General features: G+C 37.6%; 1 protein-coding gene across 1 annotated transcript; it reads left to right on the forward strand.

The window, feature by feature from the left end:
* Window positions 1-46,379: 46,379 nt before the first annotated feature.
* pcsk1 (proprotein convertase subtilisin/kexin type 1) lies at window positions 46,380-103,404 on the forward strand. Its single transcript, XM_028804776.2, has 14 exons — window positions 46,380-46,775; window positions 58,943-59,047; window positions 62,739-62,861; window positions 77,580-77,726; window positions 79,818-79,894; window positions 85,026-85,114; window positions 89,661-89,833; window positions 90,456-90,668; window positions 92,327-92,427; window positions 93,858-94,091; window positions 97,100-97,257; window positions 99,011-99,144; window positions 99,575-99,736; window positions 101,020-103,404. The coding sequence occupies exons 1-14, from the start codon at window positions 46,605-46,607 to the stop codon at window positions 101,365-101,367; spliced, it is 2,235 nt and encodes a 744-aa protein (XP_028660609.2). The 5' UTR covers window positions 46,380-46,604; the 3' UTR covers window positions 101,368-103,404.
* Window positions 103,405-144,179: the final 40,775 nt, after the last annotated feature.

A 144,179-nucleotide genomic window follows, 5' to 3' on the forward strand; every position in this document is an offset into this window, starting at 1 on the left:
TAAAACGTCACTATGCAATAAATCATAAACATCAAAAGACCATGCAATATGTACATACAAATATACATAGTGGAGTATCAGCCCCAGACACACACAGGCACAAAGACACATGTTCAAAATACACCCTTTTATTTTCTTTTTTTTAGCACACAGTGCACCAGTCACCACCAATAACCTCAGTTTCTTCCTCTTTCTTTCTTTCTTTCTTTCTTTCTTTCTTTCTTTCTTTCTTTCTTTCTTTCTTTCTTTCTTTCTTTCTTTCTTTCTTTCTTTCTTTCTTTCTTTCTTCTCTTTACCATCTACACTCCTCCATACAAGCTCTGACCACCACCTCCCAACTCCAGCTCCAGTGAGGCAGCCTCATTTATAGTGTACCCAGAAGTGCTCCAGGTGCACGCCGATCTTCCTTTGGCAGCACTATGGCGGAAGTGCTGTATGGGTCCCCAAAAGTACTCCATATGTTCCTGGATCCTCTTCCGGCAGCACTTCCAGTCCATGGCTCCCCTGGGTTGAGCCTCCAAGCTCCAAGCCCATGGCCCTGATGCAATCCAGGGAGGCTGCCCTCTTGCGTCCCAGGGGAGGTATTGTTGTGGATATGTCCTCTTCCCTGGTCCTTCCATCATCGAGGTGTCCCGACAAGGCAAGGGTTCCAGCCATGCGCCACAACATTTAATATTTAACACACACATATGTGATAAAAAATAAAAGTATGTTTAGAAAAATGACACAGACCATGAGGTTTGCAAAAACGCAAACTGCAAACAGACCAGAATCTGAACTCTGAGCTTCAATACTGTGAGGAAACAACACTAATGACTGCTTCTTCCTCCATTTATTAACTGAGTATTAACATTATACCATTGAGAAAGACACTGAAGGTGTGAAAAAATGATGTTTATTTTTGCAAGTTTTATAAATGTATCATTCTCTAAAGTGCTTAAATCCAATTTAGGGTCACAAAGTGGTGAAGCTTATACTGGCAATATCAGACACATGGTAAGAACCAACTGTGGGAGAAGTGCTGGTCCATCATGGTCCATTCATGGACATACAGGGACATTCAATAATTGCCAATTATTCTAACACCCATGTCTTTGGGGATGAAGGCAACACCATAAAAACAGAGGGAGGATGTGCAGAGTTCATACTGATGCTGTGGATTCAAACATAGGATGCTGGGACTACAAGTAAATGGTATTAACCACTTTACCACGTCTATAAAACAATCACATACAACATAGCTTTTGCAACCTATAAAAACTCAACAATGTTTAATTTTAACTTGAAGAATACAGTCATATAATGAATTAAGAATTTAAGAATTAAATGTAATCAGTCTTCTAGTCAGATGTCCTGCAAATAGCCTAAGAAAATTTTATAGATTTGATTTGGATATTCTTTCATATAAATTTCACAGTTCCATTTAGATAATAAATAACCGTTTAATAGATGCAAACATATTTATTTATATTTAGCTTGTTCAGTTTGGTAATATTAAAGGAAGGAATGGATTAAAATGTTTCTGCTCTAGGTCAGTCTGTTTTGAAAAGGAAGATTTAATTGTGAACTAACAGGCTAGTAGACAGGACTTTGACTTATTGTACAAGTATCTGTAAAGGCTACAGACCATAAATCTTCTGTGTTTTTCTCAACAAAGTCAAGCTCAGAAGACCTGAGTGCATGTTGCCAGAGAATGACTTGCCACACTAGAGTAAATATACAGCTCTGACCCAGAGGCATACACTAATAGTCCATCCATCCATGCTAGTGAAGATGTACAAGAACTGGGAGCTAGGCTACTTTTACAGAGAGCTACAGATGGGTGGATGTTTATGAGGAGGCAGAATACCTGGAGGCTGACTGGTAATGTGAACAAAATACAAGAATGGGTTTCAATGTGTTTAGGCACCAGTAACATAGCACTTTTCAAGAATGACAAAACAGAAAAGCACCTAAAAAGATTTATAGCAACATACAATCAACATTGGGAATATTGTAATTCCTTTATAGAAAACTCACTTAATTTATGGCAGCATCTTTTAATCTTATGAATTATTTTTGTGCTCTTTTATCTCTATTAGGGTCTTGATGATAACAGACTAACAATCTTCTTATAGGGTATTTTCAGGTTTTCATGGCTAGCTAAGACATATAGTATTCCTTTAGCACAGCCTGGGTGTGCTCCTGCCTTTCCTCCTAGTGGGCCACCCACACACCAGTATTCAGCCTTCCTAGAGTAGGCAGGTGAAGTGCTTGAAAGGGTGCTGCCCACTGACTTGGTAGTCTTACTGGGTGACTTCAATGTTCATATTGGGAATGACGGATATACCTGGAGGGACATAACTGGAAAGAGCAGCCTGCATGATCTGAACCAGAATGGTGAGTTGTTATTGGATTTCTGTGCTAGTCATGAATTTTCTGCAACATACACACAAGGAGACTCATAAATGTACCTGGTATCAGAGCACCTTGGGCCAAAGGTTGATGATAGTCTTTACAGGTAATTTCACCTGAGACCATATGTTTTGGATACTCACATGAAGAGAAGGTGCAGAGATGTTAACTGATCATCACTGGGTAATGAGTTGAATTCAAAGTGAGGGGCATAGGCCGGATAAAACAAGGAAACCTAGACGAGTGGTTAGGGTTTTTCAGGAATGTCTGGCTGAGACTCCCATTCATGATGAGTTTAACTCTTATCCCTGAAAGAGCTTCTCCCATTTGCAGAGTGAAGTTGGGGACATTGAGTTCAAGGGAACCCTGTTCATGACCTCATGGAAGTGGCTGCTAAAAGCTGTGGTTTTAAAGCAATTAGGGCATCTTATGGAGGCAACCCTAGGATCTGATGGTGGACACCAGTGGTGAGTGATGCTGCTAGATGGAAGAAGGTGGCTCTCAGAGTATTACTCTTTGTGGGATCTCTTGACTTGGTTATGAGGTACTGACAGGCTAAGAGTTAAGTCAGACTCACTCACTGTGAGAGTAGGACTTGCCAAAGCTATGTCTTCTGACCACTCCAGGCTGTGTTTTCATGGACAATTTTCCAAGGCACAGTAAACGATGTGAGGTTGCCCATTTAGGGAGGTTGGGGGTAGCATTGATGCTTTATGCAAATTATGTTGTCCTTTTTTGCCTTATTGGTCTGTGCCCTTCGACATACACTCAAATGATTTGCTGCTGAGTGTGAAATGGCTGGGATGTGAATCAGCACATTGAAGTCTGAGATCATGGTTCTTACTTGGAAAAGAATGGATTGCTCTCCAAGGGCCTCATGCATTACACTATGCATAGAATTCACACTAAAACATGGCGTATGGACAAAAGCGGAAATGTGTGTACGCACAAAAAAATCCAGATGCATAAATCTGTGCGAACGCCAACTTCCACGTTCTTCAGCTCCATAAATCACGGTCAGCGTTAAAAGTAATGCACGTGCATGCGCCTGCTGACACTCCCCAACTCCTCCCAGAATTATGCCTCTTTGAATATGCAAATCAATATAAACAGCCCTTAAGCTCAGCATTCTGTGAAAAGGCAATGGCAAAAGCACGGGGGAAAATAGGAGCATTTCAGCAAATACCAAGTGAAGACAAGGAAAAACATACTATTTGTTGGTTTTAACAGTGGTATAAACAACAAACGGAAGTTGATTGAGTGATATAGAGTGTCGGAGAAACTTGAAAGCTCAAGTTCACAAAGTTACACAGTGCGTGAAATAAAAAAGAAGTTGTTAGATATCAAAGTCGCCGTGAAAAGGCGAGTTGTAGTTCAACGTCTGAGTGTCATATGAAAGCTTATTAGGGTGCAGAGAAAAGAAAAAAAAATAGGGACACAGTGAGAAAAAAGCTTGAAATGTCAATTTTAATCTTGAAATTTCCACTTCAATCACATAGTTTATTTTGACATTAAAGTAGAACATCATAAACTTCATCTTTAAATCGTTTAAATTACTAGTTTCTCAAATACCATCATAACTAAAGTAGCACATTAAATGCTATGTTTTGTATGTGTTCTTCTATGTGCTGTATGTGTGTGAATCACTACGTGCTTCTTAAACAGGCTTTCTCTTCCTCCGACAGGACACAGAATCCATTACAATTCTGATATTGCAGCTCTCTGAATAATTAAAATACTGTATACCGATAATTCTCTTTCTGATCAGCTGCTGTAGAGCTGTGATTCCACACTGAGATACAGTGATATAAATACTCTGAGTGGTGCAGTGAGAGTAATATGGAAAAAGGTGATCTGCTGTGGCAACCCCTAAAGGGAGCAGCTGAAGGAAGAAGAAGAAGGTGCAGTAAGAGTAACAATGCTAAAGCAGCTATGGTATTTGGAATAGTTTGGCCATTCCGTGGACCATTATACTGTATTGTTACAGGTTAATTATAATCAGATGCCTTAAACTAATAAACAATATGCGGTTAATTTCAGTGTATTTGGTAAAGCCGCATCAGGGATGTGGATCTAAAAAAGAAAGGGAAACCACACTTGAACAAAAGCACTGCTTTGATGCTGGGTGCCGCTAGTTTGCAAAACCGAGCATAGAACTTGCGTATGCCAAGCATTTAGCTGTGCATGGCTTTACGCCAAGTTTAGGTTTTATACATGGCGATTTGAGCATGGAAATGGGAGTGCGCAACATTTTTGTGCGTACGCACCGTTTATACATGAGGTCCCAGGTGAGGAGGAAACAACTGGCCTTAGAGGAGTAGTTCAAGTATCTTGGGATCTTGTTCAAGTGTGATGGAAAATGGGAATGTGAGATTGACAAGCAAATTGGAGAAGTGGCCGCTGTTTTGAATGGCACTGTATCGGTCTGTGGTGGTGAAGCGGTAGCTAAGCCTAAAGACAAAGCCCTTAATTTACCAGCCGATCTACATCTCTGTCCTTAGTTTTGGCCATGAGCTGTTGGTAATGATCAAAAGAATGACATCACGAGCACAAGACGAAGAAATAAGGTTTTTTCCCATCGTGGGTGGGCTAACACTTTGCGATAGGGTGAGAAGCTCAGAGATTCAGGAGAACCTCAGATTAGAGTCACTGCTCATCCAGATGAAGTAGAGCCAGTTTAGGTGGTTTGGGTATGTTGTAACAATACCTCCTGGATGGCTCCCTCTAGTGGTGCTAAAAGCATGTTCCAATGAGCGAAGACACTGTAGCAGACATGGAACATGCTGGAGGTATTATATCTCTCGGCTGGCTTGGGAATGACTAGGATTTGCCCCGGAAGTGCTGGAATCTGTAGCTAGGGACAAGGAAGTTTGTGCTGACAGGAACCCTCACCAGGAAAACTGGATGGGAAAATGAGATGAGATGAGGTGCAATAAAATATGTTCATTCTTACCATTTTACAATATCATGAAGCTGAAATTGCTTTCATAGAAAGCAGATTCCAAGTCAAGTGAAGGAAAGATACATGTGCTACTGTTAGTTGTTAGATATTGAGGGTCTGTGGCTAACTGTAGTTAAAGTTTCTTCAGCATAACATTTTTCAAACAAGTATCCAATGGAGATTTAAGACATGCGCTGAAGTTTCAAGCTAAAATTGTTAGCTACATTTGAACATGACAGATAGCAGATCACTGTGGTGCGTTGCAGACAAATTAGTGTCAGAGAAGTATTTAATCATTAAAACCTTTAGATAATGCAGTTGTGTGGTGTTTTTCAATGTAATTGAAATACTGAGTACAAGTTAAATCACTGTGGCAGAGAGGCATCTTTCATAATTTCTAGAAATATTAAATTGCTTTTATTTTTTTATTTTTAATGGTCATAAACATCATATCACTTATTCTTTCAATTTCCAGGAGCAGCAGGAATGAACAGCTGCGCCTGTGTTTTGCATAAGATACCATGAACCAAAAAGAGACGAAAACAAGATGGGGTGGAGGCAAAAGCCAGACTGTTAACATATAATGAGATCCATCTTTTCATTCTGGTACAGTAAGAGACAGGATTGACTTTGAAATCTGCTTTTCTATATCTATATGTTTCCCCTTATCCATACTATTCATAGCTTTGGACTGGGTTATCATTTTTATGCAGATGATCATCAAAGATTTCTCACCTCAAAACTTGCCTCAGTGAAATTAAAACCTAGATGGAGCAGAACTCATTAAAATTAAATTGCAACAAAACTGAACTGCAAAATGGAACTAAAGTGCAACTTAAGAAAAGGAGCTCATTTTTAGTCCCTCTTGACAGTGATCTCATTAGACTTTCTTTTAATGCAAGGAATCTTGGTGTCATTTTTGATTCCTCCCATTCCTATTCCACCCACATAAACCACATTAAGAAACTTTGTTACTTTCACCTCTGTAACATACCCTATGCATGCACTCTCCTCTTCTAACGCTGAGAATCTTGTCCATACTTTTATCACATCCCACACTGTAACTCGCTGCTGGCAGGTGCCGTTTCTAATCTTTTATCACAGCTTCAGTTGATTCAAAACTTTGCTGCAAGAGTTCTAACACGGATAAAGCACCAGCAAGCATATTACACTTATCCTGCTTTGCCTCCACTGGCTCCCTGTGTCTTACAGGATCAAAAATAAAATTCTATTAATAACCTACAAAGCTTTAAATGGCCTAACTACATCCATGACCTTCTCCATTGCTATGTTCCTGTTCCATCACTAAGGTCCTCCGATTCTGGATCTTGTTGGACCCCACACTAGCCAGCAGTCTATGGGTGACAGGGCTTTCAGCTCAACAGCGCCCAGACTTTGGAATGACCTCTTTAAATTAATTAGATCAGCCGACTCCATTCATTCTTTTAATAAACAACTTGAAACTCATCTGTTCAGGAAGACGTTTAACTTAACCTAACATTCTTATGCTTCTTTTAGTTTACCTCTCTTCCAGATGCTCAGGATAATTTGTGTGTTTTATATCACAAATGGTGTTATTTGTTCAAGCATTTCTTTTAGTATTGAATTCAGTACTTAACTCTGGTTTATTTTTTCTTTTATTCTGTTTAATGCTTTCTATATCCTGTATTTATCTGTTTAATGTTCTATGCAGAAGATATTTGTATCCAATATTACATATACCCTGCAGTTTATATCCTGACCCCACCTTATCCCATGTCCTGCAGAGAGGCATGGTTGGCTTCAGCATTCATGACTGCCCCTGGTTCATTGTTTTGCTGTTGAGAGCTGCTATCAAATGAGTAAAAAAAATAAAATTATAAAAGTTGAAGTGACTTCTCTCAAGGTTAAACTGATACAGTAAACTAATTTGTAGTTAAAGTGGCACAGAATGTTTGCCAATGCTTCCCAATGGGAGATTTTATAATTTCAAAAATGTATACAGCACCCTGTGTTCAAGATATCTCACCAAAAACTGAAAAATCCCAACAAAATTTCTTTAAGAACAAGGCTGCCATGGTTCAACAAAATTGGTTCACTGGGGTCTAAATTGTTTCATGTAGATAGACTGGCAGATATGGCTATTGCAGTAGTTGCTTTTTGCATTATAAGCGAACGCACCTAAAAAGACATGGGCAACTCTGATAGTTACAAGTGGTCCCTCATCTTATTAAATTAAAAAAAACACACACACATACACATACACACACACAATAATAAGTGAAGGGACAAGAGGAGTCATTTGAACTATACATTTTGGCCTCCAGGCTTAATCATATTTTGAACACAGAGAGAAAACTGTAGAATTCTCTTATGTGAGTTTTATTTTCCAGATCCTCATACATTTCTTTAAAAAAAACTTACTGTTAAAGGCCAGTTTTTACAGTTGTATTCTTGCAGACCAAAATATACCTTTAATATTAATTTGCTGCTTTTCTTATTACTACCTGGCAATACAATATGTTTTACGGAGCCATGTTGTTAAAGCAGAAACCCTGGCAATCTTTACAAAGTCTCTGGTTGAGATATTAAGACAGCTTAGCTATTAGCTAAACAAATGGACTTGATGAACTGAATAGTCTTGTCTCATTTGTCCAATTTCTGATGTTCTTACATTCTTTAGACTGAATGAAAACATGCAAGTTCTTTTAAAATGTTGGTACACATATTTGAAATCAATTTTTTTGATCCATCCAGCAATTCATTTTTCATTACACGGTTTTAAGGAACTGAAGCCTATTGACTTTATTCTGTATCTGGGACTGGATTCACCTTTAATGCTCCCACATGTGAGCGAACCCTGATTTTTATACCTACAGCCACACAGCGGACTGCATACATAAATTACCTGATTGACTGAGCTAATGGTGACCTCCATTACAAGAAGCTAGCATCATTGTTATCTGTAGAAGCAAATAAGCACTGTGACAGACTTCTACATTAAGCACTCTCATAACATAATGCAGTAGTATAACAATTGAGTACAAGTGTAAATTTATTCCTTGGATGTTTATAATCGCAAGCTGTTTCACCTCTAAAAGTACTTTATTTTGACTTCTATTTTCTGTCTTAGATAGTGGGAATCTATTAAAAAGGGCAAAACTCCTTTTCAACTGTACATCTTTAATATACACTTGTCCATATCCTGAGCTAAACCACCAATAGCCCTCCATTAGAATAATCTTAAAATAGTATTCTTGTTAATTAAATTTTAAATATTTATAAATACAGTATTTAGAATACCTGGGGACTGGAATAGGAAATGGTATTCAAGGATATTAAAATGCAAGATGTCATAAATAAAATCACTTTAGTTTTCAATAGTTGGCTATGGAAAGTATTCATTCAATGAATTCAACTGGGAACCCTAAAGGAAAATTTGATCTTCCACAAATCATAAAGACCATTCAACTAAGAATTTGCATGCAACACTCAGCAATACTTGCATTTTTTATTTTATAAAAATTTCAGTCATTGTAAATTAAACCACCCATATCCACTCATTTTCACAACTTGTGTACACTGTTCAGTTAAAGGGTGAGGGATGTCCCTATTCATGTATATCACATTGGTCACTCATTCATACATGTTACTAATATATATACTGTAAGCCAAGTCAGGATAGGATGTGTGTTAATAAAATAACAAAAGTAAACACAGTTGTAGTGATTGACATTCGTTAGTAGAGCATGTGAAGCAGTAATTGTTCTGAAACAGCTGGAGATCAAAAACATGATTGAGGGCAAAGAAAATCCATAAAGCCCCTGTGATTAACTTTGAGCAAGCGCCCCCTGCCACCAACGGCCTGAACAAGCAGCAAGCTAATGAGCTCCATATGAAGTGGTTAACCTGGGGGTGCCATTTGATCAAGTTAAGTAGGATTTTAGAGAGATTTTTGCAATCAGCCTCATACCGCTGAGCATACAGATTAACCCACATGTGAAATCTGGTGGTCTATGTTTTGTAAACTGATTTTCAGGGAAATTAAGAATCTATTTAAAGGAAATTTTTCAGAGCATCTGTAATGCTTCTTCTATTTAAATTTTCTACTTTTTTGTTAATTTTTTTCTAACACAATGACGTTTGAATACTCCCTTCTTCTCCACTTCAAAATGTTTCTTTGCCTCTGTAACTTTTTGTTAGTACTTTAACACTTTTCCATTTTGTTATTATTTTGCATCTTTTCTGGCTTTTCAGTGTAGTCCTCTTGAAACTTTCATCACCAGCTACTTTTCCTGTAAGCCTTAAGCAAAAATGGTTTCTAAATTTCTCTCCACTGTAACACAAAATGTTATATGGAAATGAAGGCTGACAAGCAAGGTATAAAACAAAAAATATTAGTTATTCAGATTTCATTGATGACGTGGACAAAGTGAGTCACAAGGTAATTAGAACGGTCTATGTAGAAAAGCAAATTAAAAAGTTTTTATAAATTTCTGGCACAGAATGAATCAAAGTTCAGAAAACCTAGTTCTAAATGATTCACTACTTATTTTTATTACATTTTATTTTTTCTTTTGTTTAACTGTATCTTTTCTGAACTTGTTTCTTCATTTTTGTGGTAATAAGCTGAGTGAGTAAGGACCTGCTGTATTTTGCTCCAGTTTTGCATATTGAGAGAGGCTAATCTTTATTAATTAACCATACCGTTGGTTAAACCTGACACTGTAAAATTTTTTAAACTAACAAATCTTTCCTTTCTAAACATGCTTTCACACCTAATTCATTTGGTGTGTTTTTTTTTTAAACTCTGGAGCCACTTCCCATATACAGTCATCCCTCACCTATCGCGGGGGTTACGTTCCAGAGCCCCCCCGCGATAGGTGAAAATCCGCGAAGTAGCGACTTATATTTATTTTATTATTTATACATATTTTAAGGCTTTACAAACCCTTCCCACACTCTTATAAACCTTTCTCACTCTCTTGTTAACCTTTCCCACACTCTTATAAACACTTCCTATGCTCTTAAACACTTTCTGCATTCTTAAACACCGCAGACCAACACTGCACACTGCACGCAGCGATCAGACGTCAATGTGTCTGCACTCGCTTTGTGAAGGGGGGCAGCTGAACTCTGAGCAGAGCAGAAATGGACTTTGTGCTGCTTCTGCCAAAATACCTGCTTGTAGCTCTGCGCGTTCGGAAGGAGGAGGAGGAGTGGGGGTGTGTGAGGGCTGAACGCACGTTCGCTCAAACCCCCCTCCCCGGAGGCGCAGTACGCTCCTGCCACTTCGCATTGTCAAGGGGGTGGGGAGCTGAATGAACGCTAAGGAGAAGTGGACTTTGTGCTGGCTTTGTGCTGCTTGTCGCTCTGCGTGTCAATAATTTAAAAGCCTGTACATCACCTATTTTCCTGTCTCACTGTCTTGTCTTGCGTGAAGTTAAAATGTTTTATAATAGTGAGATGTTACTCATATCCTTAGCCCGACATCCACATATCATATGTGTTAACAAAGTGTGTTTTATAAGTTTACATGTGTTTAAAGCATGTGGGATGGGTATTTTAAGGCTTAAACTATAAAAATGTTTATTTATATGGTCTTTCTATATTGCGGATTTTCTCCTGTTGCTGATGGGTCTGGAACATAACTTCCGCAATAGGCGGGCAATCACTTGTATTTAAAAACCGGCGAAGTCGTGAATCCGTGAAAAGTGAACCGCGAAGTAGCGAGGGATTACTGTAATCCACTTCATTTATGTAGATGTGAACACACTAATCACACTCTAGAGCAGATCAAAGCAGTCGGACCGAGACTCTTTTCAGATGGTGGTCTCAGCACAGTGCTAAGCGAACCTTTGAACCATTTGTGTGAGGTATAAATGTGATCCAACACAAGACTGATCTAACTACAAAAAAATAATGTGCATAGTTGGAAACTGTTGGTAATTAGCCAATATCAGCATATGTGGACAACCACATAAAAAAAAAAAATCCCCTAATCTGCAACACGAGAGTGATGATTGTGGGTGGCGTGGGCACCCTCTCAATGTGATCGCACTTCTGGAATGATGCCAACACTGAAAACACATTAACTTTGATACTATGTCATAAATGGATATCCAATAGATGTGATATTCATATAGTAGGTTACTGGAAAGTAAATATGCAACATTACAGAGTGAAATTTCACACACCTGATGTACTTCAGTTTCATTCAGGCAGACATTACTATATGCCCTCACTAGAGCTTGCCCTCTTCTGTACAGTCATTTAGATGAAACATGTCCTTTCTATTGCATGCAAAATAAGGCATCGTTTTCGTGTACTTCTCTAGCTATCAGATAATCAACTTTTCTGCTCACAGAGTGTGGTGGTGCACAAGTTCAGCTCTTGTTGACCCCTCAATGAATAAGATCACCACACACATACAGGTTCACTTGAAGGTAATTAATTAGCTTTGACTATTTGAAATCAATCTTAATACTAATTGACACTATATTTTGAATCTAGCCAAGCCGGTCAATGAATTGTCAAAACACATGTGATATATTAAGCCACAGGTAACCAGAAATAAACACATTATACAACAATGGATTTATATCTGCAATGAAATCAATATCCCTGTCATTAATGTTCTGGTGAAATCATGCCCGCCTGTGAACTATAAAATGACCTTACGGTGGTCTAACTAGTAAATCATTGTATGTAAAGAAAACTGATAGTATTGATGCAGATTTAAACTATTTACATGGCTTTAGTGTTGTTAACTATAAACCTGTGCTAGGATATGATTGTTCTGCAGTGGCTTCATGTGTACTTTATCAGTACTATAGTAATGGACCTCTAACTAAGAGGTCCATACAAAGTGGAAATACACTCCCATAATGTAATTGCTATTTCAAGATGATCCAACACTCTGATACATGCAGCTGTGCCCTTCTGAGATCTTAAATGTGGCTTTATTAAATATTAGTGGTAGAAAAACAGACTTTCTTACATTGAGTGAAACATGGCTCAGTAGTGACTGTGTGACAGTGTAAATTGAAGCATCACCCCTGAATTACTATTTGTTCATTAGGTTCTCCAAGATAAAAAATAGGAAGTGATTTAGAGATAATTTTCTCAAGACGATTAAACCGTAAAGATACCATGTTTGGCACTTTCATGTCCTTCAGGAAACTTGCCATAGTTATTCAAGGAGTGATGCAGTCTCTCGTATAGACCATTTAAAAAAAAAAACCAAAATATAATGTGTTCTTTATTAAAGAATTCTCAGACTTAGTATCTATAATAATAACCATTTCTGATAGATTCCAATTGTAGAGGATTTCAGTTTTTATGTTGATATGCTGTGCATCCCTAAAGCAGTGTGTTGTAGTTGTTAAGGCTTTAGACCTCAAAACCAGTGGTTGTGGGTCCAAATCCTGCTACTGACACTGTGTGACCATGAGCAAGTCACTTGGCCTTCCTGTGTTCCAGTTGAAAAACCAAAAGAAATGTAACCAATTGTATCAAAAATGTTGTAAGTCACCTTGGATAAAGGTGTCAGCCAAATCAATAAATATAAAGCAAGACAATTTATTAACTTGCTCCACTCATTTGAAGCTGGCCAGTACACCAGTCTGCCTACACATAAAAGAGAACACATGCCGTATAAAGTAACTTCAAAATGATTTAATGTTGATGTGGGCAGGTTGTGAATATTGGTTTATCTGACCATTTCTATATTCTATTTAATGTAGAAATACTGCTAATTAGAACTTGCTGTGGGGTACAAAATCTGTAAATTTTGTTCTGTATTTTCATTATATGTTGCTCAAGACAACAACAGATGAACTAAATTCAGGACACATCAAAGCATATGCTCTTCCCAGTTTTATTTCACTTTTAAAACAGCTGTTCAGACAAAAAGAAAGGAAGACATGCTGATACCTCAGGCTATTGCCTGACCTAAGAATGGATGGACAGCTGGGACAATAAGTTGCTAAATGGGTTTACAGCCTGAGAAAGGAAGACATGCCAGTAGGTACTAAGCAACATCAAGAAAGTTGTATTGTTTGGGAAAACGAACAGTGAATTCATTCATCATATTGACAGCCAGCAAATCAGAATATCTAACAATCACATCTTGCAAAACCCCCGGTAGAATTTTATAATAAATATGCCTCGTCTGAAGAGCGGCATAGGAGGGAGGAAGAAGAAGGGACAAAGACACCAGGAGAAGAGAACAGAGTGATGTCATCGTGCGGCCATTTCCATCTGATCATCAGAAAAGCATCTAATGAATAACTACAAGTGCTAGATCACAAGGCGCCCTGCGATATTCACCCTTGTCATCTTTTAGCTTTTCGTAAGCTTTTTCTAACAACTATATATATCCAGACTTTGCTATCCAAATTTTCTTTTATGCTTTTCTGTACTTGGTATTATTATTATTCATGTAATAAATGCCATGCCTATTTTAATTTTCTATGCTTTGTCTTAATGTCTAGAGTGAATGAAGTAATAAGATAGATTTCTTTGAGGACCTAGTGCAGCCGGAGGTTTTACATTACCTCTGTGCTGTGAGGTTTATTAAGGCTGCAGGTAGGAGCTCCACTCAATAGTAGGGAACAGTACTTAAAGTAAGGCACTCTTGGCTGATAAATGGCCTATAGTCAAGAGCCTTTGTATGTTTGAATATATTCTTGGAGACCAAAAGTACTATTTAGATCTGAGATATATTTAAAACATTGTATGTTGCTTGTGCCGATAATAAGTAAGTCTCTTGAAGTGCTGAGAGAGTGACAGGCTGTTTTATTCCTAAGGCACTTGTGTGGTTTAAAGTGCTAGAGGTTAACCAGCTGTGTGTGTGTCATTCATGGGGCACTGTTGTGATTACGGTCTGTGTGTATGTGTATAACTATGTATGCATGTGTTAATCATAAAGTGCAACAGCAGACCAACCCAAAAACAAACTTGACAAGTACACTTAACCTTAAAAGAAATAGGTAAAGGATAAGTAGAGGGAAATATCATGATAATACAGAACTAAAGAGCAGCATATTGTCAAAAAATGTTATTTGGATGCATTCGCAGCATATAAGTTTGCTAATATTCACAATAATCAGATTGAAATTAGTTTTTGTCTCAGCACAGCTAGCAATGCTACCAGTAAGGTGGAATATTTTGTTTCTAAAGTGAGAGTACATAATGGCCCCTGAAAAAAAAATTATTAAGAAATCCTTTAGCACTAAATTACTTTGGAAAACATACAGGGTGTTAAATCTTAAGAGAAAACACCATAGGAATGAACATACAGTAAATAGAGGAAAGCTAAATTAAAAGTCCACTATTAAATGTTAAAGGCATGTGTGGATGAACATAACAAAGCATTCCATCTTGAGAGGAAGTCCTATTTTTCTAAAATGATAAATGACAATGCTAGAAATCTAAGAGTTTTATTCTCAACAACTCATTGTCTTCTAAACCCAGTTCTTTCAACAGAACACCTTCTAAAACCTTCAAGCAAAACTTTTGTCTCTTTTCTTAAACACAAAATAAATGATATTAGAAGTAATATAATACATCTATGAATCCTATCGAACCTCATGATGCTCTTTTTAGAGAATTAAATTTCTTCACTTAAATGCTGTATAGGTGTACCTGAACTCCATATAGTAATTTCTCAACTAAAACTTTCCACTTGTGTCATTGGCCCTGTCCCAACAGGCTTTTTCAAAGAAGTATCCAATTTGCTAATTGATAGGGTGCTTGACATAGTTAACTCTTTTGGGGGGTCTTTCCAGGTTGTTTAAAGACTGCAGTAGTTAAACCCCTCCTTCAGAGAAATAATCTTGATTCGTCTGTTTTTGACAACTTTAGATCTATTTCTAACTCACTTTTTTAAAGTAAAATTGTAGAAAAATTTGATATTCAGCAATTAAATAAATATTTAAATAAAGATTTTTTTCTTGATAAGTTTCAGCCAGGTTTTCGAACATATCATAGTACTGAAACTAGACTGCCTAAAGTAGTAAATAACTTGTGGGTTAACACAGACAGAGGCCAAGTCTGATCTTGTTCTACACTGTATGTTAATAAATCATCTCAATAGGTGGGCCGCTCAGCCAGTGCCTTAAACTGGCTTTAGTCTTACTGTCTTATTTGACATGTAGAAAATTCTTTGTTAGTTGTGATTGTAGTTCAGAGGTCCATGATATTGCATATGGCATACCTCAAGGATCTACTCTGAGTTTGCTATTATTTTCAATCTATTTGCTCCAATTCAGAAAGATTATCTCAAAACACAGGGTGAACCACCACAGCTATGTAGGTGACATTCGGCTTTACCTATTTATAACACCTGATAACCCTGACATTCTGGGCTCTCTGACCCAATGTCTGCCTTTTATTCTGAATGGATGATTACTAATTTCCTCAGGCTTAATAAGTAAAAAAAACTGAAATCTTAGTTGTTAGTAAAAATGGAAATAATGAGGGTATTAAGAATATACTTGATCTCTTAACATTAAAAGCCAAAGCAGAAGTAAAGAATTTAGGCATACATGGACTCTGACCTAAACTTTAAATCACATATTAACCATTTTACTTACACAGCATTTTACGACTTAAGGAACACAGCAAAATGCTAAGAAATTATTTTATGCTTTTAGTTTTACTTGACTAGATTACTGTAATGCACTCCTAATTGGTCTGCCTAGCAAAGACATCAATCTTTTATAATTAGTCCAGAATGCAGTAGCAAAAATCTTAGCCAGAAAAAGAAAATCTGTGAACATCTCACCAGTTTTACCATCATTACATTGGCTATCTGTGTCTTTTAGAATTCACTTAAACTACTACTGGTATATAAAGACTTAAATAATCTTGCTCCTTCCCACATTTTTGACTGGCTAACACACTACTTTTCAAGTCGTAGCCTTAGCTCTTCTAATAGTGGGCTGCTTATTGCTCCAAGAGCCGAGCTCAAAAGTTATGCACCAGAAATCTGAAGTATGTTACCAATAGAGATATGCCAGGCTAACACCATCAATCATTTTAAAAAACTCCTAAAACCCCACTTTTTCAATTTCTGCTTTTTCATAGCTACGTTTTGCTTCTACCGTTAATAAATAAATATACACAGAACTATCAGTCTTTAACGAATCTGCAATCATTAATAATCTTTACTGTTTTCTTTTCTGGTTCTTCTGTTGTGGTGTTCTGCACCACTACCACCTGATCAAAGTCCTGTGCAGCCACCTTTGATATTTGAATAAAAGCAGATTGCCAAACTTTCCATGAAATCCACCACTTCGAAAATCTTTCAGACAAAGCCTAAAATAAATAAATAAATAAATAAATAAATAAAATAAAATACTTAACAATTATGTTAGGTAGAATTCCCAGTGGGGATTGAGTAGTCTTTTGGCCAAGAATACCAACATATTTTGGTTTTTTTTCTCCAGGTTATTTGGAGTTTTTTTTTCTTTCATTTTTCTGACCAACCTGGCCACCCGACCTTATCATTGGACTTACATTTAGAGTCTTAAAAAAACAATTCTAAGAACTATATAAGAACTAACTTCTTTTAATTATATATCTATCTTATGTAAGTGTGCATTATTTATTTGTTGCGTACTATTTAGTCATTATTATTTTAATCTAATTTTCTAATCTAATATAATTAATTTAATCTAATGTAATTTAATTTGCTTTTTCTTTGCTTGTAACTTTTTCCTTGACATCTTATAAAGCACTTTGAACTACATCATTTGTATGAAAATGTGCCATACAAATAAATGTTGTTGTTAAAATCAGTGCAGGATTTACGTATAAGCTACACAAGCTACAGCTTAGGGCCCCCGCCTTCTTGGGGGCCCCCAAAACAAATTGTCCGAGTGAGCAATTGTCATATATACTTAAATATACTACAGCATTATTTGTCCCAATCAGGCCCGGCCTTAGGCATAGGCGAAGTAGGCGACCGCCTAGGGCCCCAGCGTCCGGGGGGCCCCGGATCGACTCCTTGGTCTAATTTTCACGCATTTCACAGAGCTTCCAGGGGGGCTCTGCCCCCCTCAGGGGGCCCCTGGACCCCCCTTTCGCCTAGGGCCCCATAATACCTAAGACTGGGCCTGGTTAAAATTGTGCTTTGTGAATTGCAACCTATGCCACAAGGGGGTATCACCAAGTCCCCAAACCACAGACACAACCACACCAAGACAGTCTTGGGTGCAAATAAATATTCTTTATTCACAAAATACCTTTTTGCAGTCCACATTACAATGTTCAATTCATGAGCTTTGTCTGCTGCCTCCTGACTCTGACTCAACTGAAATAGGCTGGATGGTTTCCTTTAATGTTGGACCCTGGAGTACTTTTGGTGCCAGGGCACAGCCCAGTGAAAGCTTGTCTGGGTCAACAGAACGGCCCCCCCCCCCCCCCAAAAAAAAACAGGGCGTCCTTCTCCTGGCAGTGTCCGCTAATGGCACCAAAGGGCCCTGACAGGGTTGTCCCTCAGGACTACGAATCCCATGGATCCCTGCAGGTGTCCCTACTGGGCACACTCCAGCAGAGCACTGCCACATATTGTGGTTGTGGAGGAACCACGATTGATAAACAACTTCTCCCAGTCCATGCATTAATCATTCCCCTAATAATCAAGCCCCATCCAGCCAGGTTATTCCTCCTCTCATGTTGTCTTTCCGTTATGGCTTCCTGGCCAGGCAAGGATCTACCTTCCATCTCAGTAGGGATGCCAGTCTGTCTGCCACGGGGCTTACAAACTGAACTAACTCAGATTAAAACAAAGTAATTAATCCGCTTCTGATTTGGCACAAAGCAAACAGATTACAAGTGTCACAAATGTTACAAGTATTTCTTTCCAGAATTTTCTCACAGTTTCCTTTGTTATTAAACATTCATGCACTACCAGTTTAATCAATCCTTCTATCTTTCAATCTGTTTAGTCTAATTTAGGGTCATGGAAGCTGGTTCCCTACCTGGAAGCAAAAAGCACAAGGCTGCAACCAACTCTAAACATGTACCAGGTTATTGTTATGCCTACTGACAACTATACTGTAGGGCAATATTAATCTTAAATGCCACTGACATGATGACATCATACAGCATGCCCACCAGATACCATGCATGTGATCAGCAACTTGTGTCATTACTATAAACAACATGATGGCACCCAGGCTGAAACACTGCAAAATAATGTCACCTACATAAACAAATTGGTGGTATGATGAGTAATAAAATTTGTTAAAAACTCATTAATTATATTTCAAACTGTTCTTGCATCCAAAATTGAATTCTTGACACCCATCACAAGGCACACTCACACACATACTCACTTTCATTCATACTGGTTCAATTTAGAGTCATCAATCAACTTAATTCATACATCTGTGGGATGTGGTGGGAAACATGGAGTGCTTGGAAGAAATCCCAAAAAGGTTGAATATGGAAACTTCTCCAAAGAAATTGCCTTAGAATTTAAACTCAGGACACTGGATCTGTGAGGCAGCAACACTCATTTTCAATTTCTCTATTAATATTATTTCCCTTGGTGTTCTCATTAGTCATTTTTTTTTTTGACACTCCCACACAACATTGCCCAGCTTGAAGGTGTCATGCTGCTCAGTCCTCTGTATTACACATAATTGTTTTTTTCTCAAAATCAGTTTCCTCTTCGTTGTGCAGTGATGCACTAGGTGAGATATCAGAGCAAGAAACAAACAATCTAGGTATCTCTTAATTTATCTATTCATTTGCCAACTGACTTAATCTACATTAGGTCGATGGTGGCCAGATTTTTTTCTTATCTACATCAGGTTCATGAAAGGAGCTCTAGGCTGAATGGTAATAATTAGTGAACCTATGCATGGAGAATCAAAAAGATATAGAGACTAAAAGAGATATTGCCATTTTCAGAACCCACTACAGTTTAATGTGGAGAGCCAGAGATCATCCTGGTAGCAATTGGTGTAAGGGGAAGACCCAGACCTAGACAAAGTGCCAGGCTACTGCAGGGCACATGTATGTATACAATCAAACTCACTCATACATGACCATTTTAATGTTACCAGTTAACCTAACATGCAGGGTTTTGGATGTGAAACAAATCCAAAATTCCTTAAAAAAGGAAACAAATAAGATAATACATGGAAATATACAAACTCTACAATGACATTGAGTGGGCTGTAATTCTGACTATTGTAATCATGGTTACAATGGATGAGTTGGTGTATATTGCAAATTATGCATTATGTTTGATGTTAAAGTTAATATTTGTAATTATATGACTATAATGAACAGCTCTTGCAAGGTTACAATGATCACAATACTTCACACGATGCCATGCCTATGGTGCACTTTCATAAATGTGTCTTATATATGTGCAAATATAATATACATCATATATATCTATTGTGGGAGACGGCCAGCTGTTTATCCCGGCCAGCACCCCCAGGCCACTACATGGAGCCCTCCCTGCAGCATGGGAGTGCCCCAAAGACCAGCAGGGAATTATGGACAGTGGAGTTTTTATTCCCAACCCTGCTGGACACCGTGGGGCCCACCAGAGGACGCTGCAGGGAGGCTCAAGGACTCTTATGTGCCCTATAACCTGGATGTACGTCCTATTCACGTGAACAGGAGAAATGACGTACTTCCAGCTTGAAGAAAAGGACTGTTACCCTGACCCGGAAGTAATAAGGACTTGTGGACTGTTGGGCAGGAACACCTCTGGGTCAGGGAGTATAAAAGGACTATAGGAAAGCCCAGACACTGAGCTGAGCTGGGAGGAAGGGTGGCAACGTGTCTGGGAGTGGAGGATTGGTATTGTGATTAGTTATTGTATTGATTATTGATTGTAGTGTACTTATATGTGTAGTGAGGAGTGTAGAGTGCTTGGTGCACATTATTATTATAAAATAAATAATTATAGTTTTACCTGGTGTTTGGAGTGGTACCTGAGGGATCAAGGGAGCACTAATACGATCTACTGCTACACTGGCGTAGTCGGCAAGATTCTCTGGCCGTCGTTAGGCAGAGGACCTGAATTTGAAACAAAAATTGTGGTAGCAGGAAACTCCAAGAAGGTACCGCTCACGGGCACGGAGGTAGAATCAACCCTCACTACAAACAGTACGCCAATAGAAGAGCTTCGTTTGCATCGGATTAGAATGGGAAGGAAATCCAGAAAGAGGAATGGGCGTTCACAGATGATACAGACCCTCGCACAGATGTGGCCATCGGAGGACGCAGCTATGATAGGGTCTTACCTGACCTTCACTGCGGATATTAGAACCGAGGTCTTGAGAGAGAGCACTGGTCAAGGCAACAAAAGAGCAGTCCGAGGACTACTTTAAGGGAGCCTGGAACAAGCCACCGCAATCCGGAGGTATGTGTCGCGACAACACCTGAGGCAGAAAGCACTGTATTTTCTTCTTTTGCAGAGTGCAAGTGGCGCGACTCGGATTATGAAAAGGACACACATCTCCTACCTTGACAAGAAGAGAAGATTTACAGCTGGGGAACCTATTCGTGGAAGAAGACCACGTGGACCATCCTGGTGCAGGCTGGGGAAAACGTCACCTAAAGACAGAGTCACCTGACCAGAAAGGGGCCAGCTTATTTGCGAGCACATGTCTCGTGATTTCACCCGAACGGTCTCGGGAAGAAGGTCAGCCGCGGTCCGTCAGTGAAGTCGTTTATTCCCTGACGAATCCGAACTCCCTGGAAGGGAAGGGGGAAGCGAGCGAAGCTGCGCCAATTGTCAATAATAAGAAAGAGGGGCGGGAGGTGCAGCCGGTAGCGGCCGCCCGTCTCTCTAAAAACTCCAACTCCCAAGAGTCTTTGCGTGACACTGTTGAGCACGTGCCGACAACGGACGTGCCCATTGGCTCTCGTCCGATTGCAGCGCCCAGGCCATCTAAACTGCGAGACTCAAATCCCCAAGAGCCTCCGCGAAGCCCAGCCGGACACGTGCCAGGAGGGGACGTGCCCATTGGCTCCCGGACAGAAGGTAAGGCAAGTGAAGATTTTAGCCTGCCTCTGGCCGAATTAAATAACGTTGTGGACATGCGGGATCTCGAGAGGTACCTCGAGCCCGTATACGATTTCTTCCAGGGATTAAAAGAACTGAAGGAACGAATGGAGGAGCTGGGAGCAACGGCCGAGGCGCCGCTGAAAGAACTAACGAAATACCTACGGCGACTGGGTCGAGAAGCTCCAATGATGATCGATACGGGAATTCAGGTGAGTCCGGCTCGTATCATACAGTGTAAAGGGACGCAGTGTGATTCAGCCCCGCGGTTAATAAGTACCGGGTGCCAAAGCACTGCGTGCCTGACAGTAGAGTGTGGCACGGTAACTGAGTGGCTGGGGGAAGGACCGATCGAGCCGGGGCAGCTGTACGGGATGGCTTCTCAGAGTGATGCGGACCTCAAGACCCCGACCCGCATGATAAGGGAGTTGTTGCCGGTAACGAGAGGGGTGGAGGAAGCGCCGATCAAGCCGGTACAGCTAAAAAGTGCTGTTACCCAGAGCGATGCGGTGCTGATGACGCCGCCTCCTAAGAAGCGCAGATCAACGGGCGTGCAGACAGCAAAGTGGCTCTCTTCTTCCAATAGAGAGACCCAAGCTGTACACAAGCCCCAGAATAAGCAGGAGATCGCCAAAATAAAACGCGGGTCTCCTGACAAGTTGGAAAAGGGGATACGGAGCATAAGAGCAGCCAATAAATCCTCCTCAGCGGAGAGAGTGATGGAGCCAGAAACGCCAAGGTGCTTCCAGTCTCGCAGGGGAAGAGGACCAAGGGGACCACGGCGGTGTTATGAATGCTACAGCTCGGGACATCTATGGCGAAGTTGTCCTCGGAGGACAGGGGATCAAAGAAGTTGGAGATACAACGTTCCGCCTAGGTTCTCCAGGGAGGCTAGACAATGCAGCCCAAGCCCGGGCCATGGATCCTCTTGGAGGAAGACGTTCCTCTCGGGACTGGTCGCTCCGAAGTACAATTCTTCGCTGGAGGGGGAATACTGTGGGAGACGGCCGGCTGTTTATCCCGGCCAGTACCCCCAGGCCGCTAGATGGAGCCCTCCCTGTAGCATGGGAGTGCCCCAAAGACCAGCAGGGAATTATGGACAGTGGAGTTTTTATTGACCCAGCTGGACACCGTAGAGCCCACCAGAGGACGCTACAGGGAGGCTCAAGGACTCTTATGTGCCCTATAACCTGGAAGTACATCCTGGTCACGTGAACAGGAGAAATGACGTACTTCCAGCTTGAAGAAAAGGACTGTTACCCTGACCCGGAAGTAATAAGGACTTGTGGACTGTTGGGCAGGAACACCTCCGGGTCAGGGAGTATAAAAGGACTATAGGAAAGCCCAGACACTGAGCTGAGCTGGGAGGAAGGGTGGCAACGCATCTGGGAGTGGAGGATTGGTATTGTGATTAGTTATTGTATTGATTATTGATTGTAGTGTACTTATATGTGTAGTGAGGAGTGTAGAGTGCTTGGTGCACATTATTATTATAAAATAAATAATTATAGTTTTACCTGGTGTTTGGAGTGGTACCTGAGGGTTCAAGGGAGCACTAATACGCTCTACTGCTGCACTATCAACATATTTTCTGTTTATTTGGCTGTAAAAAAACGGAGTGGAACTTAGCAGCATCATGGACAGAGTAAGAATCTATCTTTAAAGTGATGCCAGCTGATTTAAGGGCACATTCATCCACACTCACGTATACAAATCTAATGTGGTGAATTAACTTGATGTTGTGAATTAAGGATGTGGAAAGAACATGAAATATAAGGAGAAAGACCACTCTGACACACAAAAAAAAAATGCATGTGCAGCAAACAGATAGTGTTAGAACTTGCTTGGGTACTATGAGATGTGAGTTGGCAGTCATATTTTCTTTATTTTTGTGTCTGTTGGTATTGAAGAAACATGCAAGTAGGAATTTCATGACTCCCAGTTACAGTGTCCCAGTGTTTTGATTTCTCATCCTTATCAAGCTACACAATCTCTGATACATAAATGAAGAAATGTCTATTCTTGTTGTTCAAACCCACTTAATCTAATTAAGTGTCACAGAGACCAAGACAGCATTATGGGTAAGGTAACAGACAACAATGGGTGGGGTGATATTCCACTGCAGGCCACTATTCTGCACACACGCATGCACATGTCTTTAAGAGGCTGGGAAGAAAACTGGAGTACCCTTGATAAATTAAAAAAAAAAAAAAATTACATAGACCCAGGGGTTAATTTCACACAGAAAACAATTTTTCTCTAACTTTCAGCCGGATAAGTGTTAGATCACTGAGGGAAACTAATATGCCAGTGGAAGATTAAAGAGGAAAGATTAAATATTGAATAATTACATCCTTTCAAACAATGACACATTCTAAAATTACTTGTAATCATTCAAGGGGCAACATTGATAGCGAAGAAGTCAATAATTAAGCTGAGTTGCTTCCAGTGAACCACATACTAATAATACTGGGAAACAAAGGGGGAATTTCTTGTAATTATGTTTCCGCAATGCCGTTGTTTAATTTTATATGCACTTAACTCTAGGGTGTTTCATTGCTGATGGAAATGTATTATAGAAATGAAGGAGCATACGGATCTTCAATGTCTTGTTAAGCTTGATATGATAGATAGATAGATAGATAGATAGATAGATAGATAGATAGATAGATAGATAGATAGATAGATAGATAGATAGATAGATAAACATAAACTTACTGATTTTTTTACATTTTTTGGCTTTCATGTAATTGTTTAAGTACATTGTGTTATCTGTAAAATAAGCCAAAGTATACTGTACCCTGTGGTCGCCTTCTCTTGCACTCTACTGTTTTTTTTCCTGACATACTATATGACTAAGCTATATCTTGATGAAAAATATTACAAATCTTTATGTGCCAATAGGAAAGTCTATGGTTACATACAGTAAATCATTATGAGCCTTTTGTTATAAATGCATATGGGATATATGAATCATGTTACAAACACTACAATGAAGCCCATTATATTAAAATTGTAATTATGAGCAATATTTTGATTAAACCTCCTCTGCATTGTTTTCCACAATGGAAGGCTAGTCATTTGTTAATTAAGCTTATTGATGTTTTGATTCCTGCCATTGTGTTAATAATGGCTTGTACTGCTCTTAATCATGAATATATATGATTACAGCCATGAGATTCATTTTTCCAATTAAAGCTCTATGGCTGAATTACGATTTCTGTCGTTCATTTTACTCATATCTTGAAAGCAAGAAATAATTGATCTGTAGCTTACTATATTAAATCTGATTTTAATTGTATTATTTTATAATAATTTATAATTCAAACTTCAGAATAGGTTTATAAATATAGTGTAATAAACATTCATAAGATGTAAGCTCTTCATAAATTGTTACTATATGACGTACATGGTATGATTAATTGCCATGGACAAGGACAATTCTTTGAGAAAAACCTTCAATAACCTTCAAATCAAGAGGTTCCATATATTTCTTTATCTTAATGGACATTAGGATAAAGAAAACAATGCCAAAAAGTTTACACGAGCTGATTTGAATATCACCTTTATGCCACAGTTTAAAGTTTTAACCCTGTGAGTTCAAAATATAATCTTAAGTGATAACTGAAAGACCCAGCTATCAACAACAACAAAAACAACATTTATTTATGTAGCGCATTTTCATACAAATGATGTAGCTCAAACTGCTTTGCAAGATGAAGAAAGAAAAAAAGAAAAAATCTAAAAATAAAATTAGGCAACACTAATTAACAAAAAATAAAGTAAGGTCCGATGGCCAGGGAGGACAGAAAAAACAAAAAAACTCCAGACGGCTGGAGAAAAAAAACAAAATCTGCAGGGGTTCAAAGGCCACAAGACCACTCAGCCCCCACTGGGCATTCTACCCAACATAAATGATCTAAATCAGTCCTCATGGTTTTCTGACTTCACATGGAAGAATTAGAGAATGATGGTCATATGGACCTCTGGCCTTCAATCCATCAATGTAAGGACTGCATGGTGCTTTGATCAGGTGGTGGTGGTTCAGATCGCCATCACAGAGAACCGGAAAAATAACAGCAGAGAAAGTAGGGGTTAGTATGGATTTCGGAGCAATGGTGAAAAAAAAAACAAGAATCACTGAACGCATCACTTGTCATTCACCTAAGTAGTCATAAAGATCCCCCAAGATCAAACTGCTTCATCGTGAAACAGACTAATGTTCCATCAACTTGAATTATAGTTTCCTGAAGTAATTTTATTGGACTTATAATCATGTTTTATTTATTATTTGCTTTATTGTCGTTATGGAGATGCCATTACAGTGCCACTCTGAGATGTATTTTGATGCATTCACTGCCATTTTGTTGAACTCTCACACAGTGGTAATGATATTGTTATCAAGCATGTGCTTAGGTATCAGTGTTACCTATGTCATGCTGCACAACAATTTTTTTTGAAAAGTCTTGCTTCCTGAACAGTTTTTGCTGATTGTGACAGGTACCCACTGGGTATGCACAAATATAGTTTTGGTTTTACTGCATCACATAGGAACTCTGAGAAATAAACATTTATATGTTTACTGACAATAACGTATTTTAGTCACGTTTATGTTTCACATAAGCTATTAAATTCAACAAAATTAAAAGTGTCACTGACAGCACCGAGATTTGTGGGGTAGAAGTCCAAGTGTGAGTGGAGGAAATGAATCTTGAGTGACATGTTGCACTTCATTGTCTTGTATGCTTTGAGAAGTTTGTCTACCAGCTGAATGTAGTTTGGGGCTCTGTAATTGCTCAAAAAATTGTCAACAACGTCTTTGAAGGCTTTCCAGGCAATTTTTTCAGGCCCAACTAACAGATCTTTAAACCGCTTGTCACTCATAACATGTCTGATCTGGGGGCCAACAAAAATGCCCTCTTTGATCTTGGCGTCAGTTTTTCTTGGGAACATCTGTCTTAAATAATGAAAACCTTCACCTTCCTTGTTCAGTGCTTTCATGAAATTCTTCATGAGTCCCAGTTTTATGTGAAGAGGAGGCAAAAATATCTATGCCGGGTCGACAAGCGATTCTTGTGCCACATTTTTCTGTCCTGGAACTAACTTTTTACGGAGTGGCCAGTTCTGTCGAGAATAGTGCGACTCTTTGGCATGGCTGTCCCATTCACAGATGAAACAACAGTACTTTGAATAGCCGAGCTGCAGTCCTAGTAACAGAGCAACGACTTTAAGATCTCCACAGATATTTCAGTTGTACCTGCTATACTGGACGTGCTTCTGCAACAGTTCCATATTCTCATATGTTTCTTTCATTTGTGCTGCATAGCCAACAGGTACTGAAGGATAAACGTTGCCATTGTGTAGCGGAACAGCTTTCAGGCTTAACATTGACGAATCAATGATGAGACGCCACTCTTCCAGGTTGTAATCACAACCCAAGGCCAAGAACAATTCTTCAATGTGACAACAGAAACAGATACTGTTGACTTGTGCAAAATATTGGGTTATATCATGATGCCGGCCTCGAAACACAGAAATTTTCTTACCTGGTGACAGCAAACACCATTCCTGCAGTCTTGAACGCAGCAGCTCAGCTTTTGCTTTTGACACACCCAAATCTGTGACTAAATCGTTCAATTCGGACTGTGTCATCAGATGTGGATCGCCTGATGAGCACGGTTCAAAATCCAGGTCAACGTCACTGTCAGTACCCTGCATTGCAGTTTCTTCATCTGGTTCGTCTAAGGTCCAATCCTCTGGTGGTTTTGGAATTGGAAGACTGTCGTCATGTGGCATGGGTCTCATTGCTGAAGGAAGATTAGGATATTCAATTGACTTCTTGTTTTTGGCAGAGAAACCAGACACATTAGTCAAACAGAAGTAACAGTCTGTCACATGGTCTTTCGCCATATCATCGGAACAGCATACGGCATCGTCTTTCGAGTGCCAATGAGCAAGGCTCTCAGACTGACAGCACATGTCGCACAGCAAATATGATGCACCCATTCCTTGTCTTGATCACCAATTTTGCAGCCGAAATACAAATGATAAGCTTTCTTCACAAGAGCAGTCATCCAACATCTCTGAGGCGCAAGTGTATATTCACCACAGATATAGCAGAATGTATTGCGGCTGTTACGACATTGACAAGACATATTGCCCGACACCAAAACATCTATAGCATCAAACTTACTTACTATTATATTGCTACAGATACTATACTTTTACTATACGGATACTATACATACACACTGACTATCTATATTAACCAAATGAGCAGGATCAGTGTATGCAAGGCACCTTTATAGCATGCTGAGACAGCGTCAGGCTCTTTCAGACCTGCCCAGGATGTCAACTTCCACAGAACAGCTTCCAGCCTGGCCTGATTCCATGCCTGGATATGCCCAGGCTGCACAAACCTTTGTTGATAAGTCACTTACGGGAGTGAAAATGTTTGGATACAAATATAAGAAAAAATCATGACAAAACTGAAACGGTACGTGATGGATAAATTTTGATGTGATATTCGTGATCATCACCCAAAAATCTATAAGAAACACCCAACAGTGTTCAAGAAGCAAAAACTTTGTTGTGCAGTGTCAGTTCATGATTATTTAAGATGGTAGCACAACGTTGTTGATATATTAATGATTCATCTTTTCTTAAAACAAACACAATATTTGTGAAATTATTGCAGTTAGGGAAAGGAAATTTTTAGCTAATGTTAGGACCTTTTTGGTTTAAAGATGTTTTTACAGTTTTCACATCTTTTCTCCCAAGTGTCTTTCTTTAATTTTTAAGGATTTATTTGTTTTTCTTGGTATATTATAGTGGGTTTTGTAAGACTTGCTAAGTCCATTACTAGATTGGTCTACTCTTGCACCTTAAGATATATCACATATACAGATACACATAGGGATCCTGTAGACAAAGTCTATAGTGAAAGCCTAATTGTCAGTCACCCTGCAATATTCTACTGAGAACCCCCTCATCTTCACACATAGATATCCTTAAATAGACAATGGAGAATATGTCTCACAAAATTCTGTAGAAGTTTTTACTAACGTAAATATTCTTAAATAGACAATGGAGCCTTAATATATCTCAGAATCTTCTTTTATAATAGCTACTGTGGCTGTTCGTTTGTCTGTCCAGGATTTTAAATCACCTGTAGCTCGCAAACCGTTTGACCATATTGACCTTTGGTACACATATACTACATGATGTCTGCTAATCGCTTTCAGGGTGATAATTGACCTCCAAGCTTAATCCTCTTTTAATTTATATTTTATTTTATTGTAGAATCAACTCTCGGCAGTGGCCAGCAGGGTGGCGCATGTGTATGGGTGCCGTTCTCATCCCTACCACCTTTGCTGTCACTTCCCCTACCTCTTCATATCTTAAATCATTCTTGAGGCAGATTGAAGACTTATGTGCCAGCTTAAGTGAAAAATTAAAGAAAACATACTAAGTAATTGCAACACAAACACCAACTTAATCAGTTTTAATGCCGACGAAAGACGAGAAGAAGCAGGCTGCTAGGATGGAGAAAAGAAGTGCTACTCAGGAAGCAGCAAATGCATCAACCTCTGAGCAAATGAAATGCTAAACATACAGAGAAAGAGGATGAAAACTATGAATGTTCAAGTCAAGTGTATTCACTGCACGTTATCGTGCAGTGTGTCATTACAGGTATTCTATAAGAGTCTCTACTTAAGAATTTACTTACCAGCACTGACGAACATACTGGTGTCATCACAACACAATAAAATCGCAACTATTATGCCCACTTACCAACCAAACAATATGCCCTGTTTTTACGACACTTGTCTTTTCTTTCAAGGAGCAACCTCTTAGCCTTGATAAACACTGTAAAGGACAGCCGGGTCCCATGCCCGGCAGGGACGCCCATGCTGCATCTGTTCCGGGGGAGCAGCCATGAAGACTTCAATACCTCCCCCGGGACACTTGGTGGCTGCCTCCCTGGCGGACAATGATTCTCCAACCTGGCGCATGGCTCCATGGGAGATGGAGTATTCCACAGCCAGGTTGGGGGCTCGGATGGCCGCTAGGGGGAGCTGCATTGAGTCTGCAGCCCGGCTGGTCGAATCTGCAGCCCCACCCGGAATTGCAATTAGGACCAGGTGGTCAAGCACCTGGAACGCTTCCGGGTGGGGTATAAAAAGGGCCAGCCACCACCACTCAAGGAGCCAGAGTTGGGAAGGAAGGAGACGAAGCTTGCGGAGGAGTGGTTGGAGACAAGAATGTGTTATTGTGTGGTGTAGAAAGAGGTGCTTTTGGGACTGTGTATTGCCTGTGGGTCACAGGGAAGATGTGCGCCAACGGGTGAAGAAGAAAATAAAGCCCTTGTGTTTTATACGTGCCTCTGTGTCATTCTGTGCCGGGTCGGGCGCTATATAGCGCCTTTTCTACACCACTATGGGCAGGTTATGTGGCTGCCCAAATATGGGTATCTTAATTTTCAATTTATTATTTCAATCACTCTAGATATAAAGACAAAAAATGTAAGTTTAAAAGTAACTTGGTATTTATTAAGAACAATAATACCAGTAGAGGAAAATATAAAAGAGAATACAGAGAGCAAAGTCTGGATATATAAATATAATATTTAGAAAAAGCTTACAAAGAATGTCAAAGATGAATGTCCTAGGGTGACTTTTGACTAGCAATAGAAGTTATTTAGCTGACAATCTGATGAAAATGTTTGCACATCTCTCACCCTCTCCTGGGGGGTATTTTCCGTACGTCACTTAAATCATCCGAGATCAGATGCCTCATCTTGGATGAGTTAATACCGGTGAAACTCATCCAGATAAGTCGGTTTTTCAAACGCAGCCGTCTATTAGATTAGTCGAGCTGGATCTAATCATCCGAGATGAATGTGCGCGCCCGTCGCTGATTGAAAAGCCCATATATATTGAGTCTAGAAAACATGATCAGCAAGTCTTTGATAGGCTGTAAAAAAATGATGAAAGAACGGGCGCATTTTTTTTTCCACACAAGCGGAGCAAGACCTTTCATTTGAACGACATGAAGAACTTCAAGATTTAATATGCACAAGGGGGTAACACTGCAAAAGCAGCCCAAACTAAAAAAGACGACTGGCAAAAAGTGGCTGACAAGTTAAATGCGTGTGCATTGTACTTACTGAAAGCAGCATTTCATTTCCTATGTGTCAGATTAATTATTATTTAATATGTCATAATTCCAGATGAAATGTGAGCACAAGGAGAACACAGAAGCAGGTTAAAGTGAAGTACAAGAATATACTTCAAACTGGTAAATATTGGTATATGACTATTTAAAGAATTGATGACATAAAGAATCATATATAATGTAAAAAACATTAATTTTAAAGCTAATAAGAGGCAGACAAGCAAAAAAACAGGTGGAGGTCCACGTGGTCCAGACCTAACCCTTGCAGAAGAGTTGGCTCTCCAGTAAAATGCCCCATCGCCCTGTTTCTGAGGGCATTCCAGGGGGAAGCTCCTCCTCAGAACCAGTGGCAGGATGCAGTGGTCACTTCATTTCAGGTAAAGGGTGGTCATTGCATATATTTGTCATCAATGTGTGCCATAGGTATGTTCCATATAGCCCTCTTTTTTTTGAGGCCAGTTGCAGGGAATGTCATATCCCTAGAACTTGTGTCTGACCAACGAGATATTGACGAAGGTCAAATATTTGATGAAGACACTGTGTCTGATTATTCATCAGAGGATAGGTACATTTTCCAAATAATGTTTGATCAAACTCCACTGTGATCAGTCCCATGTGCCCCAATCACATTTGGAAACCCTGGGTAATAAGAATGTTAGGCTGATTGTGAGGTTCTTTATGGAACTGTGGGTGTTTTTGCCTGTGTATTACCTACCTGCAATGGCATGAAACGCCTCTTTTGTCTGCACACGCAGGTGTCCAGGAAACACTATGAAAACCCGAAGGAAATATTTCAGAGCCAAAAAGACTTTACGAATTGCCTGGCAAACTGCACTTTTAGTTAGATTTTCCACATCGCCTACAGTATATAAAAAAAGTGCCACTTGCAAAAAAAACTCAAAGCAATGCATACTGTCTGTGCGGTTGTGAGAGTCCAACTTTGCTGAGTTTGACTTCAAAAATAAGGTCCTAATAAATTTTTGAGGTACAATATTCCTCCTCAGCTAAAGAAGTATCTTTCGAAAAGAATTTCCTCCGGGAGCAATAAAGGATCTTGCCGATCGCGCAAACCCCTCTCTATATGAAATTCTCTTCTTATAATTTGCGTACCGATATCAATTGGTCGCTCATTCATGAACGGTGAAGCCATGACTGAATGAATTCCACGCACGAATACTGATTAAATGTGTGAGCTAATCCTTGTTTACATTGAACAAACCTGCTCCGAGCAGGTTTGAGGATTAGGATGCGTTGCGCTGACAACACTTCCAGCAAGAGTTTTGAAAAACCGACAGATCCAGGATCAGGCCAAATCGTCAACAATTACATCCGGCTAAACGAGTAATCCACGTATGAAAAATACCCCCCTGATGTCTTGGGTCCCTCAGACAAGCTGTATTTATTTTAAAATTCCAAGTGGAATTCCGAAACGTGATGTTACACACATTTGAATGGCTGTTTGTCAATATGACGGATGAATTTGCTTACAGTTTTTGACTTACGTAGTACCTTCTGGCATTTCTTCCTTTCCCAAGCTGTAAACCAATTTGGCAATTCCTAGTCCTATGGCATCTCCGTCTGTTTGAAGGTTATAAAATAATCAATATGGCTGAGGCATCCCAGTCATTTTCCTAGGCTTCTCTTCTTTTTACACAGATGTTTTTAAAGTGAGGTACAATTCGGGAAGAAGAGATGCTTTCATGTTAATTACCTCCTTAAGTGTTAAGATCATCCTGTCCATCTGAGCAAAATATTTGTTTTACTATTCAGGTAGAGAATCCACTTTGATATTACTTGTCCTTATAAAATTAAGTTCATCTTTGTTTGTGTGGGCAAAAAAATAAAATAAAATTTAAAATCCAAGACATTTTACTTGGTTAACAAACCTCTTACCTGTCCTAGAACAATGTTTAGGTCTGCTCCATTGAATATGTTGCCATTCCCTGATAATCCGTGAAAATGACTATTTTAGCTCCAAACATACTGTTGTTCTTTGTAACTCTGGAATTTCTTACACCACCAATGATCACTGCTTCCTTAAGAAGTAAGCATATACTGTAAGCCTAATGCTTATATACAGGATCAGAGCCATGATGTTCAAAAATACTACTAACTTCAGGATATTCCATGAGTTCAGTTGAAGAACCCCTCTTTGTCTATAACTGCTACTTCCTTAGGTTGTCATCAGTTGATATTATTCAGGTTACTAGTCAACACCAACTCACATATGTTTCTGGATTTTACAGTCCTTCAGTGGTTTGGTACAGCTTTGAAATGGTTGCCTTCTTATTTTGCTTACCACTCTGTATATTCACATTAATATTCAATCTTCATGCCAAAGGGAAATTGATAAGAGATCAGAACCAAACTAATGTGAAGGTAAATGGCCTAAAGGTAAAACTTTTTGACCTATGTTTAAGACAGTGAAGAGACCTGTTTCTGTCATATTTTAAAGAATAATTACATCAATCTATTTATAGGCAGCCTTAACTTACATTGCCTTAAAGGCCAAGACAAAGGTGAATAAGATAATAATCATCATTCTCTAGCATACAGATGACTGTATCATCTTTGCCCACTATCCAAAACAAACTGCAAACTGTTCTGTTTTTGTTCAGGCTCACGAGAGTCTAGGTCTATTCCTCAACACTGGGAAAACCAAGACCTGCAGCAAAACATCCATGGCCAGGAATCTGAGCCCAGATAATTCACCAACTCTATAGAACTTCTGTATGTTTTAACCAGTTTTCATAAATGAGCAGACAGTTGTCACAAAGGGAAATCATCAAGACTGAAGTTCAGCAAAATAACATCTTTGTCAGTAGCTCTTTCAGGAAATGGTTCTGTCATTTCTTGGAGAACCTTGATCTCAAGAATGAAACCAATGGTAAAGGTATATAAGACTGTGTCAATTACTAGTTATCCTGACAGTATTGATATCTACTATTGTCATTTGAAATTTCTCAAAAGATGCTGCTTCCCAAAGATTCCAAAAATTAGCTGGTAGGAATGCTGCACTAATTCCAACATCCTCACTGAAGCAATGATGAGCAAGACTGAACACTTGACTCTGCTGAACCAACTCCACTGTATCAGTACTAGATGCCCCTCTTCACAGTCAAGTCTGCTGCTCAAAGCTGAGCTGAGGTCATACAACCCAGGGTGGCCAGCAGAAGTGGTTTAAAAACACACTTAAGTCCTAGCCACTAAAATGTCAAATCAGTATCATTAGTGGGAGACACTGGCCACTCAACACATTTTATGGCACTACATAATTCATCCAGAAGCACTACATTTTGAGACAGATCACCTTTGTGATAAAGCAGATAAAAACAGAGATATCAGTAGATGGCGAAGAGCCAAGATTTGCGAAAACCACTTTCAAACAGAATCTCTTTCCACCATTGTCCCAAGGTCAAGGAGAACCTCCTCAGGACTTGTAAACCATCTAATGTCATAAATACTGTATAACCTTAATCAGAAGCATTCTCTTTCACAGTGACTACCAATGGTGACTCTGCACCAGTTGCTCTGTTCCATTTTTATGTAACATCTGTTTTAATTATCTTAACTCTTAATTGCTCATATTTTACCAACAGTGAATTTTTTTATTAGTCTACCATTTACATGCTGATTTAGCCTTGCATGCAGTTTTGTGAGGTGAAACTATTAAATAAACATTCTCTAATGAAAACTGAAACAATTCAAATAATTATTATATTTTCAGAGTACACATCGGAAGGGGATCAAAGAGAGATAATAACCTGTTTTATTAATTATACCATCATATTTTATCTAATAAATATAATATAGTTTTAACCTTCAGTGTATATGTCAGTTTCTTTCAGAATGTTCAGTTATTCTGAATTACCACAACCTCTCACTGTTAAATCTATAATCAGATGTACGTATTAATTAAATCCAGTAAAATATTTTCAAACTCAAACTGCTTTATTTACATGATTTAGAGTATTTTAATGCAATATTTTAATGATTTTATTGCACATTCAGTATTGAAATGAATGACCATAACTCCTATCAGTTTGTATTATTTGCTCATGAGTTCAAGTTTGAATGTCATGTCTTGTATGCCACGTAATATTTAGGTCAAAACTTTTTTTATCACATCTTTTTACAGTAACAACATGGAGTCTTTTTATTAGTTCTACTGAACATCTTGAATGGTGTGATGGTTAGAGCAGTTAAATTAAAGCCTGGTCCTGTCAATATTTAAATTGCATGTTCTGCCAGGGTCTGTGTAGGATTCTTTAATTTTACTATGGGTTTCCTTCCACATTCCAAAGAAACACGTGTAACATTTATTGGTGCCTAAAGGCTATTGTGCTGACATACTTCTGGTGATATCTCAGACAGCTCAGTCACTTACATTCTCCATACTGCAGTTGTGATTTTAGTTTAGTGGCAAGAATGTTAGGAAAAAATAAGTTTTTAAATTTCAGCATATACAGTACATAGCTCTGCAGCTGAACACTGTTGTGTACCTTTACATTGAGCTTCCAGTAAGTACAAAAAGATACTTAGTTTCCGTACATTTCCCTCCGATCCAATCTAAATGGACAGCCATTATCCAGAGAGTGAGTTTTACAGTTAGCCCCATACTCAAGTTTGTAGTAAGCATTTTAAAAAAAGATATTCACAAGCAAGGGTCTGAGACAGAGTGACGATTGTTGAAGAAGGGAGTGGATCCTGTGTTGTATGAATGAAACTATTTCTCTGTTCCATTTTAAAGACCGTGGGCGGCACGGTGGCGCAGTGGGTAGCGCTGCTGCCTCGCAGTTGGGAGACCTGGGGACCTGGGTTCGCTTCCCGGGTCCTCCCTGCGTGGAGTTTGCATGTTCTCCCCGTGTCTGCGTGGGTTTCCTCCGGGCGCTCCGGTTTCCTCCCACATTCCAAAGACATGCAGGTTAGGTGGATTGGCGATTCTAAATTGGCCCTAGTGTGTGCTTGGTGTGTGGGTGTGTTTGTGTGTGTCCTGCGGTGGGTTGGCACCCTGCCCAGGATTGTTTCCTGCCTTGTGCCCTGTGTTGGCTGGGATTGACTCCAGCAGACCCCCGTGACCCTGTGTTCGGATTCAGCGGGTTGGAAAATGGATGGATGGATGGATTTTAAAGACCGGGGGTTTGGGAGAGGAGAAAGCGAATGACGGAGGGGGTGAAGAAGACGATGATAAAATCCTCAAGGACTACGACTATGCTTCAGTCCCGGATCCAGCAGTTGTTAACCTTGAGCTTGATGAAAACATGTCTCTCAGAGAAGATGATCCTGTACCTGAGGAAACAAATTGAGACCCTTACAATGAAGCATCATTCAATGTTTTCCTATCTCAGAGATATTCGCATTTTTACAAGGCAGACTCATGTTATTATGTATTGAAGCATCAGCGCTGAGCACCACAGTGGATGGATTCTCTGCTCTTTACATGGCTCTTTGAGGTGGCTCACTATCCTTAAAAGGACTGGTTGCCTTTTTGTTGCACTAGATGGAAAAAGTGCATGTGACTGTGCACAGTTGATGTTTTTCAGTGACTCATCCATGGCTGATATAACTTGTCCAGCGCTCTTGCACTATTATGCTTACATACATATTCACCTGTCCATTGACTAAAGTTTAATGACTAATTATTGAAATTCTGTTTTTTAAAAGCCTAATGTAATCACATATTTCTCCCATGTAAGTTCATAGTAGACACAAGTTTTAAAACGTCCAGATCTTACCTTCGTAATTGTGGATGTAACTTGAAACTTATAGTTTGAAGCCCTTCTACTTTTTAGCTGCTTATGTTTGGCACAATGTTTGAATAATGTGACTTATGATGTTTAACATAAGTCTAGGCATGGCATGAAGTGATCGAGTGAAAAACGCAAGTGCTAGTCTGTTTTGATATCAGTGCCAGAAGTGCAGCAGCTGGCTGCCATGGAATCCGGAAGAGAGTGTGCATTGTGGTATAAAACATACAAACATGGGGAGTGTTTTACTTGTTGGGGGGAAAACAAAGAGGAAAATTAGGGGGGATGAAAACTTATACCTAATGTCTCATTTTCATACTTAAGAGTGTAGGACAATGCCCCAGAATTTATGTAATGTAATGTCTGCCCTGTATTCAAGGAAATGGCCCCTTCCCTTTACTCACTATAAGAACAACACTGTGACCAGAAGAGGGTGCTATACAGTATATACAACCAGCTCTTGCTAAGTATAGAAGTTCTTACAAGTCTTTGTACAACAGAAATGAACTGGCTGTAATGCCAATTTTGCCCTTTATTCTCATCTTTTAAAATCCTATTTAAGTCTGTCAACAATTAAATGGGATGCCCTTGATTAGTCTCCAAATCTTTTTCTGACCTCTGAATTTTGCTTTTACACTTCTTTCAAACACAGTTGTCCCTCTAGCTCTTTTAATAATAATAAAAAAAATTTTTATTTATATTTCTCATGCTCAAAGAGCTTAAGGATAATGGTTAATTTTAAGATGGTATATGATTGATTTTATAATTGTTTATATAGAACCACTAAAGAAGATGGCTGTAAATTGTCTGACATTGCAAAATGTGAAGAAAATCATTACACATCTTAATAGATCTTGATGGGAAAACCATATTTATCTCTAGAACCAATATATATTTCAGAGGTTTTGAATACCAATACAGGCCACATCTGTTGTGTGGAGCTAAAAAAAAGTATGATTCATATTAGAAAGACGGGCAACTAAAGAGAGCCGAGTCACTATGAAAAGGTCAGTCATTGAAACACATAAACAATAACAAATGTCAAGTCAAAATAAAAATACTTAGCAAGGCAGCCTGAAGCACTAGAATTCAAAGAACAAGGCATTAATAAGAGAAAATGGCAAGCTTAAATATACTGCTTAAATGTTGTGAAAATTAGGTGTTTGAACTAACCCTGTGAGGAGTATATGTTTGTGAATGCGCCCTGTCCAAGACTCCCTTGTGCCTGATGCTACCGGGACAATGTCTACCAACCTATGACCCTAAAATGGAATTAACAAGGCTTGTGTAATAGATGGATGATAATATGATAATAAATCATTGCCAAACAACAGCAAAAACACTGTTATCTGGTATTACAGAATTGCTTCAAACAACAGGTTTTTGCAGGATGCTTTAATTACTGGTGGGTGCTGAGGTCACAATGATTAATTTTCAATACAGTCACACACCCCCATCAACCCACATCAACCCCTTCAGCATTCACATTTAATCCCTTTTAAAAACAGGGCAGGATATCCATCCAAAGATAGGAGGTTTAATGGGGAGAGTTATTAATAAGGACAGATTAAAATTTGTCTGACTGATGGACAGAGGATTGACATACATATCTGGTAACAAGGACAGAAGAAAGCTGTGGAATTAAGGTAAAAAAAATGTGATGAGTAAAATTAGTATTGGAAGTTGTGGCATAAGTCATTAACACTAAAAGGAAAAATAAAAAATAACATTACTTAAGAAAGGAAAGTTTCAGAGAGGGGTTTCCATAAGAAATATTATATTAATAAAGAGAAAATCATTTCAAAGTCATTGTTAGGACTTTTTTTATATAATAAATAAGACTTTAATGGCTGCTTGGTTTTTGTAGTTGCCTTACAGCTAAAATTGGGAGATGTGACAAGAGACATTCTGCAATATGGAGGTGTGGTGATGAGGGTGCTTGAATTTGGAATGGCATGTACATGAACCCATAAAACATATAAGTTATTGTAGAGATTAGGGTAAAAAAATATAATATCTACATATTTAAGTGCTAGATCAGATGAACGCTGAGCTATCTCACTCTCACACTAGAATATTTAGCTTTAGTTGAGATCATGCATGCAACAAATTTTAATTATAATAATACTATAATATGATATTCATGAGAATCCTTATGTTCATGAAGACTTTTCAATATTAAAATTCTTAAACAGTCTGAAGGTATTTTCTTGATGCCATAAAAAACTGAGTTTTTCATTCTGAATTCTTCAGAATTTACTTTTACCTCATATTCAGTTAAAATTATATTTTGTTACATAAATAGCACTTCCTATAAAAGCAAAATATGAATGTTTATAAGCATATATGTTGCAAATATGTATATTAACTAAAATAAAAATGCAATTGTATCCAATTCATAAACATGACTGGACTTGGCTATACAATTCTCAAAAAAACATTTTCTTAAAAAGGTTCATTTTGATTTCAGTCTTAAAAACACTTGACCAAAGTGTCCACTCTGATTTCTGAAACTTATTTGCTAAATTTACTTTGTCAATACCTTGGATCACTTGATCACTTCAATTACTGTAAGTAAGTTTGGGGTTGTCACTGCTCAAAACTCAATACACCCATATCTGTCAATCTTTAAATGCAGAACACGTCTTTTAAGCAGGAATATACTATTAAAAGGTTATTTCCAACATTGCAAAGTTTCAGTAAAGTTTATATTTGCATTAAGAGCTCAGTTTGAAAGGCATTATATTAAATGATTTACTATAAACCACACTGATATAAGAGAATAAATGGTTTTCTCTCATACCCTGCTGAGTTTCTTCATTGTCTTCAACATTGTCACTCTTGTATTGGCCAGCTGAATCTTTGAGATGTGCCATCCACTTAGCACAAGCTCTCCAAAATTCACTGCTGAGATGTCAAGGCCAATCTTTGAGAGCAAAGAACCAAGCTGCAGTCGGATGGTCAAGAACACAAGGTGGATTTGGATTGGCATTTGGAGTAAGTACTGGAAAAGAAACAGACAATTCACAGACACTTATATTATGCCAAATACTAACATTCAAGTGAATAACCTAAACTGTATAATCCTTAACAAGACTTGAACACTTTAACAGATTTTGCCTAGGCAAGAAATTGCAATGCAAAAGAACCATGTTTATTTTGTACCTACAGTATCTCATCACATGACTGCTGCATATTTAATGTATTTAACAATCTTTGAAGGAATGAACCAAAAGTGGAGCCGGGTCCTTGTTTGACACAACGTGGCCTAAAGGACTTTATTTGAATGCAAATCCAAACCTAACCTGGGTTTGTGGATAAACTTGTAAACACCACATCCATACCCACTACATCCCAATACAGCTTGTGTACATGCATAGTATTATTTCCATTTCTGATAGTCATAACTGTAATCTTTTACATCTGACAGCCATTTTAAAAAATAGGACCCTACCTGGAACACAGATGTCTTAGTTTAGAAGACTATTGATAATTGTAAGACAAAAAACCTTCACCACATATACTATTATTTTTGTCTTGCAATAAAAAATAATAATAATAATAATAATAATAATGTTAAGAAAAAGAAGAAGAGGAAGAAGAAAAAGAAGAAGAAAAGAACTTTAAGTATAGTAAAAGTTATTAAGAAATAATCAATCATGTTAACAATTTGCCCCAATATGTTAGTCTAGAATACAATGCTAAGCAGTAACTATGGACTGTACTATTTCAATGTTTTTTATTATATACTAGCCAACCCGCGGCGTAGCATACACCGCATAATTATGTATTGATGGGTGAACACTTCCTGAACGACACAGTTGTCCAAATGGGGTGGGTTTGTGGATACCACTGTGAGTGAATGAAAAGATGGACCTCTGGAGAGAGCAACATACAATTGTCCGTGACTGAAAGCGGGATCGTCTGTGACGACGGAGGCCACGCTGGTGAAAGTTACTTTGTCGGTAGGGATAAGTTTCAGCACTTGTTCATTAAGGTGTAGCGAGTCTTCGTTGTTGACACTTAATATAGCTTGCGTACTGAGTTGTTCCGGAGTCACAGTTGAGAAACACTTTTTTAATGTCTTTTAAGCACAGGGAAAAAAATTAACATGTGAAACATCCGTAATGTAATAAGCCACCAAGAAAAGTAACATTGCAATAATGCACGCTACGATCCAATCGCTGTAAACAGAAGTGAAAACAAAATCGAGCCCGGTGTATTCTTTAACTGCCTTGTACCGCAGTGGTAGTGTTGCTGCTTTGCAGTAAGGAGACTCTGGAAGATTTTGGGTTCGCTTCCCGGTTTCTCCGTGTGGATAGCGCTTTGAATACTGAAAACACCAGTATATCAATGTAATGAAGTATTATTATTCTTATGCGTCCAGCGCTCGCTCTCTCTTGCTCGCGCCTGTATGTTTGTGTGTGTCGCTTGCTCGCTGCACGTGTTCCTACAGGCATACCAGTAAGTGAATGAAAAGATGGAACTCTGGAGAGAGCAACATACAACTGTCCGTGACTGAAAACTGGTTTTGGCAGATACATGCACATCTTTTTGAAAGTTTGGCCCTGTGCCTTATTGTCATCGCAAAGGCAAATCCAATAGGAAATTGTCTTCATATTAAAGTAAAAGGCAAATTATCCGCAACAAACAAACTGTTTTACACGCTGCATACCAACCCGCTGCGTAGTATACGCCGCATAATCACACCACTTTTTTAATGTTTTTTAAGCAGAGGGAAAAAAATGAACATTTGCAAAATCCGTAACGCTGCTTTCAGTAAGTACAATGCACACGCGTTTAATTTGTCGGCCACTTTTTGCCAGCCGTCTTTTCTGGTTTGGGCTGCTTTTGCAGTGTTACCGCTTGTACATATTAAATCTTGAAATCCTTCGAGTAACTAATTAACTAACTAACACCCACCCACCCAGCTTTTGTGAAACAAATGCGTCCGTTCTTTCATCATTTTGTTGCAGCCTATCAAAGACTTGCTGATCATGTTTTCTAGACTCAATATATATTGGCTTTTCACTCAGCACGGGGGCGCGCATTCATCTCGGATTATTACATCCTGCTAGATTAATCTGCTACACGGCTGCGTTTGAAAAACCGACTTATCCCTGATGAGTTTCATTAATGCATTAATGATTAGGAATCTGGTTGGAACAAAACCCTGCATCCACAGGGATTCACCAGGACCGAGTTTGGGAAAAACTGCTGAACACAGACGAAACCGACTCAGGTGAGGAGTTGGGGCAGGCAAAGTAGTTGCAGCTATTGATTATTCAGTGTTGTTTGCCTGGGTGTCTGATCTGCTCGACGGGATCAGAAATAAAAGGAAAACAACGTGAAGGCAATGTCACAGGTGATGCTGTGGTATAGCGGGTCCACAGCTCCTCTTCAAAAGGCCATTTTTAAATAAATGATCATCGCACTCACAGCGTAGCGAGGGGCATGGAAGTGTGGCTTAAACGGTTCCCTGTTGGAGTCATGCTGCGGGCATTTCTCCCCTGTGCAGTGTGCGAGCGAGTGAGGAGAGAGAGAAAGCCGGTACGTTAGAGTGAGCGAGAGCAGGCTCGAAGGCAATGTGTTCCTGTGGTATAGCAGGGCCATAGCTCCCCTTCAAAAGGCCAATTTAATCAGGTGACTGACAGTAGTGGAGTCAGGCACAGAGAAGGTCAGCTGCTGAGAGAGCGTCTCGACTGTTGCAGGGCCTGCATCGGTGAAGCAGGTGAGACGCTAATGAAAAAGAGGCACAGGTCTTATTGGTTTTTAAAGACTGCTTCCTTCATTGTGTTTTAACCTCAGTTTTAAAGGATTGTTTTAAGGATCCCATGGGATACCCCTCGCAAACAGTTTTACACGCTGCATACAGCCATTCACATCCACGAGAAACATGCCTCTATGAACAGTCAACGTGGCTCAGATGTGCATGCGGACTGTAGCACAGACGAACATAAATGACGGTGTGTTTTCTGAGGCATCGCGTCCGAGTTGGTGGGCGTGGCTCTGCGAGTTGTCGTCGTATCCAATGGTCTTAGAGTTGGTGGGCGTGGCTGTCTTGCGTGCTTTCCATGGGTGTCTACTTGTCGGCGGCTTAGGGAATTATATATATAGATAATAGTAAGGATAAAATATAAATATGTAAAAGGTGAATATGTAATAATCTATACAACAGAACATCAGTAAGATTATTGTAAATCATATTACAAAAATATCAACTCCTTATTAAAGTCAGTCCACTGGGCAGCAATTAAGGTCAAAGGAGAGATATGTGATGAGACTTCCTTTATGACAAGGTTGCATATTGCATTTTTTACATAATATCTGGTTTCTTACTGCATTTCTATGCTGCAGTTTTGGTTGGCGAACAACCCATAAACTGATCAGGTATCAGGGCATGTATGGAGGTACATTTGACAATCCTGTGGCAGAACCATGGTTATTACTGCAAGATTCTGTCTTCAACCTGTTGCATTCTAAAACATCCTTTGAATCCACTGTGAATAAAATAAAAATTAGTAGGAAAGTTAGTTAGCAATAACTTACTAAAATAGGGTAATGTTTCAAACTCCAAATAACCCTTCAGCTTCCAGCCTCAATTGTAAATATATTCAATATGTGCAACTTAAATTATGAAATCTTCCATTTATTTATTCAGTAAACTATACTGCTTTAATACATTTTGCAATTAGGAATTTTTCCAGAATTTGAAATTTGATGGGAGGAAAGGAAATTATTTCATTGAGGCATATCACATGTTTTAAACTCAACGAAATACTTAAAATATTCAGATAGTTCATATCAGTCTTGAATGTCAACATTGTAAATACTTTATATCTTCCATCTACTAAATATTTGAAAACATTTTCACAGCTTTACATATAGCTATAATCTAGGCTTCTATATCTGTGACTCACATGTCTAAACATTCATGATTCTCTTTCACTGCTAAATTGAAATAAAGGAGGTTAACTCCCTTGAGACAAAGATCCAAGAAAAAAAATCAAGGCTAGGCATTAAAAAGCAGTACATTTTCGTTACCAAGGATACAGATACTTCTTGCTGCCATGTAACTGTGCCTCCCCCACCCCCAGGTGATGAAGGCACAAGTGTGAAGAAAGACAAGGTAACAATATATGTTTTTACTATTAAATTACCTCTTGTTTCTTTGTTTTGACTTTTAATAGTAATAAAATGTAAGTTTGATTCTTCTGTCAAATTCATGTAAGTGAAAATGTAAAATTTATTTATATGGAAAGAAAAAGCAACAGTGCAGACGAGGTGGGGCTAGAGTTAGAAAAATTAAAATCTCACTGCAATGTGTGTGTGAAGTCAGCATTACAACAATGTTCTTAAAAACATGTATGATTGTTTCTTAAGAAATACTGTAAACAATGGAATGATCTAATGATATAAAATGAAATGACTGGAGACCATACACACAGAACTCACCAATACAGATACACACCAATGTATCACAGGGTAAAGCAGAGCAATCAGTAAGCTTCCTCATGTTCCAAGGTAAATACAAAGACAATGATTTGGAACACCTGACTGTGGGTTGGGAGAGTTGTCCACTGTGTTGGAGGCCTCTCTGAGACAGTTTGCCAGTATAGCTACACGCATGTTTGAAATAAAATCCATATTATGAAAAGTAAAATCCTATATAGTGCGTTATAAATAAAATAGCCGGTAATAAAAATAATTGAGGAACTTTGATTATCTAGTTTATTTTAGGCTAGAAGCAGCACCTGGTGTTACAACGATAAGTAATTTTAAGTTCTGGTCCATTTGCTGCTGGTTTACTAGTCACACACAGGCTTTGGGCTTTATGTATTAGATGTATAATGGATATCCACTGCTTATTGAAAATATTTACTGTCAGATATACAGTAACGGAAACTCCTATGTTTGAAGCTGCTGACATTATAATTAAAACATGCCCACTAGACATAATGTACATTTTAACAGTTTAAAACATATTGGCAGTGTAATTATTTGTTTATAACCTTTGTTACATACAGCAAAACACTACTGTGTCAAACCTATCTGCAACTCTCAGAAGCAAGTTCAAGTGCAAGTGGTAGAAAACATTAACAATTATGTAAATCAGTGTCCTAAAACAAAATACTCTGTCTAGTACATCTTTTTAAAAGGATCATTTTAATTAGTAGGCAACCTATATTTTAGTACTATCCAATGTAACTATAAATCATGCAGCTAAAAGTAATGATTACAGTATGTTGAGATTAGTCAACTAAAAGAAATCTTCAAAGACATGTCTTTTAGATTGTTGAAATATTCCTATGATAAAATCAATCTTATATGTTACAAAATCGTAACTTATTCAATAAAACAGTATTGTCGTCCGCAACATCCCTTTAGTAATATCACAATAAAATCTGGGTGCAGTTACTGCTTGAATTTATACCAAGAAAGATAATATTGAGCAAATTGTTATTATAAATTAATGACCTTAACAGGTTACTAAGGGTAATACTATCTATAACTACAAGGCAAATGATATGCTGTATAAACATAAAATGCTAAGAATTTGATAGATAGATAGATAGATAGATAGATAGATAGATAGATAGATAGATAGATAGATAGATAGATAGATAGATAGATAGATAGATAGAGGCTCCAGCAGACCCCCGTGACCCTGTGTTCGGATTCAGCGGGTTAGAAAATGGATGGATGGATGGATGGATAGATAGATAGATAGATAGATAGATAGATAGATAGATAGATAGATAGATAGATAGATAGATAGATAGATAGATAGATAGATAGATAGAACTTATTTGTTCCAAGACAGATAGAATGATTTTATTATAGTGTAAAGGAAATCATCTTCTGCATGTCCAATGTTCAGGGAATTAACAAACCTCAACTTCTACCAACACTCATAGACTATTTTCACTATATTATATTTATTTTTATGTTGGTGTAGTGACTACTCACTTTTTATTCCAATTAACATAAGGAATATGAATATAGATTGGTTTTAAATAATAGTTTATTAACAAGCATTTACCCAAAAATGTTAAATCAATAAAATGTATTTTACATTTATTATAACTGACAAATAAAAAAACTAACATTAAGTATAAAAGAATAAAAAAAACTTAAATTCTCCATCCTCAATGGACCACACTACACCTTCAATTACACACACTTAACAGAAAATATCACTTTCATTGGCAAGATTATAATACGTAAACACAGAATTTCAGTGCTTTACGCATTAATAGTTTGAGTGTTCTATTCCATGACCCTTCGTGTTTGTTGATTTTCATCAGTACATCACTTCAGAAATAGACGTCTCCTTTTAGAACGTAATCTGTCACGTAAAAGAAAAACGTAACAAGTGAAAAAGAAAACTCAACAACCTTTAAAATGCCTTAAAAAAACCTAAGAGATAAGACGAATTCAACAGACAGACAGACAGACAGACAGACAGACAGACAGATAGATAGATAGATAGATAGATAGATAGATAGATAGATAGATAGATAGATAGATAGATAGATAAAAAAGCATAGGATCTGAGATGCTCAAATTAACGGCCGCCTAAAGTGTGAACATATCGAATTATATTTTCTCAAGCATTATAGTAAATTTGAGTTGACGTCTGAACAAAATACATTGCCGAGTTAGGTATTAAGACATGACCACCTGCACACATACACTCCGATGCTCACAAAGATAAATCAAGTATACACTGTAAATATGAACGAGCATAAAGGACAGAATAAACCAATTAAGCATACACATATCAGCTTTTCTAAGCCTCCTGTTTTTAAAATAATGACCAGAATCCCAGCCGAGCTTTAATGCAAAGGGCCCCCCCTCACTCAGTATTATAAGTGTCTAGAACATCTTTCCGCGATGAACAGGGCGCGTCTATAGACGAAGACAGACAGGGATGGATTTTCGCATGAGTACCCTGCAGGCAGCGCATCCCCCCGCCAACAACCTCAGTTTGTCACATCTTTAAAAGTCGCTTCTATTTTTAGAATCTTCCCACGTCGCCAGAATCCCACTTTTCTCTTGGGATCTCAGCGCGCTTCGTTCTTCAGGTAGGCTCGATTTTGACGTCAGAGGCAGGCTGTCGTAGTTTGACGTGTAAACACAGAATCCCATCCCATCTCACTATAGCATGCAGTTTTTGCATTATTATTTATTTAATTTTTCAATAAGGCAACACCGTGACTCGACTGAGATCTAGTTAAAGTCGAAAGGAGAAGCTTTTTTTTAATTTGACCGCCTTTTTCTCTCAGTGTTTTTTGTAAATATACAAATCTATATTTTTACAATGGATGCGAGATGCTGTATGTTTCTCTCCGCTGTTTGTGTGCTTTTATGCACTCCGGACATTTCTGCTGATGAAAAACAATACGTCAACGAATGGGCAGTAGAAATCCCAGGAGGACTCGATGCCGCCAAAGCAATAGCCGAAGAGCTGGGTTACGAATTAGTGAGACAGGTAATTTCTGTACTATTTCTCTCCGCCAAAGTAATGTTGTTTGCTGGCGGCAGGTGCCTGGCGCGCATCTTGCCAGTGGCACGTGCGAGTTTACCGTGCGCCCCACCGTCGGCTGCAGTTAAGTTCATCACTGCTGGGGTGTCAGGGTTTATTCTTGTTCAGTGAGTTTTTAATTCACTGATTATTGAAAAAATGAAACAAAATAAAGTGGAAGTTTAGCTGTTTAAAGAGATTACGATTTGTTGCATTAAAAATACACCACACGGTGTTCAGGTGGCAAAGGTGCGGTTTGCTGTTGTCGGCAGCTGCCGGGTGCGGTTTTCCTTCTGCGCCTCCAGACGCCCATCACTACATCCACACTTTCTGTAAGGTTACACGGAGAAACTTTGACAGTAAGCGCATCAATGCAGTCGTCTGAAAAAATCATATAGTGCGGAGAACACCGATGTAGTGCTGAGAACGAAAATAAGGTCGTCTTTCCCGTCAGTGAAAGCAGCGTATGTGAGAGGCACATGAGGTATCATTTATTTAGAATGTATTTTAAGATTTATTTTTTGGATGGTTTTAGTTTTAATTCGGGGATGGTGTAGTGGTTTGCAATTTTGCTCCAGTATCTTGGGCTCGAGTGACGTGGACTGTGCATTTTCCCCAGGGCACTCTAGGGTTTTTTTTTCTTTTTTTCCCCACACGCCAAAGTTGTTAATCGGCGCCTCCAGACTAGCTGGTATGTGGGTGTGCGGTGCGCCCCGTTGAGGGATGGTTTCTGATATAAGCTGCAAGCCCCCGTAGACTCCGAAATGGATGCAATGATTTGTAATACTACTACTCTACAGTTTGAAAGTGAGATTCGTATCAGAATTGGTTATTTGACAGCTTTGTAAACAAAATTCACCTAACGCATACCTTGTATTTGTTCAGCAGTCTGCTTTCCAGGCAACTGATAACAGGCTTGCAGGTGAAAAGATGGAGAAGATTTTTTTCTCTCTCATTTTCTGGTAAGGACCTTACAGTAGACAAAAATACAATATGGGGATTCCAGAAATAAGTTGGGTGATGTTAAAATAATTTAACTGCATGATATGCGTCATATTTTAGCTTTACAATTGTCAACCGATCATTTTAAATCAATTCTTATTATAAACCAGTTAATAGGCAGTATGTTACTGTAGCATGTCTTCATACCAATTCATTGCACAAGATCTTCTGTGTCTTCTCTGGTTTGGCAATGATAACAATGTGCAGTTATGCTATTTTACCTTTGGTTGGGAGAATTTCAGGCAAGTCACTCTGTCCTACCATGAGTATAGAGAGGCTGTCATTTTTTGTTCCACTTCTTGTATATTTGTGTTCTTTGTTCAGGTCTCCAGTGTCCTTTCTCAATATAAGAATAGAATGTCATGTTCACGGGCATCTTGTGTACTTTTTATGAGTTCAGTGGGTCACATTTGCACCTCCCTGAACAATACACATTCACATTTTCTGTGAATTCTCTGTGTGGTCAGATCAGTAGGTCTTGCAATTTAATGAATACAATTTTATTTTTTTAAATCAAGTAACCCTGTTTCATTGTCAGGGAAACAAGTTTCATTTAAAAGTTGAATGAAAGTAAAAGGCTTACACCTTTTTCTGTTTCCAACTGTTTTATGTTTTCTTCAGAAAAATTTTTTTTAAATATTATTTCAAATGAAAGTAATTTGATATAAAATGATTTACAATATGTTAAATGTTTTGAAATTCTCAGTGCTTTTGAATAATGGAAAAAATAAACATATACTTGGTAACAAGACCTCAGAGATCTACTATGTGATACTCCAGCCATCTTCAGTTATCTGAACTTAATGTGTAATTTAAATTATGTTAATTTCTCTCAAGTGGACATTGATGTCAGTTATGCTATTTATGAATATGGACCAAGGAGTATGGATGTACTGTGAAAAAAGTGATTATACTATAAATTAAAATGTGCCACTGTTATGGGCCTGATATTTAAAGAGCAGATTAATTAAGTTTCAATGATTGATGTGACAGAAACCTTTCATACTACCAGAAAATTCATACATTGTCAGTCTTGATACATTTTAAGATTTGTTCACCCAGTGGTATCAGTTTAACAGTTTGCTTTAGTGAAAAAGTAGAAAAAACGATTAAATAAAGAACTATGTCCAAAATGTTTCCAGGGCAAGATCCAACCTGCGAACGCTGCAATCAAGTCCCAGCCTCACTGGGTCACATGTTTTGGGCCTGCGCCAAATTAACATCATTTTGAACCAAAATTTTTAAGTGCCTCTCAGACAGCCTTGGTGTCACAATCCCTTCTAACCCATTAACAGCTGTGTTTGATGTTCTTCCAGATGGGTTTAAAGTGGAGAAGGACAAACAAACGGTAATTGCATTCACTACACTTTTGGCATGCAGACTTATTTTGCTAAACTGGAAGAATCCTAACTCTCCTCTTTTAAGTCAGTGGGTAACCGATGTTTTATACTATTTGAAATTGGAAAAAATCTAATATTCAGTTAGAGGATCTGTACAGAATTTTTTAAAAACCTGGCAGGATATAATCAATAAAATTTTAGAATAAGCTCTTAAAGCACCGAGGAAGTAATTATCTCCGCATTTCTTTTTCCTCTCCATTCATCTCTACTGGCCTATTAAACTCATCAATTTAAGTTTTACCCTGTTAGCCATGCTCTCTCTCTCAGGGGTGGGGGTCAACTTGTTTTTCAATCCTAATTTTTTGTAAAAATTGATCGATTTGTATGAATGATTACAATAAAATTAAAAAATAAATAAATAAATAAAGAACTATTTACATAAAAGCAGAAACCAAAAAGGAGCAGAAACGGATTTGGGAAACAAGATAAGATAAAGTGGAATATTTAGTAAAACCTAAGTCTATTTAAGTTTTTGACTGTCATATAGAAAATAGTTAAGTCAAATTTATAAGTGCAAGAGAAATAAATCCTGAGAAATATCCAGGCAGTACTGGGAGCAAGGCAGAAATCAAACAGGGACAGGGTACCTTTCTGTCATCACAAAAAATAAAAATAAATAAAAAAATAAATAAAAAAGCACACTCCACACAGACAATAAATAACCTGGTGTGGGTTTCAAATTCAGGATGTTGCCTTCTTGAGGTTGTAGGTCTGTTCACTACACCACTATGCTGCTCAGCAATATGTACAGTAAGTTCTCTATAAATGTGTGGCTGTTCACAGTAAAACATTGTTTCCTTAGGAGGCACTAGCTCTCCAGAAATGTGTTCTTTTGAAATTGCGGCGTGTTAAGTAACCGAAAAATATAGAGATATGATATTAAAAGGCGATATCCCTCCCATAGTGCTACGGTGGTACAAAATCACATCAGAGAAAAAGATATACTTTAGCTTTCTTTAGTGACGACTTTACGCGGCATTACAGAACGGGAAGCTTATGACAAACTTTTATCAAGGTGGGATCTTGATCTATGCAGTCTGCCATCTTTCGTTTGCTGCGCTGAAAGGATTTTCCGGACGGATGACACAATCTTCCGTCCATCAGTTTCAAAGTGTATTGGCAGCAGTTCAAACCTTATATACTGGTTTCTCCACATGCAGGCTTTCTGTCTGGTCTCCAAACAAGGACAGGAAAGGACTCAACCCCACCTCCAAAAATACAGGAATAGCACAATGCCTACTTGCAGTTGTCTCATTCTCCCAACAAGGAAAGAAGATTTTGTGCTGACAGAGGACAGATGTATACTATTCTGTCTTTAGGCTGACTATTCATTTCTCCAGCTGTTTTTGGCTATCTAGTCCTATGCTTGGCTTGGCAATTCTAAATGCTAAGCCCCTTTGTACTAAATCTGGCTCAGCTATGCATGTACATAGAACAGAGTTTAAAATGTCTGCACAGAGACAGTGACATTAAACTTAATATTATAACAAACTTATTATAACAAACATAACTGAAACACAGCATTATGAAGGTGTAACAAGCCATGACTATATTTGATTTCTAAGAAAGGTTAAGCATTATAGTTTTTAAACTGTAATAATGCAAGCACCTGAAATATGAATGGTGTTGTTTATTGTACATTTTTGCTGTCAATAAGTAAGCCATTCATTTTTAATTTTTTTAATTTATTGAAGCAAAAATTGTAGTATTGTCTTTACAGTACTTATATATGCTAGCATTCAGATGTTTGCAGTCACCCAGAAATGTTCATGTTATTGATAGAAATTGATACTTTTTTTATACAATACCATTAAACTGATTTAAAAATATAGCCAAGACATTTCTAATGTTTCAAATGGCTCTGATGCACTTACCCTCCTGTACTGTTGTGCATCTGGGCTCTTTGCTTCTTTTCCAGTTTGCCCTCTTCTCTTAACATAGTTTGTCTCTTGAATAACCTTTATTTTGCAAAACTACAATAGACTGACATATTTCTTGAGAAAGCTGTTTTGTTTTGGCAATTTTTCAACCCAGAATTGAACTTTAGGTGTGCCCGTACCTTGTAAACCAAGGAAAGAAAATTTAATTACTTTATTGAAAAGCGTGACAGGTCTCAACTGTGCTAATGCAATTATAAATGTTTCTCTAATACCAATTAGCATTTAAACATGTTTAATTAAAGACAAGCTCTAAGAGTTTACCATTAAGACACTGAAGAAATAGCTGCTGGAAATGGTGCGTTACAGTCATATGTGAATAATAAATTATAAATCAGTCATTCCAAGCCATTTGCAACATTAGTAACGTCTTAGCCATGTTTTAAGTCAATTTAATGGCACCTTGTTTTACTTAAAAGTATAGGTTTCTATCAAAAACCTGAAACTTTCTGGGTGATTACAAACTTTTGAATGGTAGGTTAAATACACTGTAATATTTACTCTGAAGATGCATAAGGTTTGCAACTTAAGAACAAAAGTAATCAGGCGTTTAATCCCAACATAGATTGTCACTTCCAATACAAGTGATAATTCCTAAATATTGTGTAGTTGAGATCTGATTACTCCAAAGAGTGCAACATTTAACTAAAATACAAATTATACTGGTTCCATGTAGATAAGGCTGTGTGCCTGAGAAAATATATCATAATATTTGAGAAAAAAAAATTACCATTAACAAATTTCAATGTACATGTTGATTAAAAGATTTTAAACTAACACCTGATTTCCAGTGTATTTACTGCCTTCATAATTTTTAAAAATAATATCATGTCACCTCATAATATTTGTTTATTTAAGCTGTGAAGATGCAACTCCTTTTGTCTTTCTTTTTAGTTTTGGCCTCACTTTTTTTTTGTTTTCTAGTACTTCAGCTTGTCGCTTGAGCTTCTCTTACTCAGTTATATTCTTTCAATATGGAGACAAAAACTGGAGACAGCATTCCAAATACAACCTCACCAGTACATGCGTAACATCTGAGGATTTCTTTTCCAGTTAAGTGTTGACAGAACTATGTAGAAAATGCCTAGCATTAGGTCTTTCAACTAAGTCGTACTGAGTTGGTTCTTAAGTAGTGAATGTTTGGATGTTTGCAAAGTCTGATAGCTGGTGTTTGCCAGGGACATTTTGGATGTCAGTTTATAGGACTGGGAGGAGTTCTGGCTAGCTTGGGTTCAATGATGTCTAGGGTTGCTAAAGATCAGGACCAAATTAGATGAGGATTTCAGTTTGGAAGAGGAGAGTACAGAATCTGCATAAATGGTATAGAAATGTTAATATTTTCTTAAAAGCAAAAAAGGAGTTTAGGAAACAAACCATCAGCCTCAGCAATTTTCCATAGTTCAAAGTATCTAGAGCTACCTGGAGCTCTGACAATGTAATTGGGGAATCCAATATGGTGGCATCATCCATTAAAAGTCTAGGATGGGACAACGTATCTAAAAAAGAATGAATTTTTTGGAAGGGAAGACTTAGTTTTCAAGGAATAATTCAGAACAAAAGTTACAAAATCAGTTATTGTGTATCCAGAAGCTTGTTAATACATTTTAATAATTTATTTTTAATGTAGTATTTGTGGGCGGCACGGTGGCGCAGTGGTAGCACTGCTGCCTCGCAGTTAGGAGACCTGGGTTTGCTTCCCGGGTCCTCCCTGCGTGGAGTTTGCATGTTCTCCCCATGTCTGCGTGGGTTTCCTCTGGGCGCACCGGTTTCCTCCCACAGTCCAAAGACATGCAGGTTAGGTGGATTGGTGATTCTAAATTGGCCCTAGTGTGTGCTTGGTGTGTGGGTGTGTTTGTGTGTGTCCTGCGGTGGGTTGGCACCCTGCCTGGGATTGGTTCCTGCCTTGTGCCCTGTGTTGGCTGGGATTGGCTCCAGCAGACCCCCGTGACCCTGTGTTCGGATTCAGCAGGTTGGAAAATGGATGGATGGATGGATGTAGTATTTGTAAAGGCTTCACATTTCTGTAATCTTAATTCCAGCAGTGATGCTTACATACAGAAACATAATAGTGAGCTCTTGTGCAATGAATTTCAAATTTTGTTTTCTGCAACAGCAAAATGTTTAATACAGACCATATTAGTCTGATCAATAGCTCATGCTTCACATTCTTCACATGAAGGCGGGCCTGCTCCAAGGATGAGAGGTGAATTTCAAGATCAAGAGTTTTGTGCTGGTATATACATGCTATATTACTAGCATATCAAATTGTAAAATTATGAGAAAACCTTTTATGCCTAACTACACATATGCAGGGCCATCCATAAAGGCTGAGATAATATTAATTAAATCTACAAGGTTAGAGGCAAGCATATCATAGAATCCTTTATTGTGGAGCAAAGATAAGTTAAACCTTCAATGGAAAGCACAACAAAGCTTTGGGAGATTGTGCACTTATGGTAAGTGAAGCTGACAAGGGATGTATTAACAATAAGAATGGTGTGAGAAAAATGATTGAGAAAAATGAAAATGTTTTAGTGGGAGGATTTAACAACCCAAAAAAATAAACAAATTTTAAATCAGAAATAGGTTTTTACAGAAAATGAGTCAATTTAGGGATGCAGTCAGAAAGAGTTGGTATTTTATCGGGAGATTTTATAAATTTCAATTGATATTGTCAATAATATTTTAGCTTTTCAGATTTAAAATGAACGATTGCAAAATTAATGATGATTTATATAGTATTGATGAATAGATTCAACAGAAGGATTTTTTTACCTTCCATCTGCATTAGCACAAAACATTATCTACTGATACAGTCTGAACCTTTGTTAAGAATTTTGGGCTGTGTGCTGTTAAGGTTTAGCTGATGAAAGTAGCATTTATCTGAGCACATCTCTGTCCATTAATCTGGATTCCTGAACAAAACCGCATCCCAGTAATCAATGACACTTCTGCCCAGTGAGGGTTGGATGGTCATTTTTGCCTTGAAACCCTCCTCTAGCCTAACTAGAGTTTTTTTTTTTTTCTGTCCTCCTGGCCAATCTGACCATACCTTTTTCTTTGTTGCTTATTCTTTAATATATTTGCCTAATCTTTTTTGTTTTTCATTTCATATAACAAACTTTGTTTGTGTTGCCAGGTAAAGCACTTTCAGTTGCATTTTGTATGAAAATGTGCTATATAAATAAATGTTGTTGTTGTTGTTGCATATTTGCAGTTTACTCCATAATCTCAGATGTTTGAAGAGGCTACTCAGTAAATAGGAGAAACCAAAAGATAAAACGGGTGACAATAAATAGGAAGGCAATAAGCAACAGGGTGTCTCTACGCATCCCTACTTCACTTTAAACATGAATTGAAAATGTCTTGTAGGGCTCCCCTTCTGGTTCCCACTCCAACCAAACCAGTGGCAACCCACATCCAATTCCAAAACTCACCATCTAACCCTACTGGCAACCACTAAAACAGTATAGAATTGCTTAAAACTAAGTCTGACTCCAAGAAGCATACAGTATCTGTTGCCTAAGGCAGTGCCAAACAACTCCTCAAGCCAAAGAAGACCTTCCCATAACAATTATGTTAAACAGGCCATAGACAAAACGGTAGACAATATTGACATTCTAAACAGGTAGCATTGTCCCAGAAGTATGGTAGAAGAAAAGTATATTTTTTTTGTGATTGTAAAATGTGAATGCATTCATTTGAATGAGAATGTGCCAGTAGTTTGAAAGTTATCAGGTGTTTCCAGAGCTAGCTTTGGTCAATGATCACTTGTGCTTAGGTATGTAATATCTTGAGTTCGGTTGAATGCAGCAGAAATGTTTGGAGTTATAGGTTTCCTGGTTTTAGTTAATGCCGAGCTGAAGTTGGGAAAAAACTAAAATTAACAGGCCCATATAGGACAGATTAAAAATAACCTAGCAATCAATAAAGTTGATAATCCTCAATATTCATCTCTTCAATATAGGAGCAAAATCATGCAAGGATAGAATTACAGTAAATAGGAGAAACCTATTTAGAAACTTTAGAAAATCAATGGTATTTCTATTTTTTTGTTTAATTTCCAAAATATAAATGTTATTTATGTGGTTTCTATCTTCCAGGTTCTGAATGCTTAGACCTTAGTTATCCCACTTGATGTTCAATTAAAATAATCTGTTTTTAATCATAGCTGATAATTTCCATCATCATTCTAAACTCCAATAAGATTTTCTTCTGCTCAGTTTTAAGTTTTGTAGTTGTTTCTTAGAGAGGTAAGATGAACTTGAGTTTCCATATTTGATTGAAAAGTATGCTCAGACACAGTTTCCTTTGTATATTATACATGCAGATATTTTTTATGAGTTCAGGTTATTACTTAAAAGGTGCTGATTTCTCAGCATAGTGCATGGTTCAAGTAAATCTTTGAGCCCTTGCCTGACTTTAAAGAGAGAGATACAGAACAGAGTATTCTAGCTCATCTGTCTGTCCCATATTCAATGAACAGTGTTTCCTTAGAACTCCATGTTACCTTTTTTGCTTTGTATGAATAAGGCTGTCAGTGTACTAGGCATTGACTGTACTCAGTTTGAATGGTTGTCTGCAAAGAATTCCTTTTCCCGATTTCAGTTTTAACAAATGGATTACTACAACTTAGTGTTACTACTTGGTTCTATAAAGGATTCATTTACTAAGGTTGGGACCTTCATTTACATATGAAATCATAAGAATGGAGATAATGCTTCTTTGGTCACACTCAGCAGACAGTGTAGCACACCCTCCCATTTTACAAATGAAATGTGTAGCACAAGATGGAATCTGTCACTAAAGGAATCAAACCCTTCCATTTAAAAACAACACGAAACTTCTACAGTCATGGTCGAAATTATCGGCACCCCTGGAATTTTCCTTGAAAATGCACTATTTTTCCCAGAAAATTGTTGCAATTACAAATGTTTTGGTATACACATGTTTATTTCCTTTATGTGCATTGGAACAACACAAAAAAACAGAGAAAAAAAGCCAAATCTGACATCATTTCACACAAAACTCAAAAACTGGGCTGGACAAAATTATTGGCACCCTCTACTTAATATTTGGTTGCACACCCTTTGGAAAAAATAACTAAAATCAAGTGCTTCCTATAACCATCAACAAGCTTGTTACACCTCTCAACTGGAATTTCCGACCACTCTTCTTTTGCAAACTGCTCAAAGTTTCTCAGATTTGAAGGGCGCCTTCTCACAACAGCAATTTTGAGATCTCTCCATAAGTGTTCAATCGGATTTAGTTCCGGACTCATTGCTGGCCACTTCAGAACTCTCCAGCGCTTTGTCTTCAACCATTTCTGAGTGCTTTTAGAGGTATGTTTGGGGTCATTGTCCTGCTGGAACACCCATGACCTCTGACGCAGACCCAGCTTTCTGACACTGGGCCCTATATTGCGCCCCAATATCTTTTGGTAGTCTTCAGATTTCATGATGCCTTGCACACAGTCAAGGCATCCAGTGCCAGAGGCAGCAAAACATCCCCAAAACATCTTAGAACCTCCACCATGTTTGACTGTAGGTACTGTGTTCTTTTCTTCGTAGGCCTCATTCCATTTTCTGTAAACAGTAGAATGATGAGCTTTACCAAAAAGCTCTACCTTGGTCTCATTTGTCCACAAGACGTTCGCCCAGAAGGATTTTGGCTTCCTCAAGTACATTTTGGCAAACTCCAGTCTGTCTTTTTTATGTTTCTGTGTCAGCAGTGGGGTCCTCCTGGCTCTCTTGCCATAGTGTTTCATTTCGTTCAGATGTTGACGGATAGTTCGAGCTGACACTGTTGCACCCTGAGTCTGCAGAACAGCTTGAATATGTTTTGAAGTTGATTGGGGTTGTTTATCCACCATTCGGGCTATCCTTCATTGCAGTCTTTTATCAATTTTTCTCTTTCGTCCACGTCCAGGGAGATTAGCTACAGTGCCATGTGTTGTGAACTTCTTGATTATGTTGCGCACAGTGGACAAAGGAACATGAAGATCTCTGGAGATGGACTTGTAGCCTTGAGATTGTTGATATTTTTCCACATTTTTTGTTCTCAAGTCCTCAGACAATTCTCTGCTGTTCTTTTTGTTCTCCATGCTTAGCGTGGCACACTCAGACAAACAACAGAAAGGTTGAGTCAACTTTTCTCCATTTTAACTGGCTTCATGTGTGTTTGCTATATTGCCAGCACCTGTTTCTTGCCACAGGTGAGTTCAAACAAGCATCATATGCTTGAAATAAAACGATTTACCCACAATTTTGAAAGGGTGCCAATAATTTTGTCCGGCCCATTTTTGGAGTTCTGTGTGACCTGAGGTCAGATTTGGCTTTTTTTTTCTCTGTTTTTTTATGTTGTTCCAATGCACATAAAGGAAATAAACATGTATATACAAAAACATTTGTAATTGCAATAATTTTCTGGGAGAAATGGTGCATTTTCTGGGAAAATTCCAGGGGTGCCGATAATTTCAGCCATGACTATAGAAACAGCTCTCATGTTCTTACCCACTTTTTTGTTCCAGGTCTATATGTGGAATGTGTTGATATCTTTTGGTTTGATGAGTTTAAACAGAAATCACTTTTATGGAGTTTCTTGACATCTCTGACACTGACTAAAATAATTCTTTTGAAACCTGTGGCCTGGTGGAATATTTTTTTTATGTATTATCTTCTTAACAAGTGGAGAAGTGACATATTTTATTTCACTTTCCCAACTACCCAGTGAAATAAAACACAAAAATATCTCCTCCAGTTTGTGTAGATATTTCAGACATAAGTTAGGGGTGAATAGCATTTTGTGTACAATTAAAGTTTTGACTGAAGATTGAAGACCTAAATATGAATTTTATCAAGTTCCTCTGAATTCACACTATTTTGCTCTCTTTTTTATGTGTTTATATATATATATATATATATATATATATATATATATATATATATATATATATATATATATATCCATCCATCCATTATCCAACCCGCTGAATCCGAATACAGGGTCACGAGGGTCTGCTGGAGCTAATCCCAGCCAACACAGGGCACAAGGCAGGAACCAATCCCGGGCAGGGTGCCAACCCACCGCAGTATATATATATATAATATATAATATACACACATAAGCTGTAGTTAATATTTGGAGTTTTTCATTATTTAACTGTACTATATGATATGTATAATTGTTTTTGTTTTGTTTTTTATAATTTCATAAATGTCTGTTATCTTGCTGGGCAGCCTGGTGGCGCAGTGGGTAGCGCTGCTGCCTCACAGTTAGGAGAAGACCTGGGTTCACTTCCCGAGTTCTCCCTGCATGGAGTTTGCTTGTTCTCCTCGTGTCTGCGTGGGTTTCCTTCCACAATCCAAAGACATGCAGGTTAGGTGCATTGGCGATTCTAAATTACCCCTAGTGCCTGCTTGGGGTGTGTGTGTGCACGCCCTGCGGTGGGTTGACGCCCTGCCTGGGGTTTGTTTCCTGCTTTGCGCCCTGTGTTGGCTGGGACTGGCTCCAGCGGACCCCTGTAGTTAGGATATAGCAGTTTGGATAATGGATGTATATTATCTTGCTTATTGTATATGGAATGTCCTGCTAATAGAACTTTCAAGTTTGGATCCTTTTAATAATTTGCTAAGATATTCTATTGTATCAAATTATGTTTTTATTGTAAATGAAAAAATTACATGAAATGTATTCAGTACTGTATCTTTTTAAGTACTGTATTCTCACCTGTTACTAACTAGAAATGGTTTAAGGTAAGCAAGTGTAAATGTACCTTTTTTAAATTTTTCTTCAGATTGGAGCACTTGAAAATCATTATTTATTTAAACATCAAAGTCATCCAAGAAGATCGAAACGAAGCCTAGATCACATTACCAAGAGGCTTTCAGAAGATGGAAGGGTAGGTTGTTTTAGTGATGTCAATATTGTCTAAAAATGACCAGCAGTATTAAATACAAAAAAGTAAGACAATATTTTAAAAGAGGCATTGTAAAAATATCTACAAAAAATGCCAAATACTTAAATGAAGCTCTGTTAACAAAACATTTTATTTTAGGTGTGGCAGAAATCATTTATGTCTTTGTACTCATCTATGTAGTTTTAATTTTCAGACTGTTAATTTGGAGTCTGAAAATATTTGTCAGCACCAATATCAGCACCAGCATTTGTGAAGAATATCCTGTCTGTTTTGTCTCCAAGTGCACTCTGTAGTAAAATGCTTAAAACAGCTTTTGCATTTTAATAACTGCATTGATGACCTTTTCATTTTTTCATAAGTGCACTTAATTCATCTTTGAATCTGTAATAGAACATAGTTATTTCCTTTCTGACTTTTTTGATTCCTTTTCTCATTTACATTTTTATTTGCTTTTAAACTTTCCATCAGCCTTTTCAAACGACTTTTGCAAAGTGAGAACGGTTTGATCTTTGTATTAAAATGAAGGGATAAATTATTTAGCATCTTTTCTTTGTGTCTCTGAAATGCTAATTGTTCAGTAATAGTCCAATCAGATAATGTTCAATTGAAATTAATGAAATATGCATCAGTAACGGTGTTTTGCAGGTTTTGTCAAGGTGCAAGTGATAACGTACCTTACACTAAAAATTATTTTTAAAATATTGTTACACAAGGCATTTATATAATTGTTACACTATACAAAAATAGATTTTTTAGTATATAAAAGCTATAAAATATTTCTGAAGTCCTAAAAAGGTTATAATCAATACTGCAAACAATCAATGAAAATAACTAAAATATTGTAATAAATGTAAATAATTAATATTGATGTATTGATCACTAGTATTAATATTGATTTATAAATATCAGGAAGACTTTTTGTTTCACTTTTGTCTGTCTGGTTTGAGAGCCTCTTTTTTTAAGCAAATCAGTACTTGCTAAAGCTTATCCCTACTATCAGTGGTACATAGATGCTTGGCTGGGGTTCCAGTCCGTTACAAAGTAAACACATACTGTACTAGTGCACCAGGGTAATTTAACATCAAAAGTTAATGTACCAGCACCAGTCTTTGTACTGTGAGATAAAATCTGGCCATCTGTATAGCTCTACTTGAACACGTTGATAACAGATAGTGCAGTGATGCAGCAGTGCTAATCGGAATACAACCCTTGATTTAAATTGTTTAGGCTAATTATAATTAAACCTTCTAGCTTGTAAGTGTTTATTACTTAGAAGTGTTGTCAGGGGAATTTACTTCAAATGTTGCATTAGACATGTAGGTTGGCAAAATATAGGCTTTATTTTTAAACTGTTGTTATTTCAAATATAAAACGTATTTATAGCAGAATCCCTGAAAATAACTTACTTCTAAACTATATTTAAAAGCATATTTTTTCTTTTTTCAAACTCCTGCTGTGGCCTGGCATTTAGTTGTTTTTAATTTCCTATAATATTCACATAGGGATAGGTTCTGTCTCATTTTCAATAAAGTGAGTTCAAAAACTGGATCAATGGGTCAGTGCTTAATTTTAATATTCTCATAAAACACCTTACAAATAGGGCAAGTCATGATCTAGGAGTCTAAGAGTTCCAAACCACTTCTAGTAATACCAACTAGAAGGAAGATTTCACTGTAAAAACCCACCTTATAATGAGAGAAAGCACAGAATCTTTATAAAATAAAAGATTTTGTCTTCACAAAAAGGTATTCTAATCATGATGAAGCACCATGGAACACAAAGACAAAATTGAATCGCCTATAACAAAGGAAATCCAAGTCGAACAAACTCCCAATACAGACTCCAAGTAGAGAGGTTGAAATAACAGCAAGAGAGTCAAAATATACAAAAGGCATAAGGACAACAAAAACATAAACAGCTTACCTACTTCAGAGCACATTCATAATGAACCACCAGGAACTGTGGAAGACCCTTCAGATTTATAGAGTGGAGGGCAGTTGCTGGTGGTGATTGGCAGACCACCCACAAAAAATGTGGAACATAACTAAGGCAGACAAAACCAAACATAAAGAAAGATACACGTAATCATGATAAAAATAATTAAAAATGAATAAAAGAGACATAAAATATTGATTTGAACCCCAGCCACGGGAGGAACCCTGAGATACGACAGGTTCATCAGGAAAATTTGTTAATATCTTTTGATTTGGAAATTTCAACAACAAGGCAAAGAACATTTTTATATAGAACTCTTCTATCATGAAAGAACACTCATAGCCTTGGTTTGGAATGTGGGATGTGTGTTGAGGTGGGATCTGATGTGAGATGGGGTGGAAACTGATGAGTGTAGGGTTAGATATTAGACCCTTCTCTATTCAATAATTCTTCCCTAGTGGTGGAACATGGGGTGGTTATCAGGATGTGAGGCAGGGACTGATGTGGGCAGAGTTGGATGTCAGATCTCTTCATATTCTGTTATCCTCTGCTATCTGCACGATGTACAAATGTTAGCATATATGGAAGACATTAGATGTTTATTCAATTAATAATGCTAGTAATGATATTAATTAATTTGTTCATTCATTCATTACCATATGAGATAAATACTGGACCCTGCTATACCAGAATATATATATTTTTTTTGTTCTTTATTTCGCCTTATACAATTTCTTGTATTAGGAATTTGGTAGTTTTCGCATACCCCATGGGGTCAGAGCGCAGGGTCAGCCATTGTACAGTGCCCCTGGAGCAATTACAGATTAAGGGTCTTGCTCAAGGGCCCAGCAGAGTAAGATCTCTTTTTGGCAGTGGCGGGGATTCGAACCAGCAGCCTTCGGGATACCAGCGCAGATCCTTAGCCTCAGAGCCACCACTCCACCCTAATATAGTAATATCATACATTTGGAGAGCCACAGAGTCATGAAGTCAGTGCAGTTTTAAAATATACTGTCACTTTACACTTTTGAGACAGTGCTGTTAGGATAGAAATTAAGGTTAGGGTTTAGTGTGAGCAGTAAGTGGTAACACTCAGACATCCAACCCTACCTGCAACTGACCTCACCCCATCCTGCATCCTATAGCAAGGACCCTCTCAAAGATCATCGTAAAGAGTTTTTAATTTAAAAGAGACAGAACACAGTGTTTACACATAGATTTTTACAACTGGAGCACAAACAAGTTAACTTGCTGAACATTACACAGATTGAACTAGCAACGTTGGGGTTTAAAATGAAATGTCCTAGACAATATTAATTTATACTTGACTTTACTTCCATACCAATATTAGTTTCATGAAGCAATTTGGTAAATCTCATGCAAATTTAACATCTACACAAACTTGCAACATAAGCTGAACAACTAGAGCACACTGCCTAAAACGAATAAAGTGTTATAGCCTCTGCTTGGCAAGTTTTAAATCATAAACACTCTCAGGCAACATAGTGTAGCTGTGTGCATTATTTTTTGTTTATTTTAATAAATATGTACAATATACTATTTTGCTGTAGATATAAACAAAAAGATCAGTATTCATAGATTTGTTTTTTACATCTTTATATATATGTATTCAGATATATTTTTTCAAATTTGTAAACTAGCTTTAATATCAAAATAACAAAATTCACCATTGCTCAGCCAAAGACAAGGATGAGATTTGCCTTTTAATATGACACAGGTGTCTTGGGCTGAACAGCAATATGAGAAGAGAAGGACAAAACGAGCTCCACTCCAAAGCTGCAATGACTGCACCACAGAGAAACTGTTTGATGATCCAATGTGGAGTCAGCAATGGTACCTGGTGAGTTTTCATTTCATTGTAGATTTCTTACAAGTATTATGTATCTCGAAACGACAGTAATTGACAAGTAAATTAGAGGAAACTGGGAACCTGAAAAGAATGTATTGATCCATTCTGTGTTGTACAATTATAGGTAATGAACAAGAAGGTCAGTTAATTTATGTCAATACATTGCTAATCACCAAAGGACAATAAATGTACTAGCAATTGCTGTATTAGTTTAGCATTAAAGAAATTAATGTAAAAGCTTTATTCTGCTTGCTTCAATATATTTTATTGGATATGACTTTTAAGCCCATTTTATGAGTGAATGGGGGTACAGATTAATGCTTCACTAAATACCATGTTTTTTCTTTTTAAACTTACCTTCAGAGATCTGATATTTCTAAAAAATGGAGAGTGCAAAACAAAAGATACAATTAGAAGCTTTTATAGCTGCATATTTTAAGCAAACAAATGTAAAGGCTGACATTCATAATTTACATCATGTTCCTGCATAGTGAAAAAGACAGTTGCACAATACAGAGCCATTAAAATAGCTAAAAGCAAATTAGCATGATTACTGAGCACATTTTTTTCTGTGTTCACAGCATTACAATATAGAGAAAGCTAATCTGAATTTGTCATCAACATGGGAAATTGTGTTGTACTGTTGTTTAACAACATAAAGATAAGGAACGGCATACAAAACTTGCATTGGTTTTTACATTAAATTGCGTTTTTAAAAAAGGCAGTGTAAATTGGAATCACTTTAAGATAGATTAAAAAGTAACATGACCAGAAAAAACTAAACTAAAATAAAAACTACCATGCACCATGATTAAGACAGCAGGTGTTTTGAATACTGCTTGAGCAGATGAAGTGTTCAATTTTAACCCACTCCGAAAGGTGGTTTAGACAATGAATAGATGGGTGTTTATGTAAATTTGAATGAGAAAATGTTGATTGTATTGGCAGGAAAACTTTATAAACAGCATAAACAAAAAATAGTTTGAAACAATAGGATGTCAAACGTTTTTGGACCAAAAACCAAATTTACAGTTTATCTCAAAACTAAATGATGATATAGCATATTCCATTCACATGAAAACTGACACTATAATGCAATTGAAAATTGATTCCTTTTACTGTCCTCATTCTATCAGATTTCATTAGAGTTCATTAGTTTGGATATCAGAAAAGATGATAAGACAAAAGAAAAAGAGTTGGAGGCAACACTGCAACCCCATATATTATTAAGACAAAATATTAAAGGCATTGCAGCAAAAAAATGTCCCTCTTTTGCTGTTTTAACTGGTTATAATCACCTCAAATATAGTGGGGGCAGCTGAAATTTTCACCTTCTCTCGGCACGAAATAGATTCTTATGACACGAGTCTCATACTAGACTTGACAAGATAACAACACTTCCTGTTAAGTAAAGACCAGACAGGAAGAGCAGGATCCAGGGGGATGAACACCAGAAGTGATGTCAGAGGTGGTCAGGTTGTCAATCATCCTGTGTGTAGATTGAGGAAGAGAAGAGGCATTAGTTACCTGTAGATCACCGTTGAGTTATCATCACCAGCGTCTATAAGCTGTCCCCAAGGTGCACATGTGTGACAATATAAAGCAAGATGCTCCTGCTGCTGCTCGTTGGTGACAATGAAATTACTGCCTAGTAACTGCAAATACATTAATGACACAAACTGGTTATTACATTTAGCATAGTTGAATATGTAAGTAAGAATTTCACTGCACTCTGTAAAAGTGATAACCCTACTACTATTACTAAAGTTTTTTCTAGAATTGATCATTTATATTTTTCATCCTATCATCATTACAGCTGGAAAAAAATAATTAATAATTCATGTTTTATTAGGCCACCTAGTTTAAGTGTAAATTCTATTCAATTTTTGGCATTATTAATTTTTTAGATTATTTTTTATAATAATATGGGAAAAACAAATAAATGAGTTAGCAAAGAAACCAAGTCCTACATTGAAATATTGAGACCTGTTTTAACTGGTTCTAATCACCAGAAATATAGTGGGGGCAGCTGACCTTTTCACCTTCTGCCTGCACAAAATAGATTCATATGACTATCACTTGTGTTTTGCTTTTACAGCTATGCTTTCTGTCAATAACAGTTTTCCTGTTATGTTCTCCAAGCCTTCTCAGAGGTTTGGGGTGTGCTCTCTCATGATAATTGCCTAAATGCTTGTGCTTTTTGTCACATTAATTATTGGTATATGCAATTTCACAATGTGGTGAGGATTGCAGAACTGTACTCCATTGAATTTAAAGGTCATCATTTCTTTAGCAAGCAACAAATAGTACAGTAGAGTAAGCGGAGTCATCTCTCTCCAAATAGGTAATTCATTATGGCCAGTTCAAGCTTCAGATGAATATACATGGGTGGGCAAAAGCAGGTTTATAGTTGTTTGTATGGAAAAAGACATGTAGGCTATGATTGCTACACTCAAGCACACTTTAGTAATAATAATAAGAAGAAGACAAAGTATATACATAAAGAATACAATAATTAATAAATCAATAATAAGAATAAACTGTGTTTTGTGTACTCACAACTGTAAACCTAATATTGCCTACCTCTGTATATTAGTTACCACAAAGTAACATACACCATATGGTTAGTTAAAAGCTCTTTCTTTTAATGAACTTACATATGTAGTGAGCAAATAGCTGATGCTTGAAAAGTACACAAGCTAAACCTTACATGATGAATCCTTAGTATTAACAAACATCTTCTTTTACATCATTCTTTTACATCAAGGATAAATATTTTTCTTCTCAGATATTTTTCCAAAGTATGATCATTCTTAGTTAACTACTTCCTCATAGCTCCAGGAATTTTGTTTTGATTCCCCAACAAAGTCATTGACTGTACCTAATTTGCATATTCTTCTCACTTTAGTCTTTCCTCAATATACTACAGGTTTCATAGATAGATAGATAGATAGATAGATAGATAGATAGATAGATAGATAGATAGATAGATAGATAGATAGATAGATAGATACTTTATTCATCCCAAGGAGAAATTCACATACTTCAGCAGCAGCATACTGATACAAAAAACAATATTAAATTAAAGAGTAATAAAAATGCAGGTAAAAACAGACAAATAATAATAAAATAAAATAATAAATAAATAAATAATAATAATAATAAATAAATAATAAAATAAAATAATAATAAAAGACAATAACTTTGAATAATGTTAACGTTTATCCCACCCCACCCCCCCCTCCCCTGGGTGGAATTGAAGAGTCGCATAGTTTGGGGGAGGAACGATCTCCTCAGTCTGTCAGTGGAGCAGGACAGTGACAGCAGTCTGTCGCTGAAGTTGCTCCTCAGTTTGGAGATGACAATGTTTAGTGGATGCAGTGGATTCTCCATAATTGATAGGAGCCTGCTGAGTGCCCGTCACTCTGCCACGGATGTCAAACTGTCCAGCTCCATGCCTGCAATAGAGCCTGCTTTCCTTACCAGTTTGTCCAGGCGTGAGGCGTCCTTCTTCTTAATGCTGCCTCCCCAGCACACCACCGCATAGAAGAGGGCGCTTGCCACAACCGTCTGATAGAACATCTGTAGCATCTTATTGTAGATGTTGAAGGACGCCAGTCTTCTAAGGTAGTATAGCCGGCTCTGTCCTCTCTTGCACAGAGCATCAGTATTGGCAGTCCAGTCCAATTTATTATCCAGCTGCACTCCCAGGTATTTATAGGTCTGTATCCTCTGCACACAGTCACCTCTGATGATCACAGGGTCCAGGAGGGGCCTGGGCCTCCTAAAATCCACCACCAGCTCCTTGGTTTTGCTGGTGTTCAGGTGTAGGTGGTTTGAATTGCACCATTTAACAAAGTCCTTGATGAGGTTCCTATACTCCTCCTCCTCCTGCCCACCCCTGATGCAGCAGTGTCTGCACGATAGCAGTGTCGTCAGCGAACTTTTGCAGGACTCCGAGTTGTATTGGAAGTCCGATGTATATAGGCTGAACAGGACCGGAGAAAGTACAGTCCCCTGCAGTGCTCCTGTGTTGCTGACCACAATGTCAGACCTGCAGTTCCTGAGACACACATACTGAGGTCTGTTTGTAAGATAGGCCACGATTCATGCCACTAGGTATGAATCTACTCCCATCTCTGTCAGCTTGTCCCTAAGGAGCAGAGGTTGGATGGTGTTGAAGGCGCTAGAGAAGTCTAGAAACATAATTCTTACAGCACCACTGCCTCTGTCCAAGTGGAAGAGTGATCAGTGTAGCATATAGATGATGGCATCCTCTGCTCCCACTTTCTCCTGGTATGCGAACTGCAGAGGGTCGAGGGCGTGGCATACCTGTGGCCTCAGGTGGTGAAGCAGCAGCCACTCCATGGTCTTCATCACATGTGACGTCAGAGCAACAGGCCGGAAGTCGTTCAGCTCACTAGGACATGATACCTTTGGCACTGGGGTGATACAAGATGTTTTTCATGTGTATGTTGGGTAAATTGGTAATAGGAAATCCACCTAGTATGAGCAAATGTGGACAAGTATAAATGTGACAGGTGTCTGGTCACACTTACAGGTAATCTAACTTAGATACCATTAAAATATCCGACTACGCCACCCAGTTTTATTAAGAGACTGGGAACTCTTGAGATTTACAGAAAATAACACACAGGGTTCTTTAAATTGGGCGGTGAGTAAACACACAATGAAAGACACAACAGTAATTTCAGGAAAAGCAACACTAACTTCTATTACACAAGACAATATAAAGTACATTTAAAAGATAAACGAACATAACAAAATCTAAAAATATCAGGAACAAATTTCCTTTTTTTTAAAAGGAAAACACACAGTTCACACTCTAAAGGTCCGTCAAAAACAAGAATTGGAGGATACAACCTTTAGTGGTACAGAGTCCAGTTTGCGCACTGTTACCCCAACAATTGATCGCCCAACTGTTCATCGATGCACTCTGTTCACCGGACACTCATTTCTCAACAGAAGTTGTGTTAAATCGTTGAATCCCTGTCCGCGTCTCTTCGTCGTTCCTTTTTTTTCCACTCTGGGCTCCTTGTGTTGCTGTGACCTAGACACACCTCATTTCTCGTCTGACAGCTTTGCTTGGTCCTTTCATGCAGCTTCCCTCTTTCGCTGGACCCACAAGTAGTGTCTCCTTGTGGAACTGTCTCTTCCTCCCTGGAAGTAAGTGTTGCCGTCCTTGTGCCTCACGTCATGCCAGCCAGGTACCCTCGTCTGCCTACGAGCCTCTGTGCTCTCTCCGAGTGTCTTGGCAGCATTCTCAGTGGACCATCCCTCTCTCTGCCTTCTCCTGCCCTGAAGTTTAAATCTCCTTCAGTCCCTGCCATTATCAGTTCTGGACAATTGGATTAAACAATGGCACATCTAAATTTCCTGGGTTTAACAATTAATGAAAACACAAGTTAACAAAATATATTGTTACCAACCATTCATGAGTACAGATCTGCTGATTAGAAACCAGTATTGTCAAACATGTTAATTTCCAAGTCTGGTAAATACAGACATCCTCCAAGGAAGGAGCAGTTCTGTTATCTCAACTTGGTATTGTTTGTAATACCAAGCCAACCAGCCATAAACTTCAAAGTGGTGACTCCTTTGCAATACAGCAAATACCTACATCCTGCAGACAGCCTTTTAACTTCTCACCCCCAGTCCCAACAATGGGTGCCTAATGGAACCACCCAGTGTACAAAAAAAATGTCTGCCTCTGACATCAATCTGAGTGTGCCCTCTAGATTTGGTTTTTACCTTTTGTCTGATGTAGCGTACCTATAATTGGAAACTGTAAATAAAAAACGGTTTTCAAAACATTCATTTGTGGAATAAGAAAGTAAACTTCTCCTTTAAAACATCACTGTTGCAATAAAATGCTTAGGAAGTGCATAAACCTATTTTATTTATTATATTGTATTACTGATTGAATGGCATAGTAATGCTATGTTTAGCACTGGTACCTTACAACTACAGAATCCTGAGTTAGATTTTCAATCAAAATGCTGTTTATGTAGAATTTACGAATTACACTGAGGTTGGTGCGTCTTTTATTGATATACTCCAGTTTCCTCCAACATTGCTAACTCTTTAGGTTTCCTGTTTTACTGTACATTGGCCACTTGTGAGCAAATAAAGTTGTGAATGTACTGTAATTGTGCTGTTACTATGGACTGGTGCCCTAGCAAGGGTTTGGACCTCCCTTGCGCACAGTGCCCCAGAAAAGGCTCTGAGTCCCTGCTTAAAGTGTGATCAGAAAGTGCATAACTAGATAGGTGTCATTTGGAGCTATTTTCTGAAATATCCAGGTAATACTTTTTAGTATGATTAAAGGTAATACTTGTTTGTGCACATTTCATACTGATACATAGAACTTAATTGATTGTTCTGTAAAGGGAAGTGTAAATGAAATAGAAATTTAATCTAAGTAATATATTTACAGATATACCAAAGAAATATCTTAAACAGTCTGTTTTGCTTCCATGACTTACTAATGCTCCCCTCCAATTTCAGCCTAACAATCACGTTGTTAGCAAAAGTCATCACTTTGGTAATGTGTGAGGCATAAGCTTGCACCAAAATGCTCCATGCATTGTATATTTATTTTAACTTATTGCACATAAACTTTACACTTTTTGCTGTTTCAGATTTCAGATTTTAACTTAACTTTAATCAAGTTTGACTTAATTTAATCTGACTTAATTTAGTTAATTTTATGTAATTTTAGCTCATTTTACTGTGTCTTTATTTTATTATTATTCTGTTGTGCGTTTGCTTTTGTTTTACACATTCTTGGAGTAGGCCAGTTTTTCATTTCACTGCACGTTATATTTGTATAACTGTGTGTGTGATGAATAAAACTCTTGAATCTTGTTTAACAAATGGCAGGGAGGTTAGTTTTCACTGCACTTTGAATGATCTTCCATGGGTTGTTCTAATGAGCACATAAAGAGAAGTGGGGTAACTCTTTTGCATACTGCAAACTGCATGTTATAATGATGGAACAGACTGGTCAGTAAAATGTGTTTGAGCTGCAATGAGAAGATCGAAAAAATAGAATATATCATTACTGAAGATAAAAAAGCGCTTTTTGTTTTTGTTTTTTCTTTTGTACTATTACAATTGGTACACAAAACTTGTGTATACTGTATGTATAAACTGGTAGTAAGTGAGGCATGAGGTTTGTAAGCAATTAATTTTTTATTGTCAAATCGATAATTATGTTCTGATAGTACATAAAGGAACAGAGAATAATAATGACCTACTTATGAACTGGAGTGATAATTTTAAGGACCCAAGTAAATAATTTTGTAGAAGCAAGTCAAACATGTGAACTAATAGAGAACAAAGCAGGAAAGATGGAAACAGAGACATTTTTGATTTCTTAAGAGAGACTGGTAATCTAATTACTTTAAATTTCATGATACAGAAGACTGGAATGGAAAATGCAAAGGAAATAAAATGAAGTAATTGTGCTTATGTAAAATAATATTAAATAATTGAGCATCTTAATACATAAGAAATGGATAGGTTATTTTGGACGTGGTATGTAAAAATAAGTTTCAATATGGCATAATTATTTAAACAATATTAACAGTTTCTAAAAAATGTAATACCCATTCTAACGAGTTGCAGAAAGCTCAATGTCCCTTTTATCAAAGAAGATATTAATAATGAATACTTTAATAAGTTATTTTAAAAGAAAATTGTTAGAAATATTAGACACATATACAGTGGTGTGAAAAACTATTTGCCCCCTTCCTGATTTCTTATTCTTTTGCATGTTTGTCACACAAAATGTTTCTGATCATCAAACACATTTAACCATTAGTCAAATATAACACAAGTAAACACAAAATGCAGTTTGTAAATGGTGGTTTTTATTATTTAGGGAGAAAAAAAATCCAAACCTACATGGCCCTGTGTGAAAAAGTAATTGCCCCCCTGAACCTAATAACTGGTTGGGCCACCCTTAGCAGCAATAACTGCAATCAAGCGTTTGCGATAACTTGCAATGAGTCTTTTACAGCGCTCTGGAGGAATTTTGGCCCACTCATCTTTGCAAAATTGTTGTAATTCAGCTTTATTTGAGGGTTTTCTAGCATGAACCACCTTTTTAAGGTCATTCCATAGCATCTCAATTGGATTCAGGTCAGGATTTTGACTAGGCCACTCCAAAGTCTTCATTTTGTTTTTCTTCAGCCATTCAGAGGTGGATTTGCTGGTGTGTTTTGGGTCATTGTCCTGTTGCAGCACCCAAGATCGCTTCAGCTTGAGTTGACGAACAGATGGCCGGACATTCTCCTTCAGGATTTTTTGGTAGACAGTAGAATTCATGGTTCCATCTATCACAGCAAGCCTTCCAGGTCCTGAAGCAGCAAAACAACCCCAGACCATCACACTACCACCACCATATTTTACTGTTGGTATGATGTTCTTTTTCTGAAATGCTGTGTTCCTTTTATGCCAGATGTAACGGGACATTTGCCTTCCAAAAAGTTCAACTTTTGACTCATCAGTCCACAAGGTATTTTCCCAAAAGTCTTGGCAATCATTGAGATGTTTCTTAGCAAAATTGAGACGAGCCCTAATGTTCTTTTTGCTTAACAGTGGTTTGCGTCTTGGAAATCTGCCATGCAGGCCATTTTTGCCCAGTCTCTTTCTTATGGTGGAATCGTGAACACTGACCTTAATTGAGGCAAGTGAGGCCTGCAGTTCTTTAGACGTTGTCCTGGGGTCTTTTGTGACCTCTCGGATGAGTCGTCTCTGCGCTCTTGGGGTAATTTTGGTCGGCCGGCCATTCCTGGGAAGGTTCACCACTGTTCCATGTTTTTGCCATTTGTGGATAATGGCTCTCACTGTGGTTCGCTGGAGTCCCAAAGCTTTAGAAATGGCTTTATAACCTTTACCAGACTGATAGATCTCAATTACTTCTGTTCTCATTTGTTCCTGAATTTTTTTGGATCTTGGCATGATGTCTAGCTTTTGAGGTGCTTTTGGTCTACTTCTCTGTGTCAGGCAGCTCCTATTTAAGTGATTTCTTGATTGAAACAGGTGTGGCAGTAATCAGGCCTGGGGGTGGCTACGGAAATTGAACTCAGGTGTGATACACCACAGTTAGGTTATTTTTTAACAAGGGGGCAATTACTTTTTCACACAGGGCCATGTAGGTTTGGATTTTTTTTCTCCCTAAATAATAAACACCATCATTTAAAAACTGCATTTTGTGTTTACTTGTGTTACATTTGACTAATGGTTAAATGTGTTTGATGATCAGAAACATTTTGTGTGACAAACATGCAAAAGAATAAGAAATCAGGAAGGGGGCAAATAGTTTTTCACACCACTGTAAATGAAAGACCTGTGTGTATGCGTGGAGCAGTCTGCTCTGCTCATATTCAACCACAGCTACTAAATGGTACATGTATGTACTTTCAAATTTTTTTGGTGCTTGCATGCACCTCAGTTCTCACTACGAAAGACATGTGTGTATGGAGCAGTCTGCTCTGTTCACACATAGCCACAGCCATGGGAGTTGGTGTTCATTCAATGGAAGTTGTAAAAGCTTATAAAAATTGTGACTTGCACTTGGCGAGATAGCACATGCATGCACTTTTAGATTTTTTCAGTGCTTGTATGCACCTCACTTCTCATTCAACCCAAGAAGACTAAGTAATCTCTGTCTTTCACTCAACAAGCTACCATATCTTTGCCTGGGACAGGTTCCAGCCTGTCCCACTCAATTTGTGCCACAGCTGCACTTGACTACACGTCTGAATCCGACAAGATATGATATGTCCTGGCCCACTTAGCTGCAAGTTCTCCAATATAGTACAGTAATCCCTCGCTATATCGCGCTTCGCCTTTCGCGGCTTCACTCCATCGCGGATTTTATATGTAAGAATATTTAAAAATATATTGCGGATTTTTCGCTGCTTCGCGGGTTTCTGCGGACAATGGGTCTTTTAATTTCTGGTACATGCTTCCTCAGTTGGTTTGCCCAGTTGATTTCATACAAGGGACGCTATTGGCAGATGGCTGAGAAGCTACCCAGCTTACTTTTCTCTGTCTCTTGCGCTGACTTTCTCTGATCCTGACGTAGGGGGATTGAGCAGGGGGGCTGTTCGCACACCTAGATGATACGGACGCTCGTCTAAAAATGCTGAAAGATTATCTTCACGTTGCTATCTTTTGTGCAGCTGCTTCCTGAAAGCACATGCTACACGGTGCTTCGCATACTTAAAAGCACGAAGGGCACGTATTGATTTTTTTATCTCTCTCTCTCTCTATCTCTCTCTCTCTGTCTGCTCCTGATGGAGGGGGTGTGAGCTGCCGCCTTCAACAGCTTTGTGCCGCGGTGCTTCGCATACTTAAAAGCCAAACAGCCGTATTGATTTGTTTGCTCCTTTGAAGAGGAAGATATGTTTGCATTCTTTTAATTGTGATACTGAACTGTCATCTCTGTCTTGTCATGGAGCACAGTTTAAACTTTTGAAAAAGAGACAAATGTTTGTTTGCAGTGTTTGAATAACGTTCCTGTCTCTCTACAACCTCCTGTGTTTCTGCGCAAATCTGTGACCCAAGCATGACAATATAAAAATAACCATATAAACATATGGTTTCTACTTTGCCCGATTTTCTTATTTCGCGGGTGGCTCTGGAACGCAACCCCCGCGATGGAGGAGGGATTACTGTATAACTGCTAGGGAGTCTTCAGGTTGTTTTTTTGCCCTGAAAACCACACACAGCTAGTATGTTAAATTTACTTACTTGTACACTGTTGCACATTGGTTAGCATTGCAATATTGTATCCCAGGCTGGATCACCATATGGAGTTTGAACATTTTCATTGTGTCTGCATAGATTTTCTTGTGGGTGCCCCAGTTTCCTCCACACCCCATAGAAGTTCACACTATTGGCAATTCCAAATTAGCTCTATGTGAGTGCTTTCCTGCTTTGCTCCCTGTGTTGTTAATATAAGCTCCAGTTCCCGGTAACAGGGTTCAGGAGTGAGTTTGGAAAAGGGGAAGGGGGTTCATATTATGTTGAAATGGATTTGTTTTCTTGTTAGATCTTAAATCCAGATGTTATGGGCTCCTTTCATTCTCTCTAACCTTATTACGCACTTGAGACACAGTTTTTGTAGTTGTTGATGAAGCAGCACTAAAACTTTGATAAATTTCTTTTTCTTTCATAGAAATGTACTGTAGGTAACCATTCACTTGTTCAAGCCATATCTAGGTCCAACAGAAGGAATGCCCTGCTTTTATCTATCTAAAAGTTACAATTTCTCCACCAAAGTCACTGATTCCTGCCTATTTTGTGTCTAGGTTCACTCTCACTAATACTGGGAATACCTTTAGGCCCCATAGTTACTAAAACTTACAAGTAATATAGACTTATAAGAATTACTGGAGACTGTAATTAAGGTAGCCATTTCCTATTATTATAGAAAACTAGGGGGCTTTGCCCCCTGCTCGCTTCACTAGCCAAATGCCCCCCCGCCTGCGCTATGCGCCTTCACATCTCTGCCGCTTGCGTTGTGAAGAAGGGGTTGAACACACTCCAAGGAGATGCAGTCGCTCTTCCGAAATCCCCTCTTAAACGGTGAGACAATGGGAAACAAATACAGTTTTTTTTACCTCCTCTTTCCTCGATTAGCTGCTGGCTTGCTGCTGCTGTGCCGCGTGATCTGCATCTCGTGCGGCGCTTCGAACATTTAAAAGCCTGTACAGCAGCTGTTCCTTTGTCTCACTCCCTTGCCTCGCTTTTCCCCCAGACATCCTCTGCTCCTGTTGGGGGAGAAGAGGAAGATTTTCTATTCTTTTAATTGAAAGACTGAACTCTCCCCTCTGACTACACATGGAGCTCGATTCACTCCTGAAAGAGACTTATGTTTGTTTGAAGTGTCTGAATAATGTTTCTGTCTCTCAAATCTCCTGTGTATCTGTGCAACTCTGTGACCCAAGCGTGACAGCATATGTGGATTTCACATTAACCAAACAGCAAATATTTTAATTCTCACGGGTATGCCTCTTCATTGGGAAAAAACACTACTTTTCCCTGACGGCAACGTGAATTAGATGATCTACAAGTCTCCAGCTTAAAGTTGAAATCCGAACAATATATTCAATCTCTTTTTACTGTTCCGTTATTTCACTGAGTAATCATTTTCGTTTGTTTGTGCTACTACAATCTTTACTATCATTTTTTGGAGATTTTCGAATTTTCGTACTTCCATTATATCTAACCTGCTCTGCCTGTGTATTGCACCAACGTTTTTGAATTCTTTACGACGTTCTAATTCTCAACGTCCCGTTGAGTCAATTGTGCTCCTAGGAGCACTCAAAGCTTTAAAAATGGTTTTATAACCTTGCCCTGAACTATACCTCAGCACAATTAGGACTACAGAGAGTTCCTGCTACTTCTTGACTTGTTTCTTGGCCCGACATACAGTGTAAATTGCAGGACCTTATACACACAGGTATGTGTCTTTATACACTTCCTTCAACTTCATGATTTGGTTTTTGTTCTGTCATACATTGTGAAATGTGGGATCTTACTGTATACACAGGAGTGTGTCTTTCTAGACTATGTCCAAGCAATTAAGTTTGCCACAGATGGACTCCAGTGAAGTTCCAGATACCTCTAAACGATAATTAAAGCAAACAGGATGCACCTGACTAGAATTTTGAGTACCACAGCAACGTGTCTAAATACTTATGAAAATAAGAGATTTAAGTTATTTTTAGTTTAAATAAATTTGCAGACCTTTCTGAATATGTTTTCACTTTGTCATTAGGGGTTATTTAGTGTAGAGTGACAGACACAAATGGCAACTTTATTCATTTAAACTTGCATCTACAACACGATATACAGTAGTGTGCATAATGTGAAGGGTTCTGAATACTTTATGAATCCAATGTAAATTAACTTTCCATTGAGACTGGATTTTTCTGGGCTCAGAGCCATTCCATTGATTTATTAGTGAAAGCTGTTTTTCTTTAGGTTGTCTTCAAATAGGCAAGAATTTCTAGTCAGTCAGTGAGTCAATTAGGGACACATAGCTTTATATACTGTATGCTGTATAGATATAGCACTATAAATAATTTTGCGTATGCATCACAAATATTTATGTAATGTTATGTGATATATTAGCAGTGTCCTGCTGATAGGTTTCAACCAAATGCCACTTGACCTCTTCAACTTATCCACAAGGTCACTACTATACTAGTGTTTTATCTACATTGTCAAACTCTCATATTTTTCTGCTAAAAACAATAGAAATGCCATCATGTATTGTTGTGAACTGTTATATATTGTATTAGACTGGTTATAGCTTACTAAAGTTACTATTTATTCTATATTTCCACCCTTCTGAAAACTGTCAGTTGACAGATATAAAGAATATGCCTAGTTTGAACTTCTTTTGATAGTTCAATCTTAGAAGTCACATGGAATGAAGCTGAGAGGCAGTTTAATTTCTTCTCAGCAAAGGTGACTTGCTATTGTTGAACTGTTAGCATTTTGTTTAGTCACAATAATTGTAGTGTCTTGTCATGAATCCCAGAAAATAAAGCATTAAAGCAGTCTAGACATGAATTTCAGCTTGTGTTTTTATCTTTGATACACTTGAAATTGTTAAAGCCATTAAATGTCAACTTATTCATCCCTGTCTGTTGAAGATGGTAGTTGAATTGACATGTCACTGTGCCTTAATTAAAAATGCTCATTTAATAGCATGGTCTTGTCACTGTAAAATTTCTAACAATGTTTCTGGTTTTGTGATGAGGTTTCTATACTATACCACCTTTATTGTGAATAACAAGAAGTAACTATATGGAGTGTCCACTAATCCACCCATTTATTTTCCAACCTGTTTATACTGTACAGTACAGGGTGATGGGGAGCTGGTAAATGAATGGAACTGAAAATGGTCAAAGAGTAAGTCCAGTTTAAGGCATACTCACTCACTTACATGCCCATGGTCATTCATATTGGGACAATTCAGAGTACCTCATCAACCTAACACATACGGTAAATCTTTAGGATAAAATCAGAGTCACCAAAGTAAAAAAGATCAGGAGAGAATGTACAAACTCCTTCCAGACAGTCCCAGAATCAGGTTTTGAGCCAGGATTAAATAAAACTAACCACTGCACCACTGTGTTTCTCTGGTGTCTTTGTGATATTTTAAATGACATATTGCAGGGAAACATATGTTCAACAGTTACGATATTAATGTTTGAAGGTGATCATGAGAAATATAACTGACCTGTTATTTCAAAGTGTTATGTCATACTAAATGATAAATAATTTATGTTTACTGCACTTGCTTGATTACTGTGTTGTGTCCTGTTTCGGGACTTTGGAAATCTGGTCACCCTAAGTAGTAAAGATAGCATGGTTTTGCTTAAAGCATTCTGATTGATGTACTGTAAGTAGAAGTCAAATTAGCTGTGAAAGTTATAGTAAAATGGTAGTGAAAATAAATAAGGGTATGTGGTTTATCTTAAAATCTTAATCCTTGGTGCTTTGGCTAAAAGAAAAGGTGTATTATATTAAAGTATCCTCACTAAGATTTTAAGATATTTTTTATTTGTTCAGAACTCTCTTCCAATGTAATTTTTGTAGTTATAAGTATTACAAGATAACGTAGTTTACATGTTTTCAATCTTTTATTTCTTACTTAAGCAAGATACAAGGACTTCACCTTCACTACCTAAACTGGATCTCCATGTTCTACCTGTATGGAAGAAAGGCATTACTGGCAAAGGTGTGGTCATAACAGTACTTGATGATGGACTAGAGTGGAATCATACAGACATCTATTCAAACTATGTAAGTTTGGATTAATTACATGTAAATGAAGTAGTGCAGGTTCTAGATAACAGTCATATTTTTACCATCCTATGTGCAAGTTTCATTTAATTAATCTGATTACCTGTTTACAGAAAAGAAAGATAAAATGTAAAGGAAAAATAAACTCGTAAACACACAGTTTTCAAAGATATGTTTAAAGAAAGACTTGTGTTGTCTTAGAGCTGAGAAAAAGCATTATAAGCAAAGTAATAGTCATCACTACACTTGATTAAGGGATTAAATGTTATCATACAGACATATATTTAAGTGGTGCAAGTATGCTTGTTTTTTTTTTTTTTTTGTTGAAAATTTATTTTTGATTTGCTGAAATGTCTCAACAGCATTGCCACCTGCAAAAGAAACAAGGATAATTATACCCATCATGACCACGAGGAGGTGCCACCACAATAGCATTGGGTTGAGCAAACCCACGAATAATAAATAGTTTTACGTGTATTGATGTCCACCAAGTTACTAAATGATGATATATGTTTACCTCACAAGGGCACAAGAAATTCTTAGTATGTGATCTGCAAAGTTCACTGGTAAAACTGGTACAGCTCAATAACATGAAGGACAAGAGAGTGCCTAGTGCTGCTAGGGGCACATCCCGTACATTGCCAGAAGTTTGGGTTACTCTGAAGAGATACAAGCCCCAAGTTTAAAGCCCCTTCTTAAAAGTCTTAGGTTGAGCTTGGAGAAGGAAGGAGTGATTGAAGAAAGTTTAGCTGGCAGGAGGAAGGAAGGCCAACATGGAGTGTTGTAAATTGGAAGTTCGGCAAGCTGTTTGCATCTCACTTTGTGAAAGTGGACCGACCACCTCACAGGATAGTTAATGACAGCCTTAGTGTAGGTAGGCCTTTAGGGTCAGGCTTTTCTGGTTTTGTCTTTTTTGTGTATTATATCTTTATTATGGTACTGTGATAATTAATGTGAAATATTTGCACACTGACCTAAAATAGGACTTGTGATTTGCTGCATTGTTATTAAAACTAGCATTTTATACAACATGACTTTTCGGTAAGATAGAATATTTGAATACATTAATTTTATGATTCCAAAGTTAGTTACCTCTTGTTTTGTGTACACTAGGGTGTATACATTATGTGAATATATTGTAAGAAGGTCATTATCATGAAAAATACTGAGTCATCCAGGTAGGGTTTTGATTAATCTGCAGAATTTGTTGTTTAGAATGAGAATTAGTAAAGCATGTTGTTTTAGCTATCACTAGGCACATCAAAATTATGATAAGCAAAAATAAATTCACTTTTGAAATTCTTAGTATCTGATCTGATAAATGAAAATGTCAGTAATAATTCTTTTTTCAAATTGAGACTGTACAAGAAAAGTACATGTTTGATGTGTTCAATTTCCTTCTAAAAACATGTGGCAGTTGGGCTGTATTGGCTGGCAACAGTTGTAGAGTAAAGCACACTGTCTAGTATCTTTGTTGCTGGCAAGTTGTACTCGTGTTTCTTTGTCTAAGAACAGTGCAAGGCCTTTTTCTACATTGTAATGCCAGCAGAAATGACCTTTAAGATATCCAATTGGAGAGCAAAGATTTGGATTCAAGTGTTCAAACGTAGGTCACATTCAGGTGGCCTATATTCGATCGGAAAAGCTCTTCTTAGTTCTCTGCAATAATGAATTCTGTGTAACATATGAGTGAAAAAAAATCAAGGCTGAGATACATTATAAATGTAGCCTAACTTTGCCAGAGCCTCAAATATAGTTGTGAAGATGGTAGGATAACAGGAAGCAATACAACTGAGAAATACTATGTTGTGTGTGTGAATGATTATTTCTAATTAATTTTGAATTTACTTTTGACATTTCTAACATCTGTTATCTGTTTTTAATTAAGTAAATGTCTCGTGACTTGTTTTTTGCTTCTATTTTATACCATTTAAACTGTATTGTGAATTGTTAAAATTGGATTTAATGCACTACCAAGGGAGCACCTTTTTATTTGAAAAAATATTGTGAAAGATTTCTGTTTTATCTATACTAGAATGATTTTAATATTCTTTTACAGCAATTTTTTTTTTACCTTTTACATGTATTTAGGATCCTGCTGCAAGTTATGATTTTAATGACAACGATCCAGATCCATTCCCAAGATATGACCCCACCAATGAAAACAAGTAAGTTGTATTTTCTGAAGTGGCACTTTGCTGGATAATTTGAAATAGCAGTTATTGTGTTAAATGGACTCCAGGCAAAAAACAGCCTTGGACACAAAGATATATTTGTGGTTGGTGGGGTTGGGGGAAGGTTGGGAGTGGGTTAATCTGGATTGCCCAGAGGAAAATCACACACACACATGAGGAAGATGTAGACTCTGAGCAGGACAAGGAATTAATCCAATGATGTTGCTTAGAGAGTGGAAGAAGGGGAATCTAAAGCAACGTCCTTGGTCTTAGAGATATGTAGCTATTAAAAGGAACAGTCACACCATTGAACATACTCATTAATAATAATCCATGGTTGTCCGACATATTTTATAACAGATTTACAATGACAGAGTCACCTACAAATGTCAAGATATACAGTATCTGTCTTTATCTGAACTGGTGCAGTGATTTTGTACAACAGAAGACAGTCAGCTTTGAGGTGATCCAGTGGATGAAGTCATGCTTTTAGTGAAACAACTATTAACACTTACTTGCTTACTGTTAGTTAAAAAGTCCAGAATCCATATCTCAAACAGAATTTTTCAATCAGTTTGTCAACTAAAATGTATAAAAAAGATTATACAGTATTAAACAAATAATGTATAAACAGCACTCTTGCATGTTTTAGTTTTTTTCAAGTGATAACACAGCTTATTCAGAAGTGTCGCTCCACTCCATTCTTTGGTCTGTATGCAAATTGGTAAGGGTCAGATAGGTAAGTTTTGTTTAGTAGCTCTTTACTAATCAACTTCTTGGAGGATTTCATGGTATGAAAAGTTAAGTCCAATGGCCTGAAATAATTTAAGACTTTTGGTTGTGTTGTTTTGGCTATTGTCTTTTCCCAGAGTTTGATCTCCTGTTGTAAATCCAGAGTCATCTCACAAATAGAGTGCAATATTGGACTGAGTTGTTCTGCACAGGAATAAAGCAGTCATCCACTTAATCTGCAGGGAATTAACTTTTTGATTTTAGTGTTGAAGGAACTTTCTTACATCGTTTCGATCAAAGAAAGTTTGACTTCTTTCTCCAGTCATGAGTTTGGTTTTTTGATGAATAATTTCTGAAGCCATCCACAATGAACCCAGGTTATCAGTCTGCAGTTCATTCTCAATCTTGTCCTTATACTTCAGCTTTATCCACTTAATTTCATACTTCATCTCCTTCTGTTCAGTTATATACAGTATACTGTATATTTTGTATGGATTTTTGTTCAGCATTCAGTTTTTATATTTTCTTGTATGGTATTTTTTCAGTGAAGAGAGGATGAATTGATGAATGGATGGATAGATGAATGAATGGATGGACAATATTATTTTTGTAAAAATCTTTCTTAGCCTATTAATGGAAGAATACTATGTGAGAGTATGTTTAATTCATCCATCCATCATGCAACCTGCTATATCCTAACTACAGGGTCACGGGGGTCTGCTGTTGCCAATCCCAGCCAACACAGGGTGCAAGGCAGGAAACAAACCCCGGGCAGGGCACCAGCACACCGCAAGGCACGCACACACACACACCCACACACTAGGGACAATCTGGAATTGCCAATACACCTAACCTGCATGCCTTTGGACTGTCGGAGGAAACCGGAGAACCCGGAAAAAACTCACGCAGACATGGAGAGAACATGCAAACTCCACGTAGGGAGGACCCGGGAAGCAAACCCAGGTCTCCTAACTGTGAGGCAGCAGCGCGACTCACTGCCCCACTGTGCAGCCGGTATGTTTAATTGAATATTAAATAATATTAATAAAGTTATATATTTTTTGAATTTCAAATTTGGTGAATAAATAAGGTATAAATCTATTATGTAGTATGATAGGGTGTAAACTTAATCATAATTAATCTTAATCTTAATTCCACAAAGACCACAGTAAACAAAGCTGTCTCAGACTGTAACATCTGATTTAGAATCTGAGCTTTTTTGTGAATGCCATCCTCTAAAAGTGCAAGTTTTCTTGCTTCCCTCTATATCAACTACTCAGTGGCCTTGTAATCCTCTTTTTGTTTTTTTGTGAAGATTTGTAATCCCACTCTCACAGTTGTGAAAAAGCAGTGCTTCTTATCTGCAGCTTTTCTGCAGCTTCACCATCCTTCAGTGTTTAGACCAATACAATTAACTCAAACAGACTGTGAGCTTTTCATCAGCATTTGACTGTAGACACATTACACTAAAATTGCATCCTTTTTGGTGATTTATTAGATTTATTAGAAAATGTATTTTACTTTAAGAAGGCAGCATAACAATAAGTTGCTGAATAAATTTACAAAGTATATTCTTTTTCATCATTATTCTTTTCAATGTAATGCACAACATATAATTAAGTGCAAGAAAGAATCATAAAAACAAAGAGCTTAGTTTAAACTGCCTTTTACTTCTATTTATGAAAAATAAGTAAGTAAGATGCATATGAATCAAAAGGCTTCTATCAGTTCTGCAATTGGTTTCCTTTGAGATTTTTCCTTTACACGGCTGCTGACTCTGAGCCCAATGATCTCTGGCAGGGAAATAACGCAGGGGCATTTTGTTAGGTTAGTGGTCATACTAATAAGTTCTGAAGCTGGGTACGTTCAACCTCTGCTTCATTAATTTCTTTTAAAGAGAAATGTCATTTACAATTGCTCCCTGGCTGCTTCCTTCATCTGCTCAGATAACCATTTTAGACTTTGAGGAAGCAGCATACTGTGTAATAACAGTTAGTTACATATTTCTGGCAAGTTTATATTTGCCAAGGCTTTGTATAATTGTTGGAAAGCAAATGACATGAAATACACATCTTTTTCTGATTCAGTTTTTGTGTGTTTGAGCTGTTTCAGATGGAATATACCTGTTTCTGTTTTAAGTATTTCATATGAAACAGCCCTTGTCTCTAAGTTGGTATTTTTAATAGTTTGTGATAACATTTTGCCTTTAGATTTCAAAGTTATTTTTGTTTAATTATAACAATATATTAATCATTACTGAATTATTGGCCACTACTAGGAAAAGATAGTTGTTGTTAAAAGTGTATGTAACATTATGTAACCTTGTGCTTCTTGAATATTATAGGATCAAATGAGCCCAAGTAAACTGTCATATGGACAGTCATATGGTTGATTTTACAAAAATATGACTAAATACGATGTCTTTCTAAATTTTACTATCAAGTCTTAAAAGGATACTTGGCAAGGCTTTAAAAGTCACTCTTCACAGAAACAGATCTGATTCCTTTAGTGTAGTTCCATTGTGTCTTTTGTATGATCTTACTTTCTTATACTTCCTACTTCCTATTAGATCCTAAGCCCTCTTCCTACAACAGGCAATGAGCCAGCAAGGTATATTATTAAATATCTGACATACCATATGTTAATAATTGGAATGTCCAAGTTAAGATCATTCTTACAGAAATGCAGTATATACTGTATTTCATTTCACTATTTTTAAGTGGTAGTGTCCTGAATTTTGACTTACATATCCTGTTTCACCTAACACATTCAGTATTTTAGAATGTAACATTTTGTATATATTTTGCTTACAAAAATAATGTTATCATCCTGACACTAGTCAGTCAGTACTTACACAAAGAGAATGTGTAAAGTTCATACAGATCCTGGTGCTATGAGGCAGGAGTGAATAGCTCTGCACTACCACACTGCCTAAGCTCATCTGTACAAAATCTACTAAACTTTAACCTGATTAAAACTAAATGTATGCCTATAGTGTCTGTTCATTTCTTATCACCTCATTGCACAGTATGCACTGTGGCACCCGGACGGGGCTCATGCCCGGCCGGGACGCCCAGCAAGACAGGAGGAGGGCTCATTCTTCCTCCAGACCGCGAGGGGGTGTCCGTCCTGGTTCTATTGGGGGCCACAGAGCTTGGAAACTCAACCCTGTAGGGGCCCGTGGTCACCGCCAGGGGGCGCCCCGATGCCTTGGGAGCCCTGGACCTCAGCACTTCCGCCACACCCGGAAGTGCTGGGGGGAAGAGGATTGGGGACACCCGGAGGACTTCCGGGTACACAGCCAGAGCTTCCGCCACACAGGGGTGTGTCAACGGAGGCTCCTCGGGAAGCACCAGGAGTCCATCCGGGGGTGTATAAAAGGAGCCGCCTCACTCCATTCAATGGCAAGAGTCGGGTGGAAGAGGACGAAGCTCGGTGGAGAGGAGTGGAGGCAGACCAGAGACTGAGAAGGCATTGTGTTGTGTGGCCAGGACTTAAGGGGTGATTGGTGCTACGGCACTGGGTTTGTGCACTGCGATACTTGTAAATATTGTAAATGAACGTGTGTGTGGTGAAACCATCATGTCTACCTGTCTGTGTCCAGGCTGTTCCCCACAGCACACACTTGATGTATTTCTCACTACCTGTCATTAAAGTACCACAACATAAACATGAAATGAACATAGAACAAAACTGGTGGCAACAGGCAATATCTTTGTGAAATAATACTTTTTTTTTTTAATTGGCAAGAGTGGTTCAGCATTAGGGGTGCACTAGGAGAAATGTCCCCACACACATCACAGACAAGTGAACAAAATATGTATTCTTAACTTAAGAAAAACAGTACCAAGAATCTGAGATAATTTATTTTTTTGTTGTAACGAAGGTACCTTATTGTATGAAAGTCATTTTTGCTCATTTCAAAACCTTTGCATTCTTACTGTTTTATTTGGCAGATTAATATTAAGAATATCAAGGTTGTAAAGAAAAAAACTTGAGTTGAAAATACTAAATGTATTCTGTAAGGTCTCACAAAAAATTAGTTTTTAATCATATTTAAAACTATGAGAAGGGAAGGATAATAGAAAAGATGAAGTAAGCAGCTGCAGCAAACCAACACCGTTTCCTCTGAGTGTGTTGTTTAATTGGGCCACTAGAAGTGAGGAAATCAAATACTTATTTTCTTCAATTTTTCTCAAGTTTTAATGTACCTGTTTTAAAGTAGCTTCATACCTTTTTAGAATCAGAATTGCCTAGTGTACATTTATTTACATTATTTGTATTTTTATGAGAATAATAGTGTATAATACATTTATTCTTTTTTATTTTCCTGGATAGACTTTTCATAATCCAATATTTAACAATTTTATGTTCTTTTGTTTTATTTCCTTAGGCATGGCACTAGGTGTGCTGGTGAAATTGCCATGCAAGCAAACAATAACAAATGTGGAGTTGGAGTGGCTTACAATTCCAAGGTTGGAGGTAATACTTCCATTAATGCAAACTCACACTAGAAAGTTATTTCTTAGGAAACAGAAAACATTATGTTTAAAATATTATTTAAACGATACTTTATGTATATAAAAAGGAATAATTAAAATGTGAATTTCTTTATTGAACATACAAAAAATATTTATTTAAATGCCACATTTTTTCTCTTTACAACACAAATAGTGTGCTTGTGCTTGATCAGCTCACATTTCACAATTATTTTCTAAAGGTCTGAATTCTGCAAGAAAATATTTTACCTGAATAAAACATGATTCATTGAGAAGAATGGATGTAATTTTGTTTTAGTGTGTGAAGTGAAAAACATTTTTAATTTATTTTCCAAAGTCAGCTTTACAATTTATTTTCTTTATGTTTTATCAATATTTTCTTCAGTGTTTCTTCTTTGAAAGTTGTACTTGTAATTGCAGCCACACAGCAACAACATTACTCATAACTCTCTACCTTAGAAACGCAGGTTATTAAAGAGTTTACATACTGATAGAGCCTATTTAGATTAGATAGATAGATAGATAGATAGATAGATAGATAGATAGATAGATAGATAGATAGATAGATAGATAGATAGATAGATAGATAGATAGATAGATAGATAGATACTTTATTGATCTTAATTGACCCCTGGGAATTGCAGTGTTATATTATATATTATATGTTATATATTTGCAACAGTAAAATAAATCTCTATAAGGTACATATTCAAATGACAGAAAAGAATGTACCTGCATATATAGTAAATTAAATTGAAATTTAAACGGTTAATTGTGCTCAATGTACTTACATCTGAAACAATGTGAAATATGTTTTGTGTTTTGTTTAAAAGAGTATGTAGCTGTTTAAAACTTAAAAAATACAAAAGGGTATTTTGGAATAACATTACCAGTTTGCTCTTTATCAAAGTACATTGAATCTACTTATGTAGTCTGGATATTAATGTCTCCCAGTAGTTGTGCTGATTGTTTGATAAGACTGGCCAGAATAGTAGAGCCATCAAAGAAAGTGAATTTGTCGACAGTGGTTACATTCAGCTGTTCATGGATCATTAAGTACAATAAGCAGAACACCTTCTTTAAGCAGAGAGCAGTCAAAAGTGACAGATATAATGGTGTCTGAGAAGGGAGGATAGTATGAATACAGAAGGCACAATGAAATAAGGATAACAATGAAGAGAAAGAAAAAGTATCATGCTCTTTTCTTTTTAGGAATAAAAATGATTCTGAACAGACCATATAACCATTAAATTAAGTATCTGCTTATGCTAAATATACTGTATGTTAGTATTGCTTTATTATCATCATATATTTTCAATCGTAAAATTTTAAAGTAATGCTTCATAAGTTCTTTTATCCTTAATATGAAAATGCATTTATTTTGGCTGCAGTACACTCTTACATACATAACAGCAAAATATACTTAAGCATCTTAAAGGGACATAACTGGAGTCTGATGTGTACATGAACTGAAGTTGTCTATCATTTATAAAATAGTTAAATAATTTACAGAAATATATTTATGATTTGACTGATTTTTAAATAAGTTAAGATTCGTATGTTGCTGTGACACCTCAGCACCACACTAGTTTGAGTGGAACAATGTGAGGTTTTCCACAGTGTCTGGAGTGCCAATCCTACCACCAAAATCCAAATTTTCCCTTCCAAGTTGGAGGACCTGCTTGCAGGTTAACATCATACACATGCCCAACGGAGTGGAATCACTTCTGGCATTTATGGGATTTGAACCTGCAACCCTCTGATAGATCCCTAACCTCAGGGCCACCACATTGATTTAATAATTTACAAAATAAATCGTGAAATCTAAATTAGGCAATTTTCCAAATTATTGTGTCTTTCTGACTTTCTAGTGAAATCCTGTTTGACTTACTTTCATCAGAATTTATAGAAAATATATTTTAAAATATATTCGTTTGTAATTGTTTAAATTATTTGCATTTTTTTCTCCTCACCCTTGATGGTATTTACTGGGATTCAATCTAATTCCTTAGGTGTTTGCTTTTATTTTGTCAATGCTTTTCAAAGGACATGGTCTTCTACAAGGAAGACTGTTCCTAGAATGTGAGTGAGGCTTATTTTATCTTGGAGCTGTTTATGCATTTTGAAAGCAGATCCAGCCATCCAAGAGTTCCCACTTCTACCAAAATCAATCATGTCTTACCCACATCGGGAGATAGCTATTGGTTTTGCTGAATTGATGTGTATTCTTTTGCTGCTTGCAAGGGGCTAATAAAAAGAATGTGACTAATATGCGAGGCAGCAGCATGGTGGCGCAGTGGTAGCGCTGCTGCCTCGCAGTTAGGAGACCTGGGTTCGCTTCCCAGGTCCTACCTGCGTGGAGTTTGCATGTTATCGCCGTGCCTGTGTGGGTTTCCTCCGGGTGCTCCGGTTTCCTCCCACAGTCCAAAGACATGCAGGTTAGGTGGATTGGCAATTCTAGATTGTCCCTAGTGTGTGTGCGTGTGCCCTGTGGTGGGCTGGCGCCCTGCCTGGGGATTGTTTCCTGCCTTGAGCCCTGTGTTGGCTGGGATTGGCTCCAGCAGACCCCCATGACCCTGTAGTTTATGATATAGCGGGTTGGATAATGGATGGATGCATGTCTCTCTTAATGGTAATGAATGCTGAGCACAGTAATTTAAGCTACTATTATAATACTGTATTTTTTTGCCCTGTGTATTCTCCTGTATAGCTAAATCAAGGTCTTGTTGTCTGTATAACTTACCTTGTGGTTTTGACATTAAGTTGACCATTTTTTGTCAGTGAGCACAAATTTCAGTTTGTTTTTCATGTTGCGCAGACAGCATACTTTGTTAGTAATTTCATAGCTCAAAATCATGTTGATAAATTTGTCATTTTTGTGCCTGGTTTATTGAGAAAGGTTTAAAACTGTACCATTATGCAAATCTTCCACCTTTATTAGACTAATTCCTTCACTATTTCTTGGTATGTTGAGTCAAGAAATATCTGCTTTTGGGTAAAGGAAGATGCATGTTGCTAATAGCTTTCTGGTTTTGTGATCTGTTCCAACCAATTACTCCAAAACTGTACTGCTGCACTGACATTGCCAGGCTATTGATTGCTAATGATTGCTTATATACTGTATAATGGAGTTAGGGAAGGGCTGCATCAGCATATATGTACAATGGAAAAACAAGGGTTAAAGGTTATTAGCCCAGTAAAATGGAAAGAAGGTAAAAGACACAACGTTTTGGCTGACACCTGATAAAAGCTGAAACATTGCATCTTTTACTTTCTTTCCTTTTTATTATGGAAATAATCATTAACCCCTTTTATTATACTGTTTAATAAAAATAAAAATAAAAGAAATACATTGTAAATAAACAGTCTCTGCCATGTCTCTGCAGTTGCCTTGTCTCTGGCTACAAGATTAAACATCACTTACTGTTAAGTGGCTGGGATTTATAGGACCTGCCCCAAAGGGGTGGATTCTCCATGATGCATTATCTTGGCTTTGCCCTTAAGAGCTGCAGATGTAAAATAAGACGCAGTTAGTGACTGCACCCTCTCTTATCATGGGGAAGAATCACTTACCTTGCAGTAGCCATGCATATGAACACTAAACGCACATGCGTGACAACATATCTTTACATTTGCAGCATCCTTTCTAGTTACTGAGAAAATGCTGGTATAGTTTGTTGGAAATTAAAGATGTCTAAATTTTGTAAATAGTTGGAAGACAGATGACTAGATCATCATTCATTGGGTACTTTGGGTCCGTGCCTTTTAAGAGTAGGAAGGTTACACCAGTAGTAAACCAGTCGCATGATTGTTAGTCAACCCTGTAAATGCACCTGCAAGGTCTTCACACAAAGCATCATCTTTAAAAAGCTGTGGAGCTCTTTGGTGATTATTTTGATGTTCTGTAACATTTACAGTAATCCTTTCAGATTTCAGGTGTTTTTTATGGAATTTAAAGCTTCTTGGTCAATCAAAAAAGCCTTGGTGTTATCAGACCTGCCTATCTCCAAGTCAGCTGGTGACTTGGAACGGTGTTTTCTGGTTCTCTGTCATTCGAGTCCTATCTAAGGACTTGAGAATCTCAGAAGTATTAGTGCAAGACATGTGCTGTCCCCAGCAGAGTTGCCTTCTGTATCTGACTTGGTAAGATCCTTGTCTAGCCCAAGGATTCACAGGTATTTTTCATTGCGTTCTGGTCTGTGATAATCAATGGCACTACCATGGCTGTCTTCCTGTTTTTTCTCTTAAACCTTAAGGTCCTGGTATTTCACAACCTTCTCCAGTTCCTTCACTTAAATATGCTCTTCCATAATATTGCCACATCCACTATAATTTCAGTAGAATTTTTACCAGTTTATATCTTTATAATTATGTTTTTCTTATGGTAAGGTATTATAATTTTTTTAACACTTTGAGTTGCATTTAGTGTATATAATGTATATAAACAAATGTATCTGTTTCTGCAAATACAAAAAAAGTGTGGAAAGTTTCTATTTTTTGACTCACCAAATTCATTGTTTGTCTTTAAGGAATCAGAATGCTAGATGGTATTGTGACAGATGCCATCGAGGCGAGTTCAATTGGGTTTAATCCTGAACACGTGGATATTTATAGTGCCAGCTGGGGTCCAAATGATGATGGAAAAACTGTTGAGGGACCAGGAAGACTGGCACAGAAAGCATTTGAATATGGCATACAAAAGGTTAGTGTAAAAAAGAATGATATACTACAATTGTTTTTATCAAAAATTAGTGTGTTCAAAAGATAATGCTTACATTATTAGGTATAATCAATAAGAAATTAACTTCTTTGACAAATGTGCAAAGGAACTTTAAAATTTGTTATTGTAATTTTTGTAACTTAGATTAAAATAATATTGCACAGAAAGTTGACTAATTTATATTGTATTCTGTATTATACGATAAATATTTTTATCTATTAATTTTCTTTTTGATTCACTGTACCTGACTGAGGACAAACCAGATGGGCACATGATCAAATTCCATTCATTAAATCTATCTATCCCAATCAGGCAATATCCATTGAAAGGAAAATACAGGGTGTTTCCTGTCTCATTGATGTTTCACTGTTCATAATGAGCAGAAACTGTGTGCCAAGTAGCTTCCCTTAAAAGGTTGAGATCATTGGATGGTTTCGTTCTGTAATATTAATAAACAACTCCCACTGAAAAGTTCTTGTCCAGAATGTATTATTTGAAGGCCAAAGCAAAATTTTTTCATTTTAATAAAAAGAGGTAAATCTCATATTTCTAATAAGTCATATCTTTTTTGCATGTGCTTGTTTTTTTCTTTATTCCAAAATAGGGCCGTGGAGGTAAAGGTTCCATCTTTGTGTGGGCCTCAGGAAATGGTGGTCGTCAAGGTGACAACTGTGACTGTGATGGATACACAGACAGCATCTATACCATTTCGATTAGCAGTGCTTCTCAGCAGGGTCTCTCCCCCTGGTATGCAGAGAAGTGCTCATCCACACTGGCCACAGCATATAGCAGCGGAGACTACAGTGATCAGAGAATTGTGAGTTGAACTGTCATGTTTTGCTTTTTTTCTGTAACATTTTAATTACTGTAATGTCATTCTGTTAGTACATTCCAAAAGCAAGTTTTATGATAAATGTACAATGCATTATACTATAGGTTGAGGTTATTGGATAAATAATTTCACAGGATGAAAAAGCAAAATGATTGATTTACACAGCATATAATCAAATCAGTTGAATTTATATCTTTGGTTCCTCATTAAAATGGAAAGAGTTTTTATGACATATGTAATATTTAATAAAATGTTGACCCTTAATTACTGCAACAAAGAAAAAGGCTCAGCATTATCATTATGGACACTAAAGATATAAATAGGAACTTAAACCCAACATTATGTGCGAGCTGTAGAGTTCAAGATAACTTTTTATCAACAAGTTATCACATTTGGTTAACTCTGGTATCTTACCATTCAAGAGTTGTGGTCTCAAGTCCTGGTCAATGCATGTCTGTGTAAAATTTGCATGTTTTCCAAGTGTATGCATGGATATTTTTTTCTTGCACTCTGGGTCTTCCTCCTGGATCCAAGATAGGTTATTTGGACACTCTGATTTGGCACTTCTGAGTAAGTGTGAAGTTGTATATGAGTGAGTGTAATATTCAGGGTCAGTTTCCACCTTGCTCTCACTGCTACCATTATAGGTACCAGCTCACTATGACCCTAAACTGGGAACGTCAGTTATAAAAATGATATATGTATAGTTTTATAGTAAGTGTTTTGTGGGGGAAATAGTATTCATTAAATTAGTAGAGTGATTGGTGAAGTACAAAGGAGTTGTTAGAGGAAAATGTGTTACCATTATGGCATACTGCAGAAATTATTCATCAGGTACTGTTTTGCTCAGCTCCATAATTAATAGAATTTAAACTATCCACTTTACCGATCATGAATTCTGAGTCTGACTCCTTTATCTGGACATTGTTTGTTTGGAGTTTGCACATTTCATCTTTGTCTGCATGAGTCTTCCTTTAGATACCTCAGTATTCCTCCCACATCCTCAATAACATGCAGGTTAAATTAACTGCAGATTTCATAATGGCCACTATGAGTATGTGTGTTGGCTCTGAGTTATCCAGAGCTGCTTCTTGCCTTTAACACAATGCTTCTGGAATAGTATCTGGCCTCCCGTGACCCTGCATTGGATTGAGTGGGTTTTAGAATACTATGTTATTTTTTCTATAATTACATGCAGAATATGTGCCATAATCACTTCCCTTGGTGAATTTGTTATTTACTTTTTGTTTAATTTCTACAATGTTAAAAAATGCAAAAGTTTAAATAGTACATTTATGTTTTTCCCCTTTTTGGGAGACTGTACTGCTCTGTGTGAGTCTATCCATTTATCCATTTCCTTAACCCAATAATAATAAGAAAATCAAAGCCCTTATTGGAAAAAATGCACTTCAGGATAAGTACAAAAATGCTATTATGTTAAACTGTAATTGATTTTTGCAATTCAAATTTAAGCATTAAAACTATCCTTTAAGCAATCAAATAATTTTTCCACCTTAATTAGACTGCTGTATACACTGCATCAAAGCTTGAAACAAAATATTTTAAATTCTGAATTTTTTAATAAAGATCACTGTAAGATAGCACTTTAAAGTAATAATATCTCTTCCATTTTCTGATTTTAGACAAGTGCTGACCTTCATAATGAGTGTACTGAGACCCACACTGGAACTTCTGCTTCTGCACCATTAGCTGCTGGCATATTTGCCCTGGCTCTTGAAGCAAAGTAAGGCAAAACGTCTCCCTATTATTCAGTAACTATTACTTTATAATTATTATATTATTATTATTTATTTATATTTCTGCACAAACATAACCAGCAAGGACTACAAATATGTGACTACTTATATTCACTGAATCAAGCAAGTAATCTATTCACTGCATGATGATTAGCCGTGTTTTGTTTTTTTTTGTATTTGTAGACTTTTAATTTGAGATTAAAAAAACAGTAAATTCTCAGAAAGGATCTACATGTTAGAGAGACTGAAATTTTTAAATTAGTTAACATATGAGTTTGGGCATCTGCAGCCTATCCAGGGTTGATTCGTGCCTTGATACCACCATTTGCCAGGACAGGCTCTGGCGTACTATGATTCTGATCAGTATTAACTGGATTGAGAATGTATGTATGTACAATGTAGCTGTGGATGAAACAGTTTAGTAATAGATTATATCACTTACATCATATACTATACAATGCTAAGTTTAATGTTTCCCTTTTGGTATTGTAATTTATTAGCTTAGCCTGTTCCTCAATAATTCTCCCACTAATTAAAATAATAGGAAGTAAAGAACAGAAGATAAAGGTCTGAGATTTAAGTTTGTTGCTATATTTTGTGGAACAGCTGGATTGAACCCCATTGACAGAATATTTTCTAATTTCAGATAGTAGAACAAATTCCTAAGCCATTATGAAGCAGAGGTTGATGTACAGGATTTTCCAGATTAGCACAATTAACTAGCATATAAGATCTTCTTCAATTGTTGTTTTAAGAAGTACAAGAATAATATAATAATTAAATCACTGTGAAAAAGATATTTAATAACCCATCTTTTAGTCAGAATTTAATATAGCTGCCACTCCACAATTTTAGTTTCTTTTACACACCACAGTTTTGAAAAGAAAACTGTATAGCAATATAGAAAATAAGACAAAATAATTTCAGAAAACAAAAGTCAGTATGCTTATCCTTAAAACTCTACTCAAACAATTTACATTTAGGTATTGTACATAAAACATTAAAATAAAAAAAAATGAATAACTTAATAGGTTGCAAAAATTTTTCTTTGTAAAATTTTTATTTAGAACAATTTAAAAAAGAGCAGCATAATGGTATAGCAATTGGTGCCACTTTCTCATAGCTCCAAGAAAATGGATTATAGTTGCGCCATGGACACTGTGTGTTGGTTTTGCACATTCTTTCCTTTTCTTCTTCAGTTTACTCTGTCTCAAGCAGTTTTTTTTCCAATTTCCAAACATGTGCCAGTTAGGTGAATTTATCGTACTAAATTATCTTGCTTACTTGAATGAGTGTGAAATCATATAATGTAAAAGTATCCTCTGTGATGGACTGGTTGCCTAGTTGTGGTGGTGTGTTTCTTTGTACTTTGTTCCTTTTAAATTATTAATATATTTTTGAATTTTTCATTTGCTAGCCCAAACATTACTTGGAGGGACTTGCAACATTTAGTGGTCTGGACATCAGAATATGACCCACTGGCTAACAATCCAGGCTGGAAGAAGAATGGAGCTGGCCTGATGGTGAACAGCAGATTTGGGTTTGGCTTACTCAATGCTAAAGCACTTATTGATTTGGTTGATCCTAAAATATGGAAACATGTGCCTGAGAAGAAGCAGTGCATTGTCAAAGATGATACATTCAGTCCCAGGTAAGTGTATCTTATTTATTTAGACTGGATATTTAATTATTGCCACAATGGAGGAAGAAATAATTCTATATGAACATTATATAAAAAAAATCAGTTCATACTGGTATGCACCACAGGAAGGCTACACTTCAATAACTTTATTATATAGTTTACTTCAGTCTATTTCTGCTGCTGTGGGGTTTTCAAACTAGGGAGAGGTGGTAGACACCTTGCAATTTTTCTGTTAATGCTGGCATCAACAATTTGTGCAACTAGTCAGGTTTGCTACAAAGAAATGATACTCAGTTTAGGAAGAACTCAAGGACAAGGTCTAGACTTGGTTTTTAGAAGTGGTCTCTACCCTTCCTGATACTTTTTAAAAAATAAGTCTAGGCTGCACTCATTAAATGATCCCACAGCTTTTTGCCTGGGATAGTGTCAGCAATATTGTGTTGGAACCTGTGTCAGTGAACCAGCTGATCATTTTGTTTTGTGTACCAATCTATTGTTTTTATATTATAAACAACCAGAAACATAGATTATTACAAAACATTATACTAAGAAGTTTATGTGAAAAAAATGAAAAGGTATTACTTTGTCATAATATAAAAATATGCTTAGCTCAAAGTGGTTTTAAAAATTAACTTATTTTATAACTTACATATTCATATTTATATTTAATAAGTATTTTTGTAGAAACTGGTTATGCTGCCTATTTTAACTTGAACCAGTAGCTAAGAAAACAGTTTCAGCTGGCATTGGTATAGCATGCAAACGCAAGAATCCCTTAGCTTATGCATGTCATGTACTTGTACATTTTGTTATTTCATGTATAGAATGTATGGTTATTTAAATTTTAATGACATTATTGTCTTAGAAGTGCAGATGTCATTTTGCTTAAAAGTTTTTTCCATAATGAATTTAAAAGAAAGAAAGAACACTTAAATTGTTACTTCTGGTAAACAAATGTTACACTCTAAAGATGTTCTCCGTCATAGTACAGGCAGCCATTTTCTGTGCTATGTGAGTCAGAGGTTTGAGCTGCTGATGTCATATGTGTGTGTCACAACATAATGCAGGCATCCCATTCAAATTGCAGTTAATAGATTTCTTGATTTTTGTGTTAATGTGTTTGGTTTATTTTGATAAATCTTGAACATTCCTATTTTATAACAATTTTAGATCTGACCAGATTGTCAAATTTACTATTATTGTGTTATGAAAGTTTCTTTGCTATATACAATTTTCTAATATTTATTAATCTAAATATTTTAATATGAATCGAACAATTGATTTAGTTTATTTATAAACTTTACCAATAAATAAATATTTAATATAAATATAAATAAATATAAATATTCAACCTAAACGAATTATGAGTACATTAATGTAATCTACAATATGTTGTCTGTTTAGAAGGAATAAATGTTTTCTATAATTTTCTGCTTTAGCTGTTTACTGTGCAGGGTAATCACTTTTAACCTTTTTAATCTATCAAATAATTACAGTGTCATAGTGCATATTGAATTTAACATATTACAATTATTATAAAGGATGTTGAGTTTGTAAACATGCTGTATTTTGTATTGGTGAGACAGAGGTTAGAAAAATTAGAAAGTGAAATAGGAACAGGGATTTAGCCAGTTATGCTTTTCCAGATTAAGAGCAGAAATAGTCAATGTTGAATTAATCTCCAAATCGTACAGTATGTGTTACAGGCCATCAGTAGTTCCCTTAATGATATGTAAACTATGAATAATCCATTGCTATTGTAAGTGATGCCACTCGTATTGCTTTGTTTCTCTATCAAAAAATGGCCGAAAGCCTCTCATCTATCCTAGATTTTCCCTTTTGCTTACTAAAGTGATTACAATTAATTTTTTTATAGTTGGATCTTTGATTTCAGATTGACTCATTTTTAAGATAAAGGGTAATTATTAACATTTTAGGGATGTATTATCTTGTATTATTGTAGACATTGGAGAAATATGTAGTGTAACTCTCTTGGGATGACACAGGGTCTCAGTGGTTAACATTACTACTTTACAACTCCAGGGTCTGTAAGGTCTATAAGGCACATGTCCTTTGCATGTATTTTTATCAAGTTACTGCTGTTTTTCATCTTTCCCAAAGACATGAATGTTACATTAATTGGCAAATCTAAACTGGCTGAGTATAAGTGAGCATGTGTAAGTGTGCTTATTATGCTGAGATGGGCACTGGATACCTACACCCCTAAACTGAATAAACATTTTAGGCGCTTAAAATTGAGTTTTAACCACTCTGAAAAATGTCAACTTTTAAAGGCAAAGTTGTTTAGTTATACTTATTTTTTTGGGCTGATGTCTTTATCCAAGGCAACATACAACATTTGAGATACAATTGGTTGCATTTCTTTTGTTTTTCCAATTGGAGTACATGCAAGTGAAGTGACTTACTTATGGTTGCACAGTGTCAGCAACAGGATTTGAACCCACAGAAGGTTTTAAGTCCAAAGCTTTAACCACTACATCACACTGCCTATTAACATATCTAAAACAACAGTAGTAAATGCACATGTGAATGATGACAGGAACCTTGCAGATTATTTTGCTTATGGAGAAAATTCCTAGTACAAATCACAGTCTCCTTCTTCTTTCATAAAAAAGAAACTGGTGTAGCATGTAAGAAGTTAAACATAGCTTCGTTCTAAACACTATTTTAACAATGAAATACCGTAGGGAATGTTTAATTTATTAGCTTGGGTAACGTATTAATAATGCTGAATGACTTGAGGGTTATGGGTTGATATTTTATTTCCTTACAGTGTTTAACCATGCTGTATAAAATTTCATTATTACGTTTTTGGACCAAATGTAAAACATAGTGAAAAACTAAATAAACTGACTGAAAAATATTTATTTCTGACATCAACAGAAATTTATCAGTCTAAGGAAATTTTAAATTTTGGGTGTACTGTTCTTTCAATGACAGTTCCTTTAAATTCTTCTGAAGTACTGTACTTTTGATCCACTTGTTTATTTACTTAGGTCCTTGAAAGCTGATGGTGAAATTATTATTGAAATACCTACAAAAGCCTGCGCTGGGCAGGAAAATACCATTGTTGCCCTAGAACATGTACAGTTGGAGGCAAGCATTGAATATACTCGCAGAGGTGATCTCCACATCACTTTAACATCCCCTTCAGGTAAGTTAATTGTTGTGCTATGCAAAGCTTCTGGATGTTTTCCTTCAAATGAGTTTCACGTAACTATTTTGTCTTAGTAAAATTTTGAATAAAAAAAGTGTAAATTTTGGTAAAAAAATAATTTAGATCAAAGATAGAAAGGTCCCAGAACTAGAATAATGCAACTTATTCCTTTACTAAGCTATTTTTAACTAATCTGTCTGATAAAAATTATTGTTAACAGATGTATTGACTAATTGCCTAAGCCTGACATTTAAATTATTAATTTAAAAAACTAGAAATAATCCATCTGATAAAAAGTAATTAACAGGTTTAGCATTGGCTCAATGTGTATATAATAGGACATTTTAGCATAGAACTTTTAATGAGGATTACTGTTTGCATTAAAAAATGATTACTTTTTACTTGTATTGAAAGTGTAAGAAAATAAAGTAAGAGAAGCGTTGAGTCAGCTGAAAGCAGTACTTCTGCAAAAGGAAAATGTGTAAAAAATCACATTGAAAAAGGTAAAGGAAGGGTACTTGTACAACATTTTGGCAGTTAACTCTTAATCAGATACTTTGAGTACTGAGAAAAGCGCTATATAAATGTAATGAATTATTATTATTATCATTATTACATTATGTTATGTTTTGATATCATTTACCAGTTACACAGTACAGTATTAAGTAACCAAACTTCAACAATAAATGCCAATACCCATAAATTTAAAAGTACACAACATTTTTTATACTTTAAAAGTAAATCATAAAAAGTCTCATATAAAAAAGAAAGAAAAACATCAAAAAGAAAGCATCAATCACAAAAATGGTAAATTATAACAATATAGTAAAATAGAAACTGAATCTGCAGGACAAGTAATATTAAGACTGAAATACAATATGTCCAGTTCTTACTTCTGCTCAACCCCTGAGATTTTCTATCTCTTAGTCAACAACTGCTTAGCACAGCATCTTGCCTAAATGAAAGTATGATGTTCACCACCATCTAAGCAGTTGAGTTGCACCACTAGATGCACTAAAGTCACACTCCACAGCTCATTGCAGGGCTTTATTTAATTCCCAACTAGTAACTATTAATTAATATTTCTTACCACACATTATAATTAGTGCTTTGTATTATGATTGTATACAGTCGCTATGAAGTAAGCTATTTCAAATAATAAGGTAGTTAAAAAACACAAATAAACTTTAAACAATACCCTTTTGCTTAATTGCTTGGATGACGTTTGAAAACTCACAAGTCTTATCAGATTCTTGAACATGAATGCAGTTAAACCAGCTGTCAAATAAACCTTGTATGTAACACCTAACAGTACTCACCAAGTTATCCTGGGATTGTGTCTTATTTGCATACAGTGAATTACATATAGTAGCTGTACTAGATCAGGCAATGAATTTTAGAATGCACCATTTTTTCTGGATAATGCTGGATTCCTTGTTAACATTTATATGAAGGGCTGAATTTATTTCATTTGTTGTGTTTCTCAGACTAAATTATGTTTATTTAAGATGCAAATGCAATGCAGAATGCAAAAGGTTTTCTCTGGTGTCAGATAATTCTTAATACATTTGCATTTATCTTCCTGGAGTATGCATTTTTCAGATCTATTTTGACCAGAATATGCATTATTAGATAATCAATCTGTACAATAAATTAATAATAGAAAGAATAATTTTATGGTTGAAATATAAAAATCTGAAAACAAAATGTGAACTAAAAAAAGTGTTTTCCTCTTTATTTCTACTTATAGGGACAAGTACAGTTCTTCTAGCAGAGAGGGAAAGAGACACATCTTCTAATGGCTTCAAAAACTGGGATTTCATGTCAGTTCATACTTGGGGGGAGAATCCTGCAGGCACTTGGACTTTAAAAATAAATGATGTTGTAAGTAATGACAAGGAGCTTGATATCCAGACATGTGTAAAATATATATAAAAGATGTTTTATTCAGACAATACTATTTTTTCTAATTGGAAAAATGCTATTGCTGTAGTTGTCTTTAAGGCAGAAAAGGAGAGAAGACAGGCTTATAATAAATTCTACCTCTGTAACATGCATCCCATCTGTTTGTGAGGGTCTGATTATCTATCAATTTCATTCACAGGAAAAGCAGCTAAACATTAACACTGTAGGACTATTACTTGCAAATATCAGCAATACTATTTCTATTCTTGTTACAAAGGAGGTTCCGTGCCTTAAATAAGCCATAGAGATATATTTTTCTTTATGATTATTATTTCTAGGAAGAGTTAATCAACGGACTACTTTATGTTTCAATGGAAAAAAAATCCATTGCTTTCTTTCACTTTTTTAGTCAGGGAGAATGGAGAACGAAGGGCGAATTGTAAACTGGAAACTAATTTTACATGGAACATCTGTAAAGCCTGAACATATGAAGAAGCCCCGAGTGTACACTCCTTACAATGCAGTGCAGAACGATAGGAGAGGTGTAGAGAAAATGGATGACCCTGTAGAGGTAAGCAAAGAAAAAATTTTGCATCATATTTTGCATAAAGGTCAAGGAAATTTGCAGGAAAAAATGAAAAGCCAGCCAAATACATGTTTATTTATTTTTCAGAGAGCTGGTTGATTTATACATAATTTTAAATCAACTCTTAAAAAATCTACTTATTAAGCCAGTTAAACAGTGTAACAAGCAAATTTGTATTTTTCTCATGTTCAGTTTGTTTGATCAGATCAGCAATAACTTTAATTAGACATATGTGGCATTTATCTCACTTATTGTTTTAAGTTGCATGTTCTGCTGTTGTAGAAGGGAGGATGCAGTTTAGTGCTTGTCTGAAGTGTGCATGTAAAGTAGTAATAGTAAGCATTGACATTAGTGAAAAAATAAATTGTTGCTGAGAAAGGTGAGACTACAAAAGAATATGTGTAATCTTGGAACAGTTTGTAAATATTCTTGCCTAGCCTTGTGGCTTTATGTTTAATTTTTGAATGTAATAGAAAACTAGTATATATTTTGTTTAAAATGGCAACAAGGAGTCAAACAGAATTCTGTTCTGATATTGAATGCTGTATTGTACATTCTAACATAAATACTATAAATGTGTTTCGTTAGATGTACAATGCTAACTTATTAAAATGTGATTAATTTTAATATTGTCAAAAGTGCCTGACATTTTTTTTTACTATATTTCTGTAAAAGGTTTCTTTTTAGGTGCATTAAAACAATTTATTTACATAATGTCTGATGTATTTTACTTCTTTCTCAGTAACTAATGCAAAACTGATTTTTAACTTCAAAGATAAAAACCTCAAAGATAAAAAGTTAAACATGTCTTTTGAGTATTCTGTTGAAGAAAGTGTTCTTTTATGAAAGGAGTAATTTGTTAAAAAAAGAGTTTAAATACATATCACATAACTTGCTCATGAGCAAGCCACTTCATCCGCTTGTGCTTCAACTGGAAAAAACAAAAAGAAATGTAACTAATTGTATCTCAAATGTTGTAAGTCACTTTGGATAAAAGCGTCAGCCAACTAAATAAATGTAAATATAAACATCTTTAAATGTAATTAAATAAATGTAAATCTAAAAATCTAAAAAGCTTTATTACAATATATAGCAAGAATTCTCAGATATATTCTGCGACATTATGCAAAACTGTTTAGCGATACTTTTGCTATCTGTATATCTTACCCAGCCATATAGTAATTTGTATTTTATTTTTGCTAGTTAAGGTTAAAATATCATTATATTAATACTGTTAGTGGTTTATAATAATCAATCTTTTTTTTCAGGATAATAAACTTTTAGATGAAAAATCCAAAGATAGTGATTCTAGCAACACCAAGATGGAGGAGAGGGCACCTTCAGAAGCCTTGATGCGCCTGTTGCAGGATGCCTTTGCCAAACAGACTGTCCAGAGCCAGGTGCAGAAAAGTCCATCAAACAACCCAGAGTTTCATATTCCCCATCAAAATTTTTACCAAGCTTTTGACAACCTAAACAAATATTCTCCAATGAAGGACTCTGTGGATAGTCTGTATAGTGATTATAGTGATGCATTTTACAATGCCAAACCATACAAGCACAGAGATGATAGACTTCTCCAAGCGTTCTTTGACATCCTTCAAGACGACAACTGATACCTGAGAAATACTTGTTTTATTGTTGAGACCCAGACCATCACCTTAGTCAGAAATCCATTCAGGTCTTATTTATTTAATTGAAAAATACGCATTTAAAAGTTTAGTTTTTTATTATTATTATTATTTTACTTTCTGTTATTTCACCTAAAGTATACTAATGTGATCCTTTGGTGTCAGCATTCCCCAACCTTCTGTAGCTCTGTTACGTTAAGTTTGAAGCTAAAATGCAAGATCCTCACTCAGTCATATACTATTGAAAACAACTGTGGCTTCCTCTTTTTGCCTGCCTTAAAAATTAAGCTACGTTTGCTTGCTCTGTTTTATTTTATTGGTGATTCTATATTAGTTCTTTTAATCTTACTGTACATGAAAATCTTTGATTAACCTGCCATAGATAATTACCAATTACCCAATGTAAGTACTGGTGGTAATATATACATAGACAGATAGATAGATAGAATAGCCAGTATTTAAAAGTCCAGTTTACCAAAATATATATTTATCTAAATAGAAAACTGTCAATAATACAGTATCAGTTGGTCTAGCAAGTTTATCCAATATTTATTTGAAATCACTAAAAAGACTTTGATATGTGCAAAAGAGATGCCATATTTTAAAGAAAAACATAGGGGAAAAATTGACCAGAATTTAAATAACAAAAACCAAATATCTTTTTCTGTATTTTTGTTTTACTGTCATAAAATGATGTACAATTTTAAAAGAAGTTATTTTAGAAAGTGAACAACATCTATTGGTTAGTGAAAGAAATACAAAGGCTGTTACTAATTTCATCAATAAATTCCTAATGGCTCATCTAATCCACACTTTCGAGAAAATACAAAATGACATCTCCTTAGCTTTCAAACAGTTTTACTGAAGCAAGAAACAAGTTATTTCAGTTTTTTACAAGTGTAATTCAGCACAAGACTTATCCTGTTGTATAATATAAACCTATAAACTGCCTCAAAATGATTATTCTGTATGGTTATGCAAGGCTTATGGATATACAATTTCATTTTGATCCCAATTTCAAGGCATATGTGTCTTTACTATAGTTAGGTGAATCAGGACCTTGTTATGCTGCCTTAGAATTTAATTATGTGATAAGACCATTCAGGGTGCTCTTAGAATGTAATTATAAGACAACAAGATTTAATTTTTTTATTTCAGGAACGAAGTGCAATTAGGAGATGGCGTCAAACAAACTGGTACATATAATTCTTTTGGAGCTATGCAGGTGTCCGTTCAGTTTATGAAAGTTCAGAACTAAATTGTGTAGATGTTTTTAAGAAAATATCTTTATTTTGCAGCTAGGCAGCTTAAGCATATTTTTTAATTACCATCAGTAATGTACTGTGTGTTCTCCTACTGGTATTTACCGTAATCCCTAGTGTGCCATTAGCTACTTCATTTTTCAGTGCATTTGGTCTAATGGAGTAGCTAGCCCTGCTGCCATCACCAGAAATGGTGAAACTCTGTATATTTATCTACGTTCTATTTTTGTGTATGCTCTACTTGTACTAGGCACTTTGGTAATGTTGTATAAATGTATATGAAGCAAATCCTTTCTCAATATATATTGTCCTTCTGTGAAAGCTTTACAAGAGATTTTAAGTGTGAAAAATGAAAACAGATTGTTTTTTACATAAAAAGAAAGTATATATTAACTTTGTAATGCAGTACTGCATTTATAGTATATTCATTAATGACAGCACTGCAGTCTCTGGGTAATTTCATAGTAAGTGTATACAAATAATTTGACTGCCTCACCATCATCTTTAAAATATGGGAGAAAAAGTTCTTCATGAAAGAAAAACAATACAAAATGTATTGTGAAATAAGGGTAAACAACTTAAATGCACATACCTAATGATTTACTAATTAAAATTGCTACAGGTAGAAGAAGAAGATGGTCATGTATTGACACACAAAGTGAGTAGAATTATTTTTCTGTGTAGAGCTCATGGGAAATAATTTTATTAAATAAAAGAAAATTAAGTCTTGGGCTGTAGGATCTTAGTTTCAAGCTAATACCTTAAGATGTTTTAATCCAGATCACGTATGCTTCACAGATCCAATCACTAATAAAATACTTTCCTGCATGGCACTATTTGCATATTTCTTCTGCAACAGCCCACAATCTTCTGTCATTAGTAAGTCAACAGGTGGTTTAATCTTGTTTAAAGTTTCTTCCCTTAGTGGTCAAGAACACTGGAGTCACAGCCACCATTACACCATGACAGACACATGTGTTCAATAATTAAAAGATCTAAATCAACAAGTTATATTTAAATTGTGTGGTGTATTTGAATATTAAAACTAAGGGTTACAAGAGAACAGGACTTACTATAAATATGCTATATAGATTAAGAATTATAAAACTCCTCTTTTGTGTTCATATTTATATTACATATTTCTAAAATATATTTGTAAGGGTGCAAAAAGCTAAAGCATTACAACATTTAGAGGATAAGAACACCAAAACAATTGTAAATATTTTGAATTTGTTTCCATTCATCAGAAGACCTTTAGGTGCTTTAAAATACTGGGAGAACACAAAAAACTAGCCTGCTCACATTTTTTTTTTTTTACCACTATTTGCTCTGGAGAGAACATGCTACCTCTGTTAGAACTTTCGATTTTACAGATCTATGTTTATACAGGGCGGCACGGTGGCGCAGTGGGTAGCGCTGCTGCCTCGCAGTTGGGAGACCTGGGGACCTGGGTTTGCTTCCCGGGTCCTCCCTGCGTGGAGTTTGCATGTTCTCCCCGTGTCTGCGTGGGTTTCCTCCGGGCGCTCCGGTTTCCTCCCACATTCCAAAGACATGCAGGTTAGGTGGATTGGCGATTCTACATTGGCCCTAGTGTGTGCTTGGTGTGTGCGTGTGTTTGTGTGTGTCCTGCGGTGGGTTGGCACCCTGCCCAGGATTGGTTCCTGCCTTGTGCCCTGTGTTGGCTGGGATTGGCTCCAGCAGACCCCCGTGACCCTGTGTTTGGATTCAGCGGGTTGGTAAATGGATGGATGGATGGATGTTTATACAGTCTTCTCTAGAATGATATATAATGAATTTGTGGGCCGAAACACCATATCAAGTGTTCCTCCAAAACATATATTTGAATAAATGGTAAAAAAGTTGCATGCTACTTGTTCTTTGCCCAATGTACAGAGACTAAGAAATTTTTCTGTCCATATCCCATAGGTTGTTACCAGTATTGTTTATTTTATAAAAAGAAGACCTCTTAAGGTGACTCTGCAAATATCACAACAGATGGATGTGCCATAAAGGTCATGTCAGCATATAGTCCATCATTTGTGGATACTTTCTCATATGCTTTTTCCTGCCACTCAAGAAAATATTTTGTTGCATTATTTCTCAGATATGCTGCCTGCAGCCATTGGTATCATTGTGCACACTTGCACTCCACTTGTCTAGTGACAGCTAGTGAAGGAGAGCTTTGCTACATTCATAGCATGCAATCAAGAGGAAATAACTTGACAGACCCTACAAGCTAATATGTTTATTATTAATACATGTGCTGAGGAGTACATTTAACCATCCAGTATGGGGTCACAGTATAAAGCAAGAAGCAACCATGCAGGCCATGATTGCATAGATAAATACATAAGAATTTGCTGCATGCAAACCAATAAAAGAAACCTATAAATAAAGCATCTGTTTATTTTTACTACAGTTATTTACTATAGATACTATTTTGAAACAGGATGATCTTACTTGCAAATTCTAGTGTTGATACATCAAACCTTCAGAGGCTCAGATTTAATTCTTAGCCTTTTAATAGTTGATGTGTTTGCGTGAGTTGATTGCAATATATAAATGTGTCCAGTGAAATACAGGGGCATCTTCCTATGTTGATTCTGGCCCTGTACTCAATGTTGCAAACATAAGCTTTACATGTTTTCCAAATGCTCTTTGGATGGCAGACTTACTTGCATGTGAGCAAACAATAGCATCATGTCCGTAAATGTCTGCCTTATGTGACAGCAAACAATAATACTTTGAGATCATGAGCAGCAGTGAGGTACTGGTAATAAAGTGACAGAAAGTTGTTAAAATCTTATTTGCTTATTGCCAATTGAATACATTATGTGAAATGTTGTTTTAGTAGTGCATATGTATAGTATATAATGGAAATGAGCTTGTAATATTGTGTATTTATGTTATTAACACGGCCAAGTACTGACCTCAACTGTATTTAGTAGAAAAAATCAAGAATATATTGAAAAAGTGCACTTTCAGGTAATGGAAAAAATTGAATAGACGACATTGACATCATCAGCAAATAACAATAAACAATACAATAACATTTATTTATATAGCACATTTTCATACAAACAATGTAGCTCAAAGTGCTTCACTAAACAATACAATAACATGTAAGGTTATACTTTACATGATGATTACATACACATTTAGCACACCTTTACTTTTCAAGTTCAGGTTCAAATTTATTGTCACAAGTGTGCACATGCCTAACTTATCTAATAGCTCTCGACTCCATCTTGTGGATGAAAAGGAAATTGCAATACAAGCTAGGGAAAAATATTGCCAGCACGGCATGCTATTTGACTCAAAATCACACCACAAGCTTTCGTGTAACCATAAGAATTAAAAGATCATTAATTGTTTGACAATTACAGTCTAACTGATAGTGGTCAGAGATGTCGCTTCAAATTTCCAGACTCCTAGCCCCATCATTATATATGTGACAGTTCCACACTCACTGCATGTTTACATGGAAATTAACAGATGAGCCCCAACCAACATACATTTCAAAGACATGAAGTTTATGCTGCTAAACTCAACAACAAGTCAATATACAGTAGGTCTGAGAAAACTGGGATCCTGATTTCTGACTTGCACATAAAACTAGCTGGACTGGCACCTCCTCACAAACCTTGTAAGGTAAGTGGGTCTGCAAAATCAGTTAATAAACTTTCAATAAATTACTTAATCTGCAGAAGAAATCTAGTAAAGTAATTTAGTTAAAACTTATGGATATCATTTGTTAAAGCACATGCAAAATATGTAATGGTTATCCAAAGAACTGAAAATATAAAACAAAGTCTTTGTAAAAAAATAAAATAGTAAAATAGTAAAAGTCTTAGAATTTAATCAAACTTCTAAATACATAAATATTGTACACCCAAATAAAGGGGATGGATGTTATTTACCTCACAGCACATTAAGGTCAAAATTTTTTAGGTAATTAAGAACTATTCTTTTTCTTCCTTCGGCTGCTCCCGTTAGGGGTCGCCACAGCAGATCATCTTCTTCCAAATCTTTCTGTCCTCTGCATCTTGCTCTGTTACACCCATCACCTGCATGTCCTCTCTCACCCCATCCATAAACCTTCTCTTAGGCCTTCCTCTTTTTCTCTTGCCTTGCATCTCTATCCTTAGCATCCTTCTCCCAATATACCCAGCATCTCTCCTCTGCACATGTCCAAATCAATGCAATCTCGCCTCTCTGACTTTGTCTCCCAACCGTCCAACTTGAGCTGACCCTCTGATGTACTCATTTCTAATCCTATCCATCCCTGTCACACCCAATACAAATCTTAGCATCTCTAACTCTGCCACCTCCAGCTCTGTCTCCTGATTTCAGGTCAGTGCCACCATCTTCAAGTTGGTCTCACTACCGTCCTGTAGATGTTCCCTTTCACTCTTGCTGATACCAATCAATCCACAAATACTCGGGGAGAACATGCAGACCCTGGCAATTCAGGAATGACAGTACTGCACTACCACTCTATGTTAAAACATCTACTAACTTACTAAAGTTTAACCTGATTAAAACTAACTACCTTTATTTAGTTTTATACAGTATATATACAGTATGTACTTATAACATCTGCTTAGTTCTTGTCACTTGATGACCAAAGCATGCAGTGAATAATGATATTGATGGCATCAGACAATATCTTTGCAAAATAATGTAATACATTGGCAAAGTCATTGAGAAATAATGCAATACTTTTGTGAAATCATGCCATCTGAATTGTGAAATAACACAAAACATTTTTTTGAGTTGTAGGAATAAGCTTCCATACATGTATAATTGAAAAATACAATATATTTTTTTTAAACCTTAAACTTCTTTTCTATTTTTCTATTTACCAATGTTATTTTTTTTTTTTTGCATTTCCTGAAATGCCTATAACCCTATCTCTGATCTAATAAATATTGTTAACATTATTTTTGTATCGTGCATTTATAAAACAAACAGTAGCAGAATATATTCTTTTGTGCTCCACTTTTTTTTTTTAAGTCTACATCGTAGTGTGGATCGTAATAATGTAATCCACGTCTGCAAATTAAACCTTATTACTCTTGTACCTTGCAATCGAATAATTAAACATTTGTAATGTACATCATTATAGCCTTATGGATTCTACTGTTGTTGTTTTTTTATAAAAATCCTTCCATCTATTTGTTTTTACTTAAATTAAGGACTCTATAACCATTCCATGCAGTTGTTTCACACTGAATCACATTTTTTTTATCTGTTTTATTCCTTCAAATGTTGCTATACTCTTCTGGGCCACTTAACTTTCACCAAACGTTAGGGGCTTCAGTGACATTTTAGCAGGTCTGCTATTCACACACTTTAATCCTCCAATGGTAGATAATTGTTTAGACTTTTTACAGTGTAAGGTATGGTTCTGTTTCATAATAAAGCAGATAGGAAGTGGTGCAGACAACTGGGACATTATTAACAGGATGGGAATAGTCCTTCAGCATAATGGAGTCATATCATTGAAGTAGAAGATGGCCTATGTGGCATAAAATGATGAGTTGCTCCAACGATAAGTTGCTAAAATCCTGTCCAAAGCCCATACTAAACAGACAGCTTTCAAAGTACATGACATCTGAGATCAGAGGACCTTTAGCCCAGGGTGGACACATTGTCACATTTTGAATGTGGCGTTTGCCACAAATAACCAATAACTAGAACAGAAGCCTAATACTCATAAAGTGAATATCCTTTAAATTTTCAAAGGTTGTGGTCCATTTTAAATGAAGGAGAACCCATCTTAGCACACTCACATACCCACGCTAGACCAGTTTATTGTACTCAACTAACCTAACTTTACATTTTTTTGGATTTGGCCATGATGTTATCAAGCTAGTGTTAAGAGCTTTTAAAGAATCATTTAGCACCATATGCTCTTTAGTTTTTCCTTCCCTGTCATTGGTAATTAACATCTAGTCACCTCATTGTTGGACATAAAACCTAGAAAATACTCATTCCTTTTTAGACATTTCAGCCAGAGGCATAGGTTTATATATACAGTATGAAACAACATCAGACACATCAACATTCCCTTGCACCATGATTTATTTATATAACAGCCTTACTTTAAAATGTCTTTCTTCCTTACCTGACAAATCTGAGGACACAAATTCAGTGCCACAAGATGTTTCTGCACTTGCCCTCTGTGTGTACAGTATGCCCATCAGATTTAGGAATTCCTCAAAGTGTTTCAGTTACAAACCTCTCTCCCCTTGACTTCTGTTTACTCCACAGATCATTCCTCCTCAGTAGATCACTGTTTTCTCCAATATTTGGAATTGTTCTAGACAGCCGAACTATCAATATATCCAGTTCAGAATCTGGCATAGACGTTACCCTACACCCTACACTGCAATTATCTTTGCCTGATATTTCCCCTTGGTTTACATCCTGGTGATCCTGGGTCTGTTCAGGCAATATCCTGGCTATCCTAGATAACTGAACAACAAGATATTGTTGAAATCCCAGCATGTCTATTTAACCGAGTGTCCAACCTGAGATCAGATGACCTTTGGCCTTGCGTGGAGTCAGTATCAATCCTTACATGTGGTGTTTGTTAGAGCTATCCAATAACTAGAACAGAAGCCTTGCAAACAATTCACCATTGACTTTTGGATTGAGAAGGAGATTTCTCTGATTCACACCCCTGCAGGTGTCCCTGAACATGAGCACTGAACACTCAGCAATGGCAGCTTTAAAAGACTACACCGTCAGACACTGCAAGGTCTAGCAATCATGTTTTCAATGAGGTGAGCCTGTGATGATGCGGGTTCGGCTCCATGCTCCCATCTGCTGTCTGGGAGCCCTTGAACCCAACACCGTCAGTAATGTTACCGATGAGCTAGAAAGTGAGGCAACAATAGCAAGGGGATGGTACAAATGTGCAAAGGTGCTTTTATTTAAAAACAATCAAACAAAAGAGTGTTCAGATAGTGCAATGATTCAAAGTTCCAATAAATAAATAATCCGTAAAAGAAATGTGGAGGTTTAAAAAACAATAGAAAAACAATCCTTTAAAAACGAGGTTAAAATGTTGCTGGAAGCAGTCCTTTAAAACAATGACAAGCCCGGTGCTTCTTTTACACTAGCGTCTCACCTGCTTCTCCCGTTTGGGCCCTGCAGCAGGCGAGATGCTCTCTCTGCAGCTGACCTTCTCTGAGCCTGCTTCTGTTGTCAGTCACCTTACCGATCCTTGGCTCCGGTCGGCTCCTCCTGACAGTGACTTGGGATTCCCCAACGACCAAGGCTGTCACGCTGGGGACACCACGTCCCAAGTCCCGACTCCTGCTGCCTTCCGCGGCCTTACGCGGAGAATCACCCGCCTTCCGGTCACTCCTGGCCTTCAAAGTAATCTCTACGGTTGCGACCACACTGGGTGTCGACCAAACACCCAGGCTGTCCACTCAGCTGCCGCGAGCTTGCTCTCACTCGCTGGTTCTCCCGCATTGACCTTCTCTCTCTCCTCACTGCTTCCTGCTTTTCCTCCACAACCTCCATTCTCTTCTTTCTCCCTTTCTTGTTCTACCCCTTAACCGTCTCGGGCTTCTCTTTATAATGGATGTGGCAGCTGTGGCAATCAACAGTTCCCGGTAACAATTACGGAGCGGACCGTCCCTCACCTGTGCACTTAGGTAAGAAGCGCCCACAGCACGAATCCACCCGGGAACCGCTTCAGCCACACTACCACGCCCCCTCGCTACGCCGCGAGCGCAGTGATTATTTATCTAAACCTGGCCTTTGAGAGATGTGGACCCGCTATATCACAGAGCCACTGATCCTCTATTGAATAGGGGGTATACTACACCAATTACATGCGTAAAGTTGAGTTCTGAGATATCTTTATTATCCTCCTGCATGAACCTCAGCTTCCTTCAGTGTTACCAGAACCACTTTCCATTGGCTAGTTAAGAAATAATTTGGATATACTGTATCTCCCATAGGCCCATCACTTGGCGGCACAGAGCCTGACTTGTAAGGCTTCATTTTGTGGATGGTCCCGTCCAAGGCATGAAAGAACACTTCATTGCTCTGAACTTTTCAAGTTCAGTACTTCCGAGAAGAAAATGTGACCTTGTGTAGTGTATTTTATGATATTACCACATGACTGAAACAAGGACATGAAAATGACATTCATCGAAAGCAGGCGATTTAAAAATCTGCTTCAACAATTAGAACCAAAATAACTGCACTTTCACTGTTCATATAATGATGTGAGGGTGTCAGCATACAACATGGACAACGCTGCACACAAAAGAGGGCTGGGGCTGCAAGTTAAGTGTTTCACACATACACTTAGTTTAGCGAGTCGTCTCCTTGGACCACTGCATTCACAGGCTTGTTTTCAAATCAAACTGCATTGCAACAACTTTATCATCATATTGGAGGAATTTTCATGATATACTCACACGCTGCACGGAGCAGCAAGATGCACTTACTGTAAAAGCTCTCACGGGCTGCAGATGTAAGAACGAGCGCACAAGACATCGATACACGTTTCAAACACACTGATTTAGAAAGAGCGTAAGAACAAGGAGGAATTTTACAGACATGGATCTGGCATTGCTCTCGGCAGCTGTCCTCTAACATGGTGGAGAGAGAAAGCAGCCACATTCCTAATGCTTATTTTTCTGGTCAAACCATCCATCTGTCTCTGCTACTTTTGTATCCAGTGAGGGAGTGTTTTTAACAGAAGAGAGGTCTCAGCTTCATGCAGAGTGTTGACATTTCCAGTTCTTCATAGAACCAGTCAGGACCTTCATCTAACGGGGCATTCAAGCAAGAACTGAAAGAACAGACATTGTTGGGGCAATGTTGGAAGTAAACATGCAGCTAAAGCTATTTTCCAATTGGAATAATCCACAATCATTTTTTAACATTGATATTCTAAACACATCTTGATAACGTCGATGATGTATCCATTCCTTGTAGCTGCACTTGTTGAGGATTTCTAAATAGTTCAAAATGCAGCTAGGAGAAAAGTGTTCCGGCAGTTAGTGTGACTCGTACAAAAACAAAAACCTTTGCAGTCCAAGTGTCTTTGTTTTAAAAGTGTTAGTAAGATTCAAAATGAACAGTTCACAGAAAAAATAAGGAAGAAAGTTGATAATAAACCCAAAAAAAAGGAAAAGATTGTCCTGTCTATGTTTTTTCATATGGCTTGAAGTTCTTAAAGTTTCTGTATCTTATCACATACATATGTACATATGGTTAGAAAACTATACGCCCTTCATGTCTTTCTGTCTAAAAGTTCATGTTTCTTTCTAGCTGTATAACTACAGTCTAAGAGCATTCTATTGTTTAAATACACATATCTCTCTATTATATAAAAAAATCCTGGGATGAGATGAGACTTTTTCAGAGAGATAATTTCAAGTCCCGTGAGATGAGACTTTGTGCAAAGAGATTTAACCACGCCCAGGGATGGAAATAAAAGACAAAGAGTAGAAGACAAAGTAGAATGCCATAAAGAGGTTCAAAAACATTGGCGCGATACACATGCAGAGCAGGTTAGAGATAATGAGAGTACAAAAATTTGAAAGTCTCAAAAAACTGAGAGTAAAGAATGCATTACCGCAAACAAACAGAAATTATTACTCGGTGATAGCGAACAGCGAAAAGAGATCGAATATATGGACATAGGTGACATGACAAGTATGCAGATATTGTTCGGCTTTAAAGTTTAAGTCGGAGACTTGTAGATCGTCTAATTTGTGTTGCCATCAGGGAAAAGTAGTGTTTCTTCCCAATGAAAACATGTATCTGCAAGAAATAGATTTATTATTTGGTGAAAGTGAAGTCCACAAACACAATATCTGAACCTACAATAATCTGTTCGCGTTTGCATCAATCAATGCACAAAATTTAGATTTACATGATTCAGGACCATACGCTATGAGAATCTGTGGTCACGCAACAATTAAAGCTACTACAAGTTTAATTTCAAAGAAACCACAATCCGATCAGGTTTATATTTCAGATCACGGAGAAGCAATGCAACATAAAATTGAAAGAGTTAAACGATCGGACGCATTAGAAATTCTACAGCCAATAATGGATACAAATTCATACGTTCAAAAGTATCGCACTTTACACAAAATTTATCTGAAAAACACAGACAAAGAAGTTTTCTTGGATTTCTATATGAATCCGAAAGATCACGCTCGCATATATAATAAACCAACATGTGATGAATTGTTAGCGATAATAGTTTTGAAAGACGGAGATATCAAAGACAGAGTTGATATTCCTGTTTATCCAAAAGCACAGCACGATTTGTCGCAAGCTGCAGATCCTGGAAATGACTAGCACGTAGGGCCTGCACAAGAAATGGAGAGCAAAGCGAGCAGGGGGCGGAGCCCTCTAGTATGGAAAAATATTAAGAACATTCCATTAACTTTTTAGTTTAGAGGTAAAAATAGAATCTTAAATTATCTATATAAAAGCTACATTCTATTCAAATTAAGCAAAACTAAGATAAATTTACCATAAACATGAGCTTGAAAGATTTGGTTCTTATGATTCTATTGAGCAAACAAGTTCCAGTCTGTGCATTGAGCTCAAGGTGCTTTAAAAGATGTCAAAGACGTAGTTATATGCAAAGAGAAAAAAATTAAAATTAGACAAGAAAAAATGTATGAATAATATAAAAAATAAATAATGCATACTTGCATAAGACAGATATACTGTATGATTATGAGAAACAATCAAATATATATATATTTTTTTTCTTTTTTTTGTAAGTCAAGCCAATGAGGAGGCTAGCTGGTGAGGGTGGACAGAAAAAAAAATGAAATCCAGTTAATCCCTAACCCTAAATCTGTAGAGTTGCCAGGCCAAATGCCAGCCACTGGGTATTCTGCCTAACATAAATGTTCTTAAGTAGTTCTTTATTATTTTTGAGGATTCAGCACAGTGGATCTGCAGGTTGGGGTATTTGCTTTCATTCAAACATTCAGACAGCACAGGACTTTGATGAGGTGAAGAACCAAAAAAACAGAAACGTAAAGATTAATAAAGATTCATTGAAGAGTATTCTGTGCATATCTAATTTATTAAGCATAGAATTAAATTGTAGTTACAAAAATGCCAAATTAAAAAGGGGGTTTTTAGGGATTTTTTCTTAAATGATCCACAGTGTTATCCTGGTGTATCTCTATTGGTAAAAAAACAGGAACAGTGAGAATTGATTAGATTACCCAAGTATGGAAGGGTGTGTGTTTTATAGCTGTAGTTGATACAGTATTTGTATAAACTTGGTCCAATGTATTCTGTACTATACTCTAGAGGGCCAATGCACATATTGATAGAATTATCACCCACAATTACAGCAGCCCAAGTAAGCAGAGAGCTAAGGAGACTTCGTGCCAGCAAAGCAGTGGGTCCAGATGGAGTATCGCCACAACTGTTGAAGGCCTGTGCGCTGGAGCTGGGGAGTCCTCTACAGCACATCTTCAACCTGAGCCTGGAACAGGGGAGAGTCCCGAGGCTCTGGAAAACATCTTGCATCACCCCAGTCCCAAAGGTATCATGCCCTAGTGAGCTGAATGACTTCCGGCCTGTCGCTCTGATGTCACATGTGATGAAGACCATGGAGCGGCTGCTGCTTCACCACCAGAGGCCACAGGTCCACCACACCCTCGACCCTCTGCAGTTTTCATACCAGGAGAAGGTGGGAGCAGAGGATGCAATCATCTATATGTTACACCGATCCTTCTCCCACTTGAAGAGAGGCAGTGGTGCTGTAAGAATTATGTTTCTGAACTTCTCTAGCGCCTTCAACACCATCCAACCTCTGCTCCTTAGGGACAAGCTGACAGAGATGGGAGTAGATTCATACCTGGTGGCATGGATCGTGGACTGTTTTACAGACAGACCTCAGTATGTGCGTCTTGGGAACTGCAAGTCTGACATTGTGGTCAGCAACACAGGAGCGCCGCAGGGAACTGTACTTTCTCCAGTCCTGTTCAGCCTATATACATCAGACTTCCAATACAACTCGGGAGTCCTGCCACGTGCAAAAGTTCGCTGACGACACTGCTATCGTGGGCTGCATCAGGAGTGGGCAGGAGGAGGAGTATAGGAACCTAATCAAGGACTTTGTTAAATGGTGCGACTCAAACCACCTACACCTGAACACCAGCAAAACCAAAGAGCTGGTGGTGAATTTTAGGAGGCCCAGGCCCCTCCTGGACCCCGTGATCATCAGAGATGACTGTGTGCAGAGGGTACAGACCTATAAATACCTGGGAGTGCAGCTGGATGATAAATTGGACTGGACTGCCAATACTGATGCTCTGTGCAAGAGAGAACAGAACCGACTATACTTCCTTAGAAGGCTGGCGTCCTTCAACATCTGCAATAAGATGCTGCAGATGTTCTATCAGACAGTTGTGGAGAGCGCCCTCTTCTATGCGGTGGTGTGCTGGGGAGGCAGCATTGAGAGGAAAGACGCCTCACGCCTGGACAAACTGGTGAGGAAGGCAGGCTCTATTGTAGGCATGGAGCTGGACAGTTTGACATCTGTGGCAGAGTGATGGGCACTGAGCAGGCTCCTCTCAATTATGGAGAATCCACTGCATCCACTGAACAGTATCATCTCCAGACAGAGGAGCAGCTTAAGACTGACAGACTGAGGAGATCGTTCCTACCCCAAACTATGCGACTCTTCAGTTCCACCCGGGGTGGGGTAAACGTTAACATTATACAAAGTTATTGTCTATTTTACCTGCATTTTTATCACTCTTTAATTTAATATTGTTTTTTATCAGTATGCTACTGCTGGAGTATGTGAATTTCCCCTTGGGATTAATAAAGTATCTATCTATCTATCTATCTATCTATCTATCTATCTATCTATCTATCTATCTATCTATCTATCTATCTATCTATCTATCTATCTATCTATCTATCTATCTATCTATCTATCTATCTATCTTATTGTGGAGGGTACAAAGTACAGTGAAATTTTCACTTGCATGTGATCATCAACATGCAACATGTCTTAAGTTACTAGAGTGCAGATATTTTATTTTAATAGTTAAGATTTTTTTTTCAATAAAAACTTACAAAAACTCACAATAAATCTTATGTAATTGTATACTGATTTACATTTATTTTGCAGCATTTTGATATATGAATGTCTAATAGGAAGTAACACTAAACACACAATTAATTTCTTTCATGAAAATTTTAAATTGTGGGAATATTGTATCATAAAGTCTGAATTGCAGTGTGAATTGTATGGTCAGATAAGTGTATTGTCTCATCTCTTAGTCATAAGAACATAGAAAATTTTACAAATGAGAGGAGACCATTCAGTCCATCAAGCTTGTTTGTTTATCTAATAGCTCAGCTGTCCCAATATCCAATCCAGATACTTCTTAAAGGTTGTGAATGTTTCTACTTCAACTACATGTCTTGGTAGTTTGTTCCAGAGTACCAGAGTCAGCCCACCTAGTAACCCAAGACAGATGTCCGACTAAACTACACATCTACTGATACAACCACCAGCCTCCAAAAAATGGCTCCAGGGGTAAGTCTCTATTTGGAAAGCAATAAATTTTTTATAAGAACTAATTTTGTATTGCTCTTTGTCTGTGCTCTGTCCTTATCCCAGTTTTCTAAGGGTATCTACTCTATACCAAACACCATCAGTCTAATGATGACTGAAACAAACAGGGTCACAATTTCAGGAGGGTCTAATTCATATACTATCGTTCCAAACAGAAACCTTAAATCCATCCATCCATCCATTTTCCAACCCGCTGAATCCGAACACAGGGTCACGGGGGTCCGCCGGAGCCAATCCCAGCCAACACAGGGCACAAGGCAGGAACCAATCCCGGGCAGGATGCCAACCCACCGCAGAACCTTAAATCCAGTAGCAAAAATAAATGGAAATTACACATCATTGCAATTCACAGAGCAAGTAAAATCTTTTCAGATGGTTGCAATATATCATACAAGTGGTTGGTTTTATCCAGGGGTGCCCATCTCCAATTCCGGGGGTCACAGTGACCACAGGTTTTCATTCTAACCCTAATTCTAACCAAATTCTAACCCTAATTCTATTCATTCTAACTCTAATTTCTTAACTAGTGACCCAGTTTTGTGGCTAATTAACTTCTTTTGCCTTAGTTTATATTGATTGACATGCCATTTACAACAGTTGTATTTGTCCTGTCTTCAGTGTCTTCTTCTCCATAATCTTTACAGAGGACTCCAACCTAGCTGGGCAGCAAGCCATGATCCTTACTGGAGCACCCAACAGAGGCACACTTAACTTCAGACAACTTTCCAAATTAACGTGTTGACTACAGCTGGGTGCAGGCCTTTGAAATAGTCCACAAAACTATTATGTCACAAAATGCTAGCAGATACCCCCAACAGCCATAAAACTTTGACAGCATAAGAAGGCAGAGGAAGAATCTTTATAAATAAAATAATAATATAAAAAATGTTGTGTTCCAAGAAAATGCTCTGTAACAAAATAATTCTCATAAGAGAACAAAAAGGAGAAATTGATATGCCCAGAAGCAATCCAATAGCAATCAAAATCTCAATACAGAAATTGATCTGCGTGGTCAAAACGAAGAAGAGGTCAGAAATCCAGAGAATCAAATAATCAGTAATTCTCAAGGACTCCTGTTTTGAACATTGAGGGATTTTGTACCCTAAGGTATCCATTGAGATCATTTCTTTTCAAAATATAAAGATCCCTGGGCATCCTTTGTAAAGAGTTGGGTATATTCATATGTCCTGACTAAAACTGCCCACCACAGCCTGGTCATTCTGGCCCCCTAATTATCCCCTGTCTCTAATTGGCTAACTATCTCTCACCCCTTCACCACCTAACAGCCAGTGTGTGGTGAGAGTACAAGCACAAAATGGCTGCCATTGCATCATCCAGGTGGATGCTGCACATTAGTGGTGCCTGAAGTGGCTCCCCACTCACTATGTAAAGCGCTTTAAGTAGCGAGAAGAAGCGCTATATAAATGTAATGAATTATTATTATTATTATTATCGCCACCATTCTGACAGCACTATTGTTGATTCCTGTTGCTAGAACCATCCCGTAGTATTCATGCTGCTGCTGAAGAATGTGAATTTCCCATTGGGATTAATAAAGTATCTATCTATCTATCTATCTATCTATCTATCTATCTATCTATCTATCTATCTATCTATCTATCTATCTATCTATCTATCTATCTATCTATCTATCTATCTATCTATCTATCTATCTATCTATCTATCTATCTATCTAGTGGGAGTGTCCTTAGAGGTCGTGGCCAGTCAATAACAAGGCAATGTGATAAAAGGTCATCTATGGGGATATGGATAGTTGTTCTTCTGGTTCTGGCACTTGCAGCGGATTTTTGACTACATCCTTGTCATAAGTCACCCTCTGAAGTCTTGTGCCTTTTGGGCATGACAGTAATATTCCACAAAACACAAAGTGATCTCACCAATACCAAGCGGTCAGGTCAGGTCAGATCAAGTTGAGGAGCATGCACTGATACAGCACGTTGCCACTCCCACCACATGACAAAACAGCTTGGGATCCTGGTTGGCAACCCCCCAGGCAAACACGAGGTCCAAAACCACCCTCTGGAAATGACTATTTATGGGCCATAGCCTGGTGTTACCGAAGTATCCCTTTGGCTTGGTCCATCCGCCTGAGTCCTCTACAATGAGGATCTTGTGAGCCTGATCACCCTCAGGGAATCACAGCACAAGGCTGTAGTGCTGTAACTGACACTCCCTTACAATGCAGGTAATGTACGAAATTTGGGACTCTGTGAGCAACCACTCATTTGACATAAAGTCATACAAGTGGTACCCAAGGATTCTCCAAAAAGACACAGTACTGAAGGAGTCCAGTCTTCGTCTAAGGCCACTGGATAGCATCCATATATTGCAACCATATAATAAGACTGGAAGCACCAGGACTCTAAAGATTTGGACCTTCAACCTTTTGTAAACATCCTTTTGGAAGCACCACATACCCCTTTCCAGCGACCTTATGACTGACCATGCTCTCACAATCCGTCTACTGACTTCACAAGAAGAGTCACCAAAGACATGAATGTTGCTGCTGAGGAAAGTAAACCTCTTGATGCGGTCTACAATCTCTCTGTAGACAGATACACTGCTGATGGCTGTGCCTAAGAGTTCATTAAAGGCCTGGATGTTGGTTTATATCCAGGACACTCGCAAGCCCAGACACTCAGACTCTTCGCTCAGTCTCTTGAGAGCCCCGATCAGAACCTCCATTGACTTAGTGAAGATTACAGCATCATCAGCAATGTCAAGATCAGTGAATCGTTCTTTGCCAAAATATGCATCGCAGCTGCTGTACCCCACAACCCTGCTCAACACCCAGTCCATGAAAACATTGAACAGAGCAGGAGCCAAGAACACAACCCTGACGAACCCCAGAATCAACTTGGAAAAACGCAGAGGTTCTTCCTCCACTCTGCACAGCACTCAGAGTACCAGTGTACAGCACCAAGAGAATATATATTAATCGTATATATTAATCGTGTCAGGTAATTGAAATGAACAACTCTGGGAGTCTCTCTCCTAGGAGGTTTTGTTTTGCCAACGTGCTCACATCACTTGCGCGTTAGCAGCTAAATGACTTTGTCTTTCTTTGGAGGTTTCATTTTGTCGACGTGCTCACCTCACTTGTGTATTAGCAGTTAAGTGAGTTTCTGGTTCCTCAGAGATGGAGCCTTTGCCCCAACTCCACCTCATACTTCTGGGCCGGAGAGACAGACCCACACACTTCCACGCATAGATGTTTATATACGTAAAAGGCTATTCAAAATGAAAGAGAAGATTTCAAAAATGTATTTCAAACAAACTGTATAAGACAGAAACACATTCCGCACATCACTGGATAGAGGAAAGTTCAATGGTCCTATGGTCCTTGAGCTTGCTTGCACTCAACATGAGCACCATGTGTAGCATGACAAACATCAAAATGGTAGACCATTTCTTGCCACACATGAGTCAACTGGTCCCTAGTTACTGAATTCACAGCTTCCTTAATTCAATGTCGCAAATCAGGAAGATTATTGGGCATAGGTGGAGCAAAAACTGTTTCTTTAATGTACCGCCATAGATACAAATCGCAAGGGGTAAGGTCTGGTGACTTGGGAGGCCATAGACGATGAACAAGGTGTTATTGTCCACCTCTTCCAATCCATTGTCCTGGAATGGTGTCGTTCAGGTAACGCCAGACTTTCAAGTAGAAATGAGGCAGGGCACCATCTTGAATGAAAATTAAGTCATTTGAATCTTCTTGAAGTTGAATTTTTAAACTTTGAACTTTCTTCTAACCAGTGATGTGCAAAATGTGTTTCTCTTTTATACAGTTTGTTTGAAATAAATTTTTGAAATCTGCTCTTCAATTTTGAATAGCCCTATATAAGATAGGCACGGAAATTGGTAACACCTAAATAGGTGCCCCTCAGCAGTGAGTGTCACTTGCCCTGATGACTGCTATTCCCAAAAGAGTGTAATGACTATCTGCAATAAAAATGAGGTCAATCACGCAACATCACTTAACACCCACAATGTCAGTCACGAAACACCTCTTGAATGCATGGTTATGCTATGGTTAAGATTAGGGTTGTGAGAGGGTTACCAGACTCAGATGGCATTTTGTGACTAACGTTATGGGTGTTCCGTGATATTGTGAGTGTTACACAACCTGTCTATTGCAGTCTATTGCTGCAGTTAGACCCCTCTCACTATGCTTACCATTAATTATCAGTATCCAGATATAACTAAGACAGCAAACTCCACAGAAAAAACAAAAGTTAATTAAAAAGAAAGTAGCACAGTTAAGCAATGAACGATATGGCAAATACAGAAATTAATTTTGTATGAGGGTGGCACAGTGGCACAGTGGTAGTGCTGCTGGGTTCACTTCCCAGGTCCTCCCTGCGTGGAGTTTGCATGTTCTCCCCGTGTCTGCGTGGGTTTCCTCCGGGCGCTCTGGTTTCCTCCCACAGTCCAAAGACATGCAGGTTAGGTGGATTGGCGATTCTAAATTGGCCCTAGTGTGTGCTTGGTGTGTGGGTGTGTTTGTGTGTGTCCTGCGGTGGGTTGGCACCCTGCCCGGGATTGGTTCCTGCCTTGTGCCCTGTGTTGGCTGGGATTGGCTCCAGCAGACCCCCGTGACCCTGTGTTCGGATTCAGTGGTTTGGAAAATGGATGGAATTTCGTATGAATGCAAATCTAATTCTAATGCACTTTTCCTAAAGCAAAATAAGATCAACAAAAGAACAGCAGATTAAACAATGCTGAAACAAATATCTGAAAGCCACAAAGTGGTCCCAGGATTTAACTTGAGAACCTCTGAAAGACTCAGATCCGTTAATGAATTATTTTTACTTAATTACAAGCCGAACAATAATGCAGTACAAAACATGCTAACTCATGACTTCACAACATCACAAAAATATCTGAAATATTCAGGTCCAAAAAACATGTTGACTCTTCTCTCAGAAAAAAGAAAATCATCAGTTTTGGAAATGTCTGGAAATTGAAACTAAATAAAGGGTTTAATTAACAACAAGAATCATCTCCTAATTAAGAACCTGGTTGGAGTAAAATTGTTTAGAGTTTTAGGCCCTGACTTAGCTGGTCATCTCTTGATTCACTTCATATCTCAATTTTTGTTTGAATTTATGAAAAAAAGAAGCAGTTCGGATGAATTAGTCTTAAACAATCATGGAAATTAAAATAAAGGAAAAAGAAGTTAATGAATACAGGTTGAGTATCCCTAATCCAAAATTCCAAAACCCAAAACTTTTTCCAGTGCCAATGTTCCCTCTAATCTTTTTTTTTTTTTTTTACTGCAGATCAGATGTGAGCAACGTTACCTGCAAATTCCAAACCACTTTATTCATTCTGCACTGTTAGAGTCTGGTTCCCTCTGAAGCATCGAGCACCACAAAGCTATGACTGGAGACGGGGATACTGGAGGGGATTGTGCAGGTTTGGAGTATGGTAGCTGTCCCCCTGAGATGTGTCATAAAGGTAGGACTCATGATTAACAACTAGGGTTGGGATCCTTTTGTGAAGCACCATCACTCAATCGACTGTCGGTGGGGGGGGGGTTTTGTGCCCCCATGAAGTGCCGCAGGAGGGGTCCTTTATACTACCTGCATGCCGCATGCAGACCACAAAGCAAAGTGTGCGCACAGTAACCAAAACACTTAGATACCTTTTGCAACCCCTTTGATTGGCACGTTGATATTCTCCTTGTCAGTAGGTGACAGTTTTTGGTCAGTGTCGCATATCTAACAAAGTCACAGCAGAGGAAGTGAGGCCCCGCTGATGGAAGAAGAGATGTGTCAGTTATTACTGGCTTTAAGGGAGAAAAGGGAGAAAGTGGAGTGAAGAGAAGCAGTAAAGGAAGGGCGAGTATAACATTCTCATGAGTGGGGGACCTACATGATGAAAAGATGCACTTCAAATATTTTTACAGGTCTGTCTTGCCATTTGATGACCTGTTGCGTCAGTCCTTCATTAATCATTCTGGCACCCATGTAGCTAGCCTCTCACCCAAATTCACCACTTTTGGATACACTGCACATCATGCAGTACAAACCCAGAGAACTCTAGCTGCATGTGTGTGGATGCCTCAGTATCTGACATCATTTTAACCGCACTGTCCATGCATCAATTATAAACCAGTCTTTAGTTAACCTAGGGCATCGTCATCGAAGGGGTGCCATTTCAGTGCACTCTGGACACCATGGAAGATCCCCCATCCCCGGCTCTTCAATGTTTCAAAGTACTAAATGCACACCCCGGATGTCAAGTAGGATCCCCTGTTCCCCACTTCTCGATTTTTCATAGGACTAATTGCACACTCCGAAAACCAAGACACACCATTTAGATAAGTCAAGGGGCTCCATATGGGTTTCCACCATAACTGACCACAGAATAGATGCTGCACGGCAGTTTCAATATGTTGCTCGGTGAGGGAGGTAGCGAAATGATAACACCTGCACTGTAGTAAAAGATCCTACATGGCAACCATAAAAAAAAAAACAGATTTATAAAACTGAACGTTTTGTGAAAAGTCGCGTATGCACATTTTGGTTCTTCAGTACAAATATACAACTGTGGAACTAACATTTAGTTTATACATCATATGTTTGTCACATCAATGCACATTCTAATAATGGTTTAGTGCTATGAACTGTTGCCCAAACAAGTCTTCATTTAGCTGGTTTGCTATTATTTCTCTACTTGATCAAGATGTCCCCAAGATATCTCATTAGGCATATGCAACTATTCCAAAATCTGAGAATATATCAGTTCTAAAGTACTTCTGGTCCTAGGTTTTTCAGATTAAGGATACTTAACCTGTGCCAGAAATTGGTCACTAATTAAGAAAGTGGCTAGAAGGAAAACCTGCAGCCATTGCGGCACTTCAGAATCAGAGTTGGAAATCCCAAGTTTAATCTTTACAAAAGTATCCGGTTAGAATCTACTTTCTTTGTACCACTAACCTATTAAAAGTATCTGCACATATAAAATAAATAAATGTATAAAAAACAGTAACCCAGTTATGCTTACAAAAAGACTTTAGTAACCTACAGGCCTCTATTAACTGCACTACTCATGTTTGACCAGTAGATGGCACCATACTTACATTTCCACTCTTCTGTCAATTGGTAACTTTCACTAACTGCAGTCAAAATGCTCTGAATGTCCAAATCTGTTACAGAAATTAATGCTTTAAATATAAACAAGTATGTTGAACATCCCTGAAGGGAACAACATATTACCTTACAAAGAATATTCACACTTTTTGAGACCAGCTTATTTAATTAAGTTTAGGCCCATGCAGCCATCCATTTTGTGGACCTTGTTTTTGCAGCATAGTGTAGTCTAAAACCAGAGCATTTCTTGGCCTGACAGCATCAGGCAAAGGGCAGAAACCAAACTTGGGAGGGATAGCAGCTCTATATACGGTTAGACTCAACAATCAAAGACATGCAGGCAGGGCCGGATTTATATGAAAAGAGGCCCTAGGCTATTCCACTTATGAGGCCCTTTCACCTTCCATTTTTAAGTTTGTAAATTACATGAGAGATAATAAAATACGTAATTCGCGTTGATCTTAACCAATACATTTTTATGTTTGTTTATTAGTCATATGCGTAGAATTTTATTTTCGGTTCAGTGTTTTAGTGTTCACTGTTTTTAGAATAGTGTAATTTTAATTTTGCTAACAATTTGAATGTAGGTCCCTCTTGATATTGAGGCCCTAGGCTGAAGCCTAGTTAGCCTATAGGAAAATCTGGCCCTGCATGCAGGTTAGGTTTTAAGTGAATCTGCCCTGCACTGAATCTGCATGGTCTCTGAGGTTGGTTCTAACCTTGAACCTAACACTTCTACAAATGACCACAGCTCCTAGTGAGCCTTAAAAGTGAATACAGAAAATGAATGAATGGACTAATGCTGTACTGGGATTAAGAGCCCAATTAAAAAATGAGGAAATACACAACCGTTAGACATTGCTGTGCAGGGCTGTCTTGACAATGGCCTCTGATCGATTGCTGGGAAGGCTATCTATTAGCCCAGGAGAGCCTGTAGCCAGAATGCCACTTAAACAAATGAAAATTTGGCCATAGATTTAGAAATGAAAACATATTTCTTATCACCTGATAGACAGCAGAGCGCCTGGCTCTAGTGATACTTAAAGGTAGGGCGACTGTTCTGAAAAGTGCTGATCCACTGTCCGATTGCATTCAACTGATCCCTCAGAGCTGAGTCATGTTTAACAGCAAAAAATGTGACACTTGCTGACAAACTCCCCCTTTAACTCTTCCCTTGCAATAAGACACCCAGCAGTCCAAGTAAAAAACTGAAGTACACTGGTTTCAAGTTACCAAGGAAAAACAAGTTTGACCTATTTTGGCTTTCGTTCATGGGCTTTTAAAACATTGATGGGTTTAGACTATTCTGCCAGCCAGAAAAAATGAAAAAGTGAAGGTCAATTAGGAATTAAAAAGAACACATAAAATGATAAGAAAGCTTGAAAACTTGTGTCATAAATTTGTACTTGACTAGGTTGTTAATAGTAGGCATTACTGCAAATGGGGAACAAGAGCTTAACTCTTTCAGGGCTGGTGTCAACTTTTGTCAAAATTCAGGCGTAGAGGATGGTAATCAGCTATAAACTGCAACAAAACTCACCCTTCCATTTTAGTTTGACTCTCTTTGCTAGAAATAACAGTTACATAGCTTTGTTGATTTAACCTCGAGTCCTTACACGTGCATGAGTAGCAAAAAGCAAGCAACCTATAAAATGGCACAGACATCTGGTGAAAGACCAAAGAAAATGTGCCAAGCAAAATACTCCATGGATGTTTTACGTAATTTTGTTGAATACGATTCTGACTTGTCGGACTCCAAGTTTGATGCAAGTGATCTGGAGATGGATGTCAGAAATAAAATAGAGGTACCAGCATCTTCTGATCGGTCCTCAGCTGATCGTGGCACTGAACACTTTCGTGTAGCTGATGCGCCTACAGCAGCGTTTGCCTGTGAGGACCACCACTTATGATGACGTGGTACAAACCATATTGTGTCACACTGCAACCGCCACCACCACCCACCCACCTCCTGTGCAAAGACAGCTAGGCAGCTGGCCCAATGTGCATTCCTGCTGACCATCAAGGTGCTCCCATGCAGCCACTGCTGCCAGAGATGCCGAACATGCGCTAACAGCAGCCACAGCACATAGCAACAGATGTTGTATGTTGAGTTAAGTGTGAAACCATAGGTTTGTGTGCTTTTCAGAAAACTGAGTTTTTTGGAAAAAATATTCAGCCCTCAAAGAGTTAAAGAATCCAAATTAAGGAAACCAAATGTTTTTCAGTTAACTGAACCTTTGCCCCGTTTCACTTACCACCTCTTGAACAACAGGAATGAACCCATCATCTCTCCCAAAACAAGCGTCCGGTGGGACACTTCGCTGCCACTTTCAGCCCTGGAGGCATTGGTTTGACATACCACAAGTCCTCAAAGCTCTCTGTTCTCACCCTTTAATCCTCTGAGTGTTTACTTTCACAACACTCCCTGCAACAATACAGCATATCACCCCTGTCATCCCCATCTACCTTTTCAAGTCTTGCTGTTGTCACTCTTGGTTGTGAATTGCTTCACCTTAAGTTCAGCAAAAACGCAGAAAAATGCAAACTCTCAAGTCAATGGGGAAGGAGAAATGTAACTAGTCTCAAGGGGATTATAATGCATCTGCATAATATTCTCATTATGGTGCTCAGTGTATCCCTCAAACGAAAATACTGCGAGTGGTGTATCTGCATGCGCAGTTTTTTTATTTTAAATGCCGTGCCGTGATGTCACTGTATGCTGTAAATTATTCACACATAAACGAGCAGCACCGTAAAGTTTGAGGAGGAATATATTTACCGTCAAGAGCGACGTTTGGGGGTGGCAAGTGGGGCGACCGCCCCAGGCCCTGCGCCTAAAGGGGCCCTGCTTTTGAGGTCCATGTGTCCCTTTTGAGCAGATTTGTCAAGTTAAATTCTCCAGTTGTGCTTTGATAAAGTCCATGTGATATCTTGCAAAAAGTTAGCCGAATACTGTAATGAGAAAATCCGGTGTATGTTAACATTATCTCTCTATTATGAAAAAAAATCATGTGGGAGGGAATGACTAGGAGATGATACGTGATCTACAGGTTAAGATCACAAAAGACAAATAAAAGACCCGCGAGATGAAAGAGAATGGCCATGGAGCATCTCACGGGGTTATAGAACATGAGATTTTTGCGCGACACGCCCTACTTACAAGCAATATCAGAGCACGGCCAGCAAAAAAAATCAGTAGTGTAAAGGCATGCAGCACACACAGATCCAGGGGTCTCAGTGCATATAAAGTGTATAAAGGACAATACGTTATAAATGAAACGTCGACGACTAAAAGATCACATTAGCGCTAACAAAAGACAATTAATCATCAGGACCAGGTGTAACTGAAAAAACAGCAGGACAAAGTGAGGTCAGAAATAAAAGGCAAAGAGCAGAAAACAAAGTCTTTTCGCATTTGCATCATTCAATGCACAAAACATAGATTGACACAATAATGCGCCATATGCTATGAGAATCTGTGGTCCCGCAACAGTTAAAGCAACGACAAGTTAATTTCAAAGAAAACACAATTCGGTCAGGTGTATATTTATGATCATGGAGAAGCGATAACAATGCGAGCAGCAGAGACACGAAGTGGAAAAAAGGACAGCGGCTGTACAGGCTTTAAAATGATCAATGGGCTGCGTGACAGCAGCTGCTCCCCCCTTTACAACACAAGCAGCGTTATACGTCCACGCCCGGGGCCAGAAATAAAGGTCAATTATTGTTTTCACAACGTCACGCAAGACAAGGCAGTGAGCCATCATTTAAAACAAGTCAACAGACATCTAACCTAGCAGTTGTTGGATTACTTTTGGCAGACACACATCATGTGCTCCCAGCTCTTAAAACAACGACATGCGACAAGCAGAACAGGCAGCTCGCCAGCAGCAGAAAGACTGCAGATGATCCGATGGCATATCCTTAGCGTGCATCAGCCCCCCCCCCCCCTTCACAACGCGAGCAGCGTTATACGTCTTGCAAGAAAGAGATGTAATCATGCACAGGGCCAGAAATAAAGGACAAGTATTCTTTTTACAAAAGTTTTTAAAGTAACAGTGAAAATAATGCATATGTAACAATTCCCATGAAAATAACAATCTCTTTAAATTGTATATCCAGTAAACCAAACACGGGGGTGGGCCAGCGAAGCGAGCAGGGGGTGCAGCCCCCTAGTTTTTATTAAATTTGCGTACAAGTTTTTATAGTCTACACATACCGGTAACAGCGTTTGACGTAACCGGCCCTGCGTGGGGTTGGTCAGCCCTAAGCCCTGCACACCCCTAAGGCCCACTGTACTCAAGTGTGAAAGTTCTGCACGTGCCCAATGCAAATCTGGCAGGTAGCACAGACATCCCCATCCAGCATTGGCTCCTACAGCTCTGTGATGTCATGCTGGTCTCACAAAACATCATGGGACACTGGGAAAAAAAGACTCAGAGAATTAAATCCGTATAAGTTTAATCTTCAAAACTCTTAAAGGCATTGATAAAGTAGATCCAGCAACATTATTTCAAGCTGATAGAGAATCACATACTCGAGGACACCAGTGAAAATTAAGGGGAAGTGCATTTAGGATTGAAGACAGAAGGCACTTTTTTACACAAAGATTTCTGGGAATCTTGAACAAACTACTCAGACTTGTAGTTGAAGAAGAAACCTTAATAACTTTTAGGAAGGATCTGGATGAACTATTGGGGCAGCTTATCTTTACCTAAACAAACAAGTTTGATGGACTGAATGGTTTCATCTCATTTGTCAAATTTCTTATGTTCTTACGACTTTTGGTTATCCCAGGCTAACAAACAGCTTGCAACAGTTCACATAAAACAACCAAAATGGTGGTGCCTACAGAAACCTACTTTTAAGACAAAGAGATCATCACTGAGCCCCTGGCATTCAGTGTTTGAAAATCCTGTCACTTACTAGACGTGGGCATTTTATTCATTGTAATCACTAGGCAGCGCTCAATAAGGCAAGAGACATGGCTCATTGGTGTTTTGGCTCATGTGTTCATATTACAAATTGTCCTTTTCTTTATCTATCTGGATTATTATTTCCTTTTGCCCACAGGCAGTTCACTGACTGTTCAGTAACTAACTCGTGTGGCTGGGTCCCCCCCCACCCCTTATGATTGTATCCCAGGTAAATGTCTAATTTGCCTTAATGGTGGCACTGGCCATGCCCACAGGTATCCCAGGAGTGGTCTCAACAGTCAACATTTCCTGTTGTTTTGAGAAGGTCAAGTGAATTGTTTGTCCTGTAGACTTTTAAATCTCCTTACTGTGATATAACTAGAACACACTGTCCTACAAAAACTCTAGGTGGCCTTCCAGGTCCATGCTGGACTTTCCGTGTTTCTAGTTTCTCTTCTTGGGTGTGTTCTGGTGCTCACATTTCACTGGCCTTCTTGTAATGAGAAGATGAAAGTTACTAAGGCATCTGGTGTTCTCAATCCATGTTTCAGCAGTCTCCCCTGTGCCCCCAGGAGAAGGAGTAAGCCATGATGGTATTTAAATATTTACATAACAGGAACCTTTATCCAAGGTGTGGTTGTGTACCTAGCAAGCCTACAAGGCAATGATGCTCTAACCTGAATTGGTCACACATTCTGGATAGAAGCACTATGTGAGATATGTCTTGAGATGGTATGACTGCTCACCCAATCTGCCTTGTCTCCTCGTCCAGCTCAGTGAGTCTGTATTCAAACATATCTGTCAAATGCACTCGTGTCATGATCTGACTTACTGTATCATTTAAATTTTTTCCATCTGTTACTTGGCCTCGAAAAATTAATTGTGAATGGTTTCTCGGTTTCTGAGGCCAAGGATTCTAGTGGTTATATTTATTTTTTGCTTCCTTGTGTTTTCAACATTGTTAAATGATTCACATTCTCCCACAGTGCTGTCTTATTGTTATGTTTTTCCAGGGTTCCTCCACAACCTTATATTTAAGTTTCTTTGTACTGTCTTTTTCATTCATTTTCCGGTACTGTTCATTTGTTACAATAGTCTGTGTTAATATTGTTCTGTACATATTCAGTATTACTTAGTAGATATATTTAATGTGTTATCATTTTTATTATGTTTAAGAATATTAATGTACTGCCTTTTAAATGTCATTATGTTCCCTGTGTCTTGGGGGTGGAACCCCATAGTGTGAGATCATATTGTCAATCACTGCTAGGAACTTGAGTGAGTCACTCTTGTGCAGTGCATTTCAATGTGCTCTGGTGAAGTTTGGTGGTATTATTGTAAGTATAATATTTTCTTTGATATTGATTTACTGGCCTCATCTTTTCTAATTTTTTTATTCTTCTTTTGGATTGTGTTTTTGGAACATTGTTGCTTAGGATTGCCATTTGGCAATTCCTTTTGCTCTTTTAAACCTTTTCTTGTATTTCCCTTTTATTGGAAATAAATATCCCCTGTTATAAAGTTCTTCTGGAACTTCTTTCATTACCAGACAGAGTTTCCACATTTTTCCCTGTGGTAAGACATATTTCAAAATATTGTGCCTCTCTTGTGATTTTTAAAGTTTGAAAGCCTGTTCTCTATTCCTTGGCTTAGGCAGGCCCAAAGTCTTCCATTTGAACCGACAGTCAGGCTGCCTGGAAGCGAACCTAAACTGGACCGACTAATAAGGAATATGGCCAGCTTTTTAGCTTTGTTTTGGAGATCTTACACATTTTTGCCATTCTTTTGTGTGTAAATCACAGCACTATCCATATTCCTTATGTGAAGGACAGCAAGGAGATGAGGCACACTGCATGAGTTTTTTCCTCCCATCCAGGAGTCAGTATTTCCCACTGTCTGGACGGGATGTCAAAGAATCATCTAGGAGTCGGTATGGACCACTGCGTGGATGTGATGCTGTGGAGTAGATCACTGCCAAAATGTGGAGACAAAAAGATGTCTGGAGGTTTGAGGGGCCAACACTCCAGACAGGAAATCAAAGTTTTTTGGAGGAGATCATCAGGTCAGGGCATAGTTCTCTGGACCTGTCAGAAGCAGCAGGATGTTACTGATGTACTTCAGCCACTGGCCTTTTAGGAGGACAACTGCACACCTCTGAAGGACTTTAACCAGGAAGTAATTTCTGGCTGGCTGGCCAGTGCCCTGGTAGTCATTCTGGTTCACTCTCTAAAAGAGTTTCAGATGGAGAACAACAAAGCTGCAGATCTTTCAAACTGCATGGACAGAGAGTGTTAAAAAATATAAAAAAGCTTTCTTTAAAGCTTGCTCAGACTACTATTCTAAAATAATAGATAACAATAATAATAATCCTCGGGTACTATTTAGAACAGTGGCTAATTTAACAAATGGGAATTCAGATCTACAGTGCAAAATACCAACATACATTAACAGTACAGACTTTATGAGCTTCTTTAATGAGAAAATTAAAAAATATATGGTCCCAGATCTCAGCATCACAGTGCAAACTGCATACTAGCCTAGCAGACCCTATCTTGCCTTACATTCAACACATTAGAAATTTTAACCCTTTAACAGAACAGGAAGTCTTAACTTTAATTTCTAAAATAAAACCTACTACTTGTTCCCTAGATCCAGTGCCAGGAAAACTACTGAAAAGTGCAATGGATGTTCTTGCACTGCCTTTTCTTAACATTATTAATTGTTCATTATTACATGGCACAGTACTTGATACACTAAAATTTTCAGTCATCAACCTATTACTTTAAAAGTCATACCTAGACCCACACATACTTAATAATTATAGACCCATATCAAATTTACCCTTTCTCTCTAAAATACTTGAAAAGATAGTCACTAATCAGCTTCAGTCTCACTTTACGCAACACAATTTATTTGAGAAATTCCAGTCTGGCTTACGCACTGGTCATAGTACAGAAATGGCAGTAACGCATGCTGTAAACAAGATTCTGATATCCTCTGATCTAAGGAAACTCCACTGTAATTATAATGTTAGACTTAAGCACAGCATTTGGCACCACCGACCGCTCCACTTTACTGCACAGGCAAGAAAATGACGTTGGGCTTACAGGCACTGTCCTTGCTTGGTTTAGTTCTTATTTATCAAATCGATTCCTGTACGTACAGAAATGTGTTGACAGTACTTCATCACTATACACAGAAGTTCAATATGGTGTCCCGCAAGGCTCAGTACTAGGACTTACTGTTTTTACTTTACATGCTTCAACTGGGATCTATCATTAGAAAACATAATGTTAATTTTTACTAGTACACAGATGACACCCAGTTGTATGTTTCTTTTAGACCAAATGAATTTTCTCCGATGTTGCCTTTAATTAGTTGTGTTAGTGAATTAAAGGAGTGGATGGATGAGAACTACTTGTTTTTAAACACAGATAAAACACAGATGTTAATTATTGAGGGAATGATGCTGATTACAGCAACATTTTATCGTTATTTAACTCAGGTGGAATCACCATTAATTTTACTGAAATCAGCATGTCATTTAAAGCGCACATTAAAAAATTGTCCAAAAGGTGCTTCTTTCATCTCAAAAATATTGGGAAGTTAAGACATTTTCTAAATATGCAGGATACTGAGAAATTAATTCATGCTTCTATTTCTAGTAGGACTGACTACTGCAATGCGGTGTTCACGGGAGGTTCAAAATGTTCTTTATACAGCTTCCAGTTAATCCAAAATGCTGCTGCAAGAATTATTACAAGAACAAGAAAATATGAACACATAACTCCAGTTCTTAAATCCTTACACTGGCTCCCGGTTAAGTTTAGGGCAGATTTCAAAATCCTCTTTTTAACATATAAAGCCTTAAATGGCCAAGGTCCGGCTTACTTGTCTAAACTTATCATGACTTACAAACCAGAATTAAAATCTCAAGATGTCGGTCTGCTTATGATTCCAAGGATCAATAAAATAACAGCGGGATGTTGAGCTTTTAGTTACAGGACCCCTAAACTGTGAAATGGTCTGCCTGCTACTATAAGAGATGCTCCTTTGGTCTCAGCTTTCAGATCCCAGCTGAAGACTCACTACTTCAGTTTAGCATATCCTGACTAGAGCTGCTGATTAACTGTACAGACTGCATCTTTGTTGTTAGTCATTAGCACTAAAACATAAGTAATATGATAATATAATTTGTTACTAACCCTCACCTATTCTGTTTTTCTTCTTGGTATTCAAATGCGTCACTTGGTGCCAATGCCCTACAGCCAAGTGGTTTGTCCGCCTAAGGAAAAGTTATCTCTGATGGCGGAGCACTGGTATTGTCAGGTAGAAGGGTCCTTTCATCAGATTGGCTGGCCCAGCACTGACTCAGCTATGGAATGGTCAATAGGGGGAGAAGCTTGATGGTGGAGGTCTCCAGGACTCTGAACAAATCTGAATCCTATTATGTGATATCATCTACTGCTGAGTTTTGCTCTGTACTTGTAATATTACTATTATTGCATTGTATTGAAGATTACTTATGTTCTGTTCTGTGTATTGTTCGCCCACACACTGCTAAGAACATCAAGGCTTGTCTGGAGAAACTGAAGTTTGAGGTATTGCCACACCTTCCTTATTTGCCAGATTTAGCACCATGTAATTTCCACCTTTTTGGACCGGTGGTCGTCGATTCAAGACAGATGATGATGTGAAGAAAGCGGTGCACGAGCGGTTGCGAGGTCAAGACAAAACCTTTTATTCTGCTGGAATACAGGCACTTCCAGGCAAGGTCCGCAAGTGCATTGGGTGAAGGCTGGAGACTACATTGAGAAATGACATTATCAGTTTTGTTAAGGTTAGTTACATTTTCTAATAAATCCCATTTTTTACCCTCCAGCTTGACTCCCCCTAGCAAGGACTTGCCGGAAAATGTAATGAATTAAAACAAATGTTATTTGACCTAAAAATATAGTGGGGTAAAAGTAAAAGTAGCCCAAAATGAAGTGTATTCAAGTAAAATACAAACAACTGATCAATGCACTTAAGTAAAGTAACAAACTAGTTGTACTTTGTTGTTTTACACCTCTGGTTATTGTTGCAGAAAAAATAGAAGTATGGCATGAGTCCAAGAAAGCTTGATAGTGCAGGGCCTTTTTCATACTGTCAGAATTATTTAGATCAACTAGGAAACTTAGGAACAATTGGTCAGTTTAGAGGACAAGAAACAGTGCTGGTGTAACTATGTCAGTGTAATTGAATGATCCTGCACTAATATTAATAAAAATTACAAAGGTAGTTGAGTACTCACCAGAGAAGCATGTGCTGTGCACGGACAACAACAGATATGCTTTTTGCTTGTCATTCATGGTGGGGCGGATCAGAAGAGTTCGAAGGGGCTCTACACAAGATAACCGAGAAAAGTGAAAAGCAAATTGTAACTAACAAGCAGATAGCCAAAGTTATGTATGTAACCAAAATGGAATGACATAACATTTTATATTGAATGTTCTGTCCTGTGAGTGATGAAAGTCATATTTAGGTAATTGAAATAAGTTAAGAATCTCAATAAAATCAAAGCAAATATTTTAAATTTTATCAAAATTGTGTCAGACTGGGAAACACAACAGCAGTGCACATACAGCATGTTCTGAGGAGCAAGAAGGCCACAAACTGTTTTTTTTTTCTTTTAGAAAAATAAAATTTATTGTTTTGCCCAGACAATACAGTTTCACCTTCTTTAAGAACTGGACCATAGTCATTCAGTCCAGCAGAGGACCTCCATTCCAATTCATCTACTATTTGCACATTAAAATCAGAAGAAGGTCTCCAGGGTGTTACTCTGTTTCACACTCCTGTTGCAATTCCTCAAATTTATTTCCTCTAAAATTTTTGTTATATAAACCCTTGATTCTGCTTGAACTACTTAAAATCGCAGCTGGCATCATCTATACTTACCAGGTAATAATTTTATCTAATTAAATCAGAATGCAATGAATATAACTGCAGCCTCACAATTTTACAGCGTTGGTGTCAACCCTGAGCTGGCCACTGTGCCATTCTTTTTGTAAATGCAGTTTTTTTTGTCTGGGTCTTCTGGCTCTCCTACAACATATAAAGACATGCTTGTTAAAGTAACTTGTGACTTTAAACAGGTCTTGCAACGGACTCACACCTCATTCACAGTTGGTTCTTGCTTTCTGTACAATTATATGAAGATAAACTTTGGCCACAACAACACTGAACTGAATTAAGTGGATTCAATATAGATGAATGGATGGACCTTTAATAGAATTCTCATCTCAAAAAAGTGCTGTAAATCACACAATACGATAACAAAGTGCATTTCTACAAGTAATTCAAAACATGGCAGTAAAGATAACACTTTGAACTATGAAGTAAGACATATAACTCCACTTTATAAATTACTTGACTTCAAACTATGTTTAGAGATGATTTTAAACTCTTCTATCTCACATATAAAGTAAATCATTTTGCCCCGATTACCTTACAGAAATTGTTAGTGGTCCAGAGTGTACAATCCAACAATACAGGCCTCCTTACAAATTCTAAGGAAAAATAAAACAAGTGTGTGATTTAGAGCCATTAGCTGTGGAAAGCCAACAACAACATTTATTTAAGCAGCACATTTTCATACAAATGGAGCTAAAAGTGGGCTTTTAAACAAATCAAAGAATTACATTTACAAAGGGATCAGATAAATAAATATAATAAACAATACAAATTCAATAAAAACCAAATAATTAAAAATGGAAGATTCTCTAACAGAATTAAACATAACGTAAAAGCCAGCTACATAGATAGATAGATAGATAGATAGATAGATAGATAGATAGATAGATAGATAGATAGATAGATAGATAGATAGATAGATAGATAGATAGATAGATAGATAGATAGATAGATAGATAGATAGAGTGTGACCACCATGAGGCGCGCCAGCTCCCCAAACATGACCCAGGCAGACACCAGGCACAAGTTCCAGCACAACTCAGGATTTTATTTAGCTGTGGGAAACTCTTTTCAAACATTTTCCACCTTAACAGCACAGTACACAGCTCAAAGTACAACTAAAACAACACATAGCACCTCTTCTCTTTGCCTTCTCCTTTCTCTTTCCGCCTCCACAACTCCTCCAGCAAGCTTTGTCTCTCTTCCTCCTCACTCTGTGTCCCTGAGTAGTGGTAGGCAGCTCCTTTTAAGTAATCTCTGGAAGTACTTCCTGCATCCCAAAGGCTAGGCCCGGGAGCTCGTTCTGGTTAAGGCAGGATCCCCATTAAGTATGGGTCCCCAGTCCTCATAGCAACCCAACAGGGCTGAGTCACAGAACTCCAATTCCCATGATGCTCTGTGGGAAAACGTGGTGCTGCCACAATGCAAGGGGCTGCCATCTAGTGCTCTGGGGGAGATAATGCCCTATGAATACTCTCTCCCCTGGTCCTTCCAGGTAAGGGCCCCAGCCATCCCTCACAATAGATAGATAGATAGATAGATAGATAGATAGATAGATAGATAGATAGATAGATAGATAGATAGATAGATAGATAGATAGATAGATAGATAGATAGATAGATAGATAGATAGATAGATAGATAGATAGATAGATAGATAATGAACTTGGAGAAAACCTTAGCATAAAGTCCTGAAAACAGTAACCAAAAAGCTCCACAAGTGAAAGGATTTCTCAGCCTTCAGCTTGTAAAAACATAAAGGACAGATGATGAATATTTCTAACATAAAAAGATTTGTTTTATGCAAAATAGTTCTGTAGCACAAAAGCTCTGAAAGAGTTGTCTTTACAAAAATAAGTGATACAATGGCAAATGAGTTCCAATACACAGATCAAGAGGGAGCTCAAAAACAATGCAAAAGGTCAGAAATCCAGTAAATTCACAAACACAAAAATAACAATGATCACAAGAACTCACCAACACCAGCGATTAAAATGTACTGCAAGGGACAATGGGTTTTCTTCAGCCTTTATGTCAAATTCATGTGTGCTGCAGTAACAATTCTAAATACACTATATTTACACATAGTACGTATATTAAAGTATACTTCTCAAAAAAATTAAGGGAACACTTAAATCACATATCAGATCTTGCTAAACAAAATATTCAAGCGGAAAATCTTTACTTAGTAATACTGTGTAATTTGTTAAGAACAAAATGCTGTAACAATGGTCAAAAGAAATCAAAATCACCAACCCAGTGAGGGTTGGATTCAACATCACACTGAAAATCAAAGTCAAAAATTGAAATTACAGGCTGATCCATCTTGCGTGAATTTTTGATGTGACTCAGTAGTGGGTATGGCCCACATGTGGCTGTATGCACGCCTGACAGCATCTGGGCATATTCTTGAGGAGACGGTGGATGGTTTCTTGGTGTCCCTCATGCCATCCTCATGTAGTCTGTTTCTGACAGTTTGGTCAGAAACATGCACAGCAGTAGAAAGCTGGAGGTCATTATATAGAGTTCTGGTACTGCTCCTCCTGTTCCTCTTTGCACAAAGGAACAGATACAGGTTGTACTGCTAGGCTGATGCTCTTCTACGGCCCCATCCAAGCACTGAGGCACCTATCACACAAGCTGGTGACCCTCAGAAACATGTCTACTGATTGGGTTGTGGCTTTGGGTCTGCCTGATCTCTTCCTATCAGAGCATCTTCCAGTTTCCAATTGCCTTTGGGTTGTGTAGAACACTGTACTCACTGACACCTTGATTTTTTTTACAATTTCTCTAAATGAAAGGCCTGCACTTCTAAGGGTAATAATGCTCTGTCTCATTTCCTTTGTTAATTGTCATTTTCTTGCCATTAGCACTGGAATATTGTCTCAAGTAGTACTTCAGAGGGTATAGTAACACAGTCTGTTCCAATTCTGCTTTAGATAGATAGATAGATAGATAGATAGATAGATAGATAGATAGATAGATAGATAGATAGATAGATAGATAGATAGATAGATAGATAGATAGATAGATAGATAGATAGATACTTTATTAATCCCAAGGGGAAATTCACAAAGCTAGCACACTAGCTTTAAGATGGACAGATGGTTTTTTAAGTAATCAACAGAAGTTGGGACACCTGTGCAAATTGTTTGCTTCAAATTGCAAGGCTTAATTTCCTTTAATTGCTATAGAACATTTGTAAGTTGTAACCTATTAATTGTTCCCTGAAGAAGACTCATTTGTAATATTCCGATGTTTCCTTTCTTCAGTTATTTCCTAGCTTAAACTTTAAATTTAAAACTCTGACAGTTTACTGCTTACCTTTTCACCATTTTAGGTCATTCATTGCATTTCAACTGATGAAGTTTGAAGAAAAACTGGAAAACCTGAGGTGTTCTAAAACTTTGAATTGGTAGTGTAGAAGCAAAAATTCAAAAAATCCTTAAAAGCCAAATTACATAGGTATAAATTGAAAAAGTTGTATTGATTATTTCATGTGATTTTTATACTGTATATTTTTGGGTATTGAATCCAAAAATGAAACCATTGTTTTCTATCATATAACATTTTTCACAACAAACAATTTATACCTGCCAGTAATAGTTTTTTTTTCCTATACCTTTTGCTCATTCCTTGTATTTGAATAGAACTTGGAGAAACTTCTTGAGAAAATTAATTACAATGAGCTCATCTTGGTTCATATGTGTGGGTCTGGAAGTTCTTGTGTGTCTTACAGGGTCAGCAGTCAGGACATAACAAAATGCTCCCATGTTTTCTGTGTGAGTGAGGCAGCAAAGCCAAAAATTTACATTGGGCTCAGTAGTACTAGGGTGTTGTACCGTGTTAGCCATTATGAATGTAGAGAAAAGCCAAGCAAAATGACGCCTTTTATTGGCTAACTAAAAAGATTATAATATGCAAGCTTTCGAGGCAACTCAGGCCCCTTCTTCAGGTATGATTGCCTGAAGAAGGGGCCTGAGTTGCCTCGAAAGCTTGCATATTGTAATCTTTTTAGTTAGCCAATAAAAGGTGTCATTTTGCTTGGCTTTTCTTTACATTGGGCTCAGTAGGAATAGTCAAATTTGTCATCTCTTTTGTTCCATGCCTCAGTTTTGATATTGTCATGCTGATGCTGACAGTTAGGAGTTTCCCTGACCTCCCTGTGTCTCAATGGGCTTTCTCTGGCTACTCCATTCTTATTCCACAACCTAAAAGCAACCAACTTTGGCTGATCATCAGTTGGGATTGTTCGGGTGAGCGCTAATGTACCCTTTAGCCGACTGAAGCTAACTAACATTGATTTTGTACTTGTCCATAGTGTGGCAGTGGTAGAATATCAGCTCTGTGGAGCCATTTATTAGAAAAGGTTTAGTAAATGCACTGGATGGATGAATATTCTTGGATTCTCAAAAAAAAATGTCAATTCTTTTGTGTTTATATTTCATATTCTCTGTTCATCTTGAATGACTTCAACTCTCATTTTAATTCTCATTTTACTTTTGAATGAGTGATAACTTTATCATTTCCAATGTATATTTTTATGTGTTTAACTGTATTGTTGCAAAGTGGCACTGGCTTCCAGATCTTGCAAGTTTTTGTTTCTGGTTATCTTCATTTTACACTCTGATCAATCTGGAGCTGTCACATGCTAGAATTTCTTAATGTTTACTCTTTATGATAAACAGATGTACACCATACTGCATAGTGCATACAAAACCATATTGTGTCATTTTGCTGCTTTTATGAGGAACCATTAGTAACTAGCCTGAATAATATGTAATGGTTTCTCTTGGTTAAATAATCCACCCCTCCATCTTACATATTGTCGAGAGTTTGGCGTCATAAGGAGCAATGGACGCAAGACAGATGATTCTGTGAAGTGTTGCAATCACTGATGACTTCATTGGCACTTGTTTGTCTCACTTTATGTGCAATGTGAAAAAAATATTTGAAATAAGGGCTCATCACTTCAGATTAGGTTCAGATCCTGCCAATTCACTACCAATGTGGAGACTGCACATTCCCATTATGCCTGCAGGGGTTTTCTGAGGGTATTTGAGTTCTTCTTCTTCAGCATCCCAAAGATATGTGTATTAGTGGGTGCCTTCAAATTGAAACCATATGAGTGAAGATTTGTGTGGGTTTGAGAGTTACCTGAGATAGACTGGTGCCATGTCCAGGTTTGATTACTGCCTTCAACTTAATGCTGTAGTCAGAGGCGGCCTTAGGGGTGTGCGGGGCATAGGGCTGACCAACCCCACATGGGGCAGGTTACGTCAAACACTGTTACTGGTATGTGTGGACTGTATAAACTTGCGTGCGAATTTAATAAAAATAATGTTAACATACACCGGATTTTCTCATTATAGTATTCAGCTAAATTTTTGCAAGATAACATATGGACTTTATCAAAATATAACTGAAAAATATAACTTGACAAATCTGCTCGGTTGGGACACGCGGACCCCAAAAGTGGGGCCCCCTTAGGGGCAGGGCCTGGGGCAAGTCACCCCACTTGCCACCCACCAAACACCGCTCTTGGCTGCAGGGATAAACTCCAGCACCCCGTGACTCTGACCTGGATTAAACAGGGGGAGAAAATGGCTGAATGGAAGTTCTTAAATTCTATAATAAGAGGCTACACAAGCTGGAAATAAAAACTTTATACAGAATTTGCAAAATAAAAAAATCCTTCGGGTCACTGAAAAACTTAAATTCTCCATAATAACTCTTTATCAATAAGCTACTAAGCATCCATCATTATTTCAGAACACTAATTAGAAAAATTCAGTTATTATTGTATCTGATGATAAAAAGTTAATGAATTTGTCATACCAGCCTGCAAATAGCCGTTTTGCTTTTCATTTGACATTGTCAGCTGCAAGTTTATTGTTATTATTAATATTCTTTATTCATTTTTGACTAGTTCTTCTGAGCCTATTAAGCTGTTCTGTAAATGAAAAACATTGCAAAATGTTGCTTTGAAATAGTTATGAATTTATTATGTCTTTTTTCAATGTCATCTTGACTTTTATACCATTATATTTTCCCCTTTGTTGAAATGCATTCCCAGTTGACAGTGACGTGCCTTGGAGGCTGTGTGACAAGTTAACAGTTGCAGGTAACAACCTGTCCTTATCTGAGTTTGTGGATAACTTAAAGATATCTTCTTGCATTCATTGTTGTGCTTTTCGTTAGCTCTATTAGGCCATTTTTTAGCTTTGAGTTGGCTTTATGAATTGATTTTGGTGAAAGATAGGAAAGATTCTTGGTAACGATCTTTCGGCTAGATTTCTCAATGTTTCTTCTCCCAGTCACCTTCATAGTCTCAGCTTGCCCTTTTATTAGCAAACTGATTTTATAGTAATATTTGACTTTTTTATCATTGTTCTGTAGTGAAAAGCCAAGCAAAATGACACCTTTTATTGGCTAACTAAAAAGATTACAATATGCAAGATGTAACTTGCCTGAAGAAGGGGCCTGAGTTGCCTCGAAAGCTTGCATATTGTAATCTTTTTAGTTAGCCAATAAAAAGTGTCATTTTGCTTGGCTTTTCTCTACATTCATAATGGCTATCACAGTACAACACCCTAGTACCATTATCATTATTCTCAAAGGGTTGTAGCATTGCTGCTTCACAGCTTTAGAATCCCAAGTTCAAATATTCAAAAGTTTATACATTCACTGCATATCCTGTTGGATTTTCTCCAATTCATTTTCATTCATGTCACTATGGCTGTACAGAGGATGCGTGGCAGTCCTGCATTAATGCAGTATGTGTGTGTGCCCAGTATGGATGGGTGCCCTTATAAATGCTGGCTTCTGCCCTTAACTGTCACCCTACACCCACACTCTGTGACACAATAAGCACATCAAGAAAATGGCTGAACGGCTGAATTATTATTCTAATTTAAAGTAATGCACATGTCCTACTTTCACATCAAACTCTTGGACAAGCTTTGGATCTTTTTTATTTTTGTTGTTTGATCTTGTATTTCAGTGTTGCTACAGAAACAAGTAAAAAGAAATAAATTATAAGTAACATAGCAGATTTATTCAGGAATATCAACAACTGGAGGAGAGAGAGAAATAACTGATTGTGGTTTCTGTGACCTCCAAGAATCTGTGCAATTAAAAACAACATTTTTCTTACTTGACAGTTTGGATTGTGGTCAAGAATTTTCATTACAATAAGATGGCGTTCTTCCTTGATGCTGGGTTATTGGAATATAAAAGAATTATCAATCCTATTCGGAGTCACAGGGTGGAAGACCTATTCCACCATCACAGGGCACAAAGCAACAAGAAAACTGTGGATGTCAATTCAGCACAAAGCCCACTCACACATATAACTGCACTTTCATTCACACAGGAGACAGTTAAACTAACCAGTATACCTTTATGGAAAGGGAAAACCCATGTAGACACAGGGAGAACCAGCAAACTCCTCATAGACAACAACCAGACTTTGCATTCAAACCCTGGATACTGGATTTGTGAGACAGATGCAATACCCATTTTGCCATCCATATGGTTTTCATAGCAATATAAAATGCACAGGTGGCTATTTTGGATTTATTTAATAAATAAGTTATATAAACAGACTAGCTGTTCCCCGCGGCTCTGCCCGCGTAGTAGTGAAACAGGACAAACTTTAAAAATCAAAAAAACAAAAAGGTATCACTAGCTAAGCGGAGGCAAGTTACTCTCCAAAACGCAGAGGAAGACTGACTCCCCACTCCTGACGTCACGCTTCCTCTTCCCCTCGGCCTGCAGCCTCTGTCTCGGATTAGCACGAATATATCGCTGCTGCAAGTGAACTATGATTCTTAGCACGATGAGAGAAGTCGCAAAATCAATCAGAATGTTCAAGCAAATTATAGAAAAAAACTCAATCTAAATCTGTTAAGTAGTTCTCTCGTTTGCTAGCTAAGCAGATGTAAGATTCACACAAATAAATCGGTACCGCAAGTGAATTATGATACTTAGCGTGATGAGAGAGGTTGCAAAATCATGTTCAAGCAGATTATAGAAAAAAACCCGATCTAAATCCGTGAAGTAGTTCTCTCATTCACTAGCTAGGCAGACGTAAGATATGCCCCAAGGCTGGCACCTGAGTGAGGAGGTCCCTGCCCCCCTCCCCGCGGCCCTCTTAGATTAATACAAATAAATCGGTACTGCAAGCGAATTATGATACTTAGCATGATGAGAGAGGTCACAAAATCAACCTGAATGTTCAAGCAAATTATAGAAAAAAACCCGATCTAAATCCGTGAAGTAGTTCTCTCATTCACTAGCTAGGCAGATGTAAGATATGCCCAGAGGCTGGCACCTGAGTGAGGAGGTCCCTGCCCCGCTCCCCGCGGCCCTCTTAGATTAATACAAATAAATCGGTACCGCAAGCGAATTATAATACTTAGCATGACGAGAGAGGTCACAAAATCAATCTGAATGTTCAAGCAAATTATAGAAAAAAACCCGATCTAAATCCGTTGAGTAGTTCTTTTGTGAAAAGCGGACAGACATACCGACAGACAGACAGATTTTATATATACAGAGATGTATCTGCTTAGACATCTGTGGACAAAAAATAACCAAGTCTACTTGTAATTGAAAAGTAGCCTTTGAAGGCATTGGTGTGGCAAAAAAATTCACAAAACAAACAGCATTTTGTGATCTGTAAAATTTGTGCCATTGACACATGAAGAAAGAAATTTATTTCACTGGACTCACTTTCTGTCTTGTGTAGACATTATATTGACCCATACGATGTGTGTTGTGTTTGTTCTGTTAAGAGGATGCCCATTTTGCCAGTTATGATAACAATTTTTGCAACTACAATCCTAAAGATGCATCGGAGGCAGAAATGAAACTCGAAACTCAACAGCGCATGGAGTGTAGGAGCTCACATCTGTAGCAATTAAGTAATAGGAAAAGAGAAATTGCTAGGGAATGGCGTGAGGACTGGGACAAGCAGCAAGTTCTCCTGTGGAGTAATTTCCATTACTCTCACACCCAATGGACCAGTTTAGAGTCAGCAGATAGACCTACACGGGAGTCTTTGGGATCTGGAAGGGTAATTTGACTGGCTGGAGAGAAACTTAATGCAGCTATCAGGGTAACATGCATGCTTACTTAAACATCCTAAAAGTAAGACCCCTTAAAATGAAATATTTAAATAAGAGTTGAAAAGGAAGACAGCTATTGATATTCATCACATTGCAGGAAATTCACAGGAATCATAAAAGCGCAATGCCTTCAAGAAGAGGAGAAATATAGTAGTTGTAGGTGTGTGAGAAAAGGCAAGATTCCCATCCACAAGTGTGTGACAGTCAGTGGGGTGCACAGACACTGTTTACCCTTTGGTTCAAACAGGTGTCTCTATTGTCATGATGGGTTTTGTGATTTGTCGCTTGTGCCCTCTGTAATAATATACCAGAGTCATTGTCACTGAAAATGTGAAACATAGAAGTTCATCAAGTTTTAAAATGTCTCAAAAGTTGTGTACGCAGCTTTCCATGCAAAATTCGGTATTGATAAAAGAAAACTTAATGGGAAAGCTTGTGAATATTTACAGCAACTCTAACCCATCCAAATGCAACATTTTGGAGAAACTTAGAAATGACGACACTTTTGGTCAAGTAGGGAAATGTAGCCAAACCCTCTAAATGATAACTCATGCTCACAATAATTTAGATCCTCGACTCATTATTATAATGTGCTTAGATGTGACAAACTTATTACACCTCAAAAGTCATGAATGTACAGACCTTTATTTTAGTTTCCTTTTAAGAAGACTAATGCTGAGTATTTGCACTGAAGAACTTTTTTGTTTATCTAGCCTACCTCTTGTCATTTCTAAGGATTTGAACCAAAGCACAGTAAAAACACAGGTGTGATTCAGCCTAATTATTTAATCATTTGAAAAA

Source organism: Erpetoichthys calabaricus, chromosome 7 (assembly GCF_900747795.2).
Source record: "Erpetoichthys calabaricus chromosome 7, fErpCal1.3, whole genome shotgun sequence".
Taxonomy (NCBI): Eukaryota; Metazoa; Chordata; class Cladistia; order Polypteriformes; family Polypteridae; genus Erpetoichthys; species Erpetoichthys calabaricus.

Bases quoted from the DNA above. Each gene is read 5' to 3' on its own strand.
- pcsk1 (XM_028804776.2), top strand. From the start codon at position 46,605: ATGGATGCGAGATGCTGTATGTTTCTCTCCGCTGTTTGTGTGCTTTTA. The intron at 46,776-58,942 runs GTAATTTCTGTA...ATTTTTCTTCAG, and splicing joins GTTACGAATTAGTGAGACAG to ATTGGAGCACTTGAAAATCA. The intron at 97,258-99,010 runs GTAAGTTAATTG...TTCTACTTATAG, and splicing joins CACTTTAACATCCCCTTCAG to GGACAAGTACAGTTCTTCTA.